Source organism: Macaca fascicularis, chromosome Y, assembly GCF_037993035.2.
Source record: "Macaca fascicularis isolate 582-1 chromosome Y, T2T-MFA8v1.1".
NCBI lineage: Eukaryota > Metazoa > Chordata > Mammalia > Primates > Cercopithecidae > Macaca > Macaca fascicularis.
In genome coordinates this window covers 8523188-8667366 of record NC_132903.1, presented here as the reverse complement: position 1 = coordinate 8667366, position 144179 = coordinate 8523188, and the positions used below count along the sequence as shown (strand labels likewise).

Genomic DNA, 144179 nt, shown 5'->3' with positions numbered 1-144179 from the left:
AAATCTGTTACATCCAGAGTTTATTTTTACAGTTATATATCTGTATATTTAAATCCATGTAAACCGTACTGAAGGTCTGTATATGTTTAGCAGACCAGAGAAGTCATATTTTCAAAAACATGTAGGATAAAATTTTGTAAATTGTTGCTGAGAATTCTGAAATATATAGTTCCATGATACTCATAATCTTCACTGCAACCAACATAATAATCTGTAGTTACAAGAAAAACAAAAATGTAAGTGGTAAAAACCATGTTCTCCAAATTATTTTCAGTTAAAGATCACTGACATAGTAATCGCCAGAGATGTTATTCCATTGTCACCCAATATACATTGTTACCATCAGTTACCTATAACCTTGGGTAAGATGGGAAAAGTTAACATCAGTGGGAAGATAAACATTCAGTGTAAAATAGCCTTAATACAACGACAATTTTGGTTTATTAAAACAAATTAAGTTCATATATTGTCATTAAAAAGACATTTTAAAATTCACTGTATTTTAATTACTTTAATTTGCAAATGGTAAAGCAATTTTCTTCTAAAATTCATGTTGTTTTTCTTACTGTGCTGAATATCATCCTAACCACTTACCATACTCGTATAATTCTGTCACTTATAATATTGCTGTTAACCAACCAGTAAGTGGCCTTTCTACTTAGATTTTCTTCATATATCTTAGATTTCAGTTTTCTTAATCTTCAGTGGAAAAGAATGTAATTCTATCTAATATAGAAGAACCTCTCATAATCCTGGTACAGCAACCACTGACCATGTTCTTTCACATAAATTCTAAAAATGAAGAAAGAGAGCATCAAATGTACAAGTTAAATTACATCAATAATTGCTTCTGAAAAAAAAATACATTTAAATTTTTATTTTTGTTTGAGACGTACTCTCACCCTGTCGCCAGGCTGAATGCAGTGGCATGATCTTGGCTAACTGCAACCTTCACCTCCCGGGTTCAAGCGATCTTCCTGCCTCAGCCTCACATATATCTGGGACTACAGGCACTCACCACTAGGGCCAGCTATTTTTTTTTTTTTTTTGTATTTTTAGCAGAGATGGGGTTTTGCCATGTTGGACAAGACAGTCTCGATCTCTTGACCTCTTGATCTGTCCGCCTCAGTGTCCCAAAGTGCTAAGATTACAGTTGTGAGCTACCGGCCTGGCCTAATTTCTTTCAAAATAAAAATGTAGGTTTCTTTTAGAGGAAGGTATAAGATAACCCACTGAAAGCTGCTGGACTGTGTAGTCCTCACAGAAAGAAATGCAAAATATGCATAAATACAGCACCTTCAACTATACTTGCATTGAGAACAATCAAAGAAATGACTTATCTAATGGAGAATGGAGTAAAGCAAGCCAGGACAATGGGCCATTCGGGAAAAACATGAAGCCAAGGGAAAATTTCCACCCATTAAATCAGTAATTGCATGTGTGAATGTGGAAACCCATTTTTCTCTCACAGATCTTTGCAACCCTCAGGTAAGGAGATACCCTCATGAACTCACTTCATGTTGACTTTCTGTTTAATACAGAGAGCTACATGGAGTCTCAGCAGAGCAGCCACTTTGGTCAGTGTAGAGATTCAAGAGCCTTAGATAATCTGGCTTTTCAGCCTTCCCAGAAAAATTAGCTGCAACTCCAGCAAAGCAGGAGGTTATATCCTTGAACATACCCATAGGAAAGAGGGAGAATCCAGTGAGTTGAGCAGTGATGATCTGTAGGAGTCATTTCCACAATTCCTCACAGGGTAAGACCTAGTGGCTTATAATTCCAACAATTGATAATAGCATTTCACATGAATGTAATGGAGCTACCAGAAATAGGAGTGGGTCACCATCTTTGCTGCTTGGGCAAGTTAGGCATTCCAACATTCAGGCTTTGAAGAGCTCAAGTTGACTGGGGACAGAAAGAATCTCCTAGCAGAGTACAGGTGCTCTAAAAAGACATGGCCAGACAGTCTGTTAAAGCAGGTCTGCAATCTCATTCCTCCTCACTGGAAAGTACTTTCCAACCAGGGTGTCCAGCTACCACCATTGGTGCAATTTGGTCAATGGAGTTTTGAAATGTCTTTGGGATAGAGTTCCTGGAGGGAAGAATGAGCTGCCATTTTTGCTGTTTCTGTGACAGCTTTTCCAGGCTTCTGGGTTTTGAGAATCCAAATAAACTGAGGGTGGAAGTCATGCTTCTGCCCAGCAAAGCTGTCCTACAAAAATGTGGATAGACTGTTTTTTAAGTGGGTCCACAATCATGCTACTGTCACTGGGTAAGACCTTTCAACAGAAGTTTTTAGCTACCTCCTATACGTGCTTTTGTGCTGGAAACAGATTTATACCTCCCTGGGAAAAGGGCACGCTGCCATTGTTGCTGTTCTGCAGCATTTGTTGGTAATAACTTCAGATACTGAAAACTCTGAGGTGACTAGAAACTGCAGTGAACACTCAGCATACTGCAGTAGTCCTTCAGAAAGTGACCGTACTATTATGTAATTGTCTGTTCTCATATGTTCTCACTGGGAAGGTTCTCCAGGACTGTGCCACTAGCCAATCATTGTCAGAGCTATCGAGCCAGTAGCAACTTAGCAATTCCCTGGACAGAGACCCCATCAACAAATGAAAATATTTCTGCCACTGCCTCTGCAGTAGGACTGTCCTTGCTACCCTCAAGCTAGTGAAAAATCCAAAAAATCTAAGTGCGTTATTCACACCTTAAACAAGCTGCAGTTTAGCAAGGAGAGGAGGCCAGTTCATCCTCCATTGTTTCCACACACTGCACACTGCTTCTCATCAGATAGTGAACCTCTAACTTGGCTAAAAGCAGAGATCCTCCATCCTGGGCTGACTGCACTGAGGGATTGCTGACCTACATCTCTCTGAGATGCAGCCACCAGAAGAGAAGCAAAGAGGTGGGGCAGCAAGGCAGCTTACATGGTGTCCAGTGGGTTTGGCACAAGAGAATCTGTAGTAAAGTGTGGCCAGTGATAGCCATTTCTCTAGGCTAAACTTTCTCTCATAAGAGACTTTAGCCCTAGAGAATCTATTGGACCTAATTTCTGCAGGATGATCTTGCAAATGAGAAGAAGTTGTTCCAAATAAGCACCCCTTGGTATGCTGATCTTTCCCAGGGTCCCAGTCTGGATGCAGCTGCTTGCAGGGCAGTCTCAGCTCCCCTGGAAGAGTAGTTTGCCATACCATAGCATCTACATTGGTGGGCCATGCCTGAGCCCTAAGTGCTCCAGCAAGGCAGCCCCTGTGACTGCACCAGCCCACATGTGTATTTCCCATACTGCAACATCTCTGGAGACTATGGCAACTCCTGATATTACTTTGGTGGAACATGTCTGCAAAGGTGGACTGGGTTTTGCTTGCCCCACCAGCAAATGGGAATGCAGTATGACAATGCCACTCTGCCACCCATGTAGCTGCTATTGTAAATGAAACTTTGGTGGGCAGAGAGCTAGAAAGCCACAACACGGCATTTGTGTTAACACTGTGAAGAGAATTGTGTATTCTCCCACACTCTGAACAATAATATCTTTATTGGTGGGGTACAAAGAAGGCATAACAACATTCACTGATGAGCATCCTATCTCTAGCTAACACCACGATTAGCGCAACGGCACACACAGTCTCTAGCAGGTAACTCCCCACTCTCCTCCCAACTTCTTTGCTCCTGCCACTAAGGTAAATGCCCAAAGACAGGCAGAAATCCCATGTTCACTAGCACTTTGCTGCAGCTTTAGCACACTAGTCCTACAGAGTGATGGACTCCAGATATCAAAGAGCCAGATAAGACGGTTAGAAATAAATACAACTGCCCCAGAGTATGCAGCCTCTGAGTTGTGAGCAGAGCATTACCCCCCAACCACTCACACACAAAAAATTCCAAAGAACAAACCCTGTTGGCTAAATCCACCTTACGCTATAATCAAATATTACAGACAATTGAATAGGATTTTAAAAACCCAATACTCCATTCAAAGATCAGCAGCTGCAAGATATGCCCACAAAGATTAGACAAAATTAGTGCAAAAATGTTAAAAACACAAAAAGGCACCATGACTTCTTTTATCCAAATGACCAAATTTCACAATTTGATCATTCCAGCAATGCCTAAGATAACAGAAGTAGAATTCAGAATATGGGTAGAAATAAACGGCATTAAGCTTAAAATGTCAGTTGCAACCCAATGCAATGAAGGGAAAAAATTGTAGGAATTAATCAAAACAAAAACAAAAACAAAACAAAACAAAAACAAAAAACAAAAAAAACAGCCCATCAGTAGAAAAATGTGGTTAACCTGATAGAGCTGAAAAACACAATACAAAAACTTTATAGTGTAATCACATGTATTAACAGCAGAATAGGAGAAGAAGAGAAAAGAATCTCAGAGCTTCAACAATGGCTTCCTGAAATAAGACAGACAAGAATAGTGAAAAAAGAATAAAGAGGAAGGAACAAAGTCTCTAAGAAATATAGGATTATGTAATGAAACCACAGCTATGATTAAAAAGAGTGCCTGAAAACAATGGAAAGAATGAAGAAAACTTGAAATACATATCTCCAGATATTATCCGCAAGAAATTTTCCAGCTGTGATAGGCCAACATTTAAATGCAGGAAATGTGGAGAAGTCCAATAAGATATCCTATAAAAAGGTCATCCTCAAGACACAAAATTATGAGATTCTCGAAGGTCAAATTGAAAGAAAAAAATGTGTTAAAGGCAGCTAGATTGAAAGGCCAGGTCACTTCTAAAAGAAGGCCATCAGACAAACAACAAACGTTTCAGCTGCAATCATACAACTCAAAAGAGACTAGGAGCCAATATTCAATATTCTTAAAAAAGAATTCCGAGCCAGAATTTTATATCTTACCAAAGCAGTCTTCAGAAGTAAAAGATAAATATGATCCTATTGAGATAAGTCAATGCCGAGGAAATCTGTTACCACAAGACCAACCTTACAAGAGCTTCTAAAGAAAAAAGCATTAAATAAGAGATTATTACCAGTCACTACAAAACAAACAAACAAACAAAGCACTAAAGTTCATAAATAGCTGGCACTATAAAGCAACTACATGAATGTGCAAAATAACCAGCTAAGGTCATAGAGACAGAATCAAATCCACACATATAAATTCTAAGTTTAAATGTAAATGGGTTAAATGCCCCGATTAAAAAACAGAGTGGCCAGTTGAATACAGATTTAATATCTAATGGTATGCTGTAATTGAGACACCCATCTAAAATAAAATCAAAATAAAGGGAAAAAGAAAAATTTACCAAGCAAATAGGAAACAGGAAAAAAAAAAAAAAAAAAAAAAAAAAAGCAGGGGTTGCAATTTTAGTTTCTGGCAAAACAGAATATAAGTCAAGATAGATTTTTTTAAAAAAAGACAAAAAAGAATATTACTTAACAGTAAAGTGCTATATATGCACCGAACAAAAAACATCCAGATTGTAAAGCAAGATTTTAAAGGCCCTCCAAGATGGCAAATTAAATGGTCTTCAACAGTCATTACCATTATATTTCATTTGTTCAGTATTAAATTTCTGATGTCGAATACAATATGAGGACTTGTTCAAGGCTTTTCCACATTTTTAACACTTGTGAACCTTCTCTCTAGAATGAATTCTCTCATGTCTAATGAGGTGTGAGAATGAGCTCAATGCTTTGCCACATTTTTCACATTTGTAGGGTTTCTCTCCAGTTTGATTTATCTTATGATTTTTTAAGGTCTGGAAATCACTTAAAGCTTTGCCACATTGTACGCATTTTTATGGTCTGTCTTCATTATGATTTATCTTGTGTTTAATAAGGGTTTAGGAGCAGGTAAAGGTTTTCCACATTCTTTGTGTTTGTTGGGTTTCTCTCTAGTATAAACTCTCTTATGGTCAGGAGGGCTTGAGAACTTTTTAAAGGCATTGACACATTCTTTACATTTGTAGAATCTCTCTGTAATATGAATTCTCTTTTTTTAACAGTAAAATCTGAGAACAGCTTACAGTCTTTGCCACATTCTTTACATTTGTAGCATTTCTCTCCGCTAATTTTTTTTTAGTGTTCACTGAAGATTGAGCACAACTCAAAAGCTTTGCCACATTTACTACATTGACAGGTTTTGCTATGGTTAGTTGACAAACATTGATGAAAGCCATTAAAACTGCTTTTCTGCCCCCTGCAATTGCCCACACATTGGCAGTCTTTGTTTAAATGTAAACTATTAAAGTCATAGCTTTCATATTTTATCAGAATCACTTTTTGGAATGAATATTTTATTTTGTGCACCATCAATATCTCTGCAGCAAAATGAAAAGAGGCAGCTGAAAAAAACATATCAACAAGTGACAATATAACACCACAGGTCCTAATTCCTTTATAGACATATAAATTTAAATACATATACTTACCATAATGCCATTGTGAGAAGTCTAAGAATCAATTAAGCATTTGTAGCACCCCAAGTGAGCAAAATGCCAAGAACCACATAGAAGTGTAATAAAATTATTTCATATTTACTCACCACAGACATTTTTTAACCTATGAAAAGTATGGAGACTGACAACTCCTCTCTCACCCCTCCAAAAATAAATAAAATAGTGACACTTGTGCCATGCTTCTGGCTTTTTGAGTCCTTACAAAAGACTAGTTCCTATATATCATGACAGTGTTGAAAGGAAAGCTGGTATACTTTGACAGTTTTGGACAGTTGACACCAAAGATAAGTGACCCTTATAAGAAAATAAAGACTTCAGTATCATAGACAGATAATGAGTATCCAGCTAACTGCAAGATCCCAATGAGAAACATGGGGAATGGCTGGGAGCATTGACTCACACCTGTATTTCTAGCACTTTGGAATGCAGAGGTGGGTGAATCACCTGTGGTAAGAAGTTCAATACCAGTCAGGTCTACATGGTAAAATCCTGTCTCTACTGAAAATGCAAGTTAGCCACACAGGCACCAATAATCCACACTCTTACGTAGGCAGAGACAGGAGAATTGCTTGAACTCAGGAGGTGGAGGTTGCAATCAGTCAAGATCATGGCATTGCACTCCAGCCTGGGCAATAAGAGTAAAACTCTGGGAGGCTGAGGCAGGAGAATGGTGTACATCCAGGAGGCAGAGCTTGCAGTGAGCCGAGATACAGTCACTGCACTCCAGCCTGGGCGACACAGCGAGACTCCTCTCAAAAAAAAAACAAAAAAAAAAGAGTGAAACTCCAACTGGAAAATAAATAAATAAATAGGAAAAAGGAAAAACATGGGAAACCTTTTTTAACTAAAAAAACATACACGACCCAGGAAACATCCAAAGAACAGACTTGAGGGACTTCAAAAATCTCTAGCCTAAACAATTGGTATCATATTCCCCCAGACAAAGCCACTTAATAGAGATTTTGAAGTGTTGCTTTTTATTATATAAATTGCAACCTAAGATTACAACACATACAAAACATCAAGATAACAGGGCTCAAAGATAAAAATGAATATCCAGAAATTAATTATTATTTTTTTAATTTATTTATTATTATTATACTTTAAGTTGTAGGGTACATGTGCATAACGTGCAGGTTTGTTACATATGTATACTTGTGCCATGTTGGTGTGCTGCACCCATCAACTGGTCATTTACATCAGGTATAACTCCCAATGCAATCCCTCCCCCCTCCCCCCTCCCCATGATAGGCCCCTGTGTGTGATGTTCCCCTTCCTGAGTCCAAGTGATCTCATTGTTCAGTTCCCACCTATGAGTGAGAACATGCGGTGTTTGGTTTTCTGTTCTTGTGATAGTTTGCTAAGAATGATGGTTTCCAGGTGCATCAATGTCCCTACAAAGGACACAAACTCATCCTTTTTGATGGCTGCATAGTATTCCATGGTGTATATGTGCCACATTTTCTTAATCCAGTCTGTCACTGATGGACATTTGGGTTGATTCCAAGTCTTTGCTATTGTGAATAGTGCTGCAATAAACATACGTATGCATGTGTCTTTATAGCTGCATAATTTATAATCCTTTGGGTATATACCCAGTAATGGGATGGCTGGGTCATATGGTACATCTAGTTCTAGATCCTTGACGAATCGCCATACTGTTTTCCTTAATGGTTGAACTAGTTTACAATCCCACCAACTGTGTAAAAGTGTTCCTATTTCTCCACATCCTCTCTGGCACATGTTGTTTCCTGACTTTTTAATGATTGCCATTCTAACTGGTGTGAGATGGTATCTCATTGTGGTTTTGATTTGCATTTCTCTGATGGCCAGTGATGATGAGCATTTTTTCATGTGTCTGTTGGCTGTATGAATGTCTTCTTTTGAGAAATGTCTGTTCATATCCTTTGCCCACTTTTTGATGGGGTTGTTTGTATTTTTCTTGTAAATTTGTTTGAGTTCTTTGTAGGTTCTGGATATTAGCCCTTTGTCAGATGAGTAGATTGCAAAAATTTTCTCCCATTCTGTAGGTTGCCTGTTCACTCTGATGGTAGTTTCTTTTGCTGTGCAGAAGCTCTTTAGTTTAATGAGATCCCATTTGTCAATTTTGGCTTTTGCTGCCATTGCTTTTGGTGTTTTAGACATGAAGTCTTTGCCCATGCCTATGTCCTGAATGTTACTACCTAGGTTTTCCTCTAGGATTTTTATGGTATTAGGTCTAACATTTAAGTCTCTAATCCATCTTGAATTAATTTTCGTATAAGGAGTAAGGAAAGGATCCAGTTTCAGCTTTCTACTTATGGCTAGCCAATTTTCCCAGCACCATTTATTAAATAGGGAATCCTTTCCCCATTTCTTGTTTCTCTCAGGTTTGTCAAAGATCAGATGGCTGTAGATGTGTGGTATTATTTCTGAGGACTCTGTTCTGTTCCATTGGTCTATATCTCTGTTTTGGTACCAGTACCATGCTGTTTTGGTTACTGTAGCCTTGTAGTATAGTTTGAAGTCAGGTAGCGTGATGCCTCCAGCTTTGTCCTTTTGACTTAGGATTGTCTTGGAGATGCGGGCTCTTTTTTGGTTCCATATGAACTTTAAAGCAGTTTTTTCCAATTCTGTGAAGAAACTCACTGGTAGCTTGATGGGGATGGCATTGAATCTATAAATTACCTTGGGCAGTATGGCCATTTTCACGATATTGATTCTTCCTATCCATGAGCATGGTATGTTCTTCCATTTGTTTGTGTCCTCTTTTATTTCACTGAGCAGTGGCTTGTAGTTCTCCTTGAAGAGGTCCTTTACATCCCTTATAAGTTGGATTCCTAGGTATTTCATTCTCTTTGAAGCAATTGTGAATGGAAGTTCATTCCTGATTTGGCTCTCTGTTTGTCTGTTACTGGTGTATAAGAATGCTTGTGATTTTTGCACTTAATTTTGTATCCTGACTTCAACACTCCACTGTCAACATTAGACAGATCAACGAGACAGAAAGTTTACAAGGATATCCAGGAATTGAACTCATCTCTGCAGCAAGCAGACCTAATAGACATCTATAGAACTCTCCACCCCAAATCAACAGAATATACATTCTTCTCAGCACCACATTGTACTTACTCCAAAATCGACCACGTAATTGGAAGTAAAGCACTCCTCAGCAAATGTACAAGAACAGAAATTATAACAAACTGTCTCTCAGACCACAGTGAAATCAAAGTAGAACTCAGGACTAAGAAACTCAATCAAAACCGCTCAATTACATGGAAACTGAACAACCTGCTCCTGAATGACTACTGGGTACATAACAAAATGAAGGCAGAAATAAAGATGTTCTTTGAAACCAATGAGAACAAAGATACAACATACCAGAATCTCTGGGACACATTTAAAGCAGTGTGTAGAGGGAAACTTATAGCACTAAATGCCCACGAGAAAAGCAGGAAAGATCTAAAATTGACACTCTAACATCTCAATTAAAAGAACTAGAGAAGCAAGAGCAAACACATTCGAAAGCTAGCAGAAGGCAAGAAATAACTAAGATCAGAGCAGAACTGAAGGAGATAGAGACACAAAAAACTCTCCAAAAAATCAGTGAATCCAGGAGTTGGTTTTTTGAAAAGATCAACAAAATTGACAGACCACTAGCAAGACTAATAAAGAAGAAAAGAGAGAAGAATCAAATTGATGCAATTAAAAATGATAAGGGGATATCACCACCGACCCCACAGAAATACAAAGTACCATCAGAGAATACTATAAACACCTCTACGCAAATAAACTGGAAAATCTAGAAGAAATGGATAATTTCCTGGACACTTACACTCTTCCAAGACTAAACCAGGAAGAAGTTGAATCCCTGAATAGACCAATAGCAGGCTCTGAAATTGAGGCCATAATTAATAGCCTACCAACCAAAAAAAGTCCAGGACCAGATGGATTCACAGCTGAATTCTACCAGAGGTACAAGGAGGAGCTGGTACCATTCCTTCTGAAACTATTCCAATCAATAGAAAAAGAGGGAATCCCCCCTAACTCATTTTATGAGGCCAACATCATCCTGATACCAAAGCCTGGAAGAGACACAACAGAAAAAGAGAATTTTAGACCAATATCCCTGATGAACATCGATGCAAAAATCCTCAATAAAATACTGGCAAACCGGATTCAGCAACACATCAAAAAGCTTATCCACCATGATCAAGTGGGCTTCATCCCTGGGATGCAAGGCTGGTTCAACATTCGCAAATCAATAAAAATAATCCAGCATATAAGCAGAACCGAAGACAAGAACCACATGATTATCTCAATAGATGCAGAAAAGGCTTTTGACAAAATTCAACAGCCCTTCATGCTAAAAACGCTCAATAAATTCGGTATTGATGGAAAGTACCTCAAAATCATAAGAGCTATTTATGACAAACCCACAGCCAATATCATACTGAATGGGCAAAAACTGGAAAAATTCCCTTTGAATACTGGCACAAGACAGGGATGCCCTCTCTCACCACTCCTATTCAACATAGTGTTGGAAGTTCTGGCTAGGGCAGTTAGGCAAGAGAAAGAAATCAGGGGTATTCAGTTAGGAAAAGAAGAAGTCAAATTGTCCCTGTTTGCAGATGACATGATTGTATATTCAGAAATTAATTATTAAAAAAAGGAGATGTAAAAATTATCAGAGGCAACTGGGATTAAAGTCTAGCTCCATTTTTAAAAATAAAAAATAAATGAATTACGCTAAAAATTAAAAACACAAACTCAATGATGCTCAATCAGTAAAATGGAAATATAGAAAAAAAATTTTAAAAGAAATGAAACCAATAAAAATGTAAACAGCACAAAAAGAAATAAAAATTATTGAGTAGAAGTACAAAAAAAGACTAATATGGGCCGGGCGCGGTGGCTCAAGCCTGTAATCCCAGCAGTTTGGGAGGCCGAGGCGGGCGGATCACAAGGTCAGGAGATCGAGACCACAGTGAAACCCCGTCTCTACTAAAAATACAAAAATTAGCCGGGCGCGGTGGCGGGCGCCTGTAGTCCCAGCTACTCAGGAGGCTGAGGCAGGAGAATGGCGGGAACCCGGGAGGCGGAGCTTGCAGTGAGCCGAGATCGCGCCACTGCACTCCAGCCTGGGCAACAGCGTGAGACTCCGTCTCAAAAAAAAAAAAAAAAAAAAAAAAAAAAAAAAAGACTAATATGCACTTCAACATTAGTAAAAAATTTTAAGAAAATCAAGAAACTCAGAGAATTTCAACAAAGGTTAACAAAAGAGATTTTAACAAGACAAAACATAAGCAATGTTTTAAAATTCACAGAAAAGAAGAGAATATGGATTTCAGGTAGAAAAACTGGATGTGTTATTCCTGTGTATACTTCTGCAGGATTACCAGTAAACTTTTTGGGCATGATGGGAATAAGATGACGTAGTTAAAACACACATGCGCGCGTACACACACACACACAAAAGCCTAAGCCAGAATACTGCAGCCTGCAAGATTATCCTTCCAAATGAAATATATATATATATATATTTGAGCTATGTTATAGTCTATATCAAGATCTCAAGATCTAATTATGTCACACCTTTAAGAGATTCACTTCAGATCAAATAAAAATTAGACTAAAAATTGCAGTATAAAAAATACATTCCATGCAAGTGTTAACCAAATGAAAGAAGAAGAGGTAACAATTTATTAAGTTGAAAACTGTTATTTTTATATAATTTATTTTACATCATAATTCACAAAAGACAAAGTAGAACATTCAGATATAGTAAGAGGGTGCATTAACTGAGAACCTATAAATGTAGAACAGTTATTCCAAAGACAGAAACCAAACATTGACAGAATTGAATCAAAATTAGGCCGCAATGAAATAATGGAACTATACATCATGCTCCACTTTCAGTAATAAATAAAGCAAGACAGAATTTCAATAAAGGAACAAAAACTTGAAGGCATTATATAATAATTACACCTCACAAATATATAGAGACATCAGAATAGAAATTCTTTTCGATAGGTCATAAGACATTTTCCTAGATGGATGATTTGTGACACCACAAAGAAAAACCTTAATAATATTTTAGTTGAAATTTTACAGAATATTATTTATAGCCCAGATGGAATGGAACTAGAATTCCATAACAAAAGAAAAGCAGAAAAACTCCAAAAATAAAAATTAAGCAACACAGTTTGTTTTTGTTTGTTTGTTTGTTTGCGATGGAATATAACTCTAGAGCTAGGCTGGAGTCCAGAGGTACAATTTCAGTTCCACTGCAATCTCCACCTCCTGAGTTCAAGCGATTCCACTGGCTCAGCCTCCAGAGTAGCTGAGACTACAGGCATACACCACCAAACTCAGGTAATTTTTTGTATTTTAATAGATACAGGGTTTCATTAGGTTGGCCAGGAGCATCTGTATCTCCTGACCTCGTGATGCACCTTGCCCGGCCTCCAAAAGTGCTGGGATTGTAGGCATGAGCCACTGTGCCCAGACAACAACACAATTTTAAGCACGATGTTTTTCAAGAGTTGGAAGATAAAATATTTGAAGATGTCCATACTGCTTGAAGTGTCCCATACCTGCAAGACACTCCTTTTCAATTTTTAATTTTACTTTTTGAAAAATAGAAAAAAATGCACAAAATTACATAAGATTCCAAAAAACCATGAAAAGCCTGAAAATCCTTTAAAAAAGAAAACTAAAGAAAAATCTTAGAAGCATTACACATAACAATTTCCAAACACAAAACAAACCTAAGTAATCAAAGGACATTGATACTGGTGTAATCATAGAACACCAAAGTAATGAAATAAAACGCAGCACAGATATAAACTCTTGAATAGATAGAAGAGACATATCACCTGAGTTTTGCATTCATCCATGTGTCACTATTCCTTCAATAAGCAAGACCCAGGAGGGAGAGTGGAGTTGCATTACCTAGATGCTAGTTTCAGTGATATTTCAAAATGTCCTCTGGGTGAAGGGCACAGGCTGGAGAGAAACATTACCTAGCTGAAAGCACCAGAAATATGTAAAAATATCATATATTGACAGGGTCCCAGCAGAACAGACACATTATTATGATTCTGACCCACCAATATGTAACAATGAACCCATGGGAAGGAATATGAGCCAAAAAGGCTCAATACCTGGGTACTAGGACAAGTCATATGACACAATCTCCACATCTTTGAGGGTAACAGCTTTAACTTTTACCTGAGCGAGTATAGTAGAGTCACAATCTCACATGTGTGGTGGGCCAATTTATAACACCCTATACAAGAGCTGAGGGTTTTATAAACCTGCATGAGAGGTGCAAAGCTCTCTGAGGCCTACCTGCTCCTATGGACTCACAATCTTACATATTGTCCTAAATTCAGATTTGACAGTCAACATCTTTCCTACAGGCAGGGTTAAGAAAAAGACCCATTATTATGCCAGTGAGCTGGGTCCACAAATGAGTTATTGGGCATTGTAAATGTTGAATGGTGACAACTTTTAATATCACTTGGTTATGTAAATATAAGTCTCAATCTGAACATTTTGCTGAGCCCTGTTATGAAACACTGTACTACCAAAGAGTTTGAAAAATATAAGTCAGCATTGGAAACTTCTGTACTGTTGGCAGAAATGTAAACCAGGACCTAAACTATTGCCCTATTGGCTGAATCCCAACATAAATTTGATCATCATGCCTGTGAACTAAAGCAAGGTATAAGTCATAATCCCACATGTGGGCAAATAGGAGAGAAACATCACTTATATATTGTGCCTGGCAATATGTCAATATACCTTCTCTAGGCAGGGTATACGATATAAAGTCACATTTACCGGGTGCTGGACCCAGCAATATGACCCCATCCCACATGTGGAAAATACCCAGCCAAGTTATGAGAGCCAAAACATCTACAAAATGGGCTGAAAGTATGTCAAGATACCTTCAGTGGCTCCAACACAGGCTGTAGAGTCACATCATAAGGATGTTGGGCTCAGTAATATGCAATATGCCATAATTTCTTCTTTATGCAAAACACAGGGAGGTGAGTAACATCACCAGGATGCTGGTCCCTGCAATAGGTCAAAATTCCTTTTTTGTGGGCATGGTTCGGGAACAAGAGGAGAGTCACATATTTTGAGTGCTGGGATCAGCAATGTGCCAAAATTCTCTTATTGTGAAGGCTCAGGCAGAAAAATAGAATCATATTTTTAGATTATAAGCTCAGAAATATGTCCAAATATTTCCAGTAGGCAGGGTTCATTGAGACGAGGAATGTCATATCACCTAAGTGCTTCCCTTCAAATACGCATAATGTAACATGTTCACAGAAACCAGGCAGAGAAGCCACATCACTTGGGTGCTAGGTTCTGAGGTAAGTCACAAGGCTCTCTTAGGATATCATCCAGCGAAGGAGTTACATAAACTAGGTGCAGATTATCTGCTTATTCCTCAATGCTCCATGTGGGTAGATCCCAAAGAGGGAGTCACTTCAACCAGGTAATAGCCCAAGAGACATGTCCCCAGTATCCTCTATGAAGCATAGCCCTGGCTAAAGAGTACTCTCTCCTATGTTCCTGGCCTAGAAATGTGTCACTCTCTTGATTGGCAGGACCCAAGCAGGGAGTCACATAACTTAGGTGATAGGCCTAGAGAAATGTCACAATGCCCTACTTTCAGCATGACTCTGGCAAAAGAGTGCCCACACCTGCATGATAGGCCTTGCAATATATCACTATCCTTTCTTTGGGCAGGGCTCATTCTAGAGATGAGATTTACATCACCTATGATGTGGACACAGGAATATGTCACAATAATTGTGTGGACATGGCATAGGCAAAAATGCAACATCACCCGGCTGCTAGATCCAGTGATATGCCCCAACACTCACTGAGAGAAGAACACATGCAGGAGAGTCACATTCCCTCGAGGCTGACCTAGGTAGATATCACAATTTCATATATAAACTAGGACCATTCTGGAAAGTCAAACTACACAGGTGCTTGGCAAATATGTACATCAAAATCACACTGTCAGAAAAAGTGAAAGATGAGATTTACAATACCATACATGTCCTGTTTTTATGTGTGACAGTTGGCTTCATCTATGTGAGATGATGACAGTTCTTTCCATCAGCTGGGTTTGCATACAGGTCTCACAATTTCACCTGCCTGCTGAGTGCTACACTGATTCTGCTTGTATGACCCAAATGCATTATAAAGTGTGAGTGTTGTAATATTTCATGACCTTTGTACAAGAAAGTGATCCGTGACATCACACATGTCCCTACACCTAGTTATAACAGCCTAGATATTCTGTATTTGCTGAGTTCACATATAAGAGTCATTATAAATCCTATGAGCTATGCCTAGGTATATGTTACAATTCCATCTGTGGTTATGAAGCAGGAAGAACAGCCTCATCACCTAAATTCTGGGCCTGAAATATTTCAATATTCTCTTTGTAGGCAGGGTGCTGTCAGAAATGCCACATAAGGGGGCAGAGCAAGATGGCCGAATAGGAACAGCTCCAGTCTCCAACTCCCAGCGCGAGCGACACAGAAGACCGGTGATTTCTGCATTTTCAACTGAGGTACTGGGTTCATCTCACTGGGGAGTGCCGGACGATCGGTGCTGGTCAGCTGCTGCAGCCCGACCAGCGAGAGCTGAAGCAGGGCGAGGCATCGCCTCACCTGGGAAGCGCAAGGGGGAAGGGAATCCCTTTTCCTAGCCAGGGGAACTGAGACCCACAACACCTGGAAAATCGGGTAACTCCCACCCCAATACTGCGCTTTAAGCAAACAGGCACACCAGGAGATCATATCCCACACCTGGCAGGGAGGGTCCCACGCCCACGGAGCCTCCCTCATTGCTAGCACAGCAGTCTGTGATCTACCGGCAAGGCATCAGTGAGGCTGGGGGAGGGACGCCCACCATTGCTGAGGCTTAAGTAGGTAAACAAAGCTGCTGGGAAGCTCGAACTGGGTGGAGCTCACAGCAGCTCAAGAAAACCTGCCTGTCTCTGTAGACTCCACCTCTGGGGACAGGGCAATAACAAACGCAGCCGAAACCTCTGCAGGTGCAAACGACTCTGTCTGATAGCTTTGAAGAGAGCAGTGGATCACCCAACACAGAGGTTGAGATCTGAGAAGGGACAGAGTCCCTGCTCAAGTGGGTCCCTGACCCCTGAGTAGCCTAACTGGGAGACATCCCCCACTAGGGGCAGTCTGACACCCCACACCTCACAGGGTGGAGTACACCCCTGAGAGGAAGCTTCCAAAGCAAGAATCAGACAGGTACACTCGCTGTTCAGAAATATTCTATCTTCTGCAGCCTCTGCTGCTGACACCCAGGCAAACAGGATCTGGAGTGGACCTCAAGCAATCTCCAACAGACCTACAGCTGAGGGTCCTGACTGTTAAAAGGAAAACTATCAAACAGGAAGGACACCCACACCAAAACCCCATCAGTACATCACCATCATCATCAAAGACCAGAGGCAGATAAAACCACAAAGATGGGGAAAAAGCAGGGCAGAAAAGCTGGAAATTCAAAAAATAAGAGCGCATCTCCCCCGGCAAAGGAGCGCAGCTCATCGCCAGCAACGGATCAAAGCTGGACGGAGAATGACTTTGACGAGATGAGAGAAGAAGGCTTCAGTCCATCAAACTTCTCAGAGCTAAAGGAGGAATTACATACCCAGCGCAAAGAAACTAAAAATCTTGAAAAAAAAGTGGAAGAATTGATGGCTAGAGTAATTAATGCAGAGAAGGTCATAAATGAAATGAAAGAGATGAAAACCATGACACGAGAAATACGTGACAAATGCACAAGCTTCAGTAACCGACTCGATCAACTGGAAGAAAGAGTATCAGCGATTGAGGATCAAATGAATGAAATGAAGTAAGAAGAGAAACCAAAAGAAAAAAGAAGAAAAAGAAATGAACAAAGCCTGCAAGAAGTATGGGATTATGTAAAGAGACCAAATCAACGTCTGATTGGGGTGCCTGAAAGTGAGGGGGAAAATGGAACCAAGTTGGAAAACACTCTTCAGGATATCATCCAGGAGAACTTCCCCAACCTAGTAGGGCAGGCCAATATTCAAATCCAGGAAATACAGAGAACGCCACAAAGATACTCCTCGAGAAGAGCAACTCGAAGACACATAATTGCCAGATTCACCAAAGTTGAAATGAAGGAAAATATCTTAAGGGCAGCCAGAGAGAAAGGTCGGGTTACCCACAAAGGGAAGCCCATCAGACTAACAGCAGATCTCTCGGCAGAAACTCTCCAAGCCAGAAGAGAGTGGGGGCCAATATTCAACATTCTTAAAGAAAAGAATTTTAAACCCAGAATTTCATATCCAGCCAAACTAAGTTTCATAAGTGAAGGAGAAATAAAATCCTTTACAGATAAGCAAATGCTTAGAGATTTTGTCACCACTAGGCCTGCCTTACAAGAGACCCTGAAGGAAGCACTCAACATGGAAAGGAACAACCGGTACCAGCCATTGCAAAAACATGCCAAAATGTAAAGACCATCGAGGCTAGGAAGAAACTGCATCAACTAACGAGCAAAATAACCAGTTAATATCATAATGGCAGGATCAAGTTCACACAAAACAATATTAACCTTAAATGTAAATGGACTAAATGCTCCAATTAAAAGACACGGACTGGCAAACTGGATAAAGAGTCAAGACCCATAAGTCTGCTGTATTCAGGAGACCCATCTACACACAGAGACATACATAGGCTCAAAATAAAGGGATGAAGGAAGATTTACCAAGCAAATGGAGAACAAAAAAAAGCGGGGGTTGCAATACTAGTCTCTGATAAAACAGACTTTAAACCATCAAAGATCAAAAGAGACAAAGAAGGCCATTACATAATGGGAAAGGGATCAATTCAACAGGAAGAGCTAACTATCCTAAATATATATGCACCCAATACAGGAGCACCCAGATTCATAAAGCAAGTCCTTAGAGACTTACAAAGAGACTTAGACTCCCATACAATAATAATGGGAGACTTCAACACTCCACTGTCAACATTAGACAGATCAACGAGACAGAAAGTTAACAAGGATATCCAGGAATTGAACTCATCTCTGCAGCAAGCAGACCTAATAGACATCTATAGAACTCTTCACCCCAAATCAACAGAATATACATTCTTCTCAGCACCACATCGTACTTACTCCAAAATCGACCACGTAATTGGAAGTAAAGCACTCCTCAGCAAATGTACAAGAACAGAAATTATAACAAACTGTCTCTCAGACCACAGTGCAATCAAAGTAGAACTCAGGATTAAGAAACTCAATCAAAACCGCTCAACTACATGGAAGCTGAACAACCTGCTCCTGAATGACTACTGGGTACATAACGAAATGAAGGCAGAAATAAAGATGTTCTTTGAAACCAATGAGAACAAAGATACAACATACCAGAATCTCTGGGACACATTTAAAGCAGTGTGTAGAGGGAAATTTATAGCACTAAATGCCCACAAGAGAAAGCAGGAAAGATCTAAAATTGACACTCTAACATCGCAATTAAAAGAACTAGAGATGCAAGAGCAAACACATTTGAAAGCTAGCAGAAGGCAAGAAATAACTAAGATCAGAGCAGAACTGAAGGAGATAGAGACACAAAAAACTCTCCAAAAAAATCAATGAATCCAGGAGTTGGTTTTTTGAAAAGATCAACAAAATTGACAGACCATTAGCAAGACTAATAAAGAAGAAAAGAGAGAAGAATCAAATAGACGCAATTAAAAATGATAAAGGGGATATCACCACCGACCCCACAGAAATACAAAGTACCATCAGAGAATACTATAAACACCTCTACGCAAATAAACTGGAAAATCTAGAAGAAATGGATAATTTCCTGGACACTTACACTCTTCTAAGACTAAACAAGGAAGATGTTGAATCCCTGAATAGACCAATAGCAGGCTCTGAAATTGAGGCCATAATTAATAGCCTACCAACCAAAAAAGTCCAGGACCAGATGGATTCACAGCTGAAATCTACCAGAGGTACAAGGAGGAGCTGGTACCATTCCTTCTGAAACTATTCCAATCAATAGAAAAAGAGGGAATCCTCCCTAACTCATTTTATGAGGCCAACATCATCCTGATACCAAAGCCTGGCAGAGACACAACAAAAAAAGAGAATTTTAGACCAATATCCCTGATGAACATCGATGCAAAAATCCTCAATAAAATACTGGCAAACCGGATTCAGCAACACATCAAAAAGCTTATCCACCATGATCAAGTGGGCTTCATCCCTGGGATGCAAGGCTGGTTCAACATTCGTAAATCAATAAAAATAATCCAGCATATAAACAGAACCGAAAACAAGAACCACATGATTATCTCAATAGATGAGGAAAAGGCTTTTGACAAAATTCAACAGCCCTTCATGCTAGAAACGCTCAATAAATTTGGTATTGATGGAAAGTACCTCAAAATCATAAGAGCTATTTATGACAAACCCACAGCCAATATCATACTGAATGGGCAAAAACTGGAAAAATTCCCTTTGAAAACTGGCACAAGACAGGGATGCCCTCTCTCACCACTCCTATTCAACATAGTGTTGGAAGTTCTGGCTAGGGCAGTTAGGCAAGAGAAAGAAATCAAGGGTATTCAGTTAGGAAAAGAAGAAGTCAAATTGTCCCTGTTTGCAGATGACATGATTGTATATTTAGAAAACCCCATTGTCTCAGCCCCAAATCTCTTTAAGCTGATAAGCAACTTCAGCAAAGTATCAAGATACAAAATTAATGTGCAAAAATCACAAACATTCTTATACACCAGTAACAGACAAAGAGAGAGCCAAATCAGGAATGAACTTCCATTCACAATTGCTTCAAAGAGAATAAAATACCTAGGAATCCAACTTATAAGGGATGTAAAGGACCTCTTCAAGGAGAACTACAAACCACTGCTCAGTGAAATAAAAGAGGACACAAACAAATGGAAGAACATACCATGCTCATGGATAGGAAGAATCAATATCGTGAAAATGGCCATACTGCCCAAGGTAATTTATAGATTCAATGCCATCCCCATCAAGCTACCAGTGAGTTTCTTCACAGAATTGGAAAAAACTGCTTTAAAGTTCATATGGAACCAAAAAAGAGCCCGCATCTCCAAGACAATCCTAAGTCAAAAGGACAAAGCTGGAGGCATCACGCTACCTGACTTCAAACTATACTACAAGGCTACAGTAACCAAAACAGCATGGTACTGGTACCAAAACAGAGATATAGACCAATGGAACAGAACAGAGTCCTCAGAAATAATACCACACATCTACAGCCATCTGATCTTTGACAAACCTGAGAGAAACAAGAAATGGGGAAAGGATTCCCTATTTAATAAATGGTGCTGGGAAAATTGGCTAGCCATAAGTAGAAAGCTGAAACTGGATCCTTTCCTTACTCCTTATACGAAAATTAATTCAAGATGGATTAGAGACTTAAATGTTAGACCTAATACCATAAAAATCCTAGAGGAAAACCTAGGTAGTAACATTCAGGACATAGGCATGGGCAAAGACTTCATGTCTAAAACACCAAAAGCAATGGCAGCAAAAGCCAAAATTGACAAATGGGATCTCATTAAACTAAAGAGCTTCTGCACAGCAAAAGAAACTACCATCAGAGTGAACAGGCAACCTACAGAATGGGAGAAAATTTTTGCAATCTACTCATCTGACAAAGGGCTAATATCCAGAACCTACAAAGAACTCAAACAAATTTACAAGAAAAATACAAACAACCCCATCAAAAAGTGGGCAAAGGATATGAACAGACATTTCTCAAAAGAAGACATTCATACAGCCAACAGACACATGAAAAAATGCTCATCATCACTGGCCATCAGAGAAATGCAAATCAAAACCACAATGAGATACCATCTCACACCAGTTAGAATGGCGATCATTAAAAAGTCAGGAAACAACATGTGCCAGAGAGGATGTGGAGAAATAGGAACACTTTTACACAGTTGGTGGGATTGTAAACTAGTTCAACCATTAAGGAAAACAGTATGGCGATTCCTCAAGGATCTAGAACTAGATGTACCATATGACCCAGCCATCCCATTACTGGGTACATACCCAAAGGATTATAAATTATGCTGCTATAAAGACACATGCACACGTATGTTTATTGCGGCACTATTCACAATAGCAAAGACTTGGAATCAACCCAAATGTCCATCAGTGACAGACTGGATTAAGAAAATGTGGCACATATACACCATGGAATACTATTGCAGCCATCAAAAAGGATGAGTTTGTGTCCTTTGTAGGGACATGGATGCACCTGGAAACCATCATTCTTAGCAAACTATCACAAGAACAGAAAACCAAACACCGCATGTTCTCACTCATAGGTGGGAACTGAACAATGAGATCACTTGGACTCAGGAAGGGGAACATCACACACAGGGGCCTATCATGGGGAGGGGGGAGGGATTGCATTGGGAGTTATACCTGATGTAAATGACCAGTTGATGGGTGCAGCACACCAACATGGCACAAGTATACATATGTAATAAACCTGCACGTTATGCACATGTACCCTACAACTTAAAGTATAATAATAATAAATAAATTAAAAAAAAATAAAAGAAATGCCACATAACTTGTGTGCTAGGTCCAGCTCTGTGTCACAATGTTCCTTGTGGGCAGTGTCCAGTCAGGAGGGGACAGTAATATCACCTGAGTTATGGGCCCAAAAGTGTGTCAAGATGCCTCCTGTTGACAGGGTCCAGGAAAGAGAGTCATGTCATTTAGATACAGTGTTTAGAAATGCTACAATTACCAAAGGAAGTAAGCAGGGTACAGGCGGGAGAGGAGAGTCATTTAACCTAGATGATGTGTTCAGTAATATGTTATAATCCGCTCAAAGAAATTGTTAAAATAGCACAATAAAATCAAGTCACTTGACCAAATATTTGTCAAAATCTCACTTGTGGGCTATACCTAGGGAGAATTATTAAATCTCAATGGAGCTAGACAAATGTATGAGTCACGATTGCACTTGTGGAAAGGTTTAAGAATTACAGTCACCATCCTGCACAAGTCCTGGCTCCAGGCATATGAGTTGTTATTAGGCTTTTCTTTGGGTCTCAGGTATATGGCACAATATCACCTGTGGCCAGAGATAAGGAAAGAAACTCACATTACCTACATAAGTGCAGGTCCAGTGAGATGTCACAATCCACCTGGTGGGCAAAACCCTTTCAGAAGAGTCATCACTTGCATGCTGGTTTCAGCAATATATTAAAAACAGCCTCTGTGGGAAGGACTTTGGCAAGAGAAAAGACTCACTTCATCTAGGCAATTAGACAAGACATATGTCACAATGACCATTAACTGCAGTAACAAGGTTAAAGAGTGACCCAAGCTCCCTGTGGTCAGGGCACAATGAAAAATGAAGAAATGTCACCTAGGTGCTGAGCCAAGTCATATGTTGCAATATTGGCAGAATCCCGCAAAAAATCACATTTCCTGGATTCAGTACACTGTTTGTCACAATGCTCTTTAACTGTAGGGCCAAGACAGTAGAAGGGAGTCTCATAACTGACATGATGGACTTAAACATAAAGAAGTAATTTTCTTTGTAGGCAGTTTTCTGGCAGGTAAATCACATTACCTGGGTGATGGTCCCAGTGACATATAAAATTGCCCTTTGTAGGCAGAGCCAAAGATGATGTTATATATTGATTAGGGGCTTGTTCCACATATGGCACAATTTATTCTGTGGTCTGGACCTAGACAACTGCATCAAATTACTCATGTGCTGAACAGAGTTACCTGACCCAATCATGATTTCAGAAAGGTTCAGAAAAAAATTTCAGTTCACAAAAGTCCTAGCTTTGGGTACGAGAATTAACACTTTCTATGAGTTGGGTCAAAATACAAGGGGAACAATCTCAGCAATGGGAAGATCCATGTGTCAGAGTCCCAATCCCACTTGAAGATTGTGTTCTAATAAGACAGACACAGCACCACAGTTCTGCTTAATCATGGTTCAAATGTAATCAAACATCTGTAGATCCAATTCATGTATAAGAGTAACAATTTCAAGCGTCTTGAAATTTCAAGCTCTTGGCATATGTGTGTGAGATTTAGCACCTCATTGGTAGGATCTGTTTATGTGTGAGAATAACAATCATGTCATTTGTGTGTGCATCCAAGAGTCACAATAGCACCTGGTTTCTGTGCCTCTTATGACACCCTTTGTACAACTCAGCCTTTATATGATATGCCTGAGTGGTATACTTTTCTGTGTATTCTTGCAGGTGGGTGATATACAACTTTATCTATGGCCATAACACTGGTTATGAGAGCTGAAATACTTCCACAGGCTGGGAGTAGTTATGAGAGTTATTATTGTGTATATGAGCTGAATCCAAGTATATGTCACAATTTCACCTTTCGACAGAGACAAGACAGAAGAGTCCCATCATCTGGGTTCTGATCCAGGGATATATTTTAATCTCCATCATAGGCAGGAGCCAGTCAGAAGAGTCATATCATGTGGATACAGTCTCAAATAATATGTCATCATGCCCACTGTATACAAGGTTGAAAAAATAGTGGATAGTCATATTGTCTTTGGACTGACCTCAGCAATATGTTATAATTTCCTCTCTTGGCAGAGTCCAGGACAAAGAGAAGAGTCTCATCACCTAGGTTTTGCACTCAGTGGTATGTCACAATGTCTTCAGTGAACAGGATTACAAAGGAGAAGAGATTCACATTACCTAGATGGTTTATCCATCAATATATCATAGTGTCCTCTGTGGACAAGACAATGGCAGGAAAGACACACCACCTAGCTAATAGGCCTAAAGACGTGATAATATCCTGTGTCATCAGGGTCCAAGCAGAAGGGTTACATTATTATTATTCTAACCTAGGGATATTTTACAATGCAACCATGAAAAAGAATTGTCATAATGCCCTCTTTAGGACATGACCTTAGAAAAAAAGTACCATCACCTTTGTGCATTATGTTGTTATCCAGGTAAGTAGTGCCAAAGTAGGAGAGCAACATCACTTAGATGATAGGCCAAGAGATTTGTCACAATGCCCTTTTTAGGACATTGTACCAGCAAAAAGTATTGTCACCTCTGTACCTGGTCCAGCCATATGTCACTATCACCTACTGAGTTCAGTGCCCATTCTAATGAGGAGAGTCATGTTGCCTAAGTGGTTGACACAGTGGTATGTCCCAATGATTTCTGTTGGCATGGCTCAGGTAAAAATATAACATGACCTGGGTGCTGGCTCTAGTGATATGTCATGATACTTACTGACAGCAGGGCCTAGACAAGAGCATCACATCACCTAAAGGTTGGCCTAGATAGATATCACAATAACATGTGGGCTGAAACAAGTCTGGAGAGTAAAATCACACAGGTCCTTGGCAAAGATTTGTATCACAGTCTCACTGGCAGAAACTTCCCAGGATGAGATTTACAATATCACACATGTCACAAGTCTTCCTCAAGATAGGACACAGGCAAGAGAGTTATATAATTGACAGTTTTCATAAATTGACAGTTGGTGTCATATATGTGAGATAGTGACAGTACTTACTGTCAGCTGGGTGCATATATCAGACTCACAGTTTCACCTTTCTCTTGGGTTTTGTTATGAAATTCTCTGTACAAGCAAAAGTCTTTATTAAATACCCGAGGCTGTCATAATCTTCCTTGTCTTCTTTTGTACCAGAAATTGATATAACCACTCATCAATTCTAAAGCAAGTTATGACACTCAGAATTACTCCTATCTATGGGGTCCACATGTGAAAGTCATTATCATGCCTGTAATTTGTGCATAGGTATATGTAACAATTTACTCTGTGGATTATGAAATAGGCATGACAGCCATGAACACTAAATGCTGAATCAGAAATGTTCTGATATTCTCCTTGTAGGTATATTCCTGGGAGCAAAGTTGCGTAACCTGGGGGTTACACAGAGGTATATGGCACAATGCCCCTTGTGAGCAGTGTTCAGACAGAAGAAGAGATTCATATCACCTAAATGCAAGGCCCAGAGATATGTCACAATGTCTCATGTTGAAGGGACCAGGCAAGAGGGTCATATTATTTGGATGGCATGCTTAGAAATGCTGTAATACCCAGTGGAAGGAGGGTCCAGGCAGGAGAGGAGAGTAACATAACTAGATGATGGGTTCAAAGCCATGTTACAGTCCTTCCTGAGGATATCGTTAATACAGGATGGTCAAATCACCAAGGCACTCAGCTGAAGAATATGTACAAATCTCATTTGTGGGCAACATTTAGGCAGGATTATTAAGTCACTCAAGAGATGGGAAATGGAATATGTCACAATAACACTGGTGAAAAGTTTCAGGAGTAGGAGTCACCATCTTGGATGTGAACTGGCTTCAGGTTTAAGAGTCATGATTCATCCTCTTATTTGTTCTGGAGTATATGGCACTATATCATCCATGGGCAAGGAGCAAGCAGAAATGCCACATCACCTGTGAGGGTTCTGGTCCAGTGAGATGTCATAATCTTTCTTGTGGCCAGGACCCTGGAAGAAAAGGCATATTACCTGGATGCTGGTTTTAGTGATATATCAAAATTTATTCTGTGGGCAGGGCCTAAGAAGGTAAGGAGAATCACTTAACCCAGGCAACTGGCCTAGATACATGTCACAATACAAAACCAAGGTATGAAAGTGACCTCACCTTAATGCTGGGTTTATCAATATGTCACAATCTCCTCTGTGGTTTGGGCAAGGCAAGAGAGTAGAAACATCACCTAGGTGCTGAGACAAGGGATATGTTACAAAGCTTTCTGTTTGTAGAACTCACATCGGAGTGTCACATTACCTAGGTACAGTACCCAGTTATATGTCACAATGCACCATAATTGCAGTGCAAAGGCAGTTGAAGTGAGTCACATAACTTATATAATGGACCTAGATATAAGACACAGTGTTTTCTATAGTCAGATATCAGGCAAATAATTCACATCACCCGAGTGCTGGTTCCAGTGATATGTAAGAGTGACATTTGTAGGCAGGTCCAGGCATGTTTACTTAGGTGTTTGGTCCACATATGTCACAATTTCAACTCAATTTATGACCTAAAAAGGATAGTGAATTTACTTAGGGGCTGGGCTAATTTTATGTCCCAGTCACACACCAGGAAATATTCAGAAGTAAGTTTCACAGTCACACACAAGTCCTGGCTTTGTGTATGTAAGTAAACACCACATGTGGGTTGGCTCAAAACAGAGAAGACACAATCTCAACAATGACATAATCCATGTATAAGATGGCAATCAATCCCTTTTGATGACTGTATTCCAAGAGGAGAGTTCCAGTCTCACAGGTGTGTGGAATCATGCATCCCCAAACCACCTGTGAGTCATATCTGTGTATGACAGGAACAATTTCATACTTTGACTGCTCTTTTGGTGAGGTTTAGTACCTTATTTGCAGGCCCTGTTCTTGTGAGAGAATGACAATTGTGTCAGCTGGGTGTGAATCAAATAACCCCAATAGCATTGGGTTATTGATTCCTGTTATAACACTTTTTATACCACCCACACTTTATATAATATACTGGAGTGTCATAATACTATGTGAAACTTATGCCACTAGGAGACTCATTGCTTTACTTATGGCCATAAGACTGGCTATGAAAATCAAAATATCTCTCCTTTTTGGGTCCAGGTATCATAGTTATATCTGTGCATGGTGGCTGAACCCAGATATATGTCAAAATTTCACCTGTGGGCAGAAACATGGCAGAAGAGTTTCGTCATCTGGATAGTGAGCTCAGGATGCATTATAATCTCCTTTGCAGGCAGGGCCAAGTCAGAAGAGTCACATCACCTGGTTACAGCCTCAAGTAATATGGTACTATGTTCAATGTGGATAGGGTTAAAGAAATAGAGGAGAGTCATACCACCTAGGTGCTGGACTCAGCAATATGTAATAATCTCCTGTTTTGGCAGACTCCAGAATAAAGAGAAAAGGTGCATTGCCTAGGTTTTGCACTCAGTGTTATGTCGCAGTTCTTTTAGTGGGCAGTACAAAGGCAAGAGAGAGGAGTCACATTTCCTAGATGTTACCCCCCAGTGGTGTCACAATGTTCTTTGAGGAAAAACACATAAGCAAAATAGACAAATCACCTAGCAGACAGGCTTAGATATATGTGATAATATCCCTATTTGGCAGGAACAAGGCAAAAGAGTCACATTATTACGGTTCTGACCCAATGGTATATTACAATGCACATTTGGGAAACAATTAAAACAGTTTTACACCCGGATACTATGCCCAGTGATATGACAGAATCTCCTCATCTTTTATGGTGACACCTTTAACTGTTAGCTTCATGTGGATATAGGTCACATTGTCATGTATGTGCTGGACCATTGTATGACACCCTCTAGAACATCCATGAGTTTTATACAACATGCATGAGATTCACAAACGATTCTGCAGTCCACATGCTCATATCGACTCTGAATCTCATATATTACCTTAAACCCAGGTATGACAGTCAACATCTCTCATTTATGCTTAGCTCAGGAGTTAGACTTATTTTTATGTCTGTGAGCTGGGTTTAAAATAAGTCATAATTGCACCTGTGGCAAAATCCACAAATGAGAGTCACAATTCCATATTTGTATTGTTTTTACTTGTTAGACTCAGTATCTCAAAAATGGGCTTTGTAAATGAAGGATGGTGACAACTTTTACTTTCACCTGCATGTGTAATTGAGAGTCACAGTCTTCACTTTTTTCTGGGCCTTGTTAGGAAACTCTCTGTACCACTCAAAGAGTTTATACAACATTAATTATTGCTGTATACTTCTGTGAGCTTTGTACAAATATGCAACACAGGATTTTACCTATTGCCTTAAGCCTTGCGATGAGAGGCAAAATATCTTCTATTGTCTAAATCACAATATAAATTTGACCATCATACCTGTAAACTGAAGCAAGGCATATTTCATAATCCCATTTGTGGCCAGAAAATTACAAAACAGAGTAACGTCACTTAGGTGATGTGGCATGCAGCATGTCACAGTGCCTTCTTAAGGCAGAATATAGAAACAGGGTCACATTAACTGTGTGCTGGACCCAGCAATATGACACAATTTTACTTGTAAAACAACTTATCCAAGGGATGAAAACCAAAACACTTACAAAATGATCAGAAGACATGTCAAAATACTGTCTGTGGCTCTGGCACCAGCAGGACCGTAGCATCATTAGGGTGCTGGGCCCATCATTATGCAGTAACTCCCACATTTTTGAGGACTCTTGCAGAAGAGTAACATCATCTGAGTGCAATAGGTCAAAATTTCCTTTTGTGGGCGTGGTTCAGAAAAAGAGAAAATAGTCACACACCCTAAATCCTGTTCTCAGAAATATGTCACAATCTCAGCATTTTAAAGGCTGAGGTAGGGGAAGAGAGTCATATCACTTAGGTCATGGGCTCAAACATATGTCCCAATGTCCCCAGGAGGCAGAACTCAAGCATTAGAGGAGAGTAGTGTCTCTTAGGTGCTTCTTTAGGTATACATCTCAACCTAACACATAGGTAGAAACCAGGCAGATGAGCCACATCACCTGGGTTCTGGGTCCTAAGATATGTCACAAGTCCCCTTTAGCACAGAACCAAGGTGAAAAAGTTATATCACCTAGGTGCAGGTTTCACCTTTATGTCACAGTGATCTATGTGTGTGAGGCCAAAGCATTCAGCCCCATCAACTAGTTGATAGGCCCAAGAGATAGGTCACAAAGTCCTCTGTGAAGCATAGTTCTGGCAAAAGAGTATCATCACCTGTGTGCCTGGCCTAGAAATATGTCACTTTCCAGGTTGTCAGGTTCCAAGCAGGAGAGCCGATTAACCTAGGTGATAGGCACAGAGATACGTCACAATGCCCTACTTCACGCATGGCTCTGGCAAAAAAAACCCATAGCTGTAAGCCCGGCTTTACAATATGTCTCTATCTTTCCTTTGTGCAGGGCCCATTCCAGAGATTACAGTTACATTATCTATGAGATGTATACAAAAATATGTCACAATAATTTTGATTGGCATGGGGCAGGCAAGAATGCAACATCAATGGTACGGTACATCCAGTGATATCTACAAACCTTGCTGAGAGAAGGGCCCAGGCAGGAAAGTCACATCTCCTTGAGGTTGGCCTAGGTAGATATCACAATTCCATATACGGGCTGGAACAACTCTGGAGAGTCAAATTACACTGGTGCTTGGCAAAGATTTATATCATAATCACACTGTCAGTAAATTCGAAAGATAAGATTAACAATACCACAAATGTCCCTCTTTCACGTGTAACAATTGACTTCATCCATAAGAGATTACAACAGGCCTTACTGTTAGGTGGGTGAGCATACACGACTCACAAATTCACCTGAGTTGAACCTTGCTTGGACTCTTTTCGTATAAATCAAAGACTTTGTAAAATATGTGTGAGTGTTGTAATCTTTTGTGATATTTGTAAAAGAAGGTGATTCAGGATCACCCTAAACTGAGTTATAAGAGTCAAAATATCCTCTATTGGCTGATTCCACATATGATAGTCATTATTCCTGTGAGTCATGCCTAGGTTTTTGTTACAATTTCCTCTGTGTTTATGAATCAGGCCAACCAGTCACATCACATAAATGCTGGGCAAGAAATATTCCACTATTATTTTTGCAGGTAGTGTCCTGTCCGAAATATCACATAATTTGTGTGCTAAATCCAGCTGTGTTGTGCAATGTTCATTTTGGGGAGTGTACAGGCAGGAGAGGGGAGTCATATGACCTAAAAGCTAGATCCAAACAAAAGTCAAAATGCCTCCTGTTGAGAGGGTCCTAACTTAGTCATGTCATTTCAATGCAGTGTTTAGAAATGCTACAATTACTAAAGGAACCAGGTACAGGTCAAAGAGGAGAGTCATGTGCGCTAGCCTAGATAATGGGTCCAGAAATATGTGACTTTTCGGTCTCAGGACAGTTTTAGACAGTGTAGTCAAATCATCAAGGTGCTTGATGCAGATATTTGTCAAAATCTCATTTAGGGGCTGTATCTAGGCAGAATTATTAAATCGCTGAGGAACTGGACTAAAGTATATGTCACAAATGCACTTGTGGAAAGGTTTAGGAATAAGACTCAACTGTGGGCTTTGTAAATGTAGGATGGTGGCAACTTTTAATTTCACCTGCGTGTGTAATCAAGAGTCCCAATTTGTACTTTTTGCTGGCCCCTGCTATGAAAATTTCTACCACAGAAAAGTTTATAAAATGTAAGTTAGCTGTGTAAGCTTCTGTCAGCTTGGCACAAATATGCAACCCAGGACCTTATCTATTGCCCCAAGCCTAACAGTGAAAGGTAAAATATTTTCTACTAGCTGAATCGCAATATAAGTTTGATTATCATGGCTGTGAACTGAAGCAGTGCTATAATCACACATATGTGCAAAACACTACACAGAAGTGTAACACCACTTAGAGGCTGTGCCAGGCAATATGTGCTGCTAATACCAAATGTGTTTTGACATATTTGGGCGCATTATGTAGGTGTTTTGTCTCTCATAACTTGGCTGGGTTTTTTCCACATGTGAAATTGTGTCATATTTCTGAGTCCAGCACCTAGTTAATGTGACCCAATTTTCTGTACCCTGCATACAGGGTGACATATTGCCTGGCACAGCATCTAAGTGGTGTTACACTAGATGAAGGATCAAGAAATATGCTACAATATCCCCTGAGGACATTTTAAGATACATCAGTCAAATCATCAAGGTGCCTGGCCAATGTATCTGTCAAAATCTCACTTGCTATACCTAGGCAGATTTATTAAATGACTCAGGAGTTGGACAAATGTACATGCCACAATTACACTTGTGGAAAGTCTGAACACTAAGAGTTACCATCCTGCACAAGTCTTACGCTCCAGTCATATAAGTTGTTATTAGGCTCTTGTTTCGTTTTCTGTTATATGGCAGAATATTACCTGTGGCCAGAGAAAACACAAGAAAGTCCCATCACCTATGTGGGTCCGTGTCCAGTGAGATGTCACAATTCACCTTGTGGGCAGGAACCTCATGGAAGAGTCACATCAGCTGGATTTCAGTGACATATCAAAACCCCCTCTCTGGGTAAAACATAAGTCACATGATATTTTTCATAGTGCCCTGGCAACAAAAAGAATATGGCAAGAGAGGAGACTCACTTCACCAAGGCAATTGGCCTAGATACATGTCACAATGTCTGTTCTGTCCAGTAACAAAGCTGTAGAGTGGCCTCACATAGGTGTTGGGCCCAGGAAATATGCCACAATGTCCCTGTTATCTAGGCCAAGGCAAAAGTGAAGAAACATCACCTAGGTACTGAGTCAAGTGATATGTTACAACGCTTCCTGTTGGCAGAACCCAAAAAACAAGAATCACGTCACCTGAACGCAGTACCCAGTTATTTGCCACAATGCCTTGTAAGTGCAGGGCCAAGGGAGTAGAAGTGAGTAACATCACTTACTTGATGGACCTAGATACAAAACAAAATTCCTTTTGTAGGAAGGTTTCAAACAGGTAACTCATATCACCTGGGTGATGGTCTCGGTGACATATGTAAAGTTTCCCTTTGAAGGCAGAGCCACGATGGATATTGTCTATTGCTTAGGTGCTTGTTCCACATATGGCACAATTACTTCTGTGATCTGGACCTAGAAAATGTGTCAAATATTCATTTGCTGGGCAAAGTTACCTGTGCCAATCACACTTTCAAATATGTCTGGAAATAAGTTTCACATCCCACACAAGTCCTGGTTTTGTGTTATGTGAGTCAATTATTTTATAAGTTGGGTCAAAATAGAGGAGTCAAAATCTCAACAATTGGTAAGATCAATGTATAAGAGCTGTAATCCCACTTGAACATTGCAGTTCTTGAGGGGAGTCACAGCACAATAGATATGCTGAATCCTGGCTCAAGTGTTCATGAACCACCAGTGGATCAGTCCATTATTTCAAACATCAACTGTTTTTTATGTGTGAGAGTTAGTACCTCATTCCTAAGCCCTGTTAATGTGTGAAAATGAAAATCGTGTTAGCTAGGTGTGCATAGAAGAGTCACATTCTCACCTGGTTGCTGGTCTTCGTTATGACACTCTTTGCACTATTAAGGCTTTGTACGAAATACCTGAGTATTATAATTTTTTATGACTTTTATACAAGTGAAAGACACAGGACTTTACCCATGGCTGCAAGACTGGCTGTGATAGTCAAAATATCTCTACTTGCTAGGTTCAGGTATAAGGGTTATTTTGTGAATGTATGCTTAACCCAGGTATATGTCACAATTTCACCTGTAAGCAGGGACAAGTCAAGAGAGTCAATTCATCTCAACGCTGAACCAGTTAATCTCATAACTGGTAATCTCATTTGCATGTTGGGCTTAGTCAGAAGAGTCACTTCTCCCCTTAAGTAGTAGGTCACAAAACCCACTATAGGCAAGGAAGAAAAAAAAGAGGAGAGTCACTCCACCTAGGTGCTGGACTCTGCAATACATAATAGCCCTCTCTTGGTAGAGTCTAGAATATGAAGGAGAGTCATATCATGTAGGTTTTTAAATCAGCAGTATGTCAAAATTTATTTGCTGTGCAAGACCCAGTCAGGAGAGGAGAGTCACATTACCTAGATGTTAAGTGAAACAATATTGCACAATGTCTTCTGGGGGAAGGACACTGGCAGAAGAGAAAAATCATCTAGCTTATAGACCAACAGATATGTGATAATATCCGCTCTTGGCAGGGTCCAGACAGAAGAGTCACATTATTACGATTCTAACACAGTGATATGTCAAAATGCACCCAAAGAAAGGAATTTAAGCCAAACACCTAAGTGCTAGGCCTATTAATACACCAAATCCCCTTGTCTTTAAGGGTAACTCTATAAACTCTGAGCTGGGTGTGTATATCAGAGTAACAATCTCACATGTTTCCTAGTTGTTGTACGACACTCTACAATATTCAAAAACTTTGTACATCATGTATGAGAGTTGCAAGCCACTCTAAGGCCTACGTGTTCTTATGGATTCATGATCTTACATATTGCCCTAAACCCAGGTATAGTAGTCAGCATCTCTTATCTAGGCTAGGTTAGAAATGAGGCCAATTTTGCTTTTGGTGTTTTAGACATGAAGTCCTTACCCATGCCTATGTCCTGAATGGTATTACCTAGGTTTTCTTCTAGAGTTTTTATGGTATTAGGTCTAACATTTAAATCTTTAATCCATCTTGAATTAATTTTCGTAAAAGGAGTAAGGAAAGGATCCAGTTTCAGCTTTCTACTTATGGCTAGCCAATTTTCCCAGCACCATTTATTAAATAGGGAATACTTTCCCCTTTCTTGTTTTTCTGAGGTTTGTCAAAGATCAGAAGGCTGTAGATGTGTGGAATTATTTCTGAGGACTCTGTTCTGTTCCATTGGTCTATACCTCTGTTTTGGTACCAGTACCATGCTGTTTTGGTTACTGTAGCCTTGTAGTATAGTTTGAAGTCAGGTAGTGTGATGCCTCCAGCTTTGTCCTTTTGACTTAGGATTGTCTTGGCAATGTGGGCTCTTTTTTGGTTCCATACGAACTTTATAGCAGCTTTTCAAATTCTGTGAAGAAACTCATTGGTAGCTTGATGGGAATGGCATTGAATCTATAAATTACCTTGGGCAGTATGGCCATTTTCATGATATTGATTCTTCCTATCCATGAGCATGGTATGTTCTTCCATTTGTTTGTGTCCTCTGTTATTTCACTGAGCAGTGGTTTGTAGTTCTCCTTGAAGAGGTCCTTTACATCCCTTGTAATTTGGATTCCTAAGTATTTCATTCTCTTTGAAGCAATTGTGAATGGAAGTTCATTCATGATTTGGCTCTCTGTCTGTTACTGGTGTATAGGAATGCTTGTGATTTTTGCACATTAATTTTGTATCCTGAGACTTCGCTGAAGTTGCTCATCAGCTTAAGGAGATTTTGTACTGAGACAATGGGGTTTTCTAAATATACAATCATGTCATCTGCAAACAAGGACAATTTGACTTCTTCTTTTCCTAACTGAATACCCTTGATTTCTTTCTCTTCCTGATTGCCCTAGCCAGAACTTCCAAGACTATGTTGAATAGGAGTAGTGAGAAAGGGCATCCCTGTCTTGTGCCAGTTTTCAAAGGGAATGCTTCTAGTTTTTGCCCATTCAGTATGATATTGGCTGTGGGTTTTTCATAAATAGCTCTTATGATTTTGAGATACGTTCCATCAATACCGAATTTATTGAGCGTTTTTAGCATGAAGGGGTGTTGAATTTTGTCAAAGGCCTTTTCTGCATCTATTGAGATGATCATGTGGTTTTTGTTTTTGGTTCTGTTTATATGCTGGATGACATTTATTGATCTGCGTATGTTGAAACAGCTTTGCATCCCAAGGATGAAGCCCACTTGATCACGGTGGATAAGTTTTGATGTGCTGCTGGATCCGGTTTTCCAGTATTTTATTGAGGATTTTTGCATCGATGTTCATCAGGGATATTGGTCTAAAATTCTCTTTTTTTGCTGTGTCTGCCAGGCTTTGGTATCAGGATGATGTTGGCCTCATAACATGAGTTAGGGAGGATTCCCTCTTTTTCTATTGATTGGAATAGTTTCAGAAGGAATGGTACCAGCTCCTCTTTGTACCTCTAGTAGAATTCAGCTGTGAATCCGTCTGGTCATGGACTTTTTTGGTTGGTAGGCTATTAATTATTACCTCAATTTCAGGTCTATTCAGGAATTCAGCTTCTTCCTGGTTTAGTCTTGGGAGAGTGTAAGTGTCCAGGAAATTATCCATTTCTTCTAGATTTTCTAGTTTATTTGCATAGAGGTGTTTATGGTTTTCTCTGATGGTAGTTTGTATTTCTGTGGGGTCGTTGGTGATATCCCCTTTATCATTTTTTATTGCGTCTATTTGATTCTTCTCTCTTTTCTTCTTTATTAGTCTTGCTAGCAGTCTATCAATTTTGTTGATGTTTTCAAAAAACAAACTCCTGGATTCATTGATTTTTTTGGAGGGTTTTTTGTGTCTCTATCTGCTTCAGTACTGATCTTAGTTATTTCCTGCCTTCTGTTAGCTTTTGAATGTGTTTGCTCTTGCTTCTCTAGTTCTTTTAATTGTGATGTGAGAGTGTCAATTTTCGATTTTCCAGCTTTCTCTTGTGGGCATTTGGTGCTATAAATTTCCCTCTACACACTGCTTTAAATGTGTCCCAGAGATTCTGGTATGTTGTATCTTTGTTCTCATTGGTTTCAAAGAACATCTTTATTTCTGCCTTCATTTCGTTATGTACCCAGTAGTCATTCAGGCACAGGTTATTCAGTTTCCATGTACTTGAGCAGTTTTGACTGAGTTTCTTAGTCCTGAGTTCAAGTTTGATTGCACTGTGCTCTGAGAGACAGTTTGTTATAATTTCTGTTCTTGTACATTTGCTGAGGAGTGCTTTACTTCCAATTATGTGGTCAATTTTGGAATACATGTGATGTGGTGCTGAATAGAATGTATATTCTGTTGATTTGGGGTGGAGAGTTCTGTAGATATCAATTAGGTCTGCTTGCTGCAGAGATGAGTTCAATTCCTGGATATCCTTGTTAACTTTCTGTCTTGTTGATGTGTGTAATGTTGACAGTGGGGTGTTGAAGTCTCCCATTATTATTGTATGAGAGTCTAAGTCTCTTTGTAAGTCTCTAAGGACTTGCTTTATGAATCTGGGTGCTCCTGTATTGGGTGCATATATATTTAGGATAGTTAGCTCTTCTTGTTGAATTGATCCCTTTCCCATTATGTAATGGCCTTCTTTGTCTCTTTTGATCTTTGATGGTTTAAAGTCTGTTTTATCAGAGACTAGTATTGCAACCCCTTCTTTTTTTGTTGTTCTCCATTTGCTTGGTAGATCTTCCTCCATCCGTTTATTTTGAGTCTATGTATGTCTCTGCATGTGAGATGGGTCTCCTGAATACAGCAAACTGATGGGTCTTGACTCTTTACCCAGTTTGCCAGTCTGTGTCTTTTAATTGGAGCATTTAGTCCATTTACATTTAAGGTTAAGATTGTTATGTGTGAACTTGATCCTGCCATTATGATATTAACTGGTTAGTTTGCTCGTTAGCTGATGAAGTTTCTTCCTAGCCTCGATGGCCTTTACATTTTGGCATGTTTTTGCAGTGGCTGGTACCGGTTGTTCCTTTCCATGTTCAGTGCTTCCTTCACGGTCTCTTGTAAGGCAGGTCTGGTGGTGACAAAATCTCTAAGCATTTGCTTTTCTGTAAAGATAAGCTTAGTTTATGAACTAATGAAGCTTAGTTTGGCTGGATATGAAATTCTGGGTTTAAAATTCTTTTCTTTAAGAATGTTGAATATTGGCCCCCACTCTCTTCTGGCTTGGAGAGTTTCTGCCGAGAGATCTGCTGTTAGTCTGATAGGCTTCCCTTTGTGGGTAACCCAACCTTTCTCTCTGGCTGCCCTTAAGATTTTTTCCTTCATTTCAAATTTGGTGAATCTGCCAATTATGGGTCTTGGAGTTGCTCTTCTCGAAGAGTATCTTTGTGATGTTCTCTGTGTTTCCTGAATTTGAATGTTGGCCTGCCCTACTAGGTTGGGGAATTTCTCCTGGATGATATTCTGAAGAGTGTTTTCCAACTTGGTTCCATTTTCCTCTTCACTTTCAGGCACCCCAATCAGACGTAGATTTGGTCTCTTTACATAATCCCATATTTCTTGCAGGCTTTGTTCATTTCTTTTTCTTCTTTTTTCTTTAGGTTTCTCTTCTCGCTGCATTTCATTCATTTGATCCTCAATCGCTGATACTCTTTCTTCCAGTTGATCGAGTCGGTTACTGAAGCTTGTACATTTGTCACGTATTTCTCATGTCATGGTTTTCATCTCTGTCAATTCGTTTATGGCCTTCTCTGCATTAATTATTCTAGTTATCAATTCTTCCACTCTTTTTTCAAGATTTTTAGTTTCTTTGCACTGGGTATGTAATTCCTCCTTTAGTTCTGAGAAGTTTGATGGACTGGAGCCTTCTTCTCTCATCTCTCAAAGTCATTCTCCGTCCAGCTTTGATCCGTTGCTGGCGATGAGCTGCGTTCCTTTGGAAGGGGAGATGTGCTCTGATTTTTTGAATTTCCAGCTTTTCTGCCCTGCTTTTTCCCCATCTTTGTGGTTTTATCTGCCTCTGGTCTTTGATGATGGTGACATACTGATGGGGTTTTGGTGTAGGTGTCCTTCCTGTTTGATAGTTTTCCTTCTAATAGTCAGGACCCTCAGCTGTAGGTCTGTTGGAGATTGCTTGAGGTTCACTCCAGACGCTGTTTGCCTGGGTATCAGCAGCAGAGGCTGCAGAAGATAGAATATTGCTGAACAGTGAGTGTACCTGTTTGATTCTTGCTTTGGAAGCTTCCTCTCAGGGGTGTTCTCCACCCTGTGAGGTGTAGGGTGTCAGTCTGCCCCTAGTGGGGGATGTCTCCCAGTTACGCTACTCAGGGATCAGAGACCCACTTGAGCAGACAGTCTGTCCATTCTCAGATCTCAGCCTCCATGTTGGCAGATCCACTGCTCTCTTCAAAGCTGTCAGACAGAGTCGTTTGCGTCTGCAGAGTTTCAGCTGCTTTTGTTGTTGTTGTTGTTGTTGTTTAGCTCTGCCCTGTCCCCAGAGGTGGAGTCTACAGAGACAGGCAGGCCTCCTTGAGCTGCTGTGAGCTCCACCCAGTTCGAGCTTCCCAGCTGCTTTGTTTATCTACTTAAGCCTCAGCAATGGCGGGCACCCCTCCTCCAGCCTCGCCTTGCCTCGAGATCACAGACTGCTGTGCTAGCAGTGAGGGAGGCTCCATGGGGGTGGGACCCTCCTGGCCAGGTGTGGGATATTATCTCTTGATGTGCCCGTTTGCTAAGATCCTTAGTAGAGCGCAGTATTGGGGTGGGAGTTACCCGATTTTCCAGGTGTTGTGTGTCTCAGTTCCCCTGGCTAGGAAAAGGGATTCCCTTCCCCCTTGTGCTTCCCAGGTGAGGCCATGCCTCGCCCTGCTTCAGCTCTCGCTGGTTGAGCTACAGCACCTGACCAGCACCGACTGTCCCACACTCCCTAGTGAGATGAACCCAGGACCTCAGTTGAAAATGCAGAAATCACCCGTCTTCTGTGTCGCTCGCGCTGGGAGTTGGAGACCGGAGCTGTTCCTATTCGGCCATCTTGCTCTGCCCACCTATGAGTTAGTGTTGTAAAGCCCTGTGAGCTTGGTACAAATGTGCAATCCAGGACTTCATCTATTGCCTGAAGCCTAGCAATGAAAGGTAAAATATCTCCTATTGACTGAATCCTAATATAATTCCAATATAAGTTTGACCATCATGCCTGTGAACTGAAGTCAAAGTCCCATTTGTGGGCAAAAAAACTGGGCCAGAGGGTGATATCACTTAGGTGCTATGCCAAGCAACACATCACAATGCATTCTCTAGGTAGGGTATAGGAATTAGAGTCACATTAACTGGGTTCTGTACTCAGCAATATGACACAATTCATTATGTGGAAAAATAACAAAACAGCAAAAAATTAGAGCTGAAATACCTATATAATGGGCTCAGGACCTGTGAAAATATCTTCTGTGGCTCTAGCACAGTCATGAGTTTTACATTTTCAGGGTGCTGGACCCAGCAGTATGTCATAATATTCTCTACATATAGGACCCATGTAAAAGAGTAACATTATCTGGGTGCTAGGCCATGTCATTACTATGACTGTGAGCTGGCTCAAAAAATGGGTCATCATCCCACCTGTGGCCATATTCATTTATGAAAGTCACAATTCCAACTTTGAGGTGTACTCTCTTGTTAGACTCAGGATCTCAACAACGGGCTTTTAAATGTAGGATGGTAAAAACTTACTTTCACCTGAGTGTATAGTCAAGAATCATAATCTTAACTGTTTTCTGGGCACTATTAAGAAACTCTCTGTACCACCCAGGAAGTTTTATTACATGAGTTAGTGTTATAAGGTACTGTGAGCTTTGTAGAAACATGCAGTGAATAACCTGACATTTTGACCTAAACCTAGTGGTGAAAGGAAAAATATCTCTTATTGGCTGAATCCCAACATAAGCTTCATCATCATACCTTTGGACTGAAGAAAGGCATAAGTCATAATTCCATTTGTTCACAGACCTATGCAGAATGTTAACAACACTGAGGTTCTTTGTCAAGCGACATGTCACGATGCCCTCAGTAAGCAGTGGCTAGGAAAGACGGTGACATTAATGAGGGGCTGGAGCCAGCCATATAATACAACCACATATGGAAGAAATTCAACAAAGTGATAAAAGCCAAAACACCTAGAAATTGGGCCAAAGATATGTGAAAAAACCTTTGTGGTCCTGGCACAAGCAGGAGACTCATGTCATTAGGGTTCTATGCCAAGCAATATGCCACAATTCCCTCTTTATGCATGACCTAGGCAGAATAACAACATCATCTGGGCCCTGAAATAAGGCAAAAGTTCTGTTCATGGGCATAGTTCAGTTACAAGACAAGAGTCACATTACCTAAGTGCTGAACCCATCAATATGTCACATTCTTACCAATGTAAAGTCCTTGACAAAAATGGAGTCACATCACTTAGGTCATGGGCTCAGAAATATGTCCCAATGTCACCAGTAGGCTGGGCTCACAGAAAAACCTAGGTGCTGCTTTATCTATAAGTCACTAATATGTGGGCAGAAACCAGGTTGAAGAGCCATATCACCTGGTCCTAGGTACTGAGATATTCACAAGTCACACTTAGAAAAAGACCCAGCCATGAGAGTTACATAAATTCAGTGCAAATTCCACCCTTATGTCACAATGCTTCATGTGGGCAGAGCCAAACAGTAAGTCACATCACCTAGGAGACAGACCCAGAGATAAGTCACAAAGCCTTTTTGAAAGTGTGACCCTAGCAAAGCGTTCCATCACCTTTGTGCCTGGCCTAACAGTATGTCACTGTTCAACTGGTCAAGTTTCAAGCAGAAGAGCCATATTACCTACATGGTAGGTCCTGTGATATGTTAAAATGCCCCTTTTTGGGCATGGCTCTGGCAAAAGAGCATCATTACCTGTGTGCCTGGCCCAGGAATATGCACTATTATGCCCTGTGTGCAAGGCCCATTAAAGAGAGGAGAGTTACATCTTCTAACTGAGGTACACAGTAATAGGTCACAATGATGTCTGCAAGCATGGCACAAGCAAGAATGTAACATTACTTGTATGCTGGATCCAGTGATGGTATAATTCTGAGTGGAGGGCCCAGGCAAAAGTCACATCACTTCAAGGTTGGCCCAGCTAAACATCAAAATCCCATATGTAGGCTGGAACCAGTCTGAAGGGTGAAATCACACAGGTGCTTGGCAAAAATTTATCTAACAGTCATGATGGAATAGAATTCTAGGGATTAGATTTACAATACCACCCATGTTCTGTTTTTATGTAGGACAGTTGACTTCATCCATCTGTAATGGTGAAAGCCATTACTTCCTGCTGATGTTCATATGAGAATCACAATTTTCTCCATGTGCTAGGCCCTGTTATGACTCTCTCTATACAACACAAAGATGCTATGAAATACGTGTGAGTGTTGAAATCTCCTGTGACCTTTTCACCAGAAGGAGTTCCTCATCTCCCAAAACCTAGTTATAAGATTCAAAATATTTCTTATTGACTGGGTTCACATATGAGAGTCCTTGGCATGTCTTTTACATGTGTCTACATATATGACACCATCCCATGTGTGGTAGTTATACAGGCAGTCAACCACATCACCTAAATCCTAAGCCAGAAATACTCCAATATTCTTTTTTTGGGAAGGCCTTTACAGAAATGTCACAGAACTTGGGTGCTACACTCAGTTCTATGGTATAATCCCACTTGTGGAGTGTCTCTAGGCAATAGAGGAGAGTCATATCACCTAAATGATGGGCCCAGATATATATAACAATGCCTCCTATTAAAAAGCCTAGAGAAGAGACTCATGTCATTTGGATGCAGTGTTTAGAAATATTACAGTCTTCACTGGAAGAAGGGTTAATGCAGAAAAGGAGTCACGTAACCTAGACATTGGGTCCAGAGATATGCTATGATCCCTTCTGAGAATGCTGTTAAGACGGGAAAGTAAAATTACAAAGGTTCTTGGCAAAGGTATAGGTCAAAATGTCACCTGTGGGCCATAACAAGGCAGGATTATTAAATCACTCAAGAGCTGGGCAAAGGTGTATATCACAATAACACCTGTGAAAAGGAGCAGGGATGACAGTTATGATCCTGCACATGTCCTGGCTCTGGGGACAAGCATCACCATTAGGGTTTTTATCTGGTCTCAGGTAAATGAAACATTATCACCTGTGGATGGGAGGAAAAAGGTAAGTTCCATCACCTGAGTGGATGCTGGTCCATTGAAATGTTTCAGTCATCCTTGTGGCTAGGACCCTTGTAGAAGAGTCACATCACCTGGATGCTGGTTTCAGTGATATATAAAATCCCCGCTGTGAGCAGAACTTAGGCAAGAGAGAAGACAAACTTCACCTCGGCAATTGGCCTGAATATACATCACAATGGCCCCTACGTGTAGGATCAAGGCAGGGGAGCAACCTCACTTTGGTTCTGTGTTCAGCAATATATCATAATCTCTCCAGTGACGAGGGTGCAGGCAAGAGAAAGTAAAAGTCACCTAGCTGCTGAGCCAAGTAATATGTTACGAAGTTTCCTATTGGCAGTAACTTCATCCCCCCAAAAAGAGTCATATCAGCTGGGTGCAGAACCCAGTTATGTGTCACAATCCACCAAAAGTGCAGTGCCAAGACAGTAGAAGGAACTAGTATCACTTGAGTAATTGACTTAAATAAAAGCTGCAGTGCTCTTTATAGGCAGACTTCAGGCCAAGATTTCACATCAGCCAAGTGCTGGTCTCAGTGATATGTAAAAGTGCCCTCTGTTGCATTGCCAAAAAAGATGTTATTTCTGCTTAGGTGCTTGATGCACAGAAGTCACAATTTCAACTGTGCTCTGGGCCTAAAAAGGAGAGTCAGAACACTCAGATGCTACGTGAAGTCACACTTCTCAATCACACACTCAAAAATGTTCAGAAATAAGTTTCACAGTCCCACACAAGTCCTGGCTTCAGGTATGAGAGTCAACACCCCCTATAAGTAGGGTTGAAATACAGGTGTCACAATCTCAAAAATAGGAAAGATCTATATGTAAGAGCCTCAATCCCACTTGAAGATTGTGTTCCAGTAGCAAAGTCAAAGTACCACAGGTTTGCTAAATCATAGTTGAAACATCACCAAACTACCTGTGGATCAGATTCATGTATAAGAGTAACAATTTCAAGCTTCGACTGCTTATGTTTGTGAGGCTTACTACCTAAATACGCTCTGTCCATGTTCGAAAATGAAAATTATGTCAGCTGTGTGTGCACCCGAGTCAAAATAGTACCTGGTTGCAGGCACCTGTTATGAAACACTTTGTAACACTCAGGCTTTAAATGCTATGCCTGAGTAGCATAATTTTCTGTGAATTCTTACAGGTGGGAGATCTAGGACTTTACCCATGGCCATAAGACTGCCTATGAGAGTCAAATGTCTCCCACTGACTAGGTCTAGATGTGAAAGTTATTATTGTGCATATAAGCTGAATCCAGGTATATATCACAATTTCCCTCTTAGAAAGAGACATGACAGAAGATTCACATTATCTGGGTGCTGAGCAAGGGATGCTTTATAATTTCCTTTTTAGTCAGGACCCAGTCAGAACAGTCATATCACCTGGGTACAGTCTCAAACAATATCATGATGACCACTAAACACTGGGTTGAAAAATAGAGGATTGTCATACCTGTAGGTGCTGGGCTCAGCACTATGTTATTATTTTCTAATTCGCAGAGTCCAAGACAATGAGGAGAGTCAGATCACCTAGGTTTTGCACTCAGTGGTATGTCACAATTTCTTCAGTGGCAGGAGTGGAGAGTCATGTTACGTAGATACTATATCTAGAAATATGGCAGAGCACTGGCATGAGAGACACATCACCTAGCTGATAGGCCCAGAGATATGTAATAATATCCCCTGTTGACTGGGTCCAAGCAGGAGTTTCACATTATTAAGATTCTCACCCAGGATAATGCACAATGCACCTATAGGCAAGAATTTAAGACAAAAGTCTTAACACCTGGTTACTAGGCCTAGTGATATGACACAATATCCTCATCTTTTAGGGTGATACCTTTAACTTTCAACGAGGCTTGAATATTAGAGTCACAGTCTCATGTGTACGTTGGGCCAATGTATGATGCTTTGTACCTCTAAGGGCTTTATAAAACCATTGTGAGAATTGCAAACCTCTCAGCGACATTCATGCTCATATGGACCTAAAATTTTACATATTGCCCTAAACCTGGGTTTGATAGTCAACATCTCTTTTATATGCAGGGTTAAAGGAGAAGACCCAATATTTTCCTACCTCCAGACAAATCCACATATAAATTCACAATTCCAGCTTTGTGCTGTACTTCCTTTGTGAGGTACTCAGTACCTCAACAGTGGGCATTGTTTATATAGGAGCGTGACAACTTTTAATTTCACCTCAGTGTGTAATCAATAGTCCAAATCTGAATTTTTTGCTGGGTTCTGTTATGAAACTTTTTAGCACCAATGAGATTATACAACTTAATTTTGTAATCTTCTTTGATCTTCGTATAAATATACAACCTATGGCTTGCCTATTGCGCTAAACCTAAGCATGAGAGGCAAAATATCTTCTACTGGCTGAATTCCAGTATAATGTATAAATGTAATCATCATGTCTGTGAACTACATCAAATTACATGTCATATTCTCATTTGTAAGAAAAAAATGAACAGAAAAATAACACCAGTTACATGCTGTGCCAAGCAATATGCCTCAGTGCCTTCTCTAGACAGGGTATAGAAAACAGGGTCACATTAACTGGGTGCTAGAGCCAGCAGTATGACACCATTTCACATGTGAAAAAGAAAAAAAACACAGAAAAGTTATGAGAACTAAAACGCCTACATAATGGACCCAAGATATGTCAAAATACCTTCAGCAACTCTAGCATAGACAAGAGATTGACCTCATAATGGTGTTGGGTACAGTAGTAGGCATAATTTCATCTTTTTACGAAAACCAGGCAGAAGAGTGACATCATCTGGGTGTTGGACCCTGCAATAGGTAAAAATTCCTTCTTTGCGGGGTGGGGGGTGGTAGGTGTGGGTGGTAGCATGGTTTAGGAAAAAGAGGAGAGTCACATATCCTGAGTGTTAGGCTCAGCACTGTGTCAAAATCACCCTATTATGAGGCCCAGGCAGAAGAAGAGAGTCACATCACTTAGGCCATGGGCTCAGAGATATGTTGCAATGTCCCAGTAGGCAGAGTTCAGGCAAATGACATATGTCACAAGGCTATCTTAGGACAGCACCCAGGTAAGATTGTTGCATCACCTAGGTGCAGGTTCTCTGCTTATGCCACAATTCTCCATGTTTGTAGGGCCCAATTCGGGAGTCACTTCACTGAAGTGATAGGCACAGAGATATGCCATAATGATCTCTATAAGCATAGCTCTGTCAAAAAGTAACAACACCTGTGTGTCCTTCCTAGAAATATGTCATTCTAGGTAGGCAGTGCCCAAGCAGAAATATGTCACTCTAGGTTGGCAGTTCCCAAACAGTGCTACATAACATAGGTGATAGGCCCAGAGATATGTCACAATGCCCTTTTTTGGGCATCTCTCTGGAAAAACAATACCCTCACCTGTGTGCCTGGTCTTGCAATAAGTAACTATCCCTCCTTTGTGCAGGGTCCATTCCATAGAGGAGATTTTCATCACCTATGGTGGAGACAGAAATATGTCACAATAATCATGAAGGGCATGGCACATGCAAAAATGTAACATCACCTAGGTGTTAGATCAAGTGATATTTTACAATCCTTACTGAGAGAAGGGCCCAGGCAAGAAAGTCACATCGCCTCAAGGTTGGCCTAGATAGATATCACAATGCCATACTGAAGGAGGCCAGTCCCTCTATACATGTGGCTATTTCTGATCAGGTGGAATGAGAGACTGAGAAAAGAAATAAGACACAGAGACAAAGTACAGAGAAAGAAAAGGGGGCCCAGGGGACAGGTGCTCAGCATATTGAGGACCTGCACTGGCACCGGTCTCTGAGTTCCCTCAGTATTTATTGATCACTATTTTCACTATCTCCGCAAGGGGAATGTGGCAGGAGAACGGGTGACAGTGGAGAGAAGATCAACAAGAAAACATGTGAGCAAAAGTATCTGAGTCACAAATAATTTAAAGGGAAGGTACTATGCCTGGATGTGCACACAGGCCAGATTTATGCTTTTCTCTACCCAAACATTTCAGTGAGTAAAGAGTAACAAAGCAGCAATGCTGCCAACATGTCTCACCTCCTGGCACAGGGCTGTTTTTCTCCTATCTCAGAATAGAACAAATGTACAATCAGGTTTTATACCTAGACATTCAGTTTCCAGGGACAGGCAGGAGACAATCGCCTTCCTCCATCTCAAATGCAAGACGACTTCCTCTTTTAATAATCCTACTTAGCACAGCTACCCTTCAGAGGTGTCAAGCTGTGGGACAGTCAGGTTTTTCCCATCCCAAGAGGCCATATTTCAGACTATCACATGGGGAGGAACCTTGGACAATACCTGGATTTCCAGGGCAGAGATCCCTGTGGCTTTCTGCAGTGCATTGTGCCCCTGGTTTATCACGACTGGAGAATGGCAATGACTTTTACCAAGCACACTGACTGTAAATATATTGTTAACAAGGCACATCCTGCACAGTTGTAGTTCCCTTAAACCTTGATTCCATACAACTCCTGTTTTTAGGATCTCAAGGTTAGGGCAAAGTTATAGATTAACAGCATCTCAGGGCAAAGCAATTGTTCAGGGTACAGATCAAAATGGAATTTCTTGTGTCTTCCTTTTCTACATAGACACAGAGTAACAGTCTGATCTCTCTTTATTTTACCTACACATACATGGACTGGAACAAGTCTGGAGAGTGAAATTACACAGGTGCTTGGCAAAGATCTGTATCACAATCACACTGACTCTCTTTACTGTCGGCTAGGCGTGCCTGCAAGACTTACAATTTCTCCTGTGTGTTGAGCCCTGCTTTGACTCTATCTGTATAACCCAAAGACGTTGTAAAATATGTGTGAGTGTTGTAATCTTTTGTGACCTTTGCAGAAGGTGATCCAAGACATCAAAAAATATCCCTAAACTTATTTATAAGGGTCAAAATATCTGTTGGCTGAGTCCACATATGAGAGTCACTATTATTCTGTGAGCTGTGCCTAAGTATATGTTACAATTTTCTCTGTGGTTATGAAGCAGGCAGAACAGCCATATAGCCTAAATTCTTGACCATAAATATTCCAATATTCTATTGGTAGGCAGGATCCTGTCAGATATGGCACATAACCTGTGTGCTAGATACAGATCTGTGGCACAATGTCCCTTGTCGGCAGTGTCCAGTCATAAGAGGAGAGCCTTGTAAGCTCAATGATAGACCCCAAAATGTGTCACTATGCCTCCTCTTGACAGAGCCCAGGCAAGAGAGTCATATCATTTGGATGCAGTGTTTAGAAATGCTACAGTTACCAAAGAAAGCCATGTATAGTCAGGAGACAACAGAGATGCAACCTAGATGATGGGCTGAAATATATTACAATCACTCCTGTGGATATTGTTAAGATAACATGGTCAAATCTAGAAGATGCTTAGCCCAAAGGTTTGTCAAAATGTCATTTTGGTGCTATATCTATGCAGAATTATTAAATCACTAAGGAACTGGGCAAAGGTATATGTCACAATTACACTTTTAGGTAGGTTTAAGAATAAGAGTCACCATCCTGCACATGTCCTGGCTCCAGATATATGAGTTATTATTAGGCTTTTATTATGCTCTCTGGTATATGGCACAATATTACCCGTGGCCAGAGAGAAGACAAGGAAGTCTCATCGGCTACATGGATGTGGATCCAGTGAGATGTCACAATCCACCTTGTGGGCAAGACCCTAGCAGAAGTGTCAAATCACCTGGATGCTGGTATCAGTGATATATCAAAATCTCTTCACTGGGCAGGATTTTTGCACAAGAGGACACTCATTTCACCTGGGCAATTGGGCTAGCTATGTGTCACAATGCTTCTTATGTGCATTACCAAGGCTGGAGTGTGACCTCAAAGGGGTGCTGGACACAGAAATATGTCACGATCTCCCTGTGGTCAGGGACCAGGAAAGAGTGAAGGAACACCACCTACATGCTGAGCTAAGTGATACGTTAAAATGTTCCTGTTGGAAGAACCCATAAAGGAGAATGACATCACCTGGGTGCAGTATCCAGTTATGTGTTAAAATGCACTGTAAGTGCAGGGCCAAGGCAGTAGAAGGGAGTCATATCAATTTGTGGTGGATGTAGATATAAAACACAATTCTTCTTGTAGGCAGGTTTTAGGCAGATAATTCACATCACCTGGGTGATGACCCCATTGATACATTAAAGTGCCCTTTTCAGGCAAGGCTAAGGAATGTATTATATGTTCCTTAGGTGCTTGTTCAACATATGGCACTATTTCATCTGTGGTCTGGGCCTAGAAAAGAGAGTCAGACTATTCATAGATTATTCATGTGCTGGACATAGTTACCTGTTCCAATCACACTCTCAGATATGTTCAGAAATAAGTTTCACATTCCACACATTCCCTGGTTTCCTGTATGTGAGTCAACACTTTCTATGAGGTAGATGTTAGTAGAAGAGTCACAATCGCAACAATGCTCGAGATTCATGTATATGTTCCCCAATTCCACTTGAAGATTGTGTTCCAGTAGGGGAAACACAACACCACAGGTGTGCTGAATCATGATTCAAATGTTACCAAACCACCTGTGAATCAGATCTATGTATGAGATTAATTATTTAAACATTTGGCTGTTTTTTATATATGAGATTGGTATATCATTCCTAGGCCTTGTTCATGTGTGAGAATGACAATCATGTCAGCTAGGTGTGTGTTCAAAAGTCCCATTCTCACTTCATTTGCTGGCCTCTGTTATGACACTCTTTGTACAATTAAGGCTTTATATGATATACTTGAGTGTTATAATCCTTCGTGAACTCTATATAATTGAAAAACCCAAGACTTTACATATGAACATGAAACTTGCCATGAGAGTCAAATATCTCTACTGGCTGCATCCAGGTGTGAGAGTTATCATTCCGCATGAGTGCTTAACCCATATATATGTCACAACTTGACCTGTGAGCAGGGACAAAAAAGGAAAGTCACATCACCTGGGTGTTGAGCCAGTTATACAGTATAGTCTTATTTGTAGGCTGGGCATAGTCAGAAGTGTCACATTACATCACCTTGGTGCTGAGTCAGTGATACACTATAATCTCCATGATGTGACAGCATCAAAGATTAGGTCACCAAGCGCACTATTGACAGGAAAAAAGAAAAAGAGGAACATCATTCTAATTAAGTGCTGGGCTCTACAAACTATAATAATCTTCTCTCTTGGCAGAGGCTAGAATATAAAGAAAAGCCACATCACATAGGTTTTGCAATGAGCAATATGTCAAAACTTCTTTGGTGAGCCAGATCCAGGCAGGAGAGGACAGTCACATGACCTAGATATTAAGTTAAACAATATTCTCCAATATCCTCTGGGGACAGAGAACATGCAGAAGAGACAAATCCCCCAACTTATAGGCCCAGAGATATATGATAATATCCCCTGCTGGTAGGGTCCTGACAGAAGAGTCACATTATAATGATATGAACCTAGTGATATGTCACAATGCACCCATGAGTATGAACTTATGCCAAAATGTCTCAACAGCTGGGTATTAGGCCTAGTAATACACAAAATTTCCTTGCCTTTGGGGGTGACATCATTAACTGTGAGCTGGGTGTGTATACGACAGTAACAATTTCATGTGTTTCCTGGACCACTGACTGACACTTTACAGTGTTTGAAGGCTTTATACAGTATGCATGAGAGTTTCAAATCATTCTGAGGCCTACATGCTTGTATGGATTCATGATCTACATACTGTCCTAAACCCAGGTATAATATTCAACATCTCTTCTGTAGTCTGGATTCAGAGATGAGACACTTTATTATGCCTATGAGCTGGATCCAGAAATGAGTCACCATCCCACCTATGGTCAGACCCACATATGCAAGTCACAATTCCAAATTTGTACAGTATTCACTTGTTAGACTCAAGACCTTAACAATGAACTTTGGACATGTGGAATAGTGACAACATTTACTTTTACCTGGGTGTGTAATTTAGAGTCCAAATCTGAATTTTTGCTAGTGCCTATCATGAAACTATCTGTATCCCACAAGGAGTTTATATATTATGATTTAGTGTTGTAAAGCTCTTTGAGTTTGGTACAAATATGCAACACACAACCTCAATTATTGCCCTAGTCCTAGTGATAAAAGGCAAAGTATCTCCTATTGGCTAAATCTCAGTATAATTTAGACCATCATGCCTGTGAACTGAAGTATGGTAAATGTCATAGTCCCATTTGTGGGACAAAAACTAAGCAGGGTATAACATCACTTTGGTGCTGTGCCGAGCGTCATGTCACAATGCCATCTCTAGGCAGGATATAGGAATTAAAGTCACATTAAGTGGATAGTAGACTCAGAATATGACACAATCCCATATGTAGAAAAAGAGCAGCAAAAAAAAAAATTCAAAGTCAAGACACCTACAGAATAAGATCAGTATGTGTCAAAATACCTTCTGTAGCTGCAAGTAATCATGATAGTCATATTTTTAGTGTGCTGGGACCAGCAATATGACATAATCCTCACTGTATGCAAAATCCAGGCAAAAAAAGTAACATTATATGCATACTGGGCCCTGCAATAGGCCAAAATTTCTGTTTGCATGGTTCAACAGAAAAGGGAGTCAAAAAATCTGACTGCTGGGCTCAGCAATATGTTACAGTCCCCTCATTGTAAAGACCAGGCTGAAGAAAAGAGTCACTTTACTTAGGCCTTGGACTCAGAGATAGATCCTTCTATCCCAGTAGGCAGGGCACAGATTGAAAAGGAGAGTCATATCACCTAGGTGCTTTCCTAGTTATATGTCACAATCTAACATATGGGCAGAAATCAGGCAGAAGAGCCACATCACCTGGGTAGAGCCTCAAGTAATATGTCACCATGCCCAATTTAGACAGGTTTGATGAAAAAAAAAAAAAAAGACAATAGCTGGGTGCCGGGCTCAGCAAAATGTAGAAATTCCCTGTTTTGGCAGAGTCCAGGAAAAATAGGAGAGTCATGTCACCTAGGTTTTGCTCTCAGTTGTATGTCACAGTTTCTTTGATGGACAATTTCCAGGCAGGAGAGGAGAGTCACGTTACCTAGATGTTATATCTAGTGATATATCACAATGGTCCCCTGTGGACAATGCAATGGCAGGAGGGATGTATCAGCTAGCCAATAGGCCTGGTGGTGTGTGAAAATATTCCCTGTTTTCCAGGCCCAAGTAGAACAGTCCCATTATCATGATTCTGACCCAGTGATATGTAACAATGCCCTTTTGGAAAGCAATTTAAAGAAAAGATGTCTCAACACTGGGGTACGACGCCAAGTGATAAGACACAATCTCCTCATCCTTAAGGGTGACACAATTAATGGTTAGCTGGTTGTTTATATGACAGTCACAATCTCATGTGTGTGCTGACCCTTGTGTGACATTCTCTGCCACATCTGAGAACATTATAGAGAATGCATGAGAATTGAAAACCTCTCTGAGGCCTACATGTTTATATGAACTAACGGTCTCACATATTGCCCTAAACCAAGGTATGATACTCAACATCTCTCCTGTAGGCTGGCTTCAGAGATGAGACCATTTTAAAACCTGTAACCTGGGACCAGAAATGAGTCATCACCCTAACTGTGGCAAAATTAACTTTTGAAAGTCACAATTCCAACTTGGTTCTGTATTCACTTGTTAGACTTAGGACCTTAATAATGCTATTTGTAAATGTGAGAAGGAAACAACTTTTACTTTCATTTGAATGTGTGGTGGAGATTCACAATCTTAACATTTTGCTGGGATCTGTTATAAATATCCCTGTACCACTCAGGAAGTTTTTATGATATGAATCAGTGTTGTAAATTTCTCTGAGCTTTGTATAAATATGCAATGGAGGGCCTAACCTATTGATTCAAACCTAGCAGTGTGAGACAGAATATCTTCTATTGGCTGAATCCCAACATAAGCTAGATCATTATGCTTTGCACTGAATTAAGGCATATGTCATAATCCCATTTGTGGGCAAAAAACTAGGCAGAAGGTTAACATCACTTAGGTATTGTGCCAAGCAATATGTCACAACACCCTATCTACTCAGGGCCCAGGAAAGAAAATCACATTAACTGGAGTCTGGAGCAGCAATATGATACAATAACACGTGGAAGAAAACTAGCAAAGTTATGAGGGGCAAAATACGTACAGAATGGGAAAAGGATTTTCAAAATACCTTTTGTGTCTCTGGCACAAGCAGGAGAGTCACATCATTAGGGGACTGGGTCAAGCAAAATGCCCTAATTCCCTCTTTATGCATGACCTAGTCAGAACAGTAACGTCATCTGGGTATTGGACCCTAAAATACAGCAAAAGTCTTATTTGTGGGGATTGTTCAGCAACAAGACAAAAGTTATATTACCTAAGTGAAGGGCTCATCAACATTTCACAATATTCTTATTATCACAGTGCAGACAGAGTAAGAGAGTCATATCACATAGTTATGGGCCCACAGATATGTCACAAGTAGGCAGGACTCAGGCAGAAAAAGAGTCATATCACCTAGGTGCTTCTTTAAGTATATGTCACACTTAAATATGTGGGAGAAAACAAGACTAAATACCGCATCACCTGATCCTGGGTCCTGAGATATTCACCAGCCATCCTCAGAAACAGACCCAGTCAAGAGTTACATCACGTAGGTGCAGTTTCCACACATATGTCACAATGCTCCATGTGGGTAAGGCCAAGCAGGAAGTCACATCACCTAGGTGATAGGCATAGAGATGTGTCACAAAGCTTTCATTAAACCATGTCCCTGGCAAAAGAGTACCATTATCTTTGTGTCTGGCCTAGCAATATGTCACTCTTCAAGTGGGCAGATCCCAAGCAGTAGAGCCATATTACCTGCACAATAGGTGCCGCAATATATCAAAATGCCCTCTTTTGGGCATGACCCTGGGCAAAAAATTGTATCATCACCTGTGTGCCTGGCCTATGTATATGTGACTATCCTATCCTGTGTGCAGGGCCCATTCCAGAGAGGAGAGTAATGTCTTTAAAGTGATGGACACGGTAATATGTCACAATGATGTCTGTGTCATGGTGCAGACAAAAATGTTAACATCACCTGGTTACTGCATCCATTTATGTCACAACTCTTACTGAGAGGATGGCCCAGGCTGAAGAGTCAAACAACTTCAAGGCTGGCCCAGGGATAAATCAAAATTTTATATGTAGGCTTGAACCAATCTTAAGAATGAAATCACACAGGTGCATGACAAAGATTTATGTCACAGTCCCTATGGAATCATATCCTAGGAATTAGATTTACAGTACCACACATGTCCTTTTTCATGTAGAAGATTTGCCTTCATCCATCTGTGATGGTGAAAGTTCTTACTGTCAGTTGGGTTTGCATATGAGACTCACAGTTTTCTCTGTGTACTAGGCCCTGTTATGGCATTCTTTATACAACACAAGGGTGTTACAAAACAGGTGTGAGTGTTGTACTCTTCTGTGACATTTTACCAGGGAGAGATAATTGACATCACTTATGTTCCTAAACATAGTTATAAAAGTCAAAATTTCTCCTATTGGTTGAGTTCACATATGACAGTCACTATTATAGTTGTTAGTTGTGCCTAGGTATATGTTAAAATGCCCTTTTTGGTTATTAAACGGGCAGGAAAACCACACCACGTAAACCTTGAGTCAAAATTGTTTCAATATTCTCTTTGCAGGCAGGACTATAAGACAGAAGCCACAAAATTTGGTCCTAGGCCCAGGTCTATGGCATAATGCCCTTGCTGGAGAGTGTCCACACAGGAGACAAGAGTAATACCACCTAAATGATGAGCCCAGAGACACGTAACAATGTCTTCTGCTAAAAGGCCCCAGGCAAAAGAGTCATATCATTTAAATGCAGTGCTTAGAAATGCTACACTTTTCACTTGAAGCCGAGTTCAGGCAGGAGAGAAAAGTCAAATAACCTAGATGATGGGTTTAGAGGTTTGTTACGATCCCTTCTAAGGACAATGTTATGACAGGAAAGTCAAATCACCAAGGTTTTTGGCCAATGTATATATCAAACTGTGATCTCTGGGCTATAAATAGGCAGGATTATTAAATCACTCAGAAGCTGGGCAAAGGTATACGTCACAACAACACCTGTAGAAAGGTTCAGGAATGAGAGTCACCATCCTGCAAATGTTCTGGCTCCAGGCACAAAAGTTGTTATAGGATTTTTGTCTTCTCTCCAGTATATGGCACAATATCACCTGTGGGCAGGGAGAAGAAATGAAAGTCACCTCATCAGAGTGGGTGCTAGTCCAGTGAAATGTCACAATCTTCCCTGTGGGCAGGACTCTGGAACAAGAGTCACATCACCGGATACTGATTTCAGTGATATATCTAAATTCCTTCTGTGGGCAAGGCTTAGGCAGGAGAAGAGAAAAACTGCATCTAGGCAATTGGCCTGGATATGTGTCACAATTGTCCCTATGTTCAGGACCATGCAGGAGAATGATTTCACACTGGTGCTGAGTTCAGAATTTGTTACAGTCTCTCTGGTGATCAGGGCTCAGGCAAGAGAGAAAAAAACATCACCTAGCTGCTGAACTAAGTGATATGTTACAAAGCTTCCTATTGGCAGAACTCCACACAAAATTGAGCCACATCACCTGGGTGCAGTACACTATAATGTGTCACTATGCACGATAAGTGCAAGACCAAGGCAGTAGAAGGAAATGACATCATTTACATGATAGAGTTAGATGAGAGTCATAACGCTCTGTGTAGCCATGTTTAGGCCAAGATTTTACATCAGCTGGGTGCTGGTCCCACAGATATGTACAATTGTCCTCTTCATCTTTGAGAGTGAAACCTTTAGATTTTGGCTGACCATGTATAGTAGAGTCACAATCTCATGTTTGTGCTGGGCCAATGTATGAGACTCTCTAAAGCACCCTTGGAGATAATGAAATCTGCATGAGAGTTGCAAACCTCTCTGAAGCCCATATGTTCATATGGACTCAGAATCATATATATTATCCTAAACCTAGGTTTGGTGGTCAGTATCTCTCCTATAGGCAGCATTAAGGGGGAAGACCAATTATTAAGCCTGTGGGTTGTGTCCAGAAGTGAATCACTATTCCATCTGTGACTACATCCACATATAAAAGTCACAAATCATACTTTGTGCTGCATTACCTTGTTAGACTCGAGATCTCAATAGCAGATATTGTAAATGTGGGGTGATGATGACTTTTATTTTCAACTGGTTATGTAAACGAGTCATAATCTGAACTTTTTGCTGGACCCTGTTATGAAACTTTCTACCAACAAAGAGTTAATACAATATAACTTATTGTTGAAAGCTTCTATGAGCTTGGTACAAATATGCCACCCAGGACTTTACCGATTGCACTAAGCCTAACGATGAAAAGCAAAATATATTTTATTGGGTAAATCCCAACATAAAGTTCATCATCATGTCTGTGAAGTGAACCTAGGTATATGTCATAATCCCTTTTGTGAGCAAAAGCTAGGAAAGAGGGTAATATCACTTAGGTACTGTGCCGGGCAATACGTCACAACGCCCTCTCTAGGCAGTCCATATAGGAAATTGGGTCACATTAACTGAGTGCTGCACTCAGTGATAAGACACCATCCAACGTGTGCAAAAAAACCTAGGCAAATTATGAGAGCCAAAACACCTACCTAATGGGCACAATATGCGTCAAAATATTTGACTCCAGCAATGGAAGGGAGTCAAATTAAAAACATCCCGGGCCCAGAAATGTGCAATATGCCATAATTTTCTCTTTATACAGAACCCAAGCAGAAGAGTAACATCACCTGGGTGCCGGACCCTGAAACAGGTCAAAATTCATTTTTGTGGGCATGGTTTGGGAAAAACAGGAGGGTCACATATCCTGAATGCTTCACTCAGCAATGAGTCAACATCCTTATTGTGAAGACTCAGGAAGAAAAAGAGAGTCATATTACTTCTGTCTTAGTTTCATATATGTATCCCAATATCCCCTCTAGGCAGATCACAGTCGGATTAGAAGAGTCATATCACTTAGGTGCTTGTCTAGGAATATGTCACAGGACAGAAACCAAGCAGAAGAACCACATAATTTGGGTGCTGGGTCCTGAGATATGTCACAAGGCTTTCTTAGGACAGCACGCAGGCAAGAGGGTTACATCACCTCGGTGCAGGTTCCCTGCTTATGCCACAATGTTCCATGTGGGTAGGGCCCTAAAAAGGGATCACTTCACCTAGGTGATAGGTCTGGAGATTGTCACAATGTCCTCTATAATGCCTTTTGCCCAGGCAAAAGGACATGTGTGGTATTGTAAATCTCATATTTGGAATAGTTGGACAGTGTGATTGTCCTTTTTCAAGTATGACAGTTGACTTTATCCATGTGAGGTGATAACAGGCCTTACTCTCAGCTGGATGTGCATACAAGACTTATATTTTACCTGCATTCTGAGACCTACTTTGACTCCTTCTGTATAACCCAAGGACTTTGTAAAATATGTAGGAGTATCATAATCTTTTGTGACCTTTGTGCAAGAAAGTAATTCAGGACATCATGCATGTCCCTAAACCTAGTCATAAGAGTCAAAATATCCTCTATTGGCTGAATCCACATGTAAGAATCATTATCATTCCTGTTAGTCATGCCTAGGTGTATGTTACAATTCCCTCTGTGGTTATGAAGCAGGCAGAAAAGTAACATCACCTAAATGCTGGGCTGAAAATATTCCAATATTCTCTTTGTAGGCAAAGTCTTTTCAGAAATGTCTCAAAACTTATGTGCTAGGTCTATCTCTGTGGCATGATGTCTTTGTCGGCAGTGACCAGGTAGGAGAGGAGAGTTGTATCACCTAAAAGCTGTGCTCACAAATATGTCACAACACCTCCTGTTGAAGGGGTCCAGAAACCAGAAAAGACAATAATCTCATTTTGATGCAGTGTTTACCAATGCTACAATTACTAAAGGAAACTGAGGACAGGACAAAGAGGAGAGTCATGTAACCTAGAGTAATGTCATGAAATGTGTCCAGAAATATGTGACACTCCCCCTGAGGACATTGTCAAGATATCACAGTCAAATCATCAAGGTGTTTGGCACAGATATTTGCCAACATCTCATTTTGGGGCTATACCTAGACAGAGTTATTAAATCACTCAGAAGCTGGACAAAAGTATATGTTACAACTAAACTTGTGGAATGGTTTAAGAATAAGACTCATCATACTGCACATGTCCTGGCTCCAGACATATGAGTTGATATTAGGCTTTTGTTATGAACTTAAGTATAAAGCACAATATCACCCATGGCCAGAGAGAAGGTAAGAAAGTCACATCACCTATGTAGGTGGGGGTCCAGTGAGATGTCATAATCCTCCTTGCAGGCAGGGCCCTGGTAGAAGAGTTACATCACTTGGATGCTCACTTCAGTGACTTTTGAGAACCCCCAGTGTGGGCAGGACTTTGGCAAAAGAGGATATTCGTTTCACCTGGGTAGTTTTCCTGGATGTATGTCACAATGACCCTCATGTGCAGTACCCAAGTGGGAGTTACTTCACATTGGTGCTAGGCCCAGCAATGTGTCATAGTCTCCATTTGTTCACAGCCCAGGCAAAAGCAAAGAAATATTACCTAGTTGGAAAACAAAGTAATATGTCACATAAATCCTGTTGGCAAAACCAAAATAGAAGAATCACATCACCTGGGAGCAGTACCTAGTTATGTATCCCAATGCACTGTAATTGCAGGGCCAAATGAATAGAAGGGAGTCGCATCACTTACATGATGCACCTAGATATAAGACACAATTCTCTTTGTAGAAAGTTTTCAGGCAGATAATTTATAACATCTGGTTGATAGTCCCAGTGATATATAAAATTGCTCTTCATAGAAGGTAAGAAAGTCACATCACCTATGTAGGTGGGGTCCAGTGAGATGTCACAATCCTCCTTGCAGGCAGGGCCCTGGTAGAAGAGTTACATCACTTGGATGCTCACTTCAGTGACTTTTGAGAGGCACTAGCCTGTCCCTTGCAGACCTCTGACCCAGTGACAAATAAATACAGTACACTGACACACAGATAAAAGAGAGCCAAATTATTCACGTGCTGTGCAAAGTTACCTGTCCCAATAACACTCTCAGGAAGATTTAAAAATAAGTTTTGCATCTCATACATGTCCTGGTTTTGTGTATGTGAGTCAACACTTTCTATGAGTTGGGTCAAAGCAGAGGAGTCACAATTCAACAATGAGCCAGATACATATATAAGTGCCTATTCTTGCTTGAAGATTGTGTTTCAGTCTGTGAATCACAGCACCAGAGTGTACTGAATCATGGTTCAAATGTTACCAAACCACCTGTAAATCAGATTCCTGTAGGAGAGTAATTATTGCAACCTTTGACTGCTTTTTTATGTGCGAGATTCAGTACCACATTAGCAGGCCCTGAACATGTGTGAGAATGACAATTGTGTCAGCTAGTTTTGCATATGAGAGTCACATTCTCACCTGGTTATTGGTCTCTGTTATGACACTCTTTGTACCATTAAGCCTTTACATGTTATGCCTGAGTGTTATAATCCTTTGTGAACTTTATACAAGTGAACAACCCAGAACCAATAGCTTCAAACTGGTTATGAGAGTCAAAATATGTCTTCTGGTGAGGTTGCACTCCTTTTGCGGAGGCACTAGACTGTCCCTTGCAGACCTCTGACCCAGTGATAAATAAATACAGTACACTGACACACAGATATTTTGCCAGTCCAGCTGAGGGTCCCAGGCCACTCACAAACTCTAAGGAGAGTCCTGTAAAGAATGACAAATTTGGCACTAAGCAACTTGTAATCCAGGCATTTGTTTAGTATAGAATTAACAACAGAAGCTTTGAGTAAACACACTTGTAGATAATTAATATGGTTAAGAGAGTAGTTCTACAAATGATTCATGTCAGGTACCACAGTCTAAAGAAAATACTATTAGGGGGCAATTTTCCTGGTCAAACTCCCCACCAGAGGGCCATCTTGTTCAAAGGCTAATTAGTGAGGGTAGAATAAACAGACTTAACTGGGGAAGCCTATATTGTCCCTAATTTTACCCTATGATCTAATATGCTAAGATAAGAACTGGCCACCTTAAGCCTGTTCAATTATTACAAGCTATGTAAATTTTCAGCCTTTCAAAAAGGTTTATGACTATTCCTTATAATGTTTCATAATATTGCTTCTTAATATTTCTGCCACCATCCTGACTGAAGCACAACATACAGCCTGGGTCCAGGTGTGAGATATTATTGTGCAGGAGTGCCTAACCCAGACATTTGTCACAGTTCCACCTATGAGCAGGAAGAAACCAAGAGAGTCACATCACCTGGATTCTTAGCTACTGATACAGTATAATCACATTTGTAGGTCTGGCCTAGTCTAAAGAGTCACATCACCTGGAAACAGATTGAAATAGTATGTCATCAAGTCCACTATTGACAGTAAAAGAGAAAAAGAGAAGAGTCACTCAACCCAGGTGCTGGGCTCTGCAATATATAATAATCTCCTCTCTTGACATAGTCTAGAATATTAAGGAGAGTCACATTACCTAGGTTTTGCAATCAGCAGTATGTTACAACTTATTTGGTGAGCAGAACCTAGACAGGAGAGGTGGGTAACGTGATGTAGATGTTAAGCGAAATAATATTTTGCAGTGTGCTCTGGGGGCAGAACACAGGCAGGAGAGACAAATCACCAAACTTATCGGCCAGGAATACGTGATAATATTCTTTTTTGGCAGGGCCCAAGCAGAAGATTCACATTTTTTTGATTCTAATACAGTGATATGTCACAGTGCACCCATGAGAAGAAATTTAAGCCAAAATGTCTCAACACCTGGGCACTATGCCTAGTAACATGACCAATCTCCTTGTCTTTGAGGGTGACACTATTAATTGTGAGTTGGCTGTGTTTATGAGAGTCACAATGTCACGTGTTTCCTGGGCCACTGTATGACCCTCTACAATATTTGAAGTCTTTACACAGCATGCATGAGAGTTGCAAAACACTCTGAGGCCTACATGCTGCTATGGACTCAAGGATATTACATATTTTCCTAAACCAAGGTATGACAGTCAGCATCTCTCCCATATGCTGGCTTCAGCAATGAGACTATTATGCCTGTGAGCTGGGTCCAGAATTGAGTCATGATCCCACCTGTAGCCAGATTCCTTGTGAAAGTTACAATTCCAATTTTGTACTGTTTTCACTTATTAGACTCAAGACCTGAACAGTGGGCCTTGTAAATATAGGATAGTCACAACTTTTACTTTCATCTCAATGTGTAGTTGAGATTCAGAATATTAACATTTTGATGGGCCCTGTACCATGCAATAAGTGTTTATGATACTAGTTAGTGCTGTAAACTTCTGTGAGTTTTGTAAAAATATCCAATGAAAGGCCTTATCTATTGAAGTAAACCTAGAGATGGGAGGGAAAAATATCTCCTATGGGCTGAATCCCAATATAAGTTTGATCATCATGACTTTGAACTGGAGTAAGGTATACATCATAATCCATTTTGGGGGGCAAAAGCTAGGCAGAAGGTTAACATCATTTAGTTGTTGTGCGAAGCAATGTATCACAATGCCCTCATTAGGCAACGGCTAGTGAAGAGAGCCACATTAACTGGGAAATGGAGCTCAGTAATATGATACAATCACACATGGAAGAAATCAAGCAAAGTGATGCGAGCCAAAACATACAGATTGGGCCAAAGATATTTCAATATACTTTCTGTGTGGCTCTGGCACAGGCAGGAGAGTCACATCTTTAGGGTGCTGGACCAAACAATATGCCATAATTCCCTATTTATGCGCGACCTCAGCAGAAGAGTAATGTTGTCTGGGGGCTGAGCCCTAAAATATGGCAAAAGGCCTGTTCGTGGGCAGTATTCGGCAACAAGTTGAGAGTCACATTACCTAAGTGGTGGCCTTAATATGTCACAATATGTCAATTGTTCTGATACATTATAAATACCTAAACAATTTAGTAAGTGAGCAGAATCCAGGCTGAAGAGCCATATCATTTGGTCCTGGGTGCTGAGATATTCACAAGCCCTCCTTAGAAAAGGATGGAGTCAAAACAGTTACATCACCTAGGTGCAGGTTCCACACTTACGTCACAATGTTCCATGTGAGCAGGACCAAGCAGGAAGTCACATCACCTAGGTGATAGTCATGTAAATACGTCACAAAGCTTTCCTTAAAGCATGTTCCTGGCAAAAGAGTACCATCACCTTTGTATCTGGCCTAGCAATATTTCACTCTTCCAGTGGGCAGATCCCAAGCAGAAGAGACATATCATCACTGATAGGCCCTGTGGTGTTTCAAAATGCCCTCTTTTGGTCATGGTCCTGTCAAAAGTGTATCATCACCTGTTTTCCAGGCCTAGGAATATGTCACATCCTGCCATGTGTTCAGGGATCATTACAGAGGAAAGACTTACATCTTTTAGGTGATGGACACAGTAATATGTCACAATGATGTCTGTGTCATAGTGCAGGCAAGAATGTAACATCACTTGGGTGCTGGACCCAGTGATGGCACAATTCTTACTGAGAAGAGGGTTCAGGCAGAAGAGTAACATCACTTCAAACTTGGTGCAGGTAAATATCAAAATCCCATATGTAGGCTTGAACAAGTCTGTAGAGTGAAATCACACCGGTGATTGGCAAACATTTATATGACAGTATTGATGGAATAAAATTCTAGAGATTAGCTTTAGAATACCACACGTGTCCTGTTTTCATGTAGGACAGTTGCCTTCAACCATCTGTGATGGTGAAAATCCTTACTGTCAGCTGGGTCTGCATATGAGACTCACAATTTGTTCTGTGTTCTATGCCCTATATGACTCTTTCTATACAACACAAGGGTGTCATAAAATATGTGTAACTGGTATAATCTTCTGTGACTTTTTACCAGAAGATTCTACATCACTCATGTCCCTAAACCTGGCTATAAGAGCTAAAATATCATCTATTGGCTGAGACCACATATGAGAGTCATTATCATGCCTATTAGTTGTGCCTAGGTAAATGTCACCATCCCCTCTTTGGTTATAAAACAGACAGAAAAAACACATCGCCTAAATTCGAAGCAAGAAGTATTCCAACATTCTCTTTGTCAGCAGGGCACCAATAGAAAAGTCACAAAACTTTGGTGCTAGTCCCAGCTCTATGGCATAATGTCTCTTATGTAGAGTGTCTAGGCAGATGAGGAGAGTCATATCACCTAAATGATGGGTCCAGAGGTATGTCACAAAGCCTCCTGTTAAAATGGCCCAGACAAGAGAGTCAGGTGACTTAGATGCAGTGTTTAGAAATGCTACACTCTTCACTGGAAGGAGGTTCGGGCAAATGAGAAACATCACATTACCTAGATGACGGGTCCATAGAGATGTTATAATTTTCTGAGGACAATTATGACAGGGGAGTCAAATCACCGAGGTTCTAGGTCCAGGTATATGTCAAAATGTCATCTGTGTGCTATAATTTGGCAGGGTTATTAAATCACTAAGGAACTGGACAAAGGTATATGTCATAATAATACCAGTGGAAATGTCCAGGGATGAGAGTCAGGATTCTGTACATCCTGGCTCCAGGTATAAGAGTTGTTATTATTCCTTTGTTCTGGTCTCAGGTATATGGCACACTATCACCTGTGGGCAAGGAGAAGAAAGGAAAGTCACATCACCTGAGTGAGTGCAGGTCCAGTGAAATATTACAATTCTCCTTGTGGGCAGTACTCCTGGAAAAGAGTCACATCACCTGGATGCTGGTTTAAGTAATATATCAAAATCCACGCTATGAGCAGGGGTTAGGCACAGAAGAGACAACCTTCACCTAAACAATTGTCCTGGAAATATGTTACAATAGCCCCTATGTGCAGGACCAAGGCAGGAGAATGTCCTCACTTTGGTGCTAGGTTCAGCAACAGTTCACAGTCTCTCTGGTGGTTAGAGCTCAGGCAAGACAGAAGAAACATCACCTGGGTAATGAACCAAGTGTCATGTTACAAAGCTTCTTATTGGCAGAGCCCCACAAAAAATGAGTCATGTCCCTGAGTGCAGTACCCAGTTGGGTGTCACAATGCACCATAAGTGCAATGCCAAAGCAGAAGAAATAAGTCACATCACTTACGTGATGGACCTAGAATAAAGCCACAATGCTGTCTGTAGGCAGGGTTCAGGCCAAGATTTTATATCAGCTGCTTGCTGGTGTAAGTGACATGTAAAAGTGCCCTTTGTCATATTGGCGAAGGTGTTATATATTGCTTGCTGCACGTGTCACAATTTCAACTGTGCTCCAGGCCTAGAAAGGAGAGTCAAAACACTCAGATGCTGGACAAAGTCACACTTCTCATTCACACACTGAAAAATGTTCAGAAATCAGTTTCACAATCTCACACAAGTCCAAACTTTGGGTATGAGAGTAAAAATCTTCTGTGATTGGGTGGAAGTAAAGTAGTCACAATATCAACAATGGGCAAGACGCATGTATAAGAGCCCCAATCCCTCTTGAAGACAGTGTTCCAGGAGGAGAGTCAAATCACTAAAGATCTGCTGAACTATGGTTCAAACATGACCAAACCATCTGTGGATGTGATTCATACATGAGTGTAACAATTTCTACCTTCGCCTGCTTATGTGAGGGAGGTTTAGTATACCATTCATAGGCTCTGTTTGTGTATAAGAATGACAACTGCCTCAGCTGGGCATGCATCCAAGAGTCACAATAGCATGTGGTTGCTGGTGCCTGTTATGACACCCTTTGTACCACTCAGGCTTTATATGATATGCCTGAGTAGGCTACTTTTCTGTGAATTCTTATAGGTGAGAGATTTGGACTTTACCCATGTCTTTAAGACAGGATATGAGAGTAAAAATATTTCCCGTGGCTATGTCCGTGTATGAGAGTTATTATTGTGCATGTGCACTGATTTCAGGTATATGCCACAATTTTTCTTTTGGACAGAGACAAAACAGAAGAGTCACATCATCTGCATACTGAGCCAGGGATACATTATAATCTTCTCTGAAGGAAGGAGCCAGTCATACCACCTGAGTACAATCTCAAATAATGTGTTATCTTGACCACTATATAAAGGGTTGAAAAAATAGTGGATAGTCACAGCCCCTATGTGCTGGGATCAGCAATATGATATAATTCCCTCTCTTGGCAGAGTATAGGACAAACGTGAGAGTCACATCACCTAGGTTTTCCACTCAGGGGTATGTCACAATTTCATCAGTGGGCAGGATCCAGGCAGGAGAGGTGAGTCACATTAACTTCATGCTATATCTAGATGTCATAGTGTCCCCTGCGGGCAGGACACTGGCAGGAGACACACATCACCTAGCAAATAGGCCTAGAGATATGTGATAATATTTCCTGTTTACTGGGTCCAAGTAGAAGAGTCACATTATTATGATTCTTGCCCAGTGATATTTCACAATCCACCTATGATAAATAATTTAAGCCACTAATCTCAACACCTAGGGTTACTAGGCATAGTGATATGACACAATCTCCTTATTCTTTAGGGTGACAGTTTTACTGGTATGTGTGTAAGTGTCACAATCTAATATGTGTTTTGGGTCATCTTATGACACACTCTACAACATCCAAGGGCTTTATGCAACATGCATGAGATTTGCAATCCATTCAGAGGTCTACATGCTCCTGTTGACTGACAATCTTACATATTGCTTTAAACCCAGTTATGATAGTCAACATCTCTCTAATAGGCTGGGCTCAGTCAGGAGACCCATTATTAAGCCTGTGATCTATGTCCAGAAATGAATCATCATCTCAACTGTAGCAAGACAAACATAAGAAGTCATAATTCCATTTTGTACTTTATTTACTTGTTAGACTGAGGACTTCAACCATGGTCTTTGTAAATATGGGATGATGAAAACATTATCTCTCACCTTCATGGGTAATCAAGAGTCACAATCTTAACATTTTGTTGCACTATGTTATAAAATTCTGTGTACCAGCCAAAAAGCTTACAGAATATGAGTTAGTGTTGTAAACTTCTGTGAGCTTTATGGAAATATGCAACTCATAACTTTACCTATTGACCTAAGTGTAGCAATGAGAGGCAAAGTGTCTACTATTGGTGGAATCCCAATATAAATTTGATCATTATACCTTTGAAATGAAGCAAGGTAACTTTTAAAATACTATTTGTAGAAAAGAGAAAAAAAACTTGACAGGAGAGTAGCATAATTTACATGCTCTGTCAAGCAACATGTCACAATGCCCTCTCTAGGCAGGGTCTATAAGTGAGGGTTACACGTTGCTGGACCCAGCAATATGACACAATTCCAAATGTAGGGGGAAAAAACAAAAACAAAAACAAACAAACAAAAAAAAACCAGACAAATGATGAGACCAAAAACTCCTACTGAATGAGCCTATAATGTGTAAAAATATTTTATGTTGCTCTGACACAGGAAGGAGAGTCACATCATCACAGTGAGGGGCCCAGCAATATGCCATAATTATCTCTTTATGTAGGACCCAGGTGGAAAAGAAAGTTTATGTGACTGCTGGGCCCTGTAATATATCAAAAATATTTTTCTTGGGCATGGTTGGGGGAAAAAAGAAGAATCATAGCTCCTACATATTGGGCTTAGCAATATGTCAAATCACCACATTTGTAAAGCTCAGGCAAAAGAAAAGATTCACATTCACATCACTTAAGACATAGGCTCAGATATATGGCCCAACGTCTCCCCTAGGTGTATAGCACATCTAACATGTGAGGTGAAAACTGGTAAAAGAGCCACATTACCTCGATGCTGGCTCTTGAAATATATCACAAGGCTCCCTTAAGACAGCACCCATGCAAGAGCATTATAACAAATAGGTGCAGGTTGTAGCATTATATCACAATGCTCCTTGTGGGCAGGGCTCAAAAAGATAGTCACATCACCTAGGTAATAGGCCACAGATATGTCACCATATCCTTCTTAAGACATGGACCTGGCAAAATGGTACCATCACATGTTTGCCTCACTTAGTGATATGTCACTATCCAGGTAAGCAAGGCCCAAGCAGGAGAGTAACATCACCTAAGTGATAATGCCAGAGATTTGTCACAATGTCCTCTTTAGAACATGGTCCTAGTAAAAGATTACTGTCATCTACGTGCCTGACCCAGCCATATGATACTAGCCCCCACTGTGTGCAGGGTCCATTGTCATGAGGAGAGTTACATCACCTAAGTTGTTGATATGTAACGATTTCTGTGGGAATGGCTCAGGCAAAAATGTAACATGACTTGGGTGGTGGACCTAGTGATATGTCATAACTCTTACAGAGAACAGGACCCAAGCATGAAAGTCACATTACCTAGAGTTTGGCCCAGGTAGAAATCATAATAACATCCTTAGGCTGGAACCTGTCGGGAGAGTTAAATCACGGGATGCTCGGCAAAGATTTTTATCAAAACGATAATGGGAGAAAATTCCTGAAATGAGATTTATATTACCACACATATCATGTTTTCATGTGTGACAGTTGGCTTCATATATTTCTGACAGTGACAGGCTTTACTGTCTTCTGGGTGTGCTTATGAGACTCACAATTTCACCGTTCTGCTGGATTCTATTATTATACTCTGTGCAAGCAAAAGTCTTTATAAAATGTCTGAGGCTGTTATAATCTTCTTTGACCTTTTTTACCAGAAAGAGATTTATTCTCCTCCCTCCCTCCCTCCCTCCCCTCCCCTCCTTCCTCTTCTTTCTTTCCTTCCTTCCTTCCTTCCTTCCTTCCTTCCTTCCTTCCTTCCTTCCTTCCTTCCTTCCTTCCTTCCTTCCTTCCTCCCTCCTTCCCTCCCTCCCTCTTTCTCTCTTTCTCTCTTTCTTTCTTTCTTTTCACAGAGTCTTGCTTTGTCAGCCAGGCTAGAGTGAAGTGGTGTGATCTCTGCTCACTGCAACCTCCACCTCCCGGGTTCAAGCAATTCTTCTTCCTCAGCCTTCTGACTAATTTGAACTCCAGTCGTGTACCACCACACCCAGCTACTTTTTGTATTTTTAGTAGAGACGGTGTTTCACCATGTTGTTCAGCATGGGCTTGATCTTTTGACATCGTGATCTGCCCAACTCACCCTCTCAAAGTGCTAGGATTACAGGAGTGAGCCACCATGACTACCCAATTCACCTGTGTTTCTAAAGTAAGTTAGGAGAGGCCAAGTTACTGTTGTTTGTGGAGTCCACATCCAGGAGTCATTATACCTGTAAGTTGTGCCTAAATATTTCATAATTTACTCTGTGGTAATGAAACAGGCATGACAGCTAAGTCACCTAAATGCTGAATCAGAAATTTTCCTATATTTTGCTTGTGGACATGTTCCTGGCAGAAAATATGTGTAAACTGGGTGATATACCCAGATGTATGGCATAATGCCCCTTGTGGGCAATGTATAGACAGAAGAGTCTCATATCACCTAAATAATAGACCCAGAGATATGTCACAATGTGTCCATTCAACGGACCAAGCAAGAGAGTTGTATCATTTGGATACAGTGCTTAGAAAAGTTATAATCCCCAACGGAAGCAGGGTCCAGGCAGGAGAGGAGATCCAGGTAACTAGATGATGGATCCAGAAATACGTTACAATCTTTCTTTCAGATATTAAGAGAGGAGAGTCAAATCACCAAGGTGCTCACCTGAGGTATATTTCCCAATCTCATTTGTGGGCTACACCTAGGCAGGATCATTAAATCACTCAGGAGCTAGGCAAAGGTATATGTAACAATAACACTGGTTGAAAGTTCCAGGAATGGAAGTCACCATCTTATGTGTGACTTGGGTCCAGGTTTAAGAGTCATGATTAGTCCTTTCGTCTGGCCTCAGGTATATGGCACAATATCCCCTTTAAGCAGAGAGCAAGCAGAAGCCCATATTACCTGAATGGGTGCTGGTCCAGTGAGATGTAGTAATCTTTCTTGTAAGCAGGACCTTGGAAGGAGAGTCACATCACCTGGATGCTGGTTTTAATGACATATCAAAATCCTCCATGTGGGCAGGGCTTAGGTAGGTGAGGAGACTCCTCTTGGTGCTAGATTTAGCAATGTCGCAATCTGCTCTTTGGCAGGGTGATGCAAGAGAGGATAAACATCACATAGGTGCTGAGTTAAGTGATATGTTACAAAGCTTTCTGTTGGCAGAACCCAAAATGGAGAGTCACATCACCTGGTTGCAATGCACCATAAATGCAGGGCCAAGGCAGTAGAAGGGAGTCATATCACTTATATGATGAACCTAGATATAAGCCATAAGCCTTTTATAGGCAGGGATAAGGCAAAGAATTCAGATCACATGGGTGCTGGTACCAGTAATATGTAAAATTACCCTTTGTATGCACACCCAGCCACCTATGCTTAGGTGTATGGTTGTCAGATTATTCAGGGGCTCAGCTAATTTTATGGCATAATCACATGCTAGGAAATATTTAGAAATAAGTTTCACAATCCAACAAAAGTCCTGGATTTTTGTATGTGAGTCAACACCTCCTGTGAGTTGGGTCAAAGCAGAGGAGTCATGTCTCAACAATGGGCAAGATTCATGTATAAGATGTCCAATGACCCCACAAATAAAAACTTGAAGATTGTGTTCCAGTAGGAGAGTCACAGCCTCACAGGTGTGGTGGATCATGCATCACCAAACTACCCATATAGGAGAGAAGCATTTTTCACCTTTGACTGCTTTCTTTGTGAAGGTTTAATACCTTATTCATAGGCCCTGTTCTTGTAAGAGAATGACCACTGGGTCAGCTGCATGTGCATTCAAGAGTCACAATCGTATCTCGTTCCTGTTCCCTGTTACAACACTTCTTTTTTTTTTTTTTTTTTTTAACTACTAAGGCTTTATATAATATGCTGGAGTGTCAAAATCCTCTGTGAACTTTATACCTTTAGGAGACCTAGTACTTTACTTGTCCATAAGACTGGCTGTAAGAGTCAAAATATCTCTCCTTTCTGGTTCTAGGTATGATAGTTATATTTGTACACATCAGCTGAACATGGTTATATGTTATAATTTAACCTGTGAGCAGACACAAGGCAAGAGAGTCTCATCACCTGGATTCTGAGCTCAGGATATATTATAATCTCCTTCGGAGGCAGGGCCAAGTCAGAAAAGTCACATCACCTGGGTGCTGCATCAAATAATATGGCATTATATCCACCGTAGATGGTTTTGAAGAAAAACAGGAGAATCACACACATAGTGCTGGGCTCAACAATATGTAATAATTACCTCTTTTGGCTGACTCCAGAATAAGGAGGAGAGTTGCATTACTTAGGTTTTGTACTCAGCCATATTCACAATTCATTCAGTGGTCAGGACCCAGGCAGGAGACAAGCATCATATTTTCAGATGCTGCTTCAATAGATGTCATAATGTTCCTTGGGGGTAAAGCACAGGCAACATAAACAAATCACCTAGCTGATAGACTCAGAGATCTGTGATAATATGCATTGTTGGCATGACCCAGGCAGAGGAGTCACATTATTATGATTCTGAACCAAAGATATATCGCAATACAAACATTGGAAATAATGTATGCAATAGTTTTAACACCTGGGTACTGGGACCAGCGATAAGCACAATCTCCTCATCTTTGAGAGTAATACCTTTAACTGTTAGCTTGATGTGTATATGAGTCACAATGTCACATGTGTGCTAGGCCATCATATGAATGTCCGAGGACCTTATATGGCTTGCACGAGTTGGCAGGCAAACTATTCTGAAGCCCGCATGCTTATATGAAATCACAATCTTACATATTGCCTTAAACACAGGTATGATAGCCAACATCTCTCATTTAGACTGATGTCAGGAATGAGAGCCACTTTTATGCCTGTGAGCTTGGTCTAAAAGTGAGTCACAATTGCACCTGTGGCCAGATCTATATGTAAGAGCCACAATCTTTATCTTTATATTATTTTCACTTGTTAAACTCAGTACATCAACAGTGGGCTTTATTAATTTGGGATAGTGACAACTTTTATTTTCAGCTGGGTGTTTAATTGAGAGTCACAATCTTAACTTTTTGCTGGGCCATGTTATAAAACTCAGTATCACCCAAGTAGTTTATACAAGATGAATTAGTGTTGTAAACTTCAGTGAGCTTTATGCAAATTTACAGCCCAGAATTTTACCTATTGCACTAAGCCTAGCAATGGGAGGCACAATATCTTCTATTGTCTGAATCCTAATATAAGTGACAATCATAATATAAAGCAAGTTATATGTCATAATCCTATTTGTGGGCAAAAAAATAGGAAAAAGAGTAACATCACATAGGTGATATGGCAATCGACATGTCACAATGCCCTCTCTAGGCAAAACCTAGGAAGGAGGGTCACGTTAACTGGGTGCTGGACCCATCAATATTATAGAATTCCACATGTGAAAAAACTTAGCCAAGGGATAAGAGGCAAAACACCTACAGAATAAGCTGAAGATAAGTCAAAATAGTCTCTATGGCTCTGTCACAGGCAGGACAGTAGCATCATCAGGGTGGTCAGTCGACCACTTGCAATAATTTTCTGTTTATTCAGGACTCTGGCAGAAAAGTAACATCATCTTGGTGCAATAGGTCAAAATTTCTTCGTGGTCATGGTTCAGAGAAAAGAGTAAAGTTACATGACGTAAATGCTGGGTGCAACAATATGTCATAATCCCACCATTTTAAAGGCCCTGGCAGAAGACAGTCAGAATACTTAGGTCATGGGCTCAGAGATGTATCCCAGTGTCCCCAGTAGGCAAGGCTCAGGCAGTCAAGGAGATTCACATCACCTAGGTGTGCCTGGAGGAATGTGTTACAACGTAACATATGGTGAGAAAACAGACAGGAGAGTCACATCACTTGAGTTCTGCATTCTAAGGTATTTCATAAGGCTCTCTTAGGACAGCAGACAGACAAAGGAGTTACATCACCTACATGCAGGTTCTCTGCTTATGCCACAATGCTCCATGTGGGTGGTGCCCAAGGAGGAAGTTACTTCACCTAGGTGTTAGGGTCAGAGATATGCCACAAGGTCCTCTGTGAAGCATAGCCCTGACAAAAGAGTACCATCACCTTTGTGCCTGGCTTAGAAATATGTCACACTCCAGGCTGTTAGTGACCAAGCAGGAGAGCCACATAACCCGAGATACATCAAAATCCTCTCCTTTGGGCATGGCTTTGGCAAAAGAGTAGCCTCATCTGTGTTCTTGACCTTGAATGATGTCACCATCTTTTCTTTGTGCAGTGCCCATTTCAGAGAGGAGAGTTACATCACCTATGATGTGGACACAGAAATATGTCACAATAATTTTGGTGGGCATAGTGCAGGCAAGAATGTAACATAACATAGGTGCTAGATCCAGTGATATGCCACAATTCTTACTGTTAAAAGGGTCCAGGCAGGAGAATCATATCACCTCAAAGCAGGCCTAGGCAGCTATCACAACCCCATATACAGACTGGAAGCAATCTGGAGAGTCAAATGACACAAGTTGTGGCAAAAATCCATAAAACATTCATGCTGTCATAAAATTCTAAAGATGAGATTTAGAATACTACACACATCCTGTTTTCATGTGTGACAGTTGGCATCATCCAGGTGAGATGATAACAGTTCTTATTGTTAGTCCTTACTGTTAGTGCATAGAAGGCTTACAGTTTTACCTATGTGATGAGCCCTGCTTTGACTCTGTATAACCCAAAGACTTAGTAAAATATGTGTGAGTGTTGTAAATTTTTGTGATGTTTGTACAAGAAGGTGATGCAGGACATCATGCATGTCTCTAAATGAAGTTATAAGACTCAAAATATCCCCAATTGGCTGAGAACACGTATGAGAGTCATTATCATTCCTGTGACCTGTGTCTAAATATATATTAAAATACTCTGTGGTTATGAAGCAGAAAGAATGGCCACATCACCTAAATGCTGGGCCAGAAATATTCCAATATTCTCTTTGTAGTAAGTATCCTGTCAGAAATGTCACATATCTTGTGTGTTATGTCCAGTTCTGTGGCACAGTGTCCCCTGAGGGTGGTGTCCAGGGAGAAGAGAAGAGTCATATCACCTAAATGATGGGCTCCAAAATATGTCACAATGCCTCCTGTTGGCAAAGCCAACACGGAAGGGATTAATATCATTTGGATGCAGTGTTAAGAAAACCTACAATTACGAAAAGAAGCAGGGTACAGGCAGAAGAGGAGAGTCATGTAACCTAAATAATAAATACAGAAATATGTTACAATTCCCCTGAGGACATTTTTAAGATAGCACAGTCAAATCACCAAGGTACTTGGCTCAGGTATTTGTCAAAATCTCATCTGTGGGTTATACCTAGGCAGAATTATTAAATCACTCAGGAGCTGGGCCAAGGTATAAGTTACAGTTAGACTTGTGGAAAGGTTTAAGAATAAACATGAGGATTTGTTATTTTCTCAGGTACATGGCACAATATCACCTGTGACCAGAGAGAAGGCAAGAAAGTCACATCAAGTATGTGAGTGCAGGTCCAGTAAAGTGTCACAGAACACTATGTGGGCAGGACCCTGGCAGAACAGTCACATCACCTGGATGTGCTTTCAGTGACATATCAAAATACACTATGTGGGCAAGACTTTAGCAAGAGAGGAGACTCATTTAGCCTAGGCAATTGGCCCAGATACATGTCACAATGACACTTATGTGCAGTAGCATAACTGGAGAGTGACCTCAGCTTAGTGCTGGGTGCAGCAATATGTCACAACGGTGCAGTACCCAGTTATGTGTCACATTGCACTGTAAGTGCAGGGCCAAGGCAGTAGAAGAGATTCACATCACTTACATGATGTACCTAGATTTAAGACACAATTCTCCTTGTAGGCAGTTTTCAGGCAGATAATTTACATCACCTGGGTGATTGTCCTACAGATATATAAAAATGTCCTTTGCAGTGGGAGCTCTGGAAGCCATTATATATTGATGAGGTACTTGTTTCACATATGGCACAATTTAATCTGTGGTCTGGGACTAGAAAAGAGAGTCAGATTATTCATTTGCTGGGTAAAGTTACCTTTCCCTTTAATACTCTCAGAAAGATTTGGAAATAAGTTTCACATCCTACATAAGTCTTTCTTTTGTGTATGTTATTCGATTTTTTTCTGTGCGTTGGTTTGAAGTAGAGGAGTCACCATCTCAACAATGAGCAAGATCTATCTATGAGGCCCCAATCCCGCTTGAAGATGGTTTTCCAGTAGGGGAGTCACAGCAGTACAGGTGTGTTGAATTATCATTCATATGTTACCAAACCACTTGTGAATCAGATCCATATATGACAGTAATTATTTCCAACTTTGACTGCTTTTTATGTGTGAGATTTGATACTTCATTCCTAGGCCCTGTTCATGTGTGACAATGTCAATCATGTCAGTGAGGTATGCATACAAGGGTCATATTATCACCTCATTGCTGTTTTCTGTTATTATACTCTGTATCACTAAGGCTTTATATGATATCTCTGAGTGTTAAAATTCTTCATGAAATTTATACAAGTGAAAAACCCAGAACTTTAACAATGGCTATGAGACTGGCTGTGAGAGTCAGGTATCTCTATTGGATGGGTCTAGGCATGAGAGTTATTATTGTGCATGCTTTTTTCTTGTGAGCAGAAGAAAGCCAGGAGAGTCAGATCACCTTGATGCTGAACCAGTTATATTGTATAATCTTATTTGTAGGCTGGGGCTAATCAGAATAGTCACATCACATAATCTGGCTGCTGAGCCAGTGATACAGTATATACTCATTTTTTGTCTAGGCTAGTCAGAGGAGTCACATCACCTGGGTACAGCCTCAAATAGTATGTCACCAAGTCCACTATAGACAGGAAAGAAGAAAAAGAGGAGTGTTCCACCAACTAGGTGCTGAGCTCTGTAATATGTAATAATCCCTTCTCTTGGAAGAGTCTAGAACATGAAGGAGAGCCACATCACCTAGGTTTTGCGGTATCAGCGGTATGTCACAAATTATATGGTGAGCAGGGCCCAGGCAAGAGAGGATAATCACATTTTCTAAATATTAAGTACAACTATATTTCACAATGTCCTCTGGCAGGGCACAAATAGGAGAGACAAATCACCTAGCTTATAGGCCCAGAGATATGTGATAATATTCCCTGTTGGCAGGGCCCAGACAGAAGAGTCGCATTATTATGATTCTAACCCAGCGATATGTCACTGTGAATCTATGGGAAGGAATTAAGCCAAAAAGTCTCAACACCTGAGTACTAGGCCTAGTAATAGGCCAGAACTCCTTGTCTTTCAGAGTGACATGATTCACTGTGAGCTGGATGTGAAAATGAGAATCACAATCTCACATGTTTCCTGGATCTTCGTATGATACTCTTACAACGTTCAAATACTTTATGCAGCATTCATGAGAGTTGCAAACCACTCTGAGGCCTACATGCTTGTATGGATTCAGAATCTTACATACTGTCCTAAACGCAGATATAATAGTCAACACATCTTCTGTAGGCTGGGTTCAGGGATAAGACCCATTATTTTGCCTGTGAGATGGATCCAGAAATGATGGGCTTTGTACATGCGGGATGGTGACAACATTTGCCTTCACCTCTAATGGAGAGTCTCAATCTAAGCTTTTGTGGATCTTTCATAAAAGTCTCCGTACAACCCAAGAAGTGTATTCATTATGAGTTAGTGTTGTAAAGTTTTTGAGTTTGATACAAATATGAAATCCAGGACCTCATCTATTGCCCTAAACTTAGTGACAAAAGACAAATTATCTCCTCTTGGCTGAATCCAGGATACATTTGACCATCAAGGCTGTGAACTGAAGTAAGGTATATGACATAGTCCCATTTTGGGCAAACAACTAGGCAGGATGATAATGTTATTTAGGTGCTGTGACAAGCATCATGTCATAATGTCCTCTTTAAGAAGGGTATAGAAATTAGAGTCATAGTAACTGGGTGTTGGACCCTGCAAGATGACAAAATCCTATATGTGGAAAAAAAACAATCTAGAAGTGCGAGCCAAAATGCCAATAGAATGGGCCCAGGATATGTCAAAATACCTTCTGCGGCTTTGGGATAGACATGAGAATCACATTATTTATTAAGGTGCTGTGCCCAGCAATATGCCATAATTGCATATGCAGAACCCAAGCAAAAGAGTAACATTATCTTCATGTTTGGCCCGCAACAGCTTAAAATTTTTGTTTGTCTGATAAACTGAGTGCTGGGGTCAGCAATATGTCACAATATTCCCATTGTAAAGACCAGGCAGGAGAAGAGAGACACTTCACTTAGGTCACGGGCTCAGAAATATATCCCACTGTCTTCTGTGCACAGGGCTCAGGTAGAGAAGGAGAATCGTATCACCTATATGCTTCTCTAGTTCTACATCACAATTTAACATGTGGGCCGAAACCAGGAGGAGCCACATCACCTGAGTACAGCCTCAAGTAACGTCACCATGCCCAATGTCGAGATGTTCAAAAAAAAAAAAAAAAAGGAATTGCACAACGTGCTTGCTGGCCTCAGTAATATGTAATAAGTTCGTCTTTTGGCAGAGTCCACAACAAAGAGGAGAGCCATGTAACCTAGAATTTACATTTAGTGTTATGTCACAATATCTTCAGTGAACAGGATCCCTGCAGGCCAGGAGAGTCACATGACCTTGATGCTATATCTAGGGATATATCACAGTGTCCCCCTGTGAGCAGGGCACTGGCAGGAGAGAAATGTTACCTAGCCAATAGGCCCAGAGATAGGTGAAAATATTTGCTGTTTGCAGGGCCAAGACAGAAGAGTCACATGATCATGGTTCTGATCCAGTGATATGCAACAATGCCCTCATGGAAAGGAATTTAAACCAAAAACTCTCAACACTGGTATACTAGGCCAAGGGATATGACATAATCTCCTCATCTTTAAGCATGACACCATTAACTGTTATCTAGTTGTGTATATGACAGTCACAACCTCCCAAGTGTGCTTGCCATTGTATGATACCCTCTACCACATCTGAAATCTTTAAACAACGTGCATGAGAGTTGCAAAACTTTCTGAAGCCTACATGCTTATATGGTCTCATAATCTTATGTTTTGCCCTAAACCGAGGTATGTCAGGCAACATGTCATCTAAAAGCTGTCATTAGAGTTGAGACCATTATTATGCCTGTGAGCTGGGTGCAGAAATGTTTCACCATCTCACCTGTAGTCAGATTCACTTATGAGAGTCACAATTCGAACTTTGGATTTTATCAGCTTGTTCAATTCAGGACCTCAAAAATAAGCTATGTAATGTAAGATATTAGTCAGGGTTGTAAAAGTCTGTGATCTTTGAACAATATGAAATGGAGGACCTTAACTATTGACCTAAACCTAAGGGTGAGAGGCCAAATATCTCCTATCAGTTTTTTAATCCCACAATAAGCTAGATCATCATACCTTTTAATTGAAGCAAGGTGTATGTCATAATCCCATTCATGTGCAAAAAACTAGGCAGAAGGTTAACATCAGTTACATGCTGTGCCAAGCAATATATCACAATGCCCTCACTAGATAGGGCCTAAGAAGTGAGGTCACATTGACTGGAGGCTGGAACCTATAATATGACACAAAACACATGAAAGAAACCCAGCGAACTTATTAGTGCCAAAACACCTACAGAATGAACCAAAGGTATGTCAAAATACCTTCTGTGGCCCTGGCACAGACAGCAGAGTCACACACATCCTTAGGGTGCTGGACCAAGCAATATGCCACAGTTCCCTCTTTATTCATTACCTAGGCAGAAGAGTATTATTATCTGAGCGTTGGGTCCTTAAATAGAGCAAGAGTCTTGTTACTGGGCACTCTTTAGCAAGAAGGTGTGAGTCACATGACGTAAGTACTGGGTTTCTCAATATGTCACAATTCTCTCATTGTAAAAACTCAGAAGAAGTGAGTCAAATTACCTAGGTCATGGGCTCAAAGATATGACACAATGTCTTTAGTAGGCAGGGCTTAGTCAAAAAAAGTGAGTCATATTACGTAGGTTCTTCTTTAGGTATGGGTCACAATTTAATACATGGGAAGAAACCAGGCTGAAGTGTGACATCACTGATCCTGGGTCCTGAGATATCCACAAGTTCCCCTTAGAAAAGGATACAGAGAGATTGAGACCATCCTGGCTAATATGGTGAAACCCCGTCTCTACTAAAAATACAAAAAACTAGCTGGGCGAGGTGGTGGGCGCCTGTAGTCCCAGCTACTCGGGAGGCTGAGGCAGGAGAATGGCGTAAACGCGGGAGGCGGAGCTTGCAGTGAGCTGAGATCCGGCCACTGCACTCCAGCCTGGGCGACAGAGCGAGACTCCGTCTCAAAAAAAAAAAAAAAAAAAAAGGATACAGACAAGAGAGTTACATCACCTAGAAGCGGGTTTCACCCTTATGATAAAATGCTCCATGTAGGCATCCCATGAAGGAATTCACATCACCTAGGTGATAGGACCAGAGAGATGTCACATAACCTTCCTGAAAGCATGGCCCTGGCAAAAGAGTACTATCACCTTTGTGCCTGATCTAGCAATCTGTCACCATTCAAGTGGGCAGGTTATAAGCAGAAGAGCCATATCACCTATGTAACAAACCTTGTAATATATCATAATCCTGTCTTTTATACATGGCTCTGGCAAAAAAAAAAAATGTATAATTACCTGTGTGCCTAGTCTATGAATATGACTCTCTCCTGCTCTGTGTGCAGGGCCCATTCCAGAGAGGAAAGTTACATCACCTCAGTGATGGGCAACATAATATATCACAAGGATGTCTGGTGGTATGGGGCAGGCAAGAATGTAATGTCAACTAAGTACTGGGTCCAATGCTGTCACAATTCTTACTGAGAGAAGGGCACAGGCAGAAGAGTCACAAGACTTCCTTGTTGCTCGAGGTAAATATCAAAATTCCATATGGGGACTGGAACCAGTCTGAAGAGTGAAATCACAAAAGTGCAAGGAAAGGTTTTATATAACAGTCACGATAAAATTCTAGGGATGAGAGTTACAATATCACATGTGTCTTGTTTTCATGTAGAACGGTAGTTGTCATTCATCTGTGATGGCAGAAGTCCTTATAGTCAGCTAGGTATTTATAAGAGACTCACAATTTGCTTTTATGCCAGGCCCTGTTATGACACTCTCTGTACTACTTAAAGATGTTACAAAGAATGTGTGAATGTTGTAATCTTCTGTGACTAGTTAACAGTAGAAGATGTTTCACATCACTTATATCTCTAAACCTAGTCGTAAAAGTCAAAATTTCTCTTATCGTCTGTGTCCACATATGAGAGTCATAAACAGGCAGGATGACACATCACCTAAATCCTAAGCCACGAATATTCCAATATTCTCTTTGTAGGCAAAGCCCTAACAGAGAAGTCACAGAACTTGGGTGCTATGCCCAGATATATGGCAGAATGTCCCTTGTGGAGAGTGTCCAGACAGGAGAGCAGAGTCATATCACCTAGATGACGTGTCCAGAGACATATCACAATACCTCCAGGCAAAAGAGTCATATCATTTGGTTATAGTGCTTATAAATGTTACACTCTTCATTTTAATCACGGTTCAGTCAGAAAAGTCACAAACCCTAGATGATAGGTCCACAGATATATTATGTTTCCTTCAGAGGACATGGTTAAGACAAAAGTCAAATCACCAAGGTTATGGCCTAGTTATATGTAAAAATGTCATATCTTGGCTATAAATAGACAGGATTAGTAAATCACTCAGGAAATGGGTAAAAGCAAATGTCACAATAACACTTATGGAAAGGTTCAGGGTTGAGAGTCACAATCCTGCTCATGTCATGGTACCTGGTACAAGAGTCATTATTAGGTCTTTTATCTTCTCTTGAGTATATGGCACAATATTACCTGTGGGGAAGGAGAAGAAAGGAAAGAAAAGTCATATCATTTAAGTCGATACACATCCAGTGAAATGTCACAATTCTCCTTGTGGGTGGGACTCTTGGAGAAGTCAATCACCTAGATTGTGGTTTAAGTGATATATCTAAATCCTCCCTGTTGGTAGTAGGGTTTAGGCAGGAGAGGAGACAAACTACACATAGGTAATTGGCCTTGATATATGTCACGATGGCTCTTGCGTGCAGTATCAAAGCAGGAGAGTGACCTCACCTTGGTGTTGGGTTCAACAATAGTCAAAATCTCTCTGGTGGTCAGGCCCAAGGCAAGATAGAAGGAACATCACCTATGGACTGAGCCAAGTGATGTGTTACATAGCTTTTTATTGGCACAACTCTCTTCAAAAAAGTCTCTCATCACCTGACTGCAGTACCAAGTTATATATCACAATACTCCATAAGTGCAGGGCCATGATGGACCTAGAAAAAGCCATAATGCTCTTTGTAGGTAGGGCTTAGTCCAAGATTTCACATCAGCTGGTTGCTGGTACCAGTGATATATAAAAGTGCCCCTAGTTGCATTGTCAAAAAGTTGTTATACATTGCTTAGGTCCTGGTGCACATATGCCACGATTTCTAGTCTATGGGCCTAGAAAGGGGAGTCAAAATACTCAGATGCTGAAGAAAGTCAAACTTCACAATCACACACTCAAAAATGTTCAGAAATAAATTCTATAGTCCCACACAACTCTGGCTTCTGATATGATAGTCAACACTTCCTATGGGTTGGGTCGAAGTAAAGGAGTCATAATCTCAACAATGGGCAAGATGCATGTGTAAGGGCCCCGATCACATTCAAGGCTGTGTTCCAGTAGGACAGCCAAAGAACCACAGGTCTGAAGAAACATAGTTTAAATGTCACCAAACCATTTGTGGATCAGATTCATATATGACAGTAACAATTTCAAGCTTTGACTGCTTATGTGTGTGAGATTTTGTAACTCATTCACAGGCTCTGTTCATGTGTGAAAATGACAACCATGTCAGCTGGATATGCATAACACCTGGTTGTTGGTGGCTGTTATGACATCCTTTGTACCATGCAAGCTTTATATGATACACCTGAGTAGGATACTTTTGTCTGAATTCCTATTCGGGGAGATCTAGGACTTTATTCATGGCCATAACATGGCTATGAGAGTCAAAATGTCTCCCTTGGCTGGGTCCACGCATGAGAGTTATTATTGTGCATATCAGCTGAATCCAGGTATATGTTAGAATGTCATCTTTGTACAGAGACAAGATAGAAAAGTCATATCATCTGTGGCCTGAGTCAGAAATAGTTTACATCTTCTGTTTAGGCAGGATCCAGTCAGAAGAATAACATAGCCTTGGTACGGTTTCAAATATGTCATCTTGATCACTGTATGCAGGGTTGAAAAAACAGTGAATAGTCCCATTCCCTAGGTGCTGGGCTCAGCAATATGTTGTAATTCCCTCTCAGTCAGAATCCAGCACAAAGAGGAGAGTCAAACCACATATGTTTTGCACTCAGTGGTATGTCACAATTTCTTCAGTAGGTGAGATCCAGGCAGGAGAGGAAAGTTACATTATCTAGATGCTATATCCAGTGAAATGTCAGTGTCCCCTGTCAGAGGACACTGTGAGAGGAGAGACACACCAACTAGCTGATAGGCCCACAGATGTGTGATAATATCTCCTGTTGGCTGGATCCATACAGAAGAGTAACGCTTTTATGATTATAACCCAGCAATATTTCACAATGCACACATGGGAAAGAGTCTAAGCCAAGAGTCTCAACACTGGGATGTTAGGCTTTGTGATATGACACAATCACTTCATCTTTTAGGTGACACCTTTAACTGTTAGTTTGGTATATATATATACGAGTCACTAACTCACGTGTGTTCTAAGTCAGCTTATCAGACACTCTACAACATCTGAAGGCTTTATGCAAAATACCTTAGAGTTACAAACAACTCGGAAGCCTACATGCTCGTTTGACTCAAAACATACATATTGATATAAAACCCTGTTTTAATAATCAACAGCTCTCTTATGGGCTGGGTTCATACAGGAAATTCATTATTATGCCTCTGATATGAGTCCAGAAATGAGTCACCATCTGATCTGTTGCAAGATCTACATATGAAAGTCACAATCCCATCTGTGTACTTTATTTACTTATTAGAATCAGAACTTCAACAGTGGGCTTTGTAAATATGGGATGCTAAAATCTTTTTCTTTCACCTGCATTTATAATCAAGGGTCATAACTTTAATCTTTTGCTAGTGCTGTGTACCACCCAAGTTTATAGAATATGAGTTAGTGTTGTAAACTTCTGTTATCTTAGTATAAATATGCAACTCATAACTGTAACTATTGCCCTAAGCATAGCAATGAGAGGCAAAAATCTACTATTGGTGGAATGCCAATTATATCTGGTCATCATGCCACTGAGTTGAAGCAATGTAAATATTATAATCTCATTTGTAAATAAAAAACTTAGTGGAAGGGTAGCACAACTTAGGTGCTGTGGCAAGCAATATGTGACAGTACCCTCTCTAGGCAAGGTCTAGAAATAAGGGTTACATTAACTGGGCACTGGAGTGCTGGACCCAGCAATACGACACAATCCACAATGTGGAAAAACAAACCCAAACAAATGAAGGGAGCAAAAACACCTACAGAATGGGAAATATATATATATATATATATATATATATATATATGGGCACTGGTTATGTGATTCTCTCTCTGTTTTTTTTTTTTCTTTAAACCTGTCTACATTGTGCATGGTGACTTATTACTTGAGGCTGTTCCTAGGTGGTATGCCCTTCTGCCTGGTTTCTACCTACATGTAAGATTGTGACATAAAACTAGGGAAGTACATCAACAATATGTCTCTCTTTTTGATCTGGGCTTTGCCTACTGGGGACACTAGAGTATATCTCTGAGTCTATGACCTAAGTGAAGTGACTCTCTTCTTCAGCCTGGTTTTACATTTCACTGTATATCTACCCATAAAGCTGATTATTTTCATAAATCAGTTAAAAGTCAAGTTAAAATAAAATAAAATAAAATAAAATAAAATAATTAGCCAAGCTAGGTGACTCATGCCTACAATCCAAGCACTTTGCAATGCTGAGAGTGGTAAATCACTTGAGGTCTGTAGATTGAAACCAGCCTGGCGAATATGGTGAAACATCATCTCTACTAATAATTTAAAAAAAAAAAAGTTGCAAATACTGAGATTGCACCACTGCACTACAGCCTGGGCAATATTTTTCCTTTTTCAACAACAAAAAGAAGCACAAATGGTCAAGACATGCATAGGTGGAGATGAGTGGGTGTGGAGCCTGTTTGGGAAAGAAGGAAGACGAGTCAGTGCCCTGAATTATGTGTGGAGTATCCATTGGGACACAAATAAAGAGGTAGTCATGGCCTCAGCCCAGCTATACTGAGGCTTGTACGGGGCTTCTGGAAGTAGCAGAAATGGCCGGTGACTCTGAATGCTAGATGGGCCTGTAACAATAACAGGTCTGCCCAGAGATCTTAGCAGTCCTTCTAGGAGGCACTGACTATACCCTAGATGGGAGACGCTTGGGGTAGAGTGGCTACTAGAGAGCCATGGCAAACGCGAGTCTTGACCACTATGGTTAGGTCAGTTTCAAATAGCTCATCTCTTCTATTTAACAAAACAAGAAATAAAGTAAAAAAGAAAGAAAACAAAAAAAAATTAAGAATAAATTTAAAGTAATTAAAACAGTAATAGTAAATAAACTAAAATAAAATAGAGAAAATAAAGAAAAATGTAATTAAGATAAGGAAAATAAAAAGATGAAGATGAAAAAATATAAAATTAAGAGAAATAAACAGAAATAAAATAATTAGCAATATAATAAAATAAGAAAATTTTAAAAATTAGCAGAGAATATAAAAATAAAAAATAGGGAAAGAATATGAAGGCACATGAGTGAAAATAAATTTTAAAAAACAAAAAGAAATTAATAAAGTGTTACAAACAAGATACAAATTGGAGAAAATTTGAAATGATGAGAATTTAATAAGAAAAATAAAATAAAAAATAAAAATAAATTTAAATTATTAGGCAGGCATTATCTGGGACAAGTAGTCTTATTTTTCAGCCTTCAGGTTGTTTTAGATTTGAAGGCAGGGTTTCACCCGAGACCCTTGGCTGTTCCCTAACTCTGTTATTTCCCCCTCTAAAGAAGTACATCTAACTGTCATTAGAATAAGGATAAGGATGAAGACAAAAACCACTTTTAAGTGCCTCATGCTGGCTGGGGCCTTTGGTTTGAAAAAATGGCAGTCAGAACTCCCTAAGAGACCTGTCTAAGTGTCCCCAGTTATGAGGGCCATTGTCCAAAGCTATGATTGTGCGACTGGAGTTTCGTCTCACCTGAAGGTGAGAAGAATCAAACTGGGTTATTTTAAAACATGTATTAAAATGAAACAAGAGGAAGAGAGCAAGGACAGCTCACAAATTCCAAGGTCTTTTACCAATTGGCATAGGGAAAGAGAGATCAAAAGCCCAATTGGAACAAAAAAAGTTTATCCTTACCCTTTTGCCAGCATGTCAGTCTTCTGGGTTCTGAGTTCATTTCTCCTGAATCCAGTCCTCAGTCAACCAGTCTAAGGTTTGGGAAATTAATTCTTCAAAGTATGAAGGATACAGCTGAGAATAATATTCCACAGTATTGAGACCAGATTACCTATCTCTTAATATAATGCAGTTAAGAAGAATTGAAAAAATTAAACATTTTGTTTTCAAAGGAGTGCAAAGGGTTCAGGATGTATTCAAAAAAATTATAAACTGAAGATAAATGGCTACTTATCTAGAAAGAGAGAGAGGAGTAGGTGTCTCTTGTTTCTTTCTCTTCCTAGCAAACACCAAGGGTATGTTGAGAGATAGGAGAAAGAATGTTCTCTTTCCTCTTTCAATCTTTGTATCCTTGAGTCTCATAATTGGTACAGGCTGCCACTCCTGGGTATCAGGGCTGTTTTCATCCATGTTAACAGTGAGACCTGGGGAGAGGGTCTCCTAAAAGCCTATCTGATCTTACCTACATATGCCCTATCTCCCCTGCTGTCAGTAGTTCTGTAGTTCACTCTACCTCATTTATGACAAGGATGCTGGCATAATCTTCATCCATGAAATAGGAGGGTTGGTATCATCAGCTGGAATTAGTCATGTCCACCTCACAGCTTTTTACCCTCCATTATCATCAACCTCTGAATTTCTCACATCTAGTAGTCTTTCCTAGAGCTTCAACTTGAAGCTTGAAATGGAGGTTGGGACAAAAATGTGTCTCAGTGGAGTACATGGAATCATGTCTTCATAGGTTTTTTTACATTGGCATTGATGAAAATGTGTTCAATGAGAAATTTCAGATAAGAATTTCTAATGTGAAGCCCATTCATGGGTTTGTACCATTAAGTACTTATGAGTTTGGTGATTCTCCACTCTCATGGTCCCAAGATAAACTTGGAGCTGCTGGGCCTGTCAGAAAGTATCATTCTTTACTTACCACAGATAAACCTGCACAAGGACTGTGTAGATGGAGTATGAGTCTCGTTTTTCCAAGGGGCTTTTATTGGCTCTGCAAGTTGAGCTTGACTCCTTAAAGGGAAGAAAACTCTTTCAGTCAAGGCTTTGGTAAAACAACCAGTTTCTACAGTTGTGTCCTGCTGCAAAAGAAAATGGATTATTATTGCTGTGATGCAAGAAGCTATATTGCCATAAGTTTAGAAGACTCACATCTATTTTTCAAATTCTGGGGAAGTCAGGCAGAGAGAGGCAAACATATCCCATATTTTGTTCACAGGAGTACACCTTACTTAAATGTTAAAGGCTGTAAAGAGCTCAAAATAAGTTTCCTTGATTCTGGTAAATAATAAAAGAAGCAGTAATATTTCAAACAAAAGCTAGAAAAATCACCTCAGTTTTCTATTAGTCTGGTCCATTCAGTTAACTCTTGTTTAATTTTATATTCATGAACATTTTAGCACTTCATGAGTGCTGTACATTTTTTCTTGTATTACAGTGTCACAAGCTCCAAAGTTATCAGAAGCCTGAAACTGAGAACATCTGTCAAAGATCTATAGCTAATTAAAAAAACACTTTATGGCCATTTTCATGATATTGATTCTTCCTATCCATGAGCATGGTATGTTCTTCCATTTGTTTATGTCCTCTTTCATTTCACTGAGCAGTGGTTTGTAGTTCTCTTTGAAGAGTTCCTTTACATCCCTTGTAAGTTGGATTCCTAGGTATTTTATTCCCTTTGAAGCTGTTGAGAACGGGAGTTCATTCATGATTTGGCTTTCTGTTTGTCTGTTACTGGTGTATAAGAATGCTTGTGATTTTTGCACATTGATTTTGTATCCTGAGACTTTGCAGAAGTTGCCTATTAGCTTAAGGAGATTTTGGGCTGAGATGATGGGGTTTTCTAAATATACAGTCACGTCATCCGCAACAGGGACAATTTGACTACTTCTTTTCCTAACTGAATACGCTTTATTTCTTTCTCTTGCCTGATTTCCCTAGCCAGAACTTCCAACACTATGTTGAATAGCAGTGGTGAGAGACGGCATCCCTGTCTTGTGCCACTTTTCAAAGGGAATGCTTCTAGTTTTTGCTCATTCAGTATGATATTGGCTGTAGGTTTGTCATAAATAGCTCTTATTATTTTGAGATACGTTCTATCAATACCAAATTTATTGAGCGTTTTTAGCATGAAGGGCTGTTGAATTTTGTCAAAGGCCTTTTCTGCATCTTTTGAGATAATCATGTGATTTTCTTTGGTTCTGTTTATATGCTAGATTACGTTTATTGATTTGCATATGTTGAATCAGCCTTGCCTACCAGGGATGAAATCCACTTGATCATGGTAGATAAGATTTTTGATGTGTTGCTGGATTCGGTTTGCCAATATTTTTTTGAGGATTTTTGCATCGATGTTCATCAGGGATATTGGTCCACAATTCTCTTTTTTTGTTGTGTCTCTGCCAGGCTTTGATATCAGGATGACGCTGGTCTCATAAAATGAGTTAAGGAGGATCCCCTCTTTTTCTATTGATTGGAATAGTTTCAGAAGAAATGGTACCAACTCCTGCTTGTACCTCTGGTAGAATTCAGCTGTGAATTCATCTGGTCCTGGCATTTTTTTGGTTGGTAGGCTATTAATAATTGCCTCAACCTCAGAGCCTGCTATTGGTCTCTTCAGGGATTCAACTTCTTGGTTTAGTCTAGGGAGAGTGTAAGTGTCCAGGAAATTATTCCATTTCTTCTAGGTTTTCTAGTTTATTTGCATAGATGGTAGTTTGTATTTCTGTTGGTAGTTTGTATTCTCTCATGGTAGTTTGTATTTCTGTGGGGTTGGTGTTGATATCCCCTTTATCATTTTTTATTGCATCTTTTGATTCTTCTCTCTTTTATTCTTTATTAGTCTTGTTAGCGGTCTATCATTTTTGCTGATCTTTTCAAAAAACCAGCTCCTGAATTCATTGATTTTTTGGAGCGATATAGACCAATGGAACAGAACAGAGCCCTCAGAAATAATACCACACATCTACAACCATCTGCTCTTTGACAAACCTGACAAAAACAAGAAATGGGGAAAGGGTTCCCTATTTAATAAATGGTGCTGGGAAAATTGGCTAGCCATAAGTAGAAAGCTGAAACTGGATCCTTTCCTTACTCCTTATATGAAAATTAATTCAAGATGGATTAGAGACTTAACTGTTAGATCTAAAACCATACAAACCCTAGAAGAAAACCTAGGTAATATCATTCAGGACACAGGCATGGGCAAGGACTTCATGTCTAAAACCAAAAGCAATGGCAACAAAAGCTAAAGTTAACAAACGGGATACAATTAAACTAAAGAGCTTCTGCACAGCAAAAGAAACTACCATCAGAGTGAACAGGCAAACTGCAGAATGGCAGAAAATGTTTACAATCTACTCATCTGACAAAGGGCTAATATCCAGAACCTACAAAGAACTCAAACAAATTTACAAGAAAAAAACAAATAACCCCATCAAAAAGTAGGCAAAGGATATGAACAGACATTTCTCAAAAGAAGACATTCATACAGCCAACAGACACGTGAAAAAATGCTCATCATCACTCGCCATCAGAGAGATGCAAATCAAAATCACAATGAGATACCATCTCACACCAGTTAGAATGGCAATCATTAAAAAGCCAGGAAACAACAGGTGCTGGAGAGGATGTTGAGAAATAGGAATACTTTTATACTGTTGGTGGAACTGTAAACTAGTTCAATCATTGTGGAAAACAGTGTGGTGATTCCTCAAAGATCTGGAACTAGAAATACCGTTTGACCCAGCCATCCCATTACTGGGTATATAACCAAAGGATTATGAATTATGCTGCTATAAAGGCACATGCACACATGTTTATTGCAGCACTATTCACAATAGCACAGACTTGGAATCAACCCAAATGTCCATCAGTGACAGACTGGATTAAGAAAATGGGACACATATACACCATGGAATACTAGCAGCCATAAAAAAGGATGAGTTCGTGTCCTTTGTAGGGACATGGATATAGCTGGAAACCATCATTCTCAGCAAACTATCGCAAGAACAGAAAACCAAACACCACATGTTCTTACTCACAAGTGGGAATTGAACAATGAGATCACTTGGACACAGGAAGGGGAATATCGCACACTGGGGTCTATTGTGGGGAGGAGGGAGGGGTGAGGGATAGCATTAGGTGATACACCTAATGTAAATGATGAGTTAATGGGTGCAGCACAACAACATGGCACATGTATACATATGTAACAAACCTGCACGTTGTGCACATGTACCCTAGAACTTAAAGTATAACAATAAAACAAAACCACTTTATATATATATATATATATATATATATATATAAACAAGACAACATTTGTTTGTGTATAACAGAATGTCCAGGGTAGTTATAGTCAGAAATATGATTTACAAAAATTTCAGTTTATTCTGTCGTTTATAACATCTTAACATAATAATAACTGTGGTTGATAGCATATTTTTGAGACATTAAAATTTTAGAAATCCCATATAATTTTGGAACATTTTTAGCATTATTCACCAAAATATCATCTACAGAATATTGAACACCACTTTGACAATTCCATGTAACTAAACATGTTACATAGTCCTGTTTACCTCTCTCATGAATACGCCTGGGCTCTCTTTAGCATCCAAAAACCACAAGTTAGGAAAGACACTTTTGTAAGTAACATTTGATTTTGAGAAGGATGTTACATGTTAGAAGTTTAAAACACTAGATATTATGAAATAAAATTCCAGATTACCATAAATTACTTATTTAACCAGAATGAAGACTTAGAAATGTAAAAAGCAAAAATCTTTCATAAATGCTTTACAAATTTTGCAAAAGAACAGATATGTGCCTTAAGAGTACCATGTTGTGCTTTTATTTTAATGCTCAATTTACAAAACAAAGATGTAATACCTTTTTGAATTTAATTATTGTTCACATAGAGAATTCCTTTGGCAATATTTATTTTTACAATACTTCAACTTGTTTGAACTTTTAGCTTTAGCTTTATCTTATGTAATTCTAAACTGTTGCTTGACCCTAGGCAGGAATTTATACTTTCATGCCTTATAGTCTTTTATTAAAAACACATTTTACCGTTCTTACACACCTCCTATGTAAATCTACTTCTAGTGGTTTCAATTAGATATTATAATAGTAATTTCTAGCAATTTTAACAGTTTTAAACAAGGTAAATTGTTTTAATTAAGTCTAAGGTGCAGCCAAGGGTTTGACTTTTTTCAACATAATTATGGGTGTGGTTAATTCCATTTGTCTTCAAGCCTTACCAGTTGTGAAGCAAAGTTAAACTGTCTCAAAATACAAAAAGCAGTTTATACTTTTGAAACGTTTAGCAAACCTAGTATCTGACTTGCATAATTTAGCCCACCTACTCATATGTTGATGACATTTGTGTTTTACTGATAACCTTTAAAGCTGTTTTTATTTCTCAAATACATTTATTGGAACTCTTTTTTATAGACATTAGACACACAACTCTTATATAACTACACAGATAGGCAGAAGAAAACCTAGTAGCCATAAGATTTTTCGTTTGCCTATTTCCTGATTAAATTACTGCAGTCACATGCATGCATTAGAGTCACAAGACAAAATAAATAAAAAGAACTCAGTTGGCAAAAACTTTTACCGGCAAAACAAGATCCTAGGAGAGAAAAACACACAGGTCTTTTATATATGCCTATAATTCAGATATCCAATTTTAATTAAATTGAGCACACTTTAAGAAAATCCTTTTACATTTTTTATTAACTGACTCTAGCAGCCCCAAGCAGCCAGTATTTCTGGCTTTCCAACTTTACTAAAAGTAATTTACCAGGTGGACAGAAAATATATATATAAGTCCATTTGTGAAGGAAAAGACAATCTGCAAGTGGCAAAAGTTACTTGCTGATATGAAACCAGCAGAGACTCACTTCTTAAGCCGGGATTAAGCTTGGGCCATTGTAAAACCTACCATTGTAAAATGAAACATCACCACGTGGTTACAGATCATACTCCTAGAAACATAAAACAAGTTGCAGACCTGCAACAAAATTTCATAACAAACATAACAATGGCATACAAAGCACACCAGATTGGCCACAGCTCAAGACCAACCTCACAAATATCCTTTCACAATTAATACTCTACAAAGAATATAAGAAGTGATCTTTGGGGTCATAGACCAGCAAAACCTTATCTAAGAAGGAAAAGTGCCTATTTCTTAAAAGTAAACTGCTGACAGGGTGAATAAAGAAAAAAAAAAAGTCTTAAGTGTAGGGCAGGAAAGAAAATGTTCATTCTTATTTAATAGGGTTCCTTCAACTGAGTGAAAAACTTAATTGCTCTTGGATGAGTCTGGATCTCTTGGACATTGAAGGGGAAGACACCATAAATTCCTAGTATTTTACATCCCAGAAGAGATGGGGGTTAGAAGCTGACATTTACCTGTCATCCCACATGTGCTTTGGGCTATTATGGTGGGGTGATGCAGTTTCCTCTATCCTTGGGATAAGCCCAAGGATGAAAAGGCTTGTACAAGCAAAAGAGAAAAAAAATGAGTTGTGTCTTACCTTTCCTCAAACCTCACATGTAGACACTGAAATGTTGTAGAACTTTTTTCTTTCTTCAGAAAAAACTATGACATAGTCACATGTCCAGGAAGGAATAGGCTAATGGACACACTGAAGCATGAGGGGTAAAGCTTACTGGGCAAAATGGAAACAGAAAAAAAAAAAAAAAGTACTGTCAGCAAAGTGAGAGGGAATCCTGTTAATGGGTCCTCATCTCACAAATTGATAAACACCAGCTCTACACATAACAGATAGTGCTGTACACATGAAGAACCCAGGCTCCTCACTTGCGAAAAAATGTGAGTTTATATGGTTTCACCTTCTTTTCCCAGTGTACAGGTGGGTATTATTTAGAGAGCCACAGTCAGGAAATGGTCAGCTTAATCCAAAATCAGCATTTAGTTTTTCAGCCTCCCAACTGTTTTAGAATTGAAGATGGAGTTTTGCGTAGGACCACTGAGAGTCTCCTCTATCTATCATTCAAAATGTTAAAAGATCCCTTGGCCATTTTCTGTATATGTCACTCAAAATGAGAAAGGAAAAGTCTCACTAACAAATAGGTTGAAGAACACTGAATATCCAAATGATAAAAAAATGTTCTGATAAGGTTCATTACCACAACAATGAACTGAAAATGAAGTAAGACTTATTATTTTACAGCTGTTGAGAATAACTTTTTCTTGAAATTCTTTTTCAAATGTCTTATTCTTGGCATGTAAAAATGCTCCTACTACTTATTGTAGGTTAATTTGGTAGTCTGCCACTTTACTAAATTTCTTTATTTTCAAGTTTTTTAATGTAGTATTTAAATTTTGCTATATAAACAGTTGTGTGATCTGCAGAGAAAACCAAACTTTCTCTCTTTTTATTTGGATGTATTTTATTTATTTCTCCTGCATAAATGATCTGGCTGGGACTTTCTGTACTCTATTGAATAAAAGTGGTAAAAGTAGATACTATTGTCTTGTTCTAGATCTTAAATAAAAAGCTTTCTTCTTTTCCTGTTCAGTGTGATATCAGCTACTGATTTTTCAAATGTTGCCTTAACTGTTTTGAGGTAAATACTATCTATACCTAATTTTTCAGTTGTTTTAATCACAAAGGTATGCTGAAATTTTCTAAATAATTTTACTCCACCTAGAATAAAAATAAAGTGCCTACCCATAAACTTAATTAAAAAGATAAACCCTCTCTACACTATAACTTATAAAACATTGATAGAAACTAAATAAAAAGTGAAAAATTTTAGAGATTTTTTGTTACTGAGTTTTAAAAAATATTGTTAAAATGGTTATGCTACTCGATGTAATCTACAGATTCAGTGCAAAGTATATAAAAATACCAAAGTATATAAAAAAAATACTTTTTCTTCACAGAAATGGAAAAAAACAGGCCTAGAATTTATAGGAAACAAAAAAACTCCCTAAATAGCCAAAGGAATTTTGTGAAAAAAATAAAGCTGAAAGCATCAAACTAACTGACTTTAAAATATGTAGCAAAGATTAAACAAGCAAAAAAGCATGATACTGGCATGGAAAATAGACACATAGACCAAAGTATGCAGTGATTCCAGTAATAAATTCATAAACTGGTTGTCAAGTAATTTTTAAATTGTTTAGAACACACATTTAAGAAAATATAATAGTTTCAATGAATGGTGCTAGGAAAATTGATTAACTGAAAACAAATAGGTGCCTACCTGTTACCATATTAAAATAGGTTACATAAAAATAATAAAAGATTTAAACATAAAACTGATACCTATAAAACTATTTGAATAAAACATGGAGAAATTATTTACCAAATAGAAGAGGGAAAAATGTTTAAATAAGACCTCAAAAACACAGGCAACAAAAGCAAAAGCAGGCAAGTGAAATCACCAGAATCTAAAAAATATTTACATAGCAAAAATAAATTGGCAGAGTAAAGGGAAAACTTACAGTGTAGAAGAATATATTTGCAAAATATACATATGACAAGGGAAAAAGACACAGAATATATAACAAACTTAACAGCCAAAATAACACACAATTTAATAATAGACAGGAGACTTTAAGTGACATTTCTCCAAAGAAGACACAAATGGCCAAGTACTTGCAAAAATGCTCAACGTTATTTATTAACAGAAAACCACAAATCAAAGCCACAGTAAGATACCAAGCCACTCCAGTTAAAATGACTATAATTAGAAATGATACATGCCTGGTCCTTTCAACAGAAGCCACTGCGACATACTCAGGGTCTATGATTTAGGTTATATGGTTCTCCTCTTCAGCCTGGACACTGCCAACAAGAGTGCCATAGAGCTGGGCATAGCCCCAAAGTTACCTGACTTTTCTGTCATTAACTTGCCTACAAGGAGAATATTGGAACATTTCTGCCTCAGCGTTTAGGTTGTATAGCTGTTATGCCTTTTTCGTTACCACAGAGTAAATTTTGGCATATACTCACAGCTCACAGGCATGATGATGACTCTGATAGTGGACCCTGCAAATAGGAGTAATTTTGACTCTTGTAACTTGCTTTAGAAACATGAGTAATGTCTTTAATCTCTTTCTGGTAAAAAGTTCTCAGAAGATTTTAACAGCCTCAGATATTTTATGAAGCCCCTGACTTGTACAGAGTGGCATAACGGAAGCCAGCAGAAAGGTAAAATTGTGATTGATTCTCATATGCACACTCAGCTGACAATAAGGACTTTCACATCTCATATATATATGAAGCCACCTGTTACTTATGAAAACAGAGTGGCATGTGTGTTATTGTAAATATATTTATCTGAAATATTCTGTCATTATGATTGTTATATAAAAATTTGCCAAGCATCTGTATGATTTGACTCTCGAGACTGGTTCCAGCCCATACATGGGATTGTGATCTCTACCTGGGCCAACCGCTAGTTGATATGATTCTCCTGCCTGAGCCCTTGTCTCAGTAAGGATTGTAATATATCACTAGATCTAACACACAGGGGATGTTACATTCTTGCCGGGCCATGCCTACAGACATCATTGTGACATTTCCACTGTGTCTACCACTTAGGTGAAGTAACTCTTCTCTCTGGAATAGGCCCTGATCACAGGGGGCCCTGAAAACAAGGGACATATTTCAAGGCCAGGCACACACATGATGGGGCTCTTTTGCATGGGCCATGTTTCAAAAAGGACATGGTGACATATCTCTGGGCCCATTACCTAGGTTTTGTGACTCAGTTCTTGAGCCTCACCCACATGGAGCACTGTGACATTAAAGTTAAACCTGCACAAATAAGATGTACCACTTTTACCTCATTCTTGTCCTAAAGGAGCCTTGCGACTTATGTCAGGACCCGGCAGTCGGGTGATGTGTCTGTTTTGTCTGGTTTCTGCCCTTGTGTTAAATTGTGACATATACCTAAAGAAACACCTAGGTGATACAACTCTCTTCTTCTGCCTATTGGGGAAATTGTGAAATATCTCTGAGCCCATAACCTAACCGATATCACTCTCTTCCACTACCTGAGCCTTTAAAATGGTGGGATTGTGACATATTGCTGAGACCAGCATTTAGGCCATGTGACTCTATTCTTTGTTCGGAGCCATGCCTACAAAGGGAAATTTTGACCTCTAGCTCTCAGATGAAGTTACTCTTCTGCTAGATTCCTGAATAAAAAGGGAATTCTTGCATAATGGTGGGCCCAGCACCCTGATAATGCAACTCTCCTGCCTATGCCAAAATCACAGAAGGTATCTTCACATGTTTTTGGCCCATTCTGTAGGTGTTTTGACTGTCATTGCTTGGCTAAATTTTTTCACATGTGAAATTTTTCTTTTTTTCTGGGTCCAGCACCAGGTTATTGTGACCCTTCTTTCTAGGTTCTGCTTAGAGAAGGCATTGTGACGTGTTGTTTGCTACATCACTATTGTGGGAAACCACTCCCAGTGTTTCAACATAGATTCTTTCTGTTTTCCATAAGTGTTGACTGTCTGAGAAATAACGAAAGACAGTATAAAGAGAAGAATTTTACAGCTGGGCTGCTGGGGGTGACATCATATATCAGTAGGACTGTGTTGCCCGACCAGCAAGATTTTATTAAGAGTTTCAAAAAGGGAGGGGTGTAAGAATAAGGAGTAGGTACAAAGATTATATGCTTCAAAGAACAAAAAGCAGAACCACTTACAAGGGTCTAACAAAGATCACATGCTTTTGAGGGAACAGGGCAAAGGGTAAAAGCAGAACCACTGATACGGATCCAAAAAAGATCACAGGGCAAAGGGCAAAAGCAGAACCACTGATAAGGGTCTATGTTCAGTGGTGCATGTATTGTCTTGATAAACATCTTAAACAACGGAAAACAGGGTTTGAGAGCAGAGTATTGCTCTGGCAACAAATTTACCAGAGCGCAGTTTTCCCAACTCTAGTAAGTCTAAGCGTTCTGCAGGAGACCAGGGCTTATCTCAGTCCTTATCTCAGTCCTTATCTCAACTGCACAAGACAGACATTCCCAGAGCAGCCATTTATAGACCTCCCCCCAGCAACACATTTCTTTCCTAGGGTATTAATATTAATATTCCTTGCTAGGAAAAGAATTTAGTGATACCTTTCCTACTTGCACATCCATTTATGACTCTCTGAAAGAAGAAAAATATGACTCTTTTTGCCTGACCCCGCAGGCAGTCAGACCTTATGGTTGTAACTTCCTTTGTTCCGTAAAAATCGCTGTTATTCTATTCTTTTTCAAGTTGCACTGATTTCATATTGTTCAAACACACATGTTTTACAATCAATTTGTATAGTTGACACAATTATCACAGTGGTCCTGAGGCGACATACATTCTCAGTTTATGCAGACAAGAGGATTCAGGAATTAAAATAAAGACAAGCATAAGAAATTATAAAAGTATAATTTCAGAACTGACAAATGTCCATACTAAGATGAAGTCTTCACAATTTATATTCCTCTGCTGTGGTCCTTCCATTTGGGATCCCTGACTTCCGTAACACATCACCTAAGTGATGTTACACTTTTGCCCATTTTTTTGTCCACAAATTGGATGATGACATATACCTTACTGCAGTTCCTGGCAGGATAGTCAAACTTATTTTGGGATTCAGTCAATTTTGCCTCTCTTCACTAGGCTTAGGGCAGTAGGTAAAATCCTGGGTTTCATATTTGTACAAAGCTCACAGAAGCTTACAACACTAATTCATATTGAAAAAAACATTTGGGTAGTACAGAGAGCTTCATAAAAAGGCCCCCAAAAAGTTAAGATTGTGACTCTCATTTACACACCCAGGTGAAAGGTGAAGTTGGTCACCATTCCACATTTTCAAAGCCCATTGTTGAGATACTAAGTCTAACAAGTAAGAACAGTACAAAGATGGAATTGCAACCCTCATATGTGGCTCTGGCTACAGTTGTGATCAAGATTCATTTTTTGGACCAGGCTCACAAGCATAAAAATGGGTCTAATTCCAAAACTTAGCCTAAATGAGATGTTGACTATCATACCTGGGTTTAAGGCAATATATAAGATAGTGAGTACATAATGGTACATGGGCCTCAGAGTAGATTTCATCTCTCATGCATGCCATATAAAGCCATCAGAAGTTGTAGAGTGTGTCATATGATGACTAGCACACACATAGCCTTGTGACTCTCATATATACATCAAGCTAACAGGTAAAGGTGTCACCCTCAAAGATGAGATTATGTCATATAAATGGGTCTAAACCCAGGTGTTAAAACTTTTACTTAAATTGTTTCCCCTGTGTGCATTGTGACATAGTGTTGGGTAAGAATCATAATAATGTAACTCTTCTGCTTGGACTGTGCCAACAAATGATATTATGATGTATCTCTAAGTCTATCAGCACAGTGATTTGTCTGTTTGTCTATTTTGCCTGTTCTTTGCTCCCAAGGAACTTTGTGACATCACTGGACATATTCTCCAGGAAATGCAACTCTCTACTACTGCTTGAGTCCTGCCCACAAATGAAATTATGAAATCCTGCTCCTAGTGCAAAACCTAGAGAATGCAGCTGTGCTCTTTATTCTAGAGTCTGCCAAAAAACAAAGGTAATTAACACATATTGTTGAGCCTAGGACCTAGGTGGTGTGACTATTTTCTTTTTCTTCAACCCTGTCTACATGAGGACATGTTTGTATATTACTTGAGGCTCTACCTGTTTAATGTGACAGCTCTGACTTGATCATGGCTACAAAGAAAATTGTAATGTATCTTAAGCTCAAAATTCAGGTGATGAGACTATGCTATCTTGTTTCTGCCCACAGGTGAAATTGTGTCATATACCTGGATTCAGCTTGCATACACAAATATAACTATAACTGGACTCAGAAAGGAGAGATATTTTGACTCTCATAGCCAGTCTTATGGCCACAAGAGAAGTAATATGTCTCCTAACTGTATATATTTCACCTCACGCATGTAATATAAAGCCTGAGGGGGACAAAGTGTGGCCTAAAAGAAAACAGAAACTAGGTGAGATTGTGACTCTTAGATGCATGCCCAGCTGACCCAATTGTTATACTCTCACAAGAACAGGGCTTACAAAGAAGGTAATAAATCTCAGACAAAAGAGCAGTTGAAGGGTGAAATTGTTCCTCACATACAGGAATCTGACTCATTGTTGGTTTGGTGGTGCATGATTCAGCATACCTGTGAGGCTGTGACTTCCCTATTAGAACACAATCTTCAAGTGGGATTGGGGATCTTATACACGTATCTTGCCCGTTGTTGAGACTCTGACTCCTCTGATTCGACCCAACTCACAAGATGTGTTGACTAAAATACACGAAGCCAGGACTTGTGTAGGACTTTGAAACTAATTTTTGAATATTTCTTAGTGTGTGATTAGGACATAAAAGCTAGTCTAGCTCCTGAATAACTTTACTCTCCTTTCAGGGAATGACCACAGATAAAATTGTGAGATACATGGACCATATACTTAAGCAAAGTTGCCTGGGCCTGCCCTCAAAGGGCACTTTTACGTATCACTGGGACTAGCACCAGGAGATATGAATTGTTTGACTAAAGCCTGTGAAGCCTGTGTATAAAAATCATTGTGGCTTATGTCTAGGTCCATCATATAAGTAATGTGGCTGCCTTCTGCTGCCTTGGCCCTCCACTTACAGTGCATTGTGACACATAACTCAGTACCGCACCCAGGTGATATGACTCTGAGCTTTGGGTTCTGACAATAGGAAGCTTTATAACATGTCACTTGACTCAGCACCTAGGTGATGTTGCTTCTCTTTTGCCTCACACTAAACACAGAGGAGATTCTGATATATTGCTAAATCCAGCATCAAGAGGAGATCACTTTCATGCCTTGCTCTTGCACATAGCAGCCATTGTGATATATATCTAGATCAACTGCTTAGGTGAAATGAGTCTCCTCACCTTCCTATACCCTGCCCACAGGGGGAGTTTTGATGTCACTAAAACCAGCATCCAGGTGATGTGACTCTTCTTTCAGAGTCCTGCCCATAAGACAGATTGTGACATTTCACTGGACCAGTACCCACCCCAGTGATATGACCTTCCTGTTTATGCTCACAGGTCGTATTGTGCCATATATCTGAGAAAAGATAAGAGGACTAATCATGACTCTTAAACCTGGAGTCAGTATATATGCATGATGGTGATTCCCATTCCTGGAACTTTCCACCTGTTTTTGTGACATATACCTTTGCCCAGCTTCCTGAGTGATTTAATAACTTTGCCTAGGTGTAGCCCACACATAAGATTTGTACATTTACCTAAGCTGAGCACATGGTGGTTAGACTCTCCTGTCTTAGCAATACCCTCAGGAAGGATTTAACATGTCTCTGGATCCATTATCAAGGTTACCAGGCTTTCCTCTCCTGCCTAAACCCTGGATCCAGGTGTATGAGTTGATATTAGGCTTTTATTATGGTCTTAAGTATATGACATAATATCGCCTGTGGCCAAAAAGTCACATCACCTACGTGGGTATGAGTCCAGTAAGATGTCACAATCCACCTTATGGGCAGAAACCTAGCAAATTTGTTACATCACCTGGATGATGGCTTCACTGACATATCAAAACCTCCTCTGTGGGAATGCCTTTGACAGAAAAGAAGATTCACTTCATCTAGGCAATAGGCCTAGATATATGTCACAATGAAGTTTATGTGCTGTAGCAAGGCTAGAGAGTGATTTCACATAGGTGCTGAACCCAACAATATGTCGCAATCTCTCTGTGGTCAGGGCCCAAGCAAAAGCAAAAAAAAAAAAAAAAAAAAAATCACCTTGTTGCTGACCCAAGTGATATGCTACAATCCTTCCTGTTGGTAGAACCCAAAAAGTAGAATCACATCACCCGGGTAAATTGCCCAGTAACGTATCACAATGCACTGTCAGTGCAGGGTCTAGGCACATAACTTATGTGATGGAAGGGAGTCACATAACTTATGTGATGGAACTAGATATAAGACACAATTCTTTTTGTAGGTCGTTTTCAGGTGGATTATTCACATCACCTGGGCAATGATTCCAGTGATACATAAAAGTGCCCTTTGTAGGCAGAGCCAAGGAAGGTGTTATATATTGCTTAGCTGCTTGTCCCACAGATGGCACAATTTCATCTGTGGTCTGGACCTAGAAAAGACAGTCAAATAATTCATGTGCTGGGCAAAGGTACCTGTCTTAATTATACTTTCAGCAATATTTGGAAATAAGTTTCACATCCCACACAAGTCCTGGTTTTACATATGTGAGTCAACTCTTTCTATGAGTTGGGTCAAAGTATTGGAGTCACAGTCTCAACAATGGGCAAGATTTATGTATAAGAGCTCCAGTCCCACTTGAAGGTTGTGTTTCTGTAGGGAAGTTACAGCAAAACAGGTGTGCTGAATCATGGTTTAAATATTACCAAAGCACCTGTGAATCTGATCCATGTAAGAGGGTAATTATTTAAATCTTCGTTTTTTTATATGTGAGATACAGTACTTTATTTCTAGGCCCTGTTCAAGTTTGAGAATGACAATCATGTCAGCTAGGTGTCCATGCAAGAATCACATTCTCACCTGGTTGCTGGTCTCTGTTATGACACTCTTTGTACCATTAAGGGTTTATGTGATAGACCTGAGGGCTATAATCCATCGTGAACCTTATACAAGTGAAAAACCCAGAACTTTACCCACAGCCATGAGATTGGCTATGAGAGTCAGAAAGTCTCTACTGGCTGGGTCTAAGTATGACAGTTATTATTGCACATGTGTGTTTATCCCAGACATATGTCCCAATTTCACCTGTGAGCAGCGACAAGGCAGGAGAGTCACATCACCTGGGTGCCGAGCCAGTGATACACTATAATCTCATTTGCAGGGTGGTCTTACAAGTGTCACATCACTTGCGTACAGCCTCGAAGAGTATGTTGCCAAGCCCATGATAGACAGGGAAGAAGAAAAAGGGTACAGTCACTCTACCAAGGTGCTGCACTCTTCATTATGCAATAATCCTCTCTCAACAGAGCTTAGAATATGAAGAAGAGTCACATCATTTAGGTTTTGCAATCAGCAGAATGCCACAATTTGTTTTGTCAGCAGGACCCAGGCAGGAGAGGAGAGTCACACGACATAGATGTTAAGTAAAATGATGTTTCACAATATCCTCTGGGGGCAGAGGCAGGAGAGACAAATTATCTAGCTCATGAGACAAGAGATATGTGATAATATTCCCTGTTGGCAGGGTCCATGCAGACAAGTCACATTATTATGATTCTAACCTGGCGATATGTCCTAGTGCATCCACATGTAGGAATTTATGCCAAAAAGTTTCAACCCCTTGGTAGTAGGCCTACATCTCCTGGATGAGGCAACCATTCCCAAAGATTCCTCACACAACCACCCCAACTTCTCACCCCCCATAACTATCTAACTCTCTATGCTATTAAAATTCATCATGACCACCACCCCATCGTACTCAAATACTCATTGAGCCAACATCAACTCTCTTAATAATTCTAATAATAAAGCCCTTCAATTGTCAAAAGTTGACCTTTATGTTTCAGGATATGCCTTAACACCAATAGCCACAGTATAACCCAAAACAACCATCATATCATCTAAGTAAATTAAAGAGAGTATTGACCCCAATAAAGAGACTAAAAATCCTAAAACCAAGGGAACACTTAATAAAAATAAATCATATTCCATTAGTCTCACATGGACTATAACCATGACTAATGATACAAAAAGCTGTATGTTGTACTTCAGCTGTAAGAACACTAATGACTAATATTTGCAAAACACATCTGCTAATAAAATTATTAACTACTCATTCATTGATCTTTTCACACCACGTATCATTTCTACATGATGAAACTTCAGTTCACTTCTTGGTGGCTGCCTAATTTTCCAATTCCTCACAGGATTATTTTTGATCCTGCACTATACTTCAGACACCTCAACTGCATTTTCTCCAGTCACCCTTATCAGCTGAGATGAAAAATACAGCTGAATGGTTCACTATTTTTAGGCAATGACCCTTCAATATTTTTCATCTGCCTCTTCTTACATGTTGGCCGAGGCTTATACCACAAATCATCTCTATTCCTAGAAACCTGAAATACTGGCATTATCCTCTTATTCACCACTATAGCATTGGCAGTCATAGACTACATGCTCCCATGAGGCCAAATATCATTCTGAGATGCTACAGTAATTACAAATCTACTATCAGCCATACAATACATACTAGAACTGACCTTGTACAATGAATCTGAGGCAGATTCTCAGTTGACAAAGCCACCCACTCTCACATAAGCTTTTGCCTTCCATTTCATCTTACTTTTCATCACTACAGCTCTAGCAACATTCACCTTTTATTCTTGCATGAAAGAGGACCTAACACCCCTTTAGGGGGTTCATCAGACCTGAAGAATATCACGTTCTATCCTTACTATAAAACCAAAGATATCTAGGTTTAATTTTTCTTCTCCTTCTAACAAATTTAGTACTGTTTTCACCCGAATTCCTGAGCAACCCAGATAATTAGAGTTCAGCCAAACCTCCTTAATACCCCACCCCACATTAAGCAATAGTTGTACTTTTTATTTGCACACCCAATCTTACTATCTATCCCTAACAAACTAGGAAGTAAACCTGCCCTCATATTCTCCATTCTCATTCTAGAAGTTATTCCTGTACCTCACAAGTCTAAACAACAAAGCATAATATGCCAGCCATTAAATCAATGCATATTCTGAGTCCTAGTGGCTGACCTGTTCACACTCACGTGAATTGGAAGGCAGCCTGTCAAATATCCTTTAATAACTTTTGGACAGACAGTATCTATCATTACTTCTCTACCATCCTCACCCTTATACTGCTTACTACCCTAATTGAAAATAAATTACTTAAATTAAAATTCTCTTGTAGTATAATTCAGTACTCTGGTCTTCTAAACCAGAAACAGAGAATCCCCTCCCCAAGACAACTCAAGGAAAAAGCATTCCTGTGTCACCCTCAACACCCAAAGCTGAAATTCAGATTAAACTACCCTTAATTTTTTTCACAGCACACGCTTTAACTACTATATCAGTATTAATCAACTAGCACTAATGTCATTTCTGTCAACAAATCTCTTGTCAACACAAATATCCCCTACCAAATTCTGGTCTCTTAATCCACCAACTTCCATGAAATCATCATCTTGTTCAAGAGTACCACACTTCTCATTCTGGGCCCATAATAAAACTAAGATTGCCCACATGTTCCCCTTAAATAAGACATCTCAATGAACTAAAGGTTACCACCATATTAACCAATAACAGGAGCACTGTCATGCATTTGGTATTTTTAACTTTGGAGGATGCTGTCACTCACCATTAAGGAAGGCATGGTACCCTCCAAATCAACTGTAGATGAACTCAGATTTAGTTCCTCCAAATCAATTGTAGAAACTGAGTTTTTATTGAATATTCTGGACTGGCATAGTTGCCATAGCTGTTATTTAATACGTGCTTAAAATACACAATAATTAATCAATAGACACATATGCTCATGCAGGTATGTTCACTTTCAAGAACTATTTCTTATTAAATACACAAACTCCTTCCCCCTCATCACTGACTTTACCATCAACCAATGTAAATTTATTCTTGCCAAATTCCAAAAACAAGAGACTAAAATGCAACACAATTATATCTCAAAAATCATATTTTAACCATGAATACCCCAACAGCTACCCCTCAATTGATGTAATTTTCCTGAAAATCTTAAAAACCCCCATATCAAGACTCCATTTTATATAAGGAACACAATAACTAAACTCCCACCCTAATACTATTATAATACCTTCAGCACATCTCTCTAAAATTTCCACACCATATATTATGCCCTAAATCAATTATATTCTATGGGAAACCTTCTCAACTGAATCTCTGACAATTCAACTTTAAAGACTCTGAATTCTCAGAACTATAAAGGACTATTTATAGAACTATAAAGGACTATAAAGGACTATAGAACTATAAAGGACTATTTATATATTTATATACTATTTACTTCTTTCCTTCTAATATTCTAATTTTAGACTTAAGTATTTATAGAGTTAATATAGCTTAATTTTTCAAAGCAATGCACTGAAAATGTCTAGATAGGTCTGCACAATCCTATAAACAAATAGATTTAGTCCTGGCCTTTCTATTAGATCTTAGTAAGATTACATAAGCATTCCTGGCCTGTTGAAAATGACTTTTAGATCATCCTGATCAAAAGGAGTAAGTATCAAGCATGCGTAAATGCAGCTCAAAACACTTTGCTCAATCACAGTCTCGCAGGAAACAGCAGCGATAAATATTTAGTAATGGATGAATATTTAACTAAGCTACATACCCAGATATCTAGGGTTGGTCAATTTTGTGCCAGCCACCATGATCATATGATTAACCCAAGCTAATGGAACTCTGTGCATTAATTGTTTAAGGTCTGCCCTTAGTAAAGATAAATTCCATCTAAATTGTAAAACAAACAAACAAACAAACAAAACACCTTCAGGTGAAATAAAATACACTGTGAAGGTGGTTTTAATATCCTGAAGACACAATAGCCAAGATCCAAACTTGGATTAGATAACACACTATGCTCAGCTCCAAACTCTAATAGTTACATTAACAAAACCATTCACTAGAATAGTACAAGCAACAGCTTAAAATTTAAAGGACGTGGTGGTTATTTATATTTCTCAAAAGGAGTTTGTTTTATAATCAATAAACCCTGATATGCCTCACCACCTCTTGGCCACAACGTATATACTCCCATCTTTAGCAAACCCTAGAAAGGTTATAGAGTAATCATAAATATACACACAAAAATGTTAGGTCAAGGTGTAGCTCATGAGGTGGCAAGAAATGGACTAATTTTCTATATCAAGAAAACCTCACAACAACTTTTATGAAATCTAAGGGCTCAAGGAGGATTTAGCAGTAAACCAAGAAAAGAGTTCTTGGTTGAATAAGGCCATGAAGCATGCACATACCACCCATCACCTTCTCAAATATTATTCTAGAAATTACTATTACTGAATACTCTCTATACACATATGGGAGGAGATACATCATAAAATGGTAAGCATACTGAAAAGTTAGTTTAGATAAATCAAAGGGTAGCTTAACCCAAAGCATCTGGCTTACACCCAGAAGATTTCATCACAACCTGATTACTTTGAGCCCATTATAGCTCCAAACTTCCCTAAAAATATTATAAAACCATCTTAATCATATCATTTACCTTATACAAAAGTATAGGTGATATAATTTTTTACCCTAGCACAATAGACATAGTACCAAAAGGAAAAGATGAAAAAAATGAACAAGGCATTACAAAGCAAAGACAAACCCTTATACGTTCTGAATAATACTAGAAATAACGTTACATACAGAACCATAGCCAAGTCCCCTGAAACCAGACAAGCTATTCAATAACAACTAAAAAAGTGCACCCAACTATGTGGCAAAAGAGTAGGAAGATTCATGGGTAGCGGTGACAACCCTATTGAGCCTGGTGATAGCTGGTTATCTCAGACAGAATCTTAGTTCAACATTAAACTTATCCACAGAATTACTTAATCTCCCTGTAAGTTTAAGTCTTCTTCTACATAGGGACAGCTGTTTAGACCTTAGGAAACAACCATCCTACATAGAGTAAAAAAATATTACCACCACAGTTGACCCCAAAGCAGCAACCAATTAAGAAAACATTCAGGGACCCACGCCAAGATGGCCAAATAGAAAGAGCTCCAGCCTCCAGCTCCCAGCATGAGCAACACAGAATATGGATGATTTCTGCATTTCCAAGTGAGGTACTGGGTTCATCTCACTGGGATGTGTAGGACAGTCAGTGCAGGACAGTGGGTGCAGCCCAAGGAGTGAGAGCCAAACAGGGTGAGACATTGCCTCACCCAGGAAATGCAAGGGGGAAGGGAATTCCCTTTCCTAGCCAAGGGAAACCTGACACACAACACTTGGAAAATTGGGTCACTCCCAACCTAATTCTGTGCTTTAGAAAGGGTCTTAGAAAACAGCACACCAGGAGATTATAACCCACACCTAGCTCAGAGGGTCCCATGCCAAAGGATCCTCCCTCATTGCTAGCACAGCAGTCTGAGATCTAACTGCAAGGCGACAGCGAGGGTGGGGGAGGGGTGCCCGCCATTGCAGAGACTTAAGTAGGTAAACAAAGTGGCCAGGAAACTTGAACTGGGTGGAGTCCACTGCAGTTCAAGGAGGCCTGGCTGTCACTATAGATTCCACATCTGGGGACGGGGCATAACCAAACAAAAGGCAGCAGAAACCTCTGCAGATGTAAATGTCCCTGTCTGACAGCTTTGAGGAGAGTAGTCTTTTTGCCAGCATGGAGTTTGAGATCTGAGAACAGACAGACTGTCTGATCAAGTGTGTCCCTGACCCCCGAGTAGCCTAAGTGGGAGACAACCCCCACTAGGGGTAGACTGACATCTCACACTTCACATAGCCGGGTATACCTCTGAGACAAAAGTTCCAGAGTAACGATCAGACAGCAACATTGGCTGTTCAGCAATATTCACTCTTCTGCAGCCTCCGCTGCTGATACCCAGGAAAAGAAGGTCTGGAGGGGACCTCCAGAAAACTCCAATAGACCTGCAACTGAGGGTCCTGACTGTTAGAAGGAAAAATAACAAAGAGAAAGGACAACCACACCAAAACCCCATCAGTACATCACCATCATCAAAGACCAAAGGTAGATAAAACCACAAACATTGGGAAGAAACAGTACAGAAAAGCTGGAAATTCTAAAAATCAGAGTGCTTCTCCCCCTCCAAAGGAACACAGCTTCTCACCAGCAACAGAACAAAGCTGGATGGAGAATGAGAACGATTTTGACAAATTTAGAGAAGAAGACATCAGAAAATCAAAATTCTCTGAGCTAAAGATGGTGACTTTTATTCTTAAACCTTTCCACAAGTGTAATTTTCACATATACCTTTGCCCAGCTCCTGAGTAATTTAATAATTCTGCCTAGGTATAGCCCACAAACGAATTTTGACAAATACCTGGGCCAAGCACTTTGGTGATTTCACTGTGCTATCTTAATGATGTTTTCAAGGGAAGTGTAACATATTTATGAACAAGTCATCTAGGTTACATGACTCTCGTTTAATGCCTACATGCTGCTTTCTTTGGTAATTTAAGCATTTCTAGGTCCTGCATCCAAATGATGTTACTCTCTTTCCTGGACCCTGTCAACAGGAGGCATTGCAATGTATGTTTGGGCTCATCATTTAGATGATATGTCTCTCCTCTCCTGCCTAGACACTGCCCACAAGGGAGATTGTGCCACAGAGCTGGACCTAGCACACAAGTTATGTGACATTTCTGACAGGACCCTGCCAACAGAGAATACTGGAATATTTCTGGCCCAGCATTTAGGTGATGTGGCTCCAGTGCCTGTTTCATAACCACAGAAGGAATTGTAACATACACCTAGCTATGGCTCACAGGCATGATGACTCTCATATGTGGACTCAGCCGATAGAAGATATTTTGACTCTTATAAGTAGGTTTAGGGAAGGTATGATGTCCAGGATCTCCTTCTAGTGAAAAGGTCAAAGAAGATTACGACACTCACACATTATTTACAAAGGGCTCAGCACATGAGCAAAATCGTGAGCCTTCTACGTAAACCAAGCTAACAGGAGTCTCTTCCTCTCACATGGATGAAACCAACTGTCATACATAAAAACAGGGTATGTATGATATTCTAAATCTCATCTTTTGAGATTTCTGATGGTGTGATTCTGGTATAAATCTTTGCCAAGCACCTGTATAATTTGATACCTCAGTTTTGTTCCAGCCCATATATGGGATTATGATACCTAGCTAGGCCAACTTCAAGGTGATGTGACTTACATACCTGGATCCTTCTCTCAGTACATGTTGTGACATATCACTAAATCTAGCAACCAGCTGATGTTACATTCTTGCCTGCACCATGCCCATCAAAATTATTGTGACATATTTCTGTGTCCACCTCATAGGTGATATAACTCTCCTCTCTGGAATGGACCATACACAAATAAATAATAGTGACATATTGCTAGGCCAGGCACACAGGTGAGAGTACCCTTAGGCCAGAGCCATATCCAAAAGAGGGCATTGTGACATATGTCTGGGCCTATCTCCTATGTAATGTGGCTCTCAGACTCTGCGTGGGCCCTGCCAACCTGTAGAATGACATATTTTTAGGTAAGGAACACAGGTGATGGTACTCTTTTGCCAGGGCAACGCATCATACTGGACATTATGACATATTTCTAGGTCTTTCACCTTGGTGAAGTGACTCCCTGTATGGGCCCGACTCACATGGAGCATTGTGGCATAAGCAGAGAGCCTGTACCTAGGTGATGTAACTCTTTTGGCTGGGTGCTGTCCTAAAGGAGCCTTGAGACATATCTCAGGACCCAGGACTCGAGTGATTTCCCTCTTCTAACTGGTTTCTGTCCACATGTTACATTGCAAAATATTCCTAGGGAGGCACCTAGGTGAAATGGCTCTCCTCATCTGCCTGAGCTTTGCCTACTTGGAACACTGGGACATATCTCTGAGCCCATGACCTAAGTGATGAGATTCTCTTTTCCTGTCTGGGCCTTTAAAATGGGATTGGGTAATATTACTGAGCCCAGCATTTAGGTCATGTGACTGTACTCTTTTTTATAAACCATGGCCACAATGGGAAATTTTGACATATTTCACTCAGATTATGTTACTCTTCTGCCAGAGTCTTGAATTAAAAGGGAATTATTGCATACTGGTAGGCCCAGCAACCTGATAGTGCTACTGTTTTGCCTGTGCCAGAGTCACACAGAGTATTTTCACATATCCTTGTCCCTTTGTGTAGGTCTTTTGGCTCTCATCCCTTTGCTAAGATTTTCCATATGTGGAATTATGTCATATTGCTGGGTCTAGCACCCAGTTAATGTGACCTGTGTTTCTAGATTCTGCATAGAGAGGGCATTGTGACATGTTGCATGCCAGATCACCTAAGTGATGTAATTTTTTCTAATTTTTTTGTCTACAAATGGGATTATGACATATACCTTGATTCAGTTCACAGGCATGATGGCCAGATTTATATTGGGATTCATTCAATAGATGATATTTTGCCTCTCATCACTAGGCTTAAGGCAATAGGTAAAATCTTACGTTACATTCTTGTACAAATCTCATAGAAGTTTAAAACACTAACTCATATTATACAAACTTTTTGGGTGGTACAGAGTGTTTCATAATGAGGCCCAGCAAAAATTTAAGATTATGACTCCCAATAACACACCCAGGTGAAAGTAAAACTTGTCACATCACACATTTACAAAGCCCACTGTTGAGGTACTGAATGTAACAAATGAAAAGAGTACAAAGAAGGAATTCTGACTCTCATATGTGGATCTGGCCACTGGTCTGATTGTAACTCATGTATAGAGCCAGCACTCAGACATAAAAATGGGTCTTATTCCTCAAGTCAGCCTAAATGTGAGATGTCAACTCTCACAGGTGGATTTAAGGCAATATATAACAGTGAGTCCATATGAGCATGTGGGCCTCACAGTAGTGTGCAACTATCATGCTTGCCATAAAAATTCCTCAGATATTGTAAAGGGTGTCATACAATGCCCCAGAACACATGTGATATTGTGATTCTCATATAAACAACAAGTTAACTGTTACTGGTGTCACCCTCAAAGATGAGGAGATTGTGGTATATGACTGGACCTAGTACCTAGGTGTTAAACTTTTGCTTAAATTGTTTTTCATGTGTGCATTGTGACTATTGTTGTGTCAAAATCATAATAATGTGACTCATGCCCGGGACCTGCCAACAAGGGATATTATCACACATCTATGAGCCCATCAGCTACACGATTTGTCTATTTTGCCCAAAAGTAACATTGTGACATCGGTGGACATAGCATCTAAGGAATGTGACTCCCCTCTGCTGCCTAGGTCCCACCCACCAAACTAATTGCAACATAATGCTGAGTGTAAAACCTAGTTAACGAAATTCTCCATTTTATTATGGGGTCTGCCAAAAAAGGAGATTATTACATATTGCTGATCCCAGCACCCATGTGGTGTAACTCTCCCCCTTTTTCTTCAAAACCTGTCTCCAGGGAACATGGTATCATGTTACTTGAGGCTGTACCCAGGTGATATGACACTTCTGACTTGGCCCTGACTGCAAAGAAGATTATAATGTATCGTGAGCTCAGAACCAAGGGGATGAGATGCTCCTGCTTTGTTTCTGCCCACAGGTGAAATTGTGACATATACCTGGGTTCAACTCACATGCACTAATATAACTATCATAACTGGACCCAGGAGGGAGGAATATTTTGACTCTCACAGTCAGTCTTATGGCAATAAGTAAAGTAATCAGTCTCATAATTGTATGAATTTCACAGAGTATTATGACACTTAGGCATATCATACAAGGCCTGAGTGATACAAAGTGTGTCATAAGAGGGAACAACAACCAGGTCCAATTGTGACTCTTGGATGCACACTCAGCTGACCCCATTTTTATTCTCTCACAAGAACAGGTACAAATAAGGTACTAAATCTCACACAGAGGTACACTCTAAAGGACAGGCACAGTGACTAATGCCTATAATTCCAGCACTTTTTGATATAAATCTATGGAAGCCCCATGTGATTTCACTTTTCAGACTGGATCTAGTCTATGTATGGGATTTTGATATCTATCTGGGTCAACCTTGAAATAATGTGACTCTTCTGCCTGCATCATGTTTAGTAAGAATGGTGACATCACTGGATCCAGCACCCAGGTGATGTTACATTACTGCCTACACCATGCCCACAGACATCCTTGTGAAATATCACTGTGTCCATCACTTAGAAGACGTAACTCTCCTCTTTGGAATGGATCCTGCACACAAGGCAGAACAGAGACATATTTCCAGGCCAGGCACACAGGTGATGAGACTCTTTTGCAAGGGCCATGCTCAAAAAAGGGCATTTTGACACATCATAGAACCTATCATGTATTTGATATGGCTCTTCTGCTTGGGACCTGCCCACTTGAATAGTGACATATTGCTAGGCCAGGCACAAAGGTGATGGTAGTCTTTTGTAAGGGCCATGCTTTAAGGAGGGCTTTGTAACATATCTCTGGGCCTATCATCTAGTAGATGTGACTTCCTACTTGGTTCTGCCCACATGGATCATTGTGACATAAGCGTGAGTGTACTTCTCTAAGGGTGACATGAGAATATCTCAGAACCCAGGACCAAGTGATTTGGCTTTTCTACCTGGGTGTATCAATATATTAAATTGCAACATATATTTAAAGAAGCACCTAAGTGATATGACTCTCTTTTCTACCTGAGCCATGCCTACTGGTTACATTGGGCCATATTTCTGAGACCATGAACTAAGGTGAAATGACTTCTTCTTTCTGGGTCTTTACAATGGGAATATTGTGACATATTGATGAACCCAGCAATTAGGTAATATGACTCATGTCTACCTTGCTTCAGTTCATAACAAAATGATCAAACTTACGTTGGGTTTCAGTCAAGAGGAGATATTTTTCCTCTCACTACTAGGATTATGTCAATAGCTAAGGTTCTTCATTGCAAATTTGTGGAAAGTTCACAGAAGTTTACAACACTAACTCACATCATGCAAACTTTTTGAGTGGTACAGAGAGTTTAATAACAAGACCCAGTAAAATGTTAAGACTCTGATTCTAACAAGGCCCACTTTGAGGTCCTGAGTTTCGCAACTGAATAAAGTACAGAGCTGGAATTGTGACTTTCAGAAGTGAATTTGGCCACAGTTGTGATAGTGACCCATTTCTGGACCCAGCTCTTAGGAATAATAATGTTCTTATCCCTGAAGTCAGCCTGTAGGAGAGATGTTGACTGTCACACCTGGGTGTAGGGCAACAAGTAAGATCATGAATCCATATAAGCATGCAGTCCTCAGAATTTTGCAACTCTTGTGTACGTTGTATAAAATTCTCAGATGTAGTAGGCAGTGTCACACAGTGGGCAGCACACATGTGAGATTGTGATGCTCATATACACAACTATCTAACCGTTAATGATGTCACCCTTAAAGATGAGAAGATTGTGCTTATCCCTTGGCCTAGTACCCCCATGTTGAGTCTTTTTAGTTAAAATTACTTTCCATAAGAGCATTATGGGTCAAAATCATGATAATGTGTGTCTTCTCCCTGGGCCCTGGAAATAGGGGATATTTTCACATGTCTCCATTGTAACATACCATTGAGTGCAAAACCTAGGTGACCTGACCCTTCTTTTTGTCTTGAATTCTGCCAAGAGAGAGAATTATTAAATATTACTGAGCCCAGCAATGAGGTAATGTAATTCTCTCTCTCTCTCTTTTTTAACCCGGCTACATTGGGCCTGGTGGTATATTACTTGAGGCTGTACCCAGATGACATAACTAGGGAAGCACCTAGGTGACATGGATCTCATCTTCTGTCTTGTACCTGCCTACAGATGACGCTGGGATATATCTCTGAGCCCATGGCATACGTGAAATGGCTCTATTCCTCTAACTGGTCTATACACTGGGGGAATTGTGACGTATTTCTGAGCCCAGCACTCAGGTTATTTGACTCTTATTTTTTTTTTCAAACCATGTCCACAAACAGAAATTTTGACCTAATGCAGAGCCCATCACCCAGATAATGACACTATTTTGCCTGGGTCCAGCATATAGAGAGAATTATGGCATATTGCTGGGCCCAGCATCCTGACAATGTGACTTTCACATCTGTGTCGGAGCCACAAAAGGTATTTTGACAGATAGTGGGCCAATTATGTAGGTGTTTTGCTTCTCATCCCTTGCTGGGTTTTTTTTTTTTTTTCCCCACATGTTGGATGGATCATATTACTGAGTCTAGCATCCATTTAATGTGACTCTAATTCCTATACTTTGCCTAGAGTAGGTATTGTGACCTGTTGTTTAGCACAGCTCCTAAGTGATGTTACCCTCCTACCTAGTTTTTTGACCACAAATGTAAATATGACATATACCTTACTTCAGCTCACAGGCATAATTATCAAACTTGTAGGGAAATTTAGCCAATAGATGATATGTTGCCTTTCATTGCTAGCCTTAGTGGAAGATAACATCCTGAGTTGCATATTTGTACCAAGCTCACAAAACTTTACAATGCAAACTCACAATGTATAAACTCCTTGGGTTGTACAGAGAGTTTCCTGACAGGCAGCAGCAAAATATTTTAATTGGGCATCTCGATTACACTTCCAGGTGAACACAAATGTTCTCCCCATCCCACATGTCCTAAGCACACTGTTCAAGTTCTGAGTCTAACAAGTGAATAAAGTACAAAGTTGGAATTGTTATATTCATATGTGGATCTGGCCACAGATGGGATTATGACGTACTTCTGAATACAGCTCACAAGCATAATAATGAGTACTATTCCTGAATAGAGCCTACAGAAGAGATGTTGACTACTATGCCTGAGTTTAGGGCAATATCTGAGATTGTGAATCCATATGAGCCTGTAGGTCTCAGAGTGGTTTGCAACTCTCATGCATGCTGTCTAAAGCCTTCAAATGCTGTGTAGTGTCATACAATGGCCCAGGAAATATGTGAGATTGTGACTCTCATATACACACCAAACTCACAGTTAATGGTGTCACCCTCAGAGACAAGAAGATTTGTCATACTCCTAGGCCTAATACCCAGGTGTTGAGAATTTTTGGCTTAAATTCCTTCCTATGGGTACATTGTGATATATCATAATAATGATACTCATAGAGTCATAATAATGCGACTCTTCTGCCAGGACCCTGCCAACAGGGGATATTATCACTTATCTCTGATGAGTTAAGTAATGTATCTCTCCTGCCTGTGCCCTGCCCTCAGAAAGGGAAGAAGAAGTCACAATTTCCTTAGTTAGTAGGACCCAGGCAGGAGACGACAGTCACATTACCTAAGTGTTAAGTGAGATATTTTTTGACATGTCGATTATTGAAAAATCTAGGTGATGTGACTCTTCTTCATGTTCCAGACTCAGCCAAAAGACGGGCTTATTACATATTGCAGTGCCCAGTAAATAGGTTGAGTGACTTTTCTCTCTTTCTTCTTCCCTTTCTATAGTAGGCTTCGTGACATACTATTTGAAGCTGAACCCAGGTGATGTGACTCTTCCCGCTAGACCCAGATTCAGTATTAGACAATAGTGTATCACTGGCTCAGCACCCAGGTAACGTGCTTCTCCTGCCTTGGCCCTGCTCACAGGTGAGCTTGTGATATATACCTGGTTTAAGAAAATGTGCACAATAATAGCTCTCAAACCTGCACCCAGCCAGCAGATACATTTTTCTGTCACAGTCACTCACACTACCAAGGGTAAAGTCCTGTGTTTTCCACTTAAAGTTCACAAATGATTATAACACTCAGATGTATTATAAGAAGCACTGATTATACAAAGAGTGTCATAACATATACCAGCAATGAGGTGAAAATGGGACTCCTGTATGCACACCTAGCTGACATGATTGTCATTCTCACAAATGAACATGGCCTAGGAATGAGGTATGAAATCTCACATGTATAAACCAGTCAAAGGTTGAAATAATTACTCTCTTAGATGGATCAGATTCACAGGTGGTTTGGTAACATTTGAATCATAATTCAGCACACCTGTGGCACTGTAACTCCTCTATGGGCACACAATCTTCCCATTGTACTGAGGCTTTTGTACATGGATCTTGCTCATTATTGAGATTGTGACTCCTCTACTTCAACCCAACTCATAAAAAGGGTTGACTCACATTAACAAAACCAGGACTACCATAGAATGTGAAACTTATTTTTGAATCCTCCTGAGAGTGTGTTTGGGCCAAGTAACTTTGCAGGACATAAATAATTTGACTGTCTTTCGTAGGCCCAGACCACAGATGAAATTGTGTCATATGAAGAACAAGCACCTAAGCAACATATAACACTTTCCTTGGCTCTGACTATAAAGGGCATTTTTATATATCACTGGGACAATCACCCAGGTGATGTGAATTATCAGCCTTAAACCTGCCTACAAAGAGAATTGTGTCTTATATCTAGGTCAGTCACATAAGTGATGTGACTCCCTTCTAGTTCTTTGGCCCTGCACTACAGTGCATTTTGATATGTAACTGTCCACTTCACTGGGTTATGTGATTCTCTATTTTGGATTTTGTCAACAGGAAGCATTGTAGCATATCACTTGGATTAGCACTTATTTTTATTTTATTTTATTTTATTATTTTTTGCTTTTGCCTGTGCCTTGACCACAGGGAAATTGTGATATGTTGCTGGGCTTAGCAACAATGTGAGGTCATTTTCCAGCCTTGCTATTGCACAAAAGTGTCATTGTGACATATATGTAGGCCAATTGCCATAGTGAAATGAACCTCCTTTCTTTTCAGAGTCCTGTTACATGGGGAGTTTTTATGTAAGTGAAACCAGCATTCAGGTTATGTGACTCTTCTGCCACGGTCCTGCACACTAGGAAGATTGTGTCATTTCTCTCGACCTGCAAACACTATGGTGATGTGACTGTCTCTCCTTCTCTCTGTATGCAGGTGTTATTGTGCTACATGATGGAGACCATAACGTAAGCCAAATAACAATTTATATGCCTGAAGCCAGGGTATATGTAGGATTTTGACTCATTCTGAAATTTTTCCGTAAGTGTAATTGTGATATATACCTTTGCATAGATCCTCAGTGATTTAATAATTCTGTCTCAGTATAACCCACAAATGAGGTTTTGTCAAATGTCTAGGCCAAGCACCTTGGTGGTTTGACTGTGCTATCTTAACAATGTCCTTGGGAAGAATTGTAATGTATATCTGGGCCAATCATCTAGGTTACATGACATTCCTAACCTGTTTGTACCTTGTTTCTTTTGGTAATTGTAGCATTTCTAAAAACTTCATCCAAATGGTATGACTTTCTTGCCTGGGCTTTACCAACAGGAGTATTGTGAAATATTTTTGGGTCCATCATTTAGGTAATATGACTGTCCTCCTCTGCCTGGACACTGCTCACAAGGGACACTGTACAACAGAGCTGGAGCTAGCACACAAGTTATGTGACATTTTTTAAAAGACCCTACCTACAAAGATAATATAGAAATATTTCTGTTCCAGCATTTAGGTAATGTGGCTGTTCTACCTGCTTCATAATAACAGAGGACATTGTGACATATTCCTAGGCATGGCTGACAGGAATGATAATGATAATGAGTCTCATATGGGAATTCAGCCAATAAAGGATATTTTGATTCTTATAACTAGGATTATAGAGTCACATCTTGTGACCTTGTTCAAAGGTCACAAAAGATTTCAATGCTGACACTTATTTTACAAAGTCTTTGGGTTATAAAGACAGAGTCAAAGCAGGGCTCAGCACACAGATGAAATTTTGAGTCTTTTATGCAACCCCAGATGACAGTGAAGACTGTCATGATCTCACATGGATGAAGCCAACTGTCACATATGAAAACAGAATATATGGGTGTTGCAAATTTCGTGTGTGAAATTTTCTGACAATGTGATTGTGATTTAATCTTTGTGAAGCACCTTTGTAATTTGACTCTTCAGACTTGTTCCAAACCATATGTGGGATTGTGATATTTACCTAGACCAACCTCAAAGTGATGTGACTCTCCTGCCTGGGCCCCTCTCTCACTAAGGATTGTGATATACCATTAGATCTAGAATCCAGGTGATCTTACATTCTTGCCTGCACCATGCCCAACAAAATTATTGTGAAATATTTTCGTGTCCACTTCATAGGAGCTATAACTCTCTTCTCTGGAATGGACCTTGCACAAAGGTAGGATAGTGACATAATGCAAGGCCAGGCAAAGAGGTGAGGGTATTTTTTTCCCAGAGCCACGACCAATGGAGGGCATTGTGACATATATCTTGGCCTATCACCTAGGTTATGTGGCTCTCCTGTTTTTGCCCTGCCAACCTGGAGACTGACATATTTCTAGGCCAGGAACACAGGTGATGATACTCTTTTGCCAGGGCTATGCTTCATAGTGGACATTGTAATAGATCTCTGGGCCCATCACCTAGGCAAAGTGACTCCCTCTTTGGGCCCAACACATAGGGAGCATTGTGGCATAAGCAGAGAACCTGCACCTTTGTGGTGTAATTCTATTGCCTGGGTGCTGTTCTAAGAGAGCCTTGTGACATATCTCAGGACCCAGCTCCCAAGTGATGTGGCTCTTTTGCCTGATTTCTGCCCACATGTTACATTGTGATATATTCCTAGGGAAGCCCCTAGGTGATATGACTCTCCTCATCTGCCTGTGCCCTGCCTACTGGAGACATTGAGACATACCCATGAGCCCATGGCCTACGCCTTTGAAACAGTGGGATTTTGACTATTGCTGAGCCCAGCTTAGGTCATGTAGCTCTACTCTTTTTTCTGAATTATTCCCACAAAGGAAAATTTTGATCTATTTCACACAGATGATGTTTCTCTTCTGCCAGGGTCCTCAATGAAGAGGGAATTATTGCATACTGGTAGGCCCAGCACCCTGATGATGCACTGTAATGCCAAAGCCACAGAGTATTTTGACATATCTTCAGCCCATTCTGTAGGTGTTTGGCTCTCATTCCTTGGCTAAGTTTTTCCACATGTGGAATTGTGCCATAATAATCAGTCCAGCACCCAGTTAATATAACCGTCCTTCCTAGGTTTTACCAAGAAAGAGCATTGTGACATGTTGTTTGCCACATCACCTAATATTTTATTCTTTGTTTTTTGTTTGTTTGTTTGTTTGTTTTTGGTTGTTTTTTGCCCACAAATGTGAAAAAAAAATGTGCATGTGAACTTGCTTCAGTTCACATGCATGATGGTCAAACATATTTAAATTCAGCCAATAGAAGGTATTTTGCCTCTCATCATTAGGCTAATGTAATAAGTAAAATCCTGGGTTGCATTTTTGTACAAAGCTCACAGAAATTTACAACGTGAATTCTTATTCTCCAAACTGCTTGGATGGTATAGAGAGTTTCATAACAAGACCCCACAAAAAGTTGTAATTGTCACTCTCAATTACACACCCAGTTAAAAGTAAAAGCTGTCACCATTCCACTTTTACAAAGCTCAGTGTTGCAGTACTGAGTTTAACAAGGGGAAACAGTGAAAATATGATATTTTAACTCTCATATGTGGATCTGGCCACAGGTGAAATTGTGACTCATTTTTGAAGATTATCATGCATCCTGAGGTCATGGGCGTAGGGTGGCTGACTCATGTAATCCCAGCACTTTGGGAGGCTGAGGCAGGCAGATCACCAAGTCAAAAGATTGAGATTGTTCTGACTAATACAGTGAAACTCCATCTCTACTAAAAATAAAAATAAAAAAATTAGTCAAGCACGCTGGCAGGGGGCTGTAATTTGAGCAACTTGGGAGGCTGAGGCAGGGGAATCAGTTACACCTGGGAGGTGGAGGTTGCAGTGAGCTGAGATTGCACCATGGTGCTACTCTACTCCAGCCTGAGTGACAGGTTGAGATTCCATCTCAAAACTACATATAAGCATGTGAGTCACAGAGTAGTTTGCAACTCTCATGCACAACGTATAAAGCTCTCAATGCTGTAAAGGGTTTCATACAATGCCCCAGTACACACATGATATTGTGACTTATATACATACTAAGCTCACAGTTAAAATTGTTACCTTCAAAGATTAAGAGATTCTGTCATATCACTGGGCCAACAATCAGGGTGTTAAAACTTTCACTTAAATTGTTTTCCATCTGTGCTTTGTTACATATTTTTGGGTCAGAATTGTAATAATGTGACCCTTCTGCCTGGGTCCTGCCAACAAGGGATATTATAACATATCTTTGAGCCTATTAGCTAGGTGATTTGTCTATTTTGCCTGTGTTTTGCCCCCAAGGGACATTGTGACATCTATGGAAGTAGCATCTAGAAAGTGTGACTCTCTTCTCTGGCCTAGGTCTTGCCAACTAAAGAAACTGTGACATACCACTGAGTGCAAAACCTAGGTAATGAAACTCTCTTCTTTATTATGGAGTCAGCCAAGAGAGGGGGTTATTTCATATTGCTAAACCCAGCACCTAGATGGTGTGACTCTCCTGTTTTTATAGACTTTCCTGTCTATAGTGGACATAGGGCCATATTACTTGAAGCTGTACCCAAATGATGTTACTCTTCTGCCTTGGCCCTGCCTCCTAGGAAGTTTATAATGTATCCTGAGCACAGAATCCAAGTGACAATACTCTCCTGCCTTGTTTCTTCCCTCAGGTGAAATTGAGTACACTAGAGACATGTGACCCTTAGTGCTTGACTCATGCAGTCTTCAGAGCAATTTCAAAATCATAGTTTGTGGGGGTCAAAAAGGGGCTGGTACAAATGAGAAGCTGCTGGTGAAATAATTGGAGGCAGAAGAGAATGAGACATGCTTGGAAAAGTGCACACGCTGCTTAGGTGCAGCAGAACTGTGTGGCTAGTTCTCCTTGTGCCATGGAATTAACAGTCATTACCTTTATACTGTGTTTGTTCAGTATTAAGTCTCTGATGTTGAACACAATATGAGAACTTGTTAAAGACTTTTCCACATTGTTACCACTTGTAAAGCTTCTCTCTAGTGTGAATTACCTTTTGTCTAATGAGATGTGAGAACAAGCTCAATGCTTTGCCACATTCTTCGTATTTGTAGGGTTTCTCTCTAGTGTGAATTGTCTAATGATTAGTAACATCTGAGAAGCACTTAAAAGTTTTGTCCAATTGTTCACATTCGTAAGGTTTCTTTTCCATATAAATTTTCTCGCAGTTAACAAGGATGGAGAAGCGGGTAAAGGCAGTCCAACATTCTTCACAGGTATATGGTTTGCCATATTATCTTCTTCTGGAGCATCTCTCTGCAGTATGATTTCGCTTCTGTGTAGTAATATCTGAGAACAACTTACAATCTTTTCCACATTCTTCACATTTGTAACATTTTTCTCTGCTAGAAAAATATTTATGTTCAGTAAAGATTGAGCACAACTCAAAAACTTTGCCACATTTATTTCATTGACAGATTTTGCTGTGGGTAGTTGGCAAACACTGATGCCGGTCATTACAACTGCCTTGCTGCCCCTTACAATTACCCATACTTTGGCAGTCTTTTTTTTTATTGTAAACTCTTAAGGTCACAGCTTCCATATTTTCTCAGATTCACTTTTGCTTTTTGAAATGAATCTTTTATGTCTTGCTCCAGCAAAATCTCTGCAGAAAAATGAAAAGAGCCAGCTGAAAACAAACAAACAAACAAACAAAAAACAAAAAACAAAATTCCTCCCTCATTAGATGTAGGTGAATACACTTTACAAACATATTATATAAGACATATTAACAAGCTGATAATAAAATACCACAGGCTCTAATTCCTTTATAGCCATATAAACTTAACAGAAATATACTGACCAAAATGTCATTGTGAGAAATCTAAGAATCAGTTAAGTATTTCCCATTCTTAATCCTATTATGACTATAAGTATATCCTCCCAACTCCTGCCTTACCTCTCCAAAAATCAGTAAAATAGTGTCACCTGTTTAAATGCTTTTGGGTTTTGTGACCTTACCAATGACTAATTTCTATGTCCCACAACAGTGTTGAAAAGAAAGGTGGTGCACTTTGACACTTTTGGCAACTAAAACCAAATGTAAATGACTGTTAAAAGAGAAGAAAGATGTCATTATCATTGACAGACAATGGAAATAGCAACTGACTACAGGACCTTAATAAGAAATGTGAAAAATGTCCTGGAGCTGTGACTCATGCCTGTAATCCCAGCAGTTTAGGAAGCTGAGGCCAGCAAATCACATGAGGTCAGAAATTCAAGACCAGCCAAGTCAACGTGGTGAAATCCCTTCTCTAATAAAAATACGAAAATGACCAGGTATGGTGGTAGTCGCCTGTAATCCCAGCTACTCCGGAGGCTGAGGCAGAAGAATTGCTTGAAGCCAGGAAGTGAAGTTTGCAGTAAGCCAAGATTGCACCATTGCACTCTAAGTTTGGCAACAAGAGTAAAATGGCAACCCAAGATAGATAGATAGATAGATAGATAGATAGATAGATAGATAGATAGATAGATAGATAGATAGACGGATAGATAGATAGATAGATAGATAGATAGATAGATAGATAGATAGATAGATAGATAGGTAGATAGATAAGAAAAATTTTAAAAAAGAAAAAACATGGGGAAACTTTTTTAACTAAAAAACACACAAGCACAGAGAAAATATTCATTGAATAAGCTTGAGAGAATCCAAGAATCTCTAGCCTAAAAATGGAAACATTTTTTAAGATAAAAGTCACTTTGGAAAGATTTTGACATTTGGCTTTTTATTATACAAATTGCAACACAAGATTATAACATACAGAAAACATCAAGATAATGTGACTAAGTCAAAAATAGAAATAAATATTCAGGAATCAATTACTAAAGAATGAAGATGGAAAAATTACCTGAGACAATTAGATTTAAATTCTAGATCTATTTTTTAAAAGAAAAAATTAAATTACCCTAAACCAACAAAATTATCATCTCAGTGATGCTCAGTGAATGAAATGGCAATAAAGACAGCAAAATAAAAGAACAAAAATGAAAACAACAAAAAAATGTAAAGTACGCAAAGAAATAAAAATTTTGGCATTTAAGTACCAAAAGTTAATATGCCCTTCAACATCAGTAAAAAATATAAGAAAATCAAGCATCTTAGAAAATTTTAACTAAGTTTAGCAAAAAGAGATTTCTAACAAGACAAAACATAACCAATGTTTTGAAAGTCACAGACATGAAGAGAAGTTGGAATGCAGGAAGCAAAAAGAGATATTCTATTTATATGCATGCTTCTGTAGTCATACCAGTAAATTTATGAACATAAATCTTTCAGGCAACAAGACAGAAGAATGACATAGTCAAAGCATGGGGGAAAAAAAGTCTAAGCAAGAATACTATATCCAGCAATAGTATCCTTAAAAAAAAATTAACTACATTATGATCTATATCAACATCTAACTATGTCATGGCTTCAAGAGACTCACTTCAGAGCTAATAAAAAAATAAACTGAAAATGCCAGGATGAAAAAAATATTCCATGCAAGTGTTAACCAAATGAGAGGAGGAGAGGTAACAATTTATTAAATTGATAACTGTTATATATGATAAAATTTACTTTTAGTCAAATTTTACAAGAGACAATGTTGTATATTCAATTATAATAAAAGGGTTCATTCACTGGGAACCTATAAACATATGACAATTTTCACAAACACATGAAGCAAACATTGACAGAGTTGATGCAAACAGAGACAACAATATAATAACGGATGCAAACATCAATATCTCACTTTAAGTAAAAAATAAACAAGACAGAATCTCAATAAGGAAACAAAATAATTGAATGCACTATACAATAATTACACTTAATAAATGTATACAGAAAATAGAACACACATTATTTTCCATAGATCATAAAACATTTTCCTACAAGGACTACGGGTGACACCACCAAAGAAGTCTTAACAATTTTTTAGTTGAAATTTTACAATTATTTACAACTCGAATGGAATGAAGCTAGAAATCAGTAAAAGAAGAAAAGCTGAATGGTTCAAAAAATATAAATATTGAAAAAACAGATTTTGTTCTTTTTTAATTTCTTTTATGATAGAGTATCACTCTGTCACTAGGCTGGAGTGCAGTGGCATAATCTCAGTTCACTGCAACGTCCAGTTTCTGGGGACAAAGGATTCTTTTGCTTCAGCCTCCCAAGTAGCTAGAACTACAAGGACCCACAACCATGCCCAGCTAATTTTTTGCGTTTTAGTAGAGATGGAGTTTTACCATTTTGCCCAGAATTGTCTCAATCTCCTGATTTCTCTATGCACCCTCCTCGGACTCCCAAAGTGCTGGGATTGCAGGCATGAGCCACCATGCTCAGCAAACAACACACTTTTGAGTAAGTTTTTTCAGGGGTTGGAAGACATAATGTTGTGAAGATGTCCACGCTGCTTAAAGTGACCCAATGTTCAACACACCCCTTTTTAATTTTAATTATGTTTTTCAAAAATAGAAAAAAAAATAGTAAAATCTCAAGGGACTACAAAAAGCCTGACAATCTTGAAAAAGAAGAAAAATATTGGGAGCCTTACACTTAACAATTTTTGAACACACACAAAAACCTACAGTAACCAAAGCACTTTGGTAATGGTGTAAAGGTAGAACACCAAAGTAATGAAACAGAATGTAGCACAGAAATAAACCTTTGAATGGAGAAGAAAGACATACCACCTAGGTTTTGCAATCAATCATATGTCACAATTCCTTTGGTAGCAGTACCCAGGCAGGGGAGGAGAATTACATTACCTAGATGCTAGTTTCAGCGATATTTCAAAATGTCCTGAGGGGGCAGGGCACAGGCTGGAGAGACACACCATCTAGCTAATAGTCCCAGAGATAGGTGATAATGTCTCCTGTAGACAGGGCCCAACCAGAAGAGTCACATTATTATTATTCTGACCCAGTGATATGTAACAATGCACCCATGGAAAAAAATTTGAACCACAGTCTCACAACACCTAGATAATAGGCCCAATGACATGACACAATCTCATGATTTTTGAGATTAAAGCCTTTAACTTTTAGATGAGGTTGTATATGAGAGTCAAAATCTCACATGTGAGCTGGGTCAGCGTATGACACTTTCTACAATATCTGCGGACTTTATAAAACCTGCAGGAAGAGGCAGTGTGTGGTGACTCACACCTGTAATCCCAGCACTTTGGGAGGCTGAGTCAGGTAGATCATGTGGTCAGGAGTTCAACACCCACCTGGGTAAAATCCAATCTCTACTAAAAATAACAAAAATTAGCCAGGCACCGTGGCAGGCACCTGGAATTCCAGCTACTTGGTAGGCTGAGACAAAAGAATCACATGAACTTACAGGGCGGAGTTTGCAGTGAACTGAGAATCCGCCACTGTACTCCAGCCTGGGTGACAGAGTGTGACTCCATCTCAAGAAAAAAAAAAAAGGAAAAAATAAGGAAAGAAAGAAAGAAAGAAAGAAAGAAAGAAAGAAAGAAAGAAAGAAAGAAAGAAAGAAAGAAAGAAAGAAAGAAAGAAAGAAAGAAAGAAAGAAAGAAAGAAAGAAAGAAAGAAACAGAGAGAGAGAGAGAGAGAAAGAAAGAAAGAAAGAAAGAAAGAAAGAAAGAAAGAAAGAAAGAAAGAAAGAAAGAAAGAAAGAAAGAAAGAGAAAGAAAAGAAGAAAGGAAGGAAGGAAGGAAGGAAGGAAGGAAGGAAGGAAGGAAGGAAGGAAGGAAGGAAGGAAGGAAGGAAGGAAGGAAGGAAGGAAGGAAGGAAGGAAAGAAGGAAGGAAGGAAAGAAGGAAGGAAGGAAGGAAGGAAGGAAAGAAGGAAGGAAGGAAGGAAGGAAGGAAGGAAGGAAGGAAGGAAGGAAGGAAAGAGAGAAAGAAAGAAGAAAGAAGGAAAGAAAGAGAAAGAAAGAAAGAAAGAGAAAGAGAGAAAGAAAGAGAAAGAGAGAAAGAGAAAGAGGGAGGGAGGGAGGGAGGAAAAACCTCCATGAAGATTGTAAACCTCTCTGAGGCCTACGTGCTCATATGGACTCACAATCTTACATATTGTCCTAAACGCAGGTTTGATAGTCAACATCTCTCCTATAGGCAGGGTTAAGGGAGAAGACCCATTATTTTGTCTGTGGGTTGGGTCCAGAAATGAGTCATCATTCCACCTTTGGCCAACTCAACATATAAAAGTCACAACTCCAACTCTGCTGTATTTCCTTGTTACACTCAGGACTTCAAAAGTGGGCATTGTAAATGTGGGATGGTGAAAACTTGTAATTTCATCTGGGTGTATAACTGAAAGTCCTGATCTAAACTTTTTGTGGGGTCCTGTTACGAGACTCTCTACCAACAAAGAGTTTATACAATATAAGTTAGTGTTGTAAGCTTCCATCAGCTTGGAACAAACATGCAGCCCAGTTTACCTATTGCCCTAAGCTTTGCAATGAGAGACAAATTCCTATTGGCTGAATCCAAATATAAGTTTGATCATCATGCCTGTGAACAGAAGCAAGGTATATATCATAATCCCATTTGTGGGCATAAAACTAGGTAGGAGGGTAACATCACTTAGATGCTGTGTCACAATGCCTTGTGATGCTATGTCACATGTGTCACATGTGATGCTGAGTAACAATTCCTTCTCTAGGCAGGGTATAGGAAATTGGGTCACATTAATTGGGTGTTAGACCCAGCGATAAGACACCATCCCACATGTAGAAAAAACCCAGCCAAGTTATGAGAGCCAAAACACCTATATAGTGAGCCCAAGATATGTCAAAACAAACAAACAAACAAACAAAAAACAAGCAAAAACAACAACAAAAAAAACCTTCGGTGGCTCCAGTACAGGCAGGAGAGGCACATCATAAAGGTGTTGGACCCATCAATATGCAATACGCCGTAAATTTCTCTTTTTGCAGAACCCATGCAAAAGAGTAAAATCATCTAGGTTCTGGGCCATGCAAAAAGTCAAAATTAGTTATTTCATGGATCAGAAAAAAGAGGTCAGTAACCTGTCTGGAGTGCTGGGCTCAGCAATGTGCCAAAATCCTCCTATTGTGAAGACCCATGTAGACAGTGAGCATCACATCACTTAGGTCATGGGTTCAGAGATATGTCCCAATGTCTCCAGTAGGCGAGGCTCAGGCAGATGAGAAGAGTCCCATCACCTAGGTGCTTCCCTAGAAATTTGTCACAATGTAACACAGGGGCAGAAACCAAGTAGAAGAGCCACATGACTTGGGTGCTGGGTCCTGAGGCATGTCACAAGACTATCTTAGGACAGCACCCAGCAAAAAGAGTTACATCATCTAGATTTAGGTTTTCTGCTTATTCCACAATGCTTTATTTTGGCAGGGCCCAAGAAGGGAGTCACTGCACCTAGGTAATAAACCCCAATATATTTCACAATGTCCTCTATGAAGCATAGCCCTGGCAAAAGAGTACCAGCAACTATGTGCCTGGTCTAGAAATATGTTATTCCACGTTGGTAAGGCCCAAGCAGGAGAACCATATAACCCAGGTGATAGGCCCCGATATAAGTCACGATGTCCTCCTTTGAACATGGCTCTGACTAAATAGCAACTGTGTGCCTGGCCTTGCAATTTGTCACTATCCTCCCTTTGTGCATGGCTCATCCCAGAGAGCACAATTTTATCACCTACGAGGGGTACACAGAAATACGACACAATAATTAGGGTGCGCATGGTGCCTGAAAGAATATAACATCACTTGGGTTGTAAATTCAGTTGTATGTCATAATCCTTACTTAGAGAAGGGCCCAGGCAGGAGAATCACATCACCATGAGGTTGGCCTAGCTAGATATCACAATCCCATATTTGGGCTGGAGTAAGTCTGGAGAGTCAAATTACAAAGGTGGTTGGCAAAGATTTACATCACAATCACAGTGATAAATAATTGCAAAGGTGAGATTTACAATACCACATATCCTTTTTTCATATGTGATATTTGGCTTTATCCATGTGAGATGTTGACAGTCTTTACTGTCAGTTGGGTGTGCATACAAGACTCACAATTTCACCTGTGTTCTGAGCCCTGCTTTGACTCTGTCTCTATAAGCCAAAGACTTTGAAAATATGTGTGAATGTTGCAATCTTTTGTGACATTTGTATAACAATGTTATTCAGCACATCATGCATGTACCTAAACTTGGTTATAAGAGTCAAAATAACCTGTATTAGCTGAATCCCATATGACAGTCATTATCATTCATGTGATCCATGCCTAGGGACATATTACAATTCTCTGTATGACTATGCAGCAGGCAGAACAGCCATATTACCTAAATGCTGGGCCATGATTATTCCAATATTCTCTTTGTAGGCAAGGTTTTGTCAGAAATGTCATAAAACTTGTGTGCTAGGTCCAGCTCTGTGGCACAGTGTCCTTTGTGGAAACTGTCAGAGCAGGAAAGTAGAGTCATTTCACCTAAATGATGTGCCCAAAAATATGTCAAAATACCTCCTGTAAACAGGACTCAAGCAGGAGTCATATTATTTGGATGCAGTATTTAGAAATGCTATAATTAACAAAGGAAGCAGAATACAGGCAGTAGAGGAGAGTCATGTAACCTAGATAATGTGTCTGGAAATATTTCACAATCCCCCCTGAGGATTGTAATAGCATAGTCAAATCAGCAAAGTCCTTGGCCCAGGTATTTGTCAAAATCTCATTTGTGGGATATACCTGGCAAATTATTAAATCATTCTGGAGCTGGGCAAAGGTATATGTCACAATTATACTTGTGGAGAGGTTTAGAAATAAGAGTCATTATCTTGCACATGTTCTGGCTCCAAGTATATGAGTTGTTATTAGGCTTTTGTTATGGTCTCAGATATATGGTACAATATCACCTGTGGAAACAGAGAAGGCAAAAAAGTCACATCACCTATATGAGTGTGGGTCCTGTGAGATGTCACAATACCCCTTGTGGGAAGGCCTTTGTGGAAAAGTCACATCACCTGGGTACTGGTTTCAATGACATATCAAAAATCCCTCTGTAGGCAGGAAACTGGAAAAAGAGGAGACTCACTTCAACTAGGCAACTGGCCTAGATATATATCATACTGTCTGTTCTGTGCAGTACCAAAGCTGGAGAGTGACCACACATTGGTGCTGGACCCAACAATATGTCACAATCCCCCTGTAATTAAGGCACAGACTAAAGGGGGAAAAAAAAAAAAAAAAACATAGCTTAGGTGTTGTGCCAAGTGATATGTTACAATGCTTTCTGTTGGTAGAACCCAAGAAGGAGAATTACTTCCCCAGGGTGCAGTACCCAGTTACATACCACAATGCACTGTAAGTGTTGGGCCAAGGCAGTATAAGGTTGTCACATAACTTACATGATGGACCTTTGTATAGGACACAATTCTCTTTGGAGGCAGGTTTCATGCAAACAATTCACCTCACCTGGGTGATGGTCCCAGGGATATATAAAAATGCTATTTTGTAGGCATAGCCAAGGAAGGTATTATACATGACTTAGGTGCTTGTTCCACATTTGGCACAATTTCATCTGTGACCTGGTTTTGGAAGAGACAGTCAAATTATTCATATGTTGGGCAAATTTACCTGTCCCAATCACACTCTCAGAAACATTCATAAGTAAGTTTTTTTTTTTTTATCCCACATGAATCCTGGTTTCTTGTATTTGAGTTAACTCTTTCTATGAGTTGTTTGAAATAGAGAAGTCACAATCCCAACCATGGGCAAGATCTATGTATAGGAGCCTAAATCCTACTTGAATATTATGTTCCAGTAGGAGAGTCACGGCATTACAAGTGTGCTGAATCATGTTTCAAATGTTACCAAACCCCCTGTAAATTAGATCCATTTATGACACTGATTATTTCAACCTTCTACTGCTTTTTATATGTGAGATTTAGTACCACACTCCTAGGCCCTGTTTATGTGGGAGAATGACAATTGTGCCACCTAGGTGTGCATACAAGAGTCACATTCTTACCTAGTTGTTGTTCTCAGTTATGACACTCTTTGTACCAATAAGGCTTTACATGATATACCAGAGTGTTATAATCCTTTATGAACTTTTTGCAAGTGAAAAACCCAGGGCCTTACCCATGGCAATGAGACTGGCTAGGAGAGTCACAATATCTCTACTGGCTGGGTCCAGGAAAGAAAGTTATTGTTGCCCATGTGTGCTTAACCCAGCTATATGTCACAATTTCACCTGTGAACTGGGACAAGGCGGGAGAGTCACATAACCTGGGTGATGAGCCAGTGACACAATATAATCTCATTTGTAGGCTGGGCCTAGTCAGAAGGGTTAAATCACCTAGATGTTGGGCTTTGCTATATGTAATAATTCCCTGTCTTGGCACAGTGTAGGATATGAAGGAGGGTCACATCACTTGGGTTTTGTAATCAGTGGTATGTCACCACAAGACCCAGCCAGGAGAGGAGAGTCACATGACCTAGATGTTTGGTCAAAGGATATTTCACCATGTACTCTGGGGGTGGGTACAGGCAGGAGAGACAAATCACCTGTCTCATAGGCTCAGAGATACGTGATAATATCCCCTGTTTGTAGGGGCCAGGCAGAAGTAACATGATTATTATTCTGACCCTGTGGTATGTCAAAATGTACCCATGGGAAAAAAAAAAAACCAAAAAGTCTCAACACCTGGGTACTAGACCTAGTAATAGGACAAATCTTTTGTCTTCGTGGGTGACACCATTAAATTGAGCTGTGCATGCTCAATTTTATGAGAGTCACAATATCATGTGTTTTGGGTCTATTATATGACACTCTACAACATTTGAAGTCTTTATACAGCATGCATCAGGGTTGTGAACCACTCTGAAGCCTACATGCTCACAGGGATTCATGATCTCACATATTGCCCTAATCCTAGGTATAATAGTAAATACATTTTCTGTAGGCTGGTTTTAGGTATGAGACCCATTATTATGCCTATAAGCAGGACACAGAAATAAGTCACCATCCCACCTGTGGCCAAATCCACATATGAAGGTCAAAATTCCAACTTGGTACTGTATTCTCTTGTTAGACTCAGGACATTAACAATGGCCTTTGGACATTTGGGATGGTGACAACATTTGCTTTCACCTGGGAATGTAATTGAGAGTCCCAATCTCAACTTTTTGCTGGTCCTTGTCATGAAACTCTCTTTCTACTCAAAGAACTTATACATTATGAGTTAGTGTTGTAAAGTTCTGTGAGCTTTCTACAAATGTGCAACCAAGGACCTTCCCTATTGCCTTATGCCTAGTGATGAAAGGAAAAATATCTCCTATTGGCCAAATCCACATATAAGTTTGACCATTACACCTGTGAACTGAAATAAAGAATATGTCATAGTCCCATTTGTGGGCAAAAAACCAGGCAAGAGGGTAACATTACTTAGGTGCTGTGTCAAGCAACATGTTCCAATGCCCTCTCTAGGCAGCGTATAGGAATTAGAGTCACATGGACTCAGCAATATGTCCCAGTCTCAAATGTGGAAAAATATCCAGGTCGGGCATGGTGCCTCACACCTGTAATCCCAACACTTTCGGAGGCTGAAGCAGGCAAAACATGAAGAAAAGAGTTCTAGATCAGCCTGACCAACATAATGAAATCCTGTCTCTACTAAAAATACAAAAATTAGCCAAGCATAGTGGCACTTGCCTGTAATCCCAGCTACCCAGGAGGCTGAGGCAGGAAAATAGCTTGATCCTAGGAGGTGGAGGTTGCACTGAGCCAAGATCATGCCATTTCACTCCAGAGCGCCATCCTGGGTGACAGAGCAAGACTCCATCCACCCCCGCCCCCCGACCCCTCCAAAAAAAAAATCCAAGTTATAAGAGACAGAACGCCTACATAATGGGCCCAGGAGAGGTCAGAATACCTTCTGTGGCTCTGGGACAAGCATGAGAGTCACATTATTGGAGTTCTGGGAACAGAAATATACCATAATTCTCTCTATATGCAGGATCCAGCAAAAGATTAACATCATCTGTGTGCTGGGGCCCTGCAATATGTCAAAATTTTTTGTGTGTTCACGGTATTAAAAAAAAAAAAAAAAAAAAAAAAAAAGAAGTAGGGTAAAATAGCCTGAGGTCTGGACTCAACAATATGGCACAATCTTCTGATGTAAAAACCAGGGAGAAGAAGCAGTCACTTTATTTAGATCATAGGCTCAGAGATATTTCCCTGTGCCCCCAATAGGCAGGGCCCAGACAGAAAAGGAGAGTCATATCACCCAGGTGCTTCCGTAGTACAGCCTCAAATAATGTCATCATCCCCAATGTAGACAGTTTTGAAGAAAAAAAAGAGAGTCACACCAACTGGGTGTTGGGCTCAGAAATTTGGAATAATTCCTTCTCTTGGCAGAGTTTAGGAAAAAGAGGAAAGTTATGTCACCAAGGTTTTACATTCAGTAATATGTCATAAGACAAGAGAGGAGAGTCACATTACCTATATGCTATACATAGCGATATGTCAGAGTGTCCTCTGTGGCCAGAAAACTGTAAGGAGAAACATATTGCCTAGCTGGTAAGTCCAAAAATATGTGATAATATCCCCTGTTGACTGGGTAAAAGCTGAAAAGTTACATTGCTCTGAATTTTTTTTTCTTTTCTTTTTTTTTTTTTTTTTTTGAGATTCAGTCTCCCTCTGTCACTCAGGCTGAGCTGAGATCATGCCATTGCACTTCAGAACTCTGGCCCGGGTGACAGAGTAAGATTCCATCCCCTCTGCCCCCACAAAAAAAGCCAAGTTATGAGAGAAAAAACACCTACATAGTGGGCTCAAGAGAGGTCAAAATACCTTCTGTGGCTCTTGGACAAGCATGAGAGTCACATTATTAGGGTTCTGGGCCCAGAAATATGCCATAATTCTCTTTATATGCAGGACCTAGGCAAATGAGTAACATCATCTGTGTGCTGGGGCCCTGCAATATGTCAAAATTGTTTATGTGATCATGGTTCAAGGAAAAAAGAAAAAGTAAAATAACCTAAGTGCTGGGCTTACCAATATAGTACAATCCACTGACATAAAAGCCAGAGAGAAGAGGCAGTCACTTTACTTACATCAAGGGCTCAGAGCCATTTCCCATTGCCCCCAGTAGGCAGGGCCCAGACAGAAAAGGAGAGTCATATCACCTTGGTGCTTTCCTAGTTATATGTCACAATCTAACTTGTGGGCAGAAACTACACAAAAGAGACACATCACTTGCCTACAGCCTCAAATAATATGTCATCATCCTCAATTTAGATAGTTTTGAAGAATAAAAAGAGAATCACACCCACTGGGTACTGGGCTCAGAAATATGGAATAATGCCTTGCCTTGGCAGAGTTTAGGAAAAAGAGGGAAGTCATGTCACCAAAGTTTTACACTCAGCAACATGTCATTATTTCTTCAGTCAGCAGGATCCAGGCAGGAGGGGAGAGTCACATTACATAGATGCTATGTATCATGATAGGCCAGTGGGCAGGACACTGGCAAGGAGACATATCACCTAGTCAGTAGGCCCAGAGATATCAAAAAATATTCCCTGATTACAAGGTCCTGGCAGAAGAATCACATTATCATGATTCTAAACCAGTGATATGAAACAAAGCCCTTATTGAAAGGAATTTAAACCAAAATGTCTCAACACCTGGCTACTTAGTCAATGGATATGACACAATCTTCTCATTTTTAAGGGTGAAAATATTAACTGTTAGCTAGTTGTGTATATGTCACATATATGCTGGCCATTGGATGGCACTCTCTACAACATCAGGGAACTTTGTTCAACATGCATCAGAGTTGCTAAATTTTCTGAGGTCTACACGCTTACATGGACTCATGATCTTATGTATTGCCATAAACCCAGCCATGACAGTAAACAGCTTTCCTATAAGCTGGACTCAGGAATGGGACCACCATTATGCCTGTAAGCTGGGGCCAAAAATGAATCACCATCCCATAAATGGCCACATTCACTTATGAAAGTCACAATTCCAACTTTCTGCTCTATTTACTTGTTAGACTGAGGACCTCAACAATGGACTTTGTAAATGTAGAATGGCCACAAGTTTTACTTTCATGAGAGTGTGTCATCAAGAGGTACAATGTTAACTTTTTGCTGGACCTTATTATGAAAATCTCTGTACCACACAAGTTTTTCTGGTATGAGTTAGTATTGTAAATTTCAATGAGTTCTGCACAAATATGCAATGAGGGACCTTAACTATTGACCTAAACATATTTGCTAGATGCAAGATATCTCCTATTGGTTGAATCCTAATATATGCTTGATCATCTTGTCTTTGAACTGAAGCAAAATATATGTTCTAATCGCATTGGTGGGCAAGAAAACTACGCAAAAACTTAGAATCACTTAGGTGCTGTGCTATGCAATATGTGTCACAATGCCCTCTCTGGACAGGGCCTAGAAAAGAGGGTCACGTTAACTGGGGATTGGAGCCACCAATGTGGTACAATCTCATGTGGAAGAAACCCAGAAAAGTGAAGACAGTCAAAACACCTATAGAATGGGCCAATGGTATGTCAAAATACCTTTGGCGGCTCTGGCAGAAACAGGAGAATTACATCCTCGGGGTGCTGGTCTAAGCAATATACTAAAATTATCCATTTATGCATGACCTAGGCAGAAGAGTGACATAATCTGGGTGCTGGGCCCTGAAGTACAGGAAAAGTCCTGCTTGTGGGCAGTGTTCAGTAACAAGATGAAAGTCACATTACCTAAGTGCTGGACTCATCAATATGTCACAATATTCCCATTATAAAAGCACAGACAGAGGAAGAGAGTCACATCACTAAGGGCATGGGCTCAGAGATATGGCACGGTGTCACTAGTACCCTGAGCTCAAGCAGAAAAACAGAGTCATATCACCTACATGATAGGCCCTATGATATATCAAAATGTTCTTTTTTGGGCATGGCCCTGGCAAAATAGTATCATCAACTGTGTGCCTGGTGTAGGAATGTGTCACCATCTGGCCCTGTGTGCAGGGCTCATTCCAGAGAGGAGAGTTACGTCTCCTAGGTGATGGATACAGTAATACGTCATAGTGATATTTTTGGGCATGGTGCAGACAAGAATGTAAAGTCACCTGGGAACTGGATCCAGTGATGTCACCATTTTTACTGAGCATGATCCAGGCAGAAGAGTCACGTCACTTTAAGATTGGCTCAGATAGATATCAAAATCCCATATGTAGGCTGGAACCAGTGTGAAGAATAAAATCACACAGGTACTTGACAAATTTATATCACAGTCAAAATGGAATAAAATTCTAGGGATTAGATTTACAATACCACACATGTCCTGTTTTCATGGAGGACATTTGCCTCCCCCCATCTGTAATAGTGAAAGTCCTTACTGCCAGCTTGGTGTGCACTGGAGACTCACAATACCTTTTGTATGGTAGTCCCTGTTATGACACTCTCTATACAACCCAAGGGTGTTATAAAATATATGTGACTTTTGTAATCTTCTGTGACCTTTTACCAAAGAAGATCCCGGAAATCACTCATGTACATGAATCTAGTTAGATGAATCAAAATTTCTCCTATTGGCTTAGTCCACATGTAAGAGTCATTATTGTGCCTGTTAGCTGTGCCTAGGTATGCGTCATCATCCCCTTTATGGTTATCAAACAGGCACAGCAACCATGTCACCTAAATCCTAAGACAGAAATATTCCAATATTCCCTTTGAAGGCAAGACCCTCACAGAAAAGTAACAAATATTGGGTGCTAAACCCAGCTCTATGGCAAAATGCCTCTAGGAGAGGACAGTCATACCACCTAAACGATGGGCACAGTAATATGTCACAATACCTACTGTTGAAAACATTAGGCAACACTTGGATGCAGTGCTTAAAAATGCTACACTCTTCACTGGAAGCAGGGTTCAGGCAGGAGAGGAGAGTCATATAACTTAGACAATGGGTCTAGAAATATATTACAGTTTCTTCTGAGGATACTGTTAAGACATGAGAGTCGAATCACCAAGGTTCTTATCTCAGATATATGTCAAAATGTCATCCATAGGTGATAACTAGGCAGGATTATAAAATCACTCAGGAGCTAGGCAAAGGTATGTCACAATAACACCTGTGGAAAAGTTTAGGGATGAGAGTCACCATCCTACACGTGTCCTGGCTCCAGCTACACAAGTCGTTGTTAGACTTTTCATCTAGTCTCAGGTATATGGCACAACATCACCTGTGGGCAGGGAAAAGAAAGGAAAGTCACATCACCTGAGTGGGATCTGGTCCAGTGAAATGTCACAATCCTTCTTGTGGGTTGTATTCTGCAAGAAGAATTGCATTACATAAATGTTGGTTTCAGTGACATTTCAGTGACATGCCCCGCTGTGGGCAGGGCTTAGGCAGGATAGGAGACAAACTTCACCTAGGCAATTGGCCTGGATATATATCACAATTTCCCCTGTGGGCAGGACCATGCAGGAGAGGGACAAGACTTGGTGCTGGGTTCATCAATATTTCACAATCTCTCTGGTGGTCAGGGCCCAGGCAAAAGAGAACAAACCTCTCCTAGATGCTGAGACAAGTAATGTGTCACAAAGCTTCTTATTGGCAAAACCGCTCCCCCCAAAATAGTCACATCACCTGAGTGTAGTACCCTGTGATGTGTCACAATGCACCATAAGTGCAGGGCAAGTTCCACCTCCCAGGTTCATGCCATTCTCCTGCCTCAGCCTCCTGAGTAGCTGGGACCAGAGGTGCCGGCCACAATGCCCGGCTAAGTTTTTTGATTTTCAGTGGACACAGGATTTCACCGTGTTACCCAGGATGGTTTCGATCTTCTGTCCTCATGATCCAAATGCCTCGGACTCCCAAAGTGATGGGATTACAAGTGTGAGTCACCATACCTGGCCACATTATTATGATCCTAGCTCAGCGATATTTTACAATGCACCCATGGGAAAGAATTTAAGCCAAAATCTGTCAACACCAGGGTACTAGGCTTAGTGATATGATACAATCTTCTCATCATTTAGTGTAACATCTTTAACAGTTAGCTTGGTGTGTATATAAGGGTCACAATCTCACATGTGTTTTGGGCCATTGTATGATACACTCTAACACAGCCTGAGACTTTATGCAATATACATGAGATTTGCAAATCTCTCTGAGGCCTACATGCTTTTATTGACTCACAATCTTACATATTGCCCTAAACTCGGTTATGATAACGAATATCACTTTTTTTTTTTTTTTTTTTTTTTTTTTTACACCTGTCCCTAATACTTTATTGGTCACCTCTAGGCCTGTGTGCAGCTAGGTGGGCTGGGGGGAGGGCATCACTATTCAGCTCCTAGGTGGAGGCATGAGAAGGCCTTGGCCTAGCCCTCCAGGGTCCCAGACTGTAGGGTTTGGAGGGGCAGGTCTGGCCTTTCCTGGGTCAGCACAGGGCACCCAGGTGGGGGCACAGGTGGACACCCAGCACAGGCACCTAGGTAGGGGCACAAGCTTACTATCCGTTGGCTAGCCTAATTGTGTTTGGAGAAATATTCCTTGCTATCATCCACGTTGGGCTTAATCGTGTCACTGCCAGGCTTCCAGCCAGCGGGACAAACTTCTCCATGCTCGTCTGTGTACTGGAAGGCCTGGACCAGCCGCAGAGCCTCATCCACGGAGCGTCCCACAGGCAAATTATTAACAGTGATCTGGCGAAGGACACCCTTGCCATCGATGATAATTAGGCCCCTGTAGGCAGTGCCTTCATCTGTTTTCAGCACGCCGTAATCCTCAGACAAGCGTCTGGTCACGTCAGCAAGCAGGGTGATGTTCAGGGGGCCCAAGCCTCCTTCCTTCCGGGGGGTGTTGATCCAAGCCAGGTGGGTGAACTGAGAGTCCACCGAGACGCCCAGCACTTCGCAGCCCAGCTTGCGGAAGTCCTCGGCACGGTTGCTGAACGCGATGATCTCCGTGGGGCACGGAGTGAAGTCCAGAGGGTAGAAAAAGAGGACCACGTACTTCCCTTTGTAGTCCGACAGCTTCACCTCTTTGAAGGCGCCGTCAACCACGGCTGCGGCCTTGAAGTCAGGGGCTGGCTTTCCGATGCGCGCGTTAACCGGAGGCCAAAGCTGCGTGGGCAAGGGCTAGACGCACGGACGATCACACGCGTGGACCCGCGTTCTCAGCGCCCACCAATATCACTCTTGTAGGCTGGGTTCAGACAGGAAACCTATTATTATGCCTGTAATCTGAGTCCAGAAATGATTCACTATCTCACCTACAAGATCCACATAGGAAACTCACAACTCCATCTTTGTACTATATTCACTTGTTGGAATCAGGACTTCCACACTGCGCTTAGTATACGTGGTATGGTGACAAATTTTGCTCTCACCTGCATGTGTAATCGAGAGTCATGATCCTACCCGTTTGCTGGGCCCAGTTATAAAACTCTGTGTATCACCTAAGGAGTTTATAGAATATGAGTTAGTATTGAAAACTTAAGTGAGCTTTCCACAAATTCGCAACCCATAACCTTACCCATAGCGCAAAATATAGTGATGATAGGCAAAATATCACTATTAGTGGAACCTCAATTTAAGTTTGTCCATCTTGCCCATGAAATGAAGCAATGTAAGTTTCATAATCCCATTTGTAGGAAAAAAACTTGATAGGAGAGTAGCACAACTAAGACGCTGTGCAGAGCAATATGTCAAAATGCCTTTTTTAGGCAGGGTTTAGAAATGAGGGTTATGTTAACTGGGTGTTGGAACCAGCAGTATGACACAATCCTGTGTGACAAAAAAAAAAAAATCAGAAAAATAATGAGAGCAAAAACACCTACATAATAACTCCAAGGTAAGTAAAAATACTTTATGTTGTTTTGGCACAGTCAGCAAAGTTACATCACCAGCGTGGGGTGGGGAGCAGCAATGTACCATAATTCTTTCTTTATGCAAGCCGCAGATGGAACACGAAAATCATCTGGGTGCTGGGCCCTACAATCTGTCCAAATTCCTTTTCCTGTGCATAGTTCGGGATAAAAAGCAGAATCGTATTACCTAAGTATTGGGCTTAGCAATATGTCACATCACCACACTTCAAAGGCTCAAGCAGAAGAAAGAGTCACATCACTTAGGACCCGGGCTCAGATAATTGGCCAAATGTCCTAAGTAGGTAGGGGTCAGATAGAAGACTAGAGTCATGTCACTCAGGTGCTTTCCCAGATATATGAAACAATCTTACATGTGAGGTGAAGCCAAGCAGAATAGCCACATCACCATGATGCTGGGTCCTGAAATGTGTCACATGCCTCCCTTAGGACAGGACCCGGGCAAGAGAGTTATAATAAATAGGCGCAGGTTTTACCCTTAGGTAACAATACTCCATGTGGTCAGGGCTCAAGCCAAGAGTCACATCACCTAGACCATAGGCCCAGGGATATGTCACAAAGTCTTCCTTGAGGCATGGCCCCGTGGAAGGAGTACCATCGCCTGCATGCCTAGGCTAGCAACATGTCACTATCCAGGTAAGCAGGACCCAAGCAGGAGATCAACATCACCTAGGTGATAGGCCCACAGATTTGTCACTACACCCTCTTTAGAACAAGGCCCTAGCAAAAGAGTACCTCATCCAGCCATATGTCACTATCCTCCACTCTGTGCATTCTAATGAGGAGAGTTATATCACCCAAATTGTTCACACAGTGATATGTCACAATGATTTATGTGGGCATGGCTCAGAAATAAATGTAACACTACCTGGGTGCTGGATCTAGTGACATGCCTTGATTCTTACTGAGAGCAAGGCCCAGGCAGAAGAGTCACATCACCTAGAGGCTGGCCCAGGTAGATAACCTAACAACATATCGGGGGGTGGAGCCAGTCTGTAGAGTCAAATCACACAGTTTCTCAGCAAAGATTTACATCACAATCACACTGGCAGAAAATTCCTGAGATGAGATTACCAATTCCACACATATCCTATTTTCACAAGTGACTGTTGGCTTCATATATGTGAGACAATGACAGTCGTTACTGACTGCTAGGCGTGCATGTAAGACTAAAATTTTCTCTTGAGGTTGTTGTAAACTTCTGTGACTTTTTTCTTACCAGAAAGAGATGTAATCATTCCTGTTTCTAAAAAAAGTTATGACAGTCAAAATTACTCCTATTTGTGGGGTACACATAGGAGAGTCATTACCATGCCTATGAACTGTTCACAGGTTTATGTCAAGTTTACCTCGTGGTAGTGAAACAGTCAAAACAGCCAAATAACCTGATTGCTGAGCCAGAAAAATTCCAATATTTACTTTGTAGGCAGAATACTTTGTGATATGTGACAAAACTAGTGTGCTAGATCCAGCTCTGTGGCACAGTGTCGCTTGTGGGCCACGTTCAGGCAGAAAAGGAGAGTCATATGACCTAAATGTTTGGTAATATGACTCAGCTAGATTTTGCATTCAGCACTATGTCACAATTACTTCAGTGGGCAGGATCTAGGCAGGAGAGGAGAGTCACATTACGTGGAATCTATATCTAGCGATAAGTCACAATATTTCCTGTGGGCAGGGCACTCTCAGGGGAGACACATCCCCAAGCTAATAGGCTCAGACATATGTGATAATATCCCCTCTTGACAAGGCCCAGGCAAAAGATTGACATCATTATGATTTTGACCCAGCGATATGTAACAATGCCCCCGTGGAAAGGGATATGAACCCTAACATCTCAAAACCTGGGTACTAGGCCCAGTGATATGACACAATCTCCTCATCTTTGAGGGTGACAGCTAACTTTAAGCTGAGTGTGTATATTATTGTCACAGTCTCACGTGTGTGCTGGACCACTATATGACTCTCTCCATACATCTGAGGGATTTATAAAACCTTCATGTGGCATAGAAACCTCTCTGAGGTCTACATGGTTACATGGACTCGCAATCTTATATATTGTCCTGAACCCAAGATTTTTAGTCAACGTGTCTCCTATAGGCAGATTTAAGGGTGAAGACCTATTTTGTCTATGGACTGGGTCCAGAAATGAGCCACCATCCCACCTTTGGCCAGATGCATACATAAAATTTACAATTCCAACTTTGTACTATATTTGCTTGTTACACTTAGAATCTCAACAGTGGGAATTTTAAGTGTGGGATAATGACAACTTTTAATTTTTCCATGCTGTGTAATTGAGAGTCCCAATCTGAACTTTTTGCTGGCTCCTGTTATGAAACTCTCTACCACAAAAGTGTTTATACAATATAAGATAGTGGTGTAAACTTCTGTGAGCATGGTAAAAATATGCAACCCAGGGCTTCCATATTGCCGTAAGCCTAAGTATGAGAAGCAAAATATCCCTGTTGTCTCCATTCCAATATAAGTTTGATTATCATCCTTTGAACTGAAGGAAAATATATGTCATAACCCCATTTTTGGCCAAAAACTAGGCAGTAAGGTAACATCACTTAGATGCTGTGCAAACCAATATGTCACCATGCGTACTCTAGACAGGGTATAGAAAATTGGGTCACATAAACTGGGTGCTGGACCTAGCAGTATGACACCATCTCACATGTGTAAAAAACCCAGCCTGGTAATGACAGCCAAAACACCAACATGATGGGCCCAAGATATGTCAATATACCTACAGTGGCTCCAGCACAGGCAGGAGAATCACATCACAGGGGTGCTAGGCCCAGCAATATGCAATATGTCATAATTTCTTCTTTATGCTGATCCCAATCAGAAGAGTAACATCATCTGGTGATCCCACAATATGTCAAAATTCTCTTTTTGTTGGCATTGTCCGAAAAAAGAGGAGAGTTATGTATCTTGAGTGCCAGGCTCAGCAATGTGTCAAAATCCTCCTAATGTGAAGGCCCAGGCAGAAAAGGAGAGCCACATCACTTAGGTCATGGGCTCAGAGACATGTCCCAATGTGAGGTCCATCCAGGAAACCCCGACACTATGACAAATGAATGATGTATGCTGATGCACATACTATGCTTATCAGTCCGCCTGAGAGATCAGTCCACTTACAGGCTTCAAGGAGAGTGCTGTCAGCTGTGGCCTCAATTCACTGACTCCCCTGGAATTTATTCAGCACACATTAAATGACAAAAATCTCAAGTAAACACCACCAGAAGGTAATTACCATTGCCGACCCCCAACGAGTGTAGAACACTCATTCACTCCTGAATGGTCAAATGTTAGTTTCAGAACCACATAAGTGAACAAGCTACTTAAATAGACTTCTACACGTTCCTTTGTTTAATACCCTTGCTATAACTCAAAAGGAATAAGGCTGCCTTCAGCCAAACACTTTGTAGAAACCTCAAGCCTTCCAAAAGATTCTGTGTGTATATTTTTTAACTTTATCTTTAAGTTTTTCCCACCAGGCTGACTGAATCCCTGCATCCCAATGTCAACAGCAGGCATGGTTTAGGGAGATGAGGAGAGTCATATCACCTAGGTGCTTTCCTAGGAATGTCACAATGTAACATGTGGGCAGAAAACAGGCAAAAGAGCCACATCACTTGGGTGCTGTGTCCTGAGATATTTCACAAGACTCTGTTAACACAACACCCAGCAAAAAGAGCTGCATCATCTAGGTGCAGGTTCTCTGCTTACACCACAATGCTCCATGTGAGTAGTGCCAAAGCAGGGAGTCACTTCACCAAGGTGATAGGCCCAGATGTATGTCACAATGTCCTCTATAAAGCATAACCCTAGCAAAAGAATATCATGGTGCCTGGCCTGGAAATATGTCACTCTCTACTTTGGCAAGGCCCAAGCAAGAAAGCCACATAAAGTCTGTGATAAGCCCAGAGATATGTCACAATGCCCTACTTTGGGCATGACTCTGGCCTAAAAATACTCTAATCTATGTGCCTGGCTGAGCAATATGTCACTATTCTTCCTTTGTGCAGGGCCAATGACAGAGAGAAGAGTTACATCCCCTAAGAGGTGGACACAAAATTATGTAACAGCAATTTTGGTGGGCATGGGGCAGGCAAGAATGTAACATCACCTGGATTCTAGATCCAGTGACATGTCACAATCCTTACTGAGAAAAGGGCCCAGGGAGGAGAGTCACGTCACCTCCATTTGGCCTAGGTAAATATCACAGTCTTATATATGGGCTGATACACTTCTGGTGAGTCAAATTACACAGATGCTTGGAAAAGATTTGCATCACAATCACTCTGTAGAAAATTCCAGAGATGAGATTTACAATACCACACATGTCTTGTTTTCATGTGTGACAGTTGGCTTCATACATGTTAAATGATGATAGTTATTAGTGTCAACTAGCTGAGCATGCAAGGATCACAATTTCACTTGTGATAGAACCTGTGATATGTCAAAAATGCCCTCTCTTGGACATGGCCCTGGCAAAAGAGTATCATCACCTGTGTGGCTGTCCTAGGAATATGTCACTCTTTTGCCCTGTATGCAGGACTCACACCAGAAAGGAGAATTACATCTTCTAACAAACTGATGAATGAAGTGACATGTCACAATGATGTCTTCAGGCATGGTGCAGGCAAAATATAATGACACCTTGATGCTGGATCCAGTGATGTTGCAATTCTTACAGAGAGCAGGGTCCAGGCAGAAAAGTCTCATCACTTCAAGTGTGGCCCAAGTAGATGTCCAAATCTCATATATATACTGGAACCCATCTGAAGAGTGAAATCACACAGGAGATTGACAAAGATTTATATCACAGTCACAATGAAATAAAATTCTGGGGATTAGATTTGCAATACCACACATGTCCTGTTTTCATGGAGGACAGTTGCCTTCATCTACCTGTGATGGTGAAAATCTTTACCATCTGTTGGGTGTGCATATAAGACTCAAAATTTTGTTTCTGTTCTACTCCTTGTTATGACACTGTCTATACAAGCTAAGGGTCTTATAAAATATGTGTGAGCGTTGTAATCTTCTGTGACTTTTTTTTACCAGAACTGGACATCACTCATGTACCTCAACCTAGTTAAATGGGTCAAAATTTCTCCTATTGCTGGGTTCACATATAAGAGTCAGTACTATGCTTATTACCTGTGTCTAGGTATATGTCACCATCCCCTCTGCGGTTATTAGACTGGGAGGAAAACAACATCACCTAAGTCTTCAGCCAGAAATAATACAACATTCTCTTTGTAGGCAGGATTATAAAAGAAATATAACAAAACTTGGATGCTAGTCTCATAGATCTGTAAATTTCCTGTATTCCTGTATTGGCCAAACAAAGTGTTACGCATTGATCAGGTGCTTGTGCACATATGTCACAATTTCCACTGTGCTCTGGGACTAGAAAGGAGAGTCAAGCTCTCAAATGCTGGGCAAAGTCACACTTCTCAATCACACACTTGAAAATGTTCAAAAATATTTCTCACAGTCCCACACAAGTTCTTCCTTTAGATATAAGAGTGGACATCTCCCATGAGTTAGTGTAAGAGTCACAGTCTTTTCAAAAGGCAAGGTCATGTATAAAAGCCCCATTCCCACTTGAAGATTGTACTCCAGTAGGAGAGTCAAAGCACCACATGAGTGCTGGGTCATTGTTCAAACATCAAAATGCCACCTGTGGTTCACTTTCATTTATGAGAGTAAAAATTTCAAGCTTCAACTGCCTATCTGTGTGAGATGTAGTACCTCATTTTAGTCTCTGTTCATGTGAGAGAATGCCAATTGTGTCAGCTGGGTGTGCATCCAAGAGTCACAATAGCACCTAGTTGCTGGTGCCTGGTATGACACTCTATGTATCACTCAGGATTTGCATGATATATCTGAGTAGCATACTGTTCTGTGAATACTTATAGGTGGGAGATCTAGCATTTTATCAATGTTTTTAAGTCAGGCTATGAGAGTCAAAATATCTTCCCTGGCTGGATTTCAGTATGACAGTTGTTACTTTGTATATGAGCTTAATCAAGGAATAGGTGACAATTTCACTTTGGACAGAGAGAATCAGAAAAGTCATATCTTCTAGGTCCTGAGACAGGGATACATTATAATCTCTTTGGTAGGCAGGACCTAGTCAAAGAGCCATAAAAAGGGTACACTCTCAAATAATATGTCATAATATCCAATGTATACAAGGTGGAAAAAAAAGTGGATTCTCAAACCCCCAGGTGCTGCATTCAGCAATAGGTTATAATTATTTCCCTTGGCAGTGTCCTGGACAAAGAGGAGAGTCACATCACCTAGGTATTGCGCTCAGTGGTATGTCACCATTTCTTTGGGGGGCAGGATCCAGGCAGAAGAGGAGAGTCATATTACCTCCGTGCTATATCTAGTGATATGTCAGTGTTCCCTGTGGGCAGGGCACTGGCAAGAGACATACCACCTGGCTGATAGTCTCAAGATATGTGACAATATCTCCTGCTGTTTAGGTCCATGCAGAAGAGTCATGTTGTTATAATTCTGACAGAGCCATTGGTAACAATACACCTAAGGAAAAGAATTTGAGCCAAAAAGTCTCAAAACCTGCCTTTAACTTTTAGTTGAGCATGTATATTAGAGTCAGAATCTCATGTGTGTGCTGGGCCAATGTACGACACTCTCTACAACATCTGAGGAGTTTATAAAACCTCCTTGAGAGTTGCAAACCTCTCTGAGGTTTTTATGCTCATGTGGACTCACAATCCTACATATTGCCCTAAACCCAAGTTTGATAGACAATATCTCTCCTAAAGGCAGGGTTAAGGGAGAGCACTTATTATTATGTCTGTGATCTGTGTTCAGAAATGAGCAGCCATTTCATCTGTGACCTGTCCACGTGTAAAAGCCGCAAGTCCAACTTTGTGCTGTATTCCCTTGTTAGAATCAGGACTTCAACAGTAGGCATTGTAAATGTGGGATGATGATTACTTTTAATTTAAACTGGGTGTGTAACTGAGAGCCTGAATCTGAAATTTTTGCAGGCCCTTGTTATGAAACGCTCTACCACAAAGAGTTTATACAATATAAGTTAGTGTAAGATCCTGTGAGGTTGGTTTCACTATGCAACACAGGACCTTAGCTATTGTTTTAAACTTAATGATGAGAGAAAAATATCTCCTATTGGCAGAATCTGTGAACTGAAGCAAAGTCAATGTCATAATCCCATTGGGAGCAAAATTAGGCAGGAGGGTAATATCACTTAGGCACATTTCCTTCTCTAAGCAGGGTATAGGAATGGGCTGCAGGCCACATTAACTGGATGCTGGATCTAGAAATATACCATCTCACACATAGAAAAAAACCCAGCCAAGTTATGTGAGCCAAAACACCTATGCAATGGGCCCAAGATACATCAAAATATCTTTGGTGGCTCCAGCACAGGCAGGAGAGACACATCATAAGTGTTCTGGGCCCAGCAACAGGCAATATGCCATAATTTCCTCTTCATGCAGAACTCAGGCAGAAGAGCAACATCATCTAGGTTATGAGCCCTGCAATAGGTCACAGTATCTTTTTGTGAGCACAGTTCAGGAAAAAGAGGAGAGTCACATATCGTGACTGTTGGGCTCAGCAATATGTCAAAATCCTCCTATAATGAAACCCCAGGCAGAAAATGAGAATCACAACACTTAGATCACAGGATCAATGATATTTCCCCATGTTTCCATATCCGAAGATACGTTATGATCTCTTCTGATGACACTGTTAAGACACAAGAGTCAAATCACCAAGGTTCTTGGCCAAGGTACATATCAACATGTTATCTGTGGACTATAACTAGGCAGGATCTTTGAATCACCCAGGTCCTGGGCAAAAATGTATGTCACAATCACACTTGTGGCAAGGTTCAGCGATGAGGGTCATGATCCTACACATGTCCTGGCTCCAGAGAAACAGTCATTAATAGGCCTTTGATCAAGTCTCAGGTATATGGCA

General features: G+C 40.1%; 1 pseudogene; it reads right to left on the bottom strand.

The window, feature by feature from the left end:
- Positions 1-134687: 134687 nt before the first annotated feature.
- LOC141409573 (peroxiredoxin-2 pseudogene) lies at positions 134688-135833 on the bottom strand (annotated as a pseudogene).
- Between the last annotated feature and the right edge of the window lie 8346 nt (positions 135834-144179).